The sequence below is a fragment of the Tenrec ecaudatus genome, chromosome 9 (assembly GCF_050624435.1).
Source record: "Tenrec ecaudatus isolate mTenEca1 chromosome 9, mTenEca1.hap1, whole genome shotgun sequence".
NCBI classification, from domain to species: Eukaryota; Metazoa; Chordata; class Mammalia; order Afrosoricida; family Tenrecidae; genus Tenrec; species Tenrec ecaudatus.
In genome coordinates, this window is record NC_134538.1 from 77,324,004 (window position 1) to 77,467,823 (window position 143,820).

Here is a 143,820-nt window from a genome sequence, read left to right on the forward strand (position 1 = left end):
ATGATGACAAAACCCTCTACGGTGTGTAATAGAAAGGCTAAAATAAAGCTCACAGTCAGCGTGTTGAATGAAAGAAACCAGACACCGAAGAGCGCAGACTTCATACTTTCATTTGCATGGAGATCAAGTTCAAGGCAACACTCCTTGGTGGTGTCAGTGGACCACATGTGGGGCAGGGGCACCAGAGAGGCTTCTGGGGGGTGGCCAGGCTTACATTTTCTCCCAAGTGTTGGCATACTGATGTATACACGAGGAAGGGTTTCAAATAATTCTGGGGAAAATTCCCTTTCTCCATGAACTGTTGGCAGCTTCCTCTTGATCAGTGGTTCTCAACCTTCCTAACGCCGCGACCCTTTAACACAGTTCCTCATGCCGTGCTGACCCTGCATGTGGGTGTGCCTGCATGTGGGTGGGCCTGTCTGGAAACGGACAGAGGAGCGGTGTCTCGGTTCCTAAAACCATTGGAAATATGGTCTTACGTGACCCCTGTGAAAAGGTTCTATGACCCCCCAAAGGGTTGCGACCCACAGGTTGAGAACCGCTGCTCTAGATATAAAACCGAACTCACTGCTTAAGATCTGTATATTTTGTGAACTGTATTCCCCATGAAGCATAGAAGTAAAACAGTGCCGAGAATCCACCAGGCTGAGGGGGAGCCATTGATCCGTGTCCAGCTGGGTTTGACTAGTGGTGTTTCCTTTCAGACGCCCCTGCCTGGCCCTGGTGGCCCTGCCAGGGAAGCAGGAGACGCTGTCCTGGGCGGAGGTAGGTGTAGCTTCCGCTGCACCACACACTCAAGGCTCAGGGACCGGAATCGAGGTCCACCAGCGGTCCTCTATGGCCTTGGGTCTGGAGAGCAGGAAGAGTGGACAGGGACAGAGAGCAGCAGAGATGCTCTTAGAGTGTGGGCGAGGCATGGCGATGACCCTCCCCAGACGTGCCTGGCCGCAGTTGCTTTCTGGACCTGTCTTGTCCAGATGTAGCCCACGTCAGCCCACCAGTTTCTGATCTTTGCAGCCAGGGGCCTAACACTGCGAGCTTGTCTTGGAAGGGTTATCTGTAGAGATGTGGCCGGCTTCCGAGGTCCCACCCTTCTTCTTCTTCTTTTTTTGTAGAAGAAAAACTAATTGCTGTTACAAAAAAGAAAAATCTGGATGAAGTAGAAATTGGTTTCAGTAACATTCACTCGGAGAGAGTATGTTCTAGAAACTGGAGGTAACTGGATGTACACTTCCGGCAGCAACTGAATAGAGCAGTCCCAGATGGTATGGCTGAGGCCAACGCCTAATGAGGATGAAAGCCTTGTCTGTGGGGGATTTTGGGTGATATCTGGAGAAATATGATACTGTGCATAAGCCACATTGAATTGTTTTCACAGTAGTGTAAAGTTTCACACAGTAAAAGGGTTTTTTCTACAAGCACTTCAATTTCACAGCAAGAGTGGCATAGAAAACCTAAACACAGGAGAGAGCATTCATGCAAGGTATCTAACTCCTTGATCTAATAATGAACACAATTCAAAGTGATGACACTGTGATTACATCTAGGGCTTTCGGCATCCACGGCGGTGGCGAGGGAGAGCACGGCCCCGGGATCAGTGTCTGGAAAGCAGCCACCACCTTCCTCTATGTGTGTTCTCTTTTTGCATTTTTCTTCATATTCCTTAATCAACTCTGCTGCTGTTGCTCCTTCTTAGCAAAACTGGTAAAAACAAAGTTGTCATCATTGAACATAGCACTCCGGCAATCAAGACGTTTAAAACCTCCAGTCTTCTGGGGCGAAGAAAGCACGGTGCGACAATTAGGACTCTGACTTACAAACAGGGTGGTCACACATTTTCCTGGCTTGACAACTTCCACCCCTTTCCTGATCAGGTCACCTTAGGAGGTCTGACTTAAGTTTGTTTCAAAGCTAACATAAGAAAATTCTGGTTCTGGAGTGATGTGAATAGTCCGATAAGTTCCATCCAGGCCCAATTCTTTTGGACAGCTTGGCACAATCTGACTTCCTCACCACACTTTGCTATGGCAACCATGCCTTCAGTGATCTCTTTACGCGGGGCGGGGCGGGGGGGGGAGGCAAGTATTGAGCAGATGCCCCTTCTGTTTGTTCCCAACTCACAGATGCCAAACTGAGGACAGAACTCTTTGGGGGCAGAGTTACCCCAAGCTCACTGGCATTGAGTCAATTCTCACTCATCGCAACCTGTTAGGGCAGAGCAGAACTCTCGTGGGTTTCGGAGATGGTTACTCTTGAAGGGAGTAGAAAGCCTCATCTTTCTCCCAAGGGAAGGCTGAAGGCTTCAAACCGCTGACGTTGCAGTTAGTGGTCCAACTTGAATCACTATGCCGCCAGGACCCCGATTTGGGGGAGGATTCGAGAGATGCTAATGCCGCCTTCAGCAGCAGACCCGGCTGGAGGATAGGTCAGGACACAGTAGCTTCACATTGTAACTTTTTGTTTATCAGTGGTGTCTATGATGTCGTAGCGATGTTTCTGATTAACCCTTGTATACAAGAATTCGAGAAAGGAAAGCATTTCATTCGATAGCTTTAAATCTACTGATTTGAAGGTTTTGATTTTAAGAGAGTCATAGGTATGCTTATTTTCTGATGGCTTTTCACAGGGTAAAAAAAAAAAGAAGTAACCAAATAAAAATGGTAATCGTAGCAACATAGTATTCTAGCACAGACCAGGTTTATCCTTTTTCATGAAAAGCCTTATGAATCTGGACTGCCTAAGTCTTTCCTTAGTTTTGCTGTGTAGTCGGGTATATAAAGGAACCCCTATATAAAGATACTTCCCATGACTGAAATGACTGTTTCATATCTCAGTTCAACCCCGGGGCCCCCGATCTCTCCCATGCCATGCTGCAAAGACTACTCCACTTCTTGTAAAAGTTTACTTGTAACCCCAAAGGAGCAAAGGTCAAGGTTTGACCTTGTGCAAGGAATTTTTCAGAGGTATTTGTTGAGTGTGTTTATACAACTGGAGCCAAGAAGAAGGATTTGGTTTGCATGATCCAGGAAGCTAGCAAATAGGAACGATCATGTTAAAGATTATAGCTCAACAACCACCTTGTAACCCTTTATTACGCACTTCCTCATACCTGTGAGCATGTGGTCCTTGTCTTCCCCTCACAATAAAAACACCCCTCTCTCCTGGCAATTTTTCAGAGCCCTGCTGGTGTACTGGTTCTAAGTTGGGCTGCTAACTCCAAGGCCAGCAGTTCAGAACCACCAGCCGCACTGTGGGAAGAAAGATAGGACTTTCTACTCTCGGGAAGAGTGATAGTCCCAGAAATCCACAGGAGCAGTTCTGCCATGATCTCTAGAGCTGCTCTAGAGACTTGATGGCCATTTGGAAAGCTAGCTGCTTCCTGGGTGGTAGGGCGCCTCCCGGCCAGGGCATCTCGTCTCTGCCCCTCCATCAAGCTCTTCGCTTTCATCTCTAGCGGAGCGTTAGGACTGGAGTTTTTCTCCGACACAGGTCTACATGACTATGTAATGATGCAAGAGGAGTGTGCATGTCCAATTAAGCTGAGTTGCAGTCTTTCCAATAATACCCTCGACTGACCTTCAGATCGTATGCAGAACAGTGTAGAACGAGTCACTCCCCTCGCGGGGTCAGCAGTCATTAGGAATTCCACTGCTCCTGCAAAAGGTTGAAGTTGGAAAGGGTCAGTTGGAAGGAGACATGGAGGAAGTGGGATCGGTGACGGTGCACGGTGGGGGTTGTACTGGATGAGATGAAACAAAACGCGAATGAGCCACTGAATGGAACACTGATCTCTGTAGACCTGCACCTAATTCACCAGCCATTTTTCAGAGAGGGAGAATGCTAGAGAGCACCGTTCTAGTCTGACACACCTGGTGATACACCTGGTGACACACCTGGTGACACACCTGGGCAGGCTGGAGTGGCATGGACTTATCTGCCAACAGGCTGATGGCTATGAGTCATCGTATTCAAATAAGTCCTGCTGGACCCACACGAAATCATGCTGGGTCGTTCTCATTACACTACGAGGGAAAACCTGTAGGGGCTGCTTATTGAGTATATCCTGCCCTTTCGATCTCACATAGTTGAGTACTCTACGGTGTGCATGTCACCCCAGCACCACTGTTCCCCGGATAGGCATGTCACCCCAGCACCATTGTTCACCATTGACTTGGGATCCATCAGACTCTATCTGACCAGTTTCCTCCCAATCTACCCAGGACCTTCACATGGGATCCCTTTCAGAGTAGTTGATAGCTGGGCACCATCTAGTTCTTTTGATCTCGGGGTCCAGGACATTGGTGTTCACACGGTCTATTGGACTGATTGTATCCATGAGTCTTCAATTCTCTTCACTCTTTCTTCCGAACAGGGCAGACCAGTAGTTGCAGTGTGGATGGCCACTCCCAAGATTTGAAGACAGCAGCCCTGATGCACCAAACTGACATAAGAACGTGGCCTCTGCGGATGACATTACACAGATGACCTGGTGTCCCCTGAGCCCAAGGTGCTGAGCACCAGGTTCAGTGACGTCTTCTCTCCAGAGGTTTCATTTCATCTAAAAAGTGTTGGTCCCCTGCGTGCTGTACCACATTGGTGGATGGGTAATTTTTGTCGTTGTTGTTGTTGCAACTCAGAGGCTCATCTATGCTGAAGGAAGGGAAAAGACCTTGGCTTGTATTGGTTGAACTCTCATATCAATTTCTGGGCTTTCCAAGGCAGCCACTTGGTGGCTCCCTAGTACATTTCCAATGAAAGCACATCTTCTATTTCTTATGCAAAAGCATCTACAATGGCAAAGAGGGACTCAACCCCAGCTCACTCACCTCTGCTCAGTCAGCTTACAGAGACCCTCGAGGACAGAATAGAACTGCCCCATACGGTGGGGCAGTAAATCTTTATGAAATCAGGTTGCCTCATCTTTCTTCCATGGGGTGGCTGGTGGGTTCAAACTGCCAACCTTCCTGTCAGCAGCCAAGCACAGAACCACCTCACCACCAGGCCTCCTTATGGCGAGAAAGAATTGATGGGGGAAATTTTACCTTAGAGGTTCAACAGGTGACTGCAACTTCTCTTATCTGTAGGCTTTGAACTCCAGGGAAAACTAAGAGAGTTAAGCAAGGCTTTGAATCCTGCCTTAAGAAACACGTGAACATGTAAAAATCAACCCATCCAAGTGCCCAAATGACAAAGGTGTGCAATACTGCTTCAGATGTAACTGGAACGCTTCCTGGTTGGAATGAAGGCTTCTTTTTGCTAAAAGGATCATGTTCTAGCTCAGTGGTTCTCAACCTTCCTCATGCTGCGACCCTTCCAGACAGTTCCTCATGTTGGGGTGACTCCCCATCTATAACATTATTTTCAATGCTACTTCATCACTGTCATTTTGCTACTGTTGTGAATCGGGTGACCCCTGGGAAAGGGTCGTTCGACTCCCCAAAGGGGTTTCAAAACCCACAGGTTGAGAACCGCTGTTCTAGCTGGTACAAAAAAAGCTCATCGCTCCTCTCTCCCCGTCCCCTCCCCGCAACCCCACTCAACCTACAGGAAACGTTCAATACTCCCTCCATCTCACTGCCATCAAGTCAACCTGGACTTGCAGTCACCCCTACAGGACAGGGCAGAAGGACCCCTGTGTGTTCCTGAGACTATACATCTTTGTGAGACTAGAAAGCCTCATCTTTCCCCCTGACAGTGGCTGGTGGGTTTAAACTGCTGACCTTGTGGTTCACAGCCCAACCAGTGACCCATGTCACCACCAGGGCGCTCAATACTTGCTAATGAATCTAAACTCACTTTATAGGTGAAATGCTCAAAGAACTGTACACTATGTGAAGCTATTCAAGTAAAATAGAAACTTTATTGTCCCTATTGTTCCTACAGCTAGGAAAAGGGCAAATAAACTACTTTTTTGGCTTTCAAAATAATATTTTTAGCTTTATTGAAAAATTTAGCAGATAGCACAGAGAGTTCCTGCATGTTCCCTCTCTGCCTCGTCACTCACATCTTGCGTTACTTAGTGGGGTATGTTTGTTATCACAGATGGTTGTTATAATGGATGAATAGACATTGATACATTGAAAATGCACACTCACTGCCATCAAGTCCATGCCAACCCATAGCTACCTTCTAGGACAGGACCGAACTGCCCACTGTGAGTTTGCAAGACGGTAGACTCTTCACAGGAGCAGAAAACGCTGTCTTTCTTGTGAGGAGTGGCTGGGGTTTTGAACTGCTGACTCTGTGATTCGCAGTCCAAATGGAACCGTTATGCCACCAGGACTCCATATTGACACATTAGTGTTAACTAAGGTCCACAGTTTGTACTAGAGCTTCCTCTTTGTTTTCGTTAGTTCTATGGGTTTTAACAAATGCATGACATGTATTCAACCTGACAGCATCACATGGAATAGTTCCACTGATCGGAAACAAAATGCCTGGGTTCCACCACTTCCTCCCTCTCCCTTTCCCATCGAAACCCTGAAGAATGCTGACAGCATTGCTCCCTCTATAGCATTGCCTTATTTGTGTGCGAGTTTTTAATGTGGACACAGGTTTTCAGTTCATTTGGGTGGTGACACTGTGGTAGTTACATAATCTATTGTCAATTTGAGACTGTGAAGAGAGAAGAGGTGAAGTTTAGCCCGTCAATCAGGCCACTGCTTGATGGCCTCACTTGGAAGCACTAAGGAAATAAATAGTCCTCTGGAGGTGCGACACACACTTGTTCCCTGTGAGACATTACTGATGATGAGCGGCTGATGCAGCTAGAGCCCTGGAACTGCAGGAGCCATGTGGAGACCCTGCCAGCGTGGAGATGCTTCCAACACCACTGTATTCACAAGACTTTCCACTCATTGGCCTGTGATCTTCTTGCATTTGGTGTCATTGCATGTGTTGTGGGAGTCTGAAGAAGAATTTATAGACTGGTATCAGACATATGAGCTATTATTGGACTTGTGGACTTGATCTGGGCCGGGATGTTTTCTCAATATTCAATTGCTTTTCTCTATAAAGCTCTTTCTTATACACACGTGAGTGTCTCTGTCAACCCAGGCTAACACAGACTCCCTACAGTCTCCCTCATCTGGATGATTTGTCTTTGTCCTGCGTAAGATTTACCGTATATACTCGTGTATAAGCCAACCTGATACCAGCCGAGGCACATAATTTTACCACAAAAACTGCATTAAAAATGTGCTGGAAAACTTGGCTTGTACACAAGTATATAGGGTAATTAAACAGCTTCCTAAAAAAAAGAGCATTTGAATTCATCTGGGTGTATGACTTCTGAATCATATGGTAAGACTATCTGGCTTTTGTTAAGAAATTGCTACTCTGCTTTCCAAAGTTACACACCATTCCAAGAGTCCCACCAGCCATCGATGAGACTTTCTGATGTGCTGCAGCATTGGGTATTGAATTGATGGATCTGCTGTTTTTATCGAAACAGTTTTAGGCTGGGCTCGGCTCACATTTCAGTGGTTATTTTCTTTCCCCCTGCCTGTAGTCAGAGGGATTTTTATCTGATTTTCCCTGGGCCAACAGGGGGTACTTCAGGAGGTAAAAGTCTTGGAAGTGTGGGTCCTAGTCCCTGGCTTTCCCGTTATTCCATGCTTGGCCTCTCGAGCACCCGGTCAATTACTGTTTCATTGCTCCTGCTAGCGACACCAACCTCGCCCGTTTTTGCCTCCTGTAAGCTACATTCCGTGCTTTTGAAAGACTCTCCAGTTTGGGACTGCCCTTTGACCTGTGACCTCCATTCTCAGATGGATCCAGGAAGATTTTGGACTTTGATCCAAGGCTCCTTGTCTTGCTGTGAAGTGTCGTCAGAGTGACGCGTGCAGCAATTCACACGTCGAAACTAAAGTGGGGGATTCCCAACTCATGGTATTTCAAAAGAAAAAGGGTCCAGATTTTCAAAAAGAGATAAATCTTTCCTGCCCTAAAGTTCTACTCTCAGCCCTAGTGATAATGTGATCCATGCCACAAAACCCTACATGTTCGCCATATGAAGTTCATATAAGATGACCTTCAAGGTCAAGTTTATGCTCCCATATGACATCTCATCCTGGTCAGGCATTATCTAAACTAATGTCATGTGTGTAGTCACATGCCAAGCAGGTGCAGATTACACCTCAAAAGGACACTGTCACACTGTGTTAGGCAGGGTTCTCTAGAGAAACCAAACCAGGACACTTATGATTAGATAGATAGATAGATAGATAGATAGATAGATAGATAGATAGATAGATAGATAGATTTATAAAGTACGAAAGAATATAACAGCTAATTAGTCCACAGGGCAGTACAGAGGGCTTAGTTCAACTCACTTCCGTGGAACAGTTAATATACCAGTAGTCCTTCAACTCACAAGGGCTGCCAGGTCCAAGATCAAGGAAGCAGACAGCTGAGTCTTCTCTCAAGCAATACAGGCAGTCTGCCCACAGACAGCAAACTGCAGGGTGAGTCACCAACAGTCAGTAGCTCAGGAGTTTAGCGAAGCAGGCCTGAAGAGGATATCAAACTCAAGCAATGCACGATGATAGGGTCCATAAGTTCAAGCTCAAGCGATGTACATACCAGAAGTGTGGCGAAGCAGGTCTCAGAGGAACCCACAAGCTCTAGTGACATGACCCACAGGTTGGCTGTCCCACAGGTAGTGTAGCTCACAAGTTGGGGCAGAGAACTCTCTAAAGCAGCTTCATGCTGGTCTGATCACAAGAGAGCAAGAGAGAGGGGAGAGACCTTGCTGAGCCATTTATCTCTTTGCCCTCTAATCAAACTGCAACCTGATTAGTTCCACATGTTCCTAATTGCACATATAAACCTACCTATCACACACACACACCTATATAAAATCAGGACACCCAGAGGTCAACCTTAAACCCATATGGAAAAGGTCATCTCATGTATGTTAACCACAAGCATTGCTCTCAAAACTCTAGGGGACATAGTCATGACTCAACGGGTCTCTGTGAATGGATTAACGAGTCTACAACCTGGATATCCAGAAAGTCCCACTGGAGACTTTGAAACGCGAGGCTTAGTAAATGTTCACAATTTAGTAAGAAGCTCACAACTTCTAGAAGTAGATAACAACTTCTAGAAGAAGGTATGGATCAAGAAGATAATGAGGGTAGAGACAATATTTGCACTGAAGTTGTAGATTAAGCTTTATATTAAGGAATTACACTATGTCTATGTCTTCTGTCTCCTCCTTTTCTTTTTCTATACCTTAGTTTAAGTCAAGGTGTTAGATGGTAAAATGATTTTCACAGTCCCCTTTGCCCCTTCTCAGTCATCTCCCTTCCTGAAAACTTTTTGAGCTCCTTAATTCACCTATCTCAATCCATCGAGATAGCTGTCAATCTAATTTAACCAATGGGTTTGCCATCCAAAGTTACACCCAATAATGAGAGATTAGGGCTTTCAAGGACAATTACTGCCCATTCAATTACCAAGAACAACAAAAAAGATCAGATCTCATGAGACAGAATGGGCTGATTTTGTGGTCAACCACCCTAACTACTGGGGCAGAACCCCGTCTTGCTTCCACTCCATCATTCTTTTCCCCATTAAGCTGTTTTGCAGAAGAGAGCCCTGGTGGCGTGATGGGTTATGTGTTGGATTGCTAGCCACAAGGTCAGTGGTTTGTTACCACCAGTCACTCATAAGATGAAGGTTGAGACTTTCTACTTCCATGAAAAGGTACTGTCTCAAAAACCCACATAGAAAGTTCTACCTTGTCCTGCAGGGTCAAGATCAACTTGATGGCAGTGAGTTTGGTTTTTTGTGTGTGTGAAGAATCAGTCGCAAGTACATGTGCAATGGGAAGCAGATTACAGTCATTTTGACTCCAGACCAAAAGTATGTATACAAAGGAGTTGATATTCCTCAGAAGGAGGTCATTTGTGCTGCCCAGACCCATTTCATAATGAGATAGTCCATTGGCCACTTCCATGCCAAACTACAACCTTTCCCTTCTCATGAATAATGTATAGCACTTTTTCAAGCTCATGCATAGGTATAACTTCTCCCTTCCCCATAAGGGTGAAAATCCCCCAGCCTCTTTGTTCAGGGGACAGTGCTTCTGAGAGTGTGCTCTCTTTGCCTCCCTACTTGCTGCAAGTAATGCACTAGACTAGCCCCATGCCATCTGACTCTGAATTACTCTAACCTAGAGGACAAGTGGAAGCCTGTTGCATCAGGAACAATTAGATTCTCTCACATAACTATGTCTTCACTGAACTCTGCACCCTCATCCATGAGCTGCTATTTCATGTGTCAAGAGCTCTTATCTGTCCCAATGTGTGTTCTCCGGTCTAGCCAGATTTGTAAGGTAGGACTGGGTCATGGTAGTGGGTAGGGGGGGGGGGAAGTATTCAGGAACTGGAGGAAGGATGTGTGATTTGTCGGTGCTATACTGCACCTTGGTTGACTCATCCCTTCCTTATACCCTGTTGGGGGGGGGGAGGTTATACAATTACCTACAGATGTGCTTTAGGACTCCACTATAACTCCCCTCATTCACTTCAATATAATTGTTTGTTTTGGGTCTTTGGTACCTAATACCTGATCCCATCAACATCTCATGATCACACAGGCTGGTGTGTTTCTTCCATGTGGGCTTATTTGCTTCCCTGCTAGATGGCTGCTTGTTTAACTTCAAGCCTTTAGGACCCAAGATGCTAAGTCTTTTGATAGCCAAGCACCATCCACTCTCTTCACATTTGCTCATGCACCCATTTTGTCTTCAGCAATCGTGTCAGGAAGGTGAGATCCAAGTGTGCCAGGTTATCAGAACAAAGTGTACTTGTGTTAAGGGAGGTCTAGAGTAGAAGCCCAGAGCCTGCTATCTTAATACTTACCATATACATATATGTACATTGGCCTTTATCCTCTTCATTATAAATTAATATATTTACATATATACATGCCTATAGCTATACCTCTATAAATAGCTTTTGCCTCCTAGTTCTTTCCTATTTCAGTGGTTCTCAGCCTTCCTAATGTGGTGACCCTTTAACGCAGTTCCTCATGGTGTGGTGAACCCCAACCCTAAAATTATTTTCATTGTACTTCATAACTGTAATTTTGCTACTGTTCTGAATCATCATGTAAATATCTGATATGCAGGATGTATTTTCACTGCTACAAATTGAACATAATTAAACCATAGTAATTAATCACAAAAACAATATGTAATTATATATTGTGAAATACTTATTTCTAATTACAAATAAATGAAATTTTGTCTGGGAGCATGGTGTAGCATGGGTAACAGTCTTTATACCGGGTACTCGTAGGTGGGAGTATCTGCATGTGGGCAGACCTGCCTGGAGACGGATAGAGGAGTGATGTCTCAGTTCCTAAAACCATCGGAAATATGTGTTTTCTGATGGTCTTAGGTGACCCCTGTGAAAGGATCATTCGATCCCCAAAGGAGTGGCAACGCAAAGGTTGAAACCGCTGCTCTATTTCCTTTTACATGAATCTTTGGATGCATTTTGTATGTTAGACAATGAGTCCAATTGAATCTGATCTATCATACCTGAACAAAGAAAAGATATGCAATAACTACATACAAAGAAAATGCATTGACAATTACAGACCTCGTGTTTGCAATTGATCACATGGTTGTATTGATAGGTAGAACTACCTTCGTCTACTACCCATTCTGTATTACCTTTGCCCTCAGCAAGCACCTCAGCTGGCTGTGTTTTTTGGCCTGGTGGGGTGACCCAGACCTTCATTCCTGAGGGGTCTGGGTCATTATAAGTCCTGTCAGGATTGGGTTGCTGCAACTTACCATTTACTTTAATAACAGGGCATGGCAGCACTAAGAGTCGGCCTGTGGGATCTCCTGGATTCCAGACATATTCTTCTTTACCTCCATTATGTAGCATCAGTCCAATTTCTCCTTGGTAATCAGGATCAATCACACCACTCAGTACAGTGACACCCTTCCTGACCTGTTGATCCAAAGGCATGAGAAGCCCAAGTGGCCAGGGGGAATTCTCAGCTGCCAGTTCAGGGGAATCCATGCTGTGTTTCCAGTTGGGAGAGTTCCTTCCTTTGGGACCAGGACCTTCAAGCCTGAGGAACACAGGGTTGCTGGGACAGGAAGCAAAAATGCTGCAAGTGGATCACTAGGAGTAATAGTGAGTGGTGCCACTCCAGCTTCCACCCCTTTGTTCCTGGACCCATGAATTCTGGTTATTGGAGACACAGCACCATATATTGGCTGCTGGTTTAGAGCATATACAGCTTCCTGGAGAACATTGCCCCAGCCCCGCAAGTTGTTGCCACCTAGTTGGCGCCGTAATTGTGTCTTTAGGAGCCCATTCCATCGTTCTATCAAGCCAGTAGCTTCAGGATGATGAGGAACATGATACGACCAGTGGATTCCATGGGGATGGGCCCATTGCTGCACTGTATTTGCTCTGAAGTGAGTTCCTTGATCTGAAGCAATGCTATGTGGGATGCCATGCTGGTGGATGAGGCATTCTGTATGTTCATGAGTAGTAGTTTTGGCAGAAGCATTGTGTGCAGGGAAGGCAAATCCATGTCCAGAGTAGGTGTCTATTCCAGTAAGAACAAAATGCTGTCCCCTCCATGATGGAAGTGGTCCTATGTAATCAACCTGCCACCAAGTTGCTGGTTGATCTCCCCCAAGGAATGGTCCCATATCTTGGACTAAATGTTGGTTTCTTATGCTGGCAAATGGGGCACTCAGCAGTGGCAGTGGCCAAATCAGCCTTGGTGAGTGGAAGTCCATGTTGCTGTGCCCATGCATAACCTCCATCCCTGCTGCCATGTCCACTTTGTTCATGTGCCCATTGGGCGATAACAGGGGTGGCAGAGGAAAGAGGAGGACCAGTCTCCACAGCGCGTGTCATCTTATCCACTTGATTATTAAAGTCCTCCTCTTCAGAGGTAATCCTTTGGTGAGCATTCACATGAGATACCTCATTTTGGAAATTGGTCCTTTTTCAGTTTGGTTTATTGTCGAAATCTTCCCACTAGATTGGGGTCTCTGGGCAGAGTGCAATTTCCATTTAATACCTAAAGCTTGAACCACGTCCTGGCTTACTTCAGCCACAGAATGTGGCTTATTGTTACTGCTGATAGAAGCAGTGAGCCCTGGTGGGCTGGTGGGCACACTTTGGCCCATTAACCACCAGGTCAGCAACTGGGAACTGCAGCTGCTTGGAGGGAAGAAGAGCAGCCTTCTACTCCCGTCAGGAGGGACAGTCTTGGGAGCCCGCAGGGACACTTGTACACTGTTCTACAGGGTCTCTAGGAGTCTGACTTGACTTGACGGCAGTGAGCCATGGGGGCAGGGGGATCCAGATCAAGGGGTGTCTTCGTTCAGCAGCCACCTGACAACTTCGTAAGCCTTTTCTATTCCACAGGAAAAGCTTCAACCCAGTTAGCAAAGGTGTCTACAAATTATAAGAGGTATCTGTGGGCCCCACTATGCGGGGCATCGCTGTAGATGGATGGATTGTGATAAGAGCTGTATGAAACCCCAATAAAATACTTTTATTTAAAAAGAAAGCCTGTCTTTCTTCCAAATTCTGACTCTGGGGAGTAGTAATTTGGCCAATTGCCTCCTTCAATCAAACAAGTTCCCTTTGGCCTTGTGATATAGCAACTCCAAGGATCCAGTTCTGGATTTAGAAATCTGGTCTTTGGCTTTGGAGACTCAATAGACTGCCTGCCCCCAAGAAATTTGGGATTTGCATAGTATTTGTATCAGAGTTCTCTTGAGGTTTGCTAGCTATCAATATTCATGCACTGAAGGAGGATACGATTGATTAGCAGTAAGGTTTTTTAAGTCCTGAGACGAGGTTGTCCCCAATAGAGTGAAAGAGTGTGTGCGCTCTTGTGGAAGGTGAAGTTAGCAGTGTTATTCTTATGTCCCAGTGTCCCCATTTGAGATCAAAGATCTTTTTCTTATAAACGTATGCAGAAATGGCTCTCTCTCTTTCTTTTTTTAATTGCAGTCAAACACCGGGTGGTGCATACAGTCTGGGGGAATGGTGGCTAACAAGGCGCATGATTGGGCACCCACCTGGTGAATTGTACTAATTCAGGTGGAAGCGAATTTAGTTTTCATTTGAGACCAGAATGGCAAAAGTTGAGACTGCTAAATCATGGGGATCCCACCACTCTCTGTCCGACCAGTAAAATTGACTCCTTACATTTTAGAGTTCTGTCGCACATTTTCTCTCCCTCAGTCTGGACCTTCTAATGGGATCTGTTTCAGAGAAGTGGATGATCATGGTACCCAGGCGCCACCTAGTTGGTCTCCTCGCGGGGTTCATGGCTGTGGATGCTGACATTTGCAAGACCTATCCCTCCATTGAACTGTTGCCACGTGTCTTTTTATCTCTTGCAACTCTTCTTTCCTCCGGAAGGGAGAGACCAGCGGTTGTAACTTAGATGGCTGCTCATGAGAGTTTAAGAACCTAGTCACTACTGAACCAGATGTGAACTGAGTTATGCAGTTGCCCATAGTCTCCCCTGATCCTTGGACAATGGAAGGATATTTCTACCTTATGCAAAGTGAGTCTGTGTGCTGAGCTTTGCTAAGACATCACATCCCAGCAGAAGAACCACCTATATGGCTCAACCGTGTATTGAAAACGATGCTCCAGATGTTTGCTTCCAAGGGCACAGCTGTCCAAATAGTTTCATGAACTTTTCTCAGCCAGCTTTCTTGTGAACCTTGGTAGCTTGCGTTCTGTCTCCTTAGGGCAGTTAAAACAGAATGTATGACTGTGGTATTTAGCAAAAAGGCCACGCTCTCTCCCCCTACATTAACCTGCAGAGATAATAAGCAGGAGCTCAGAGGGAGAGACAGGAATGATAAAATTGGCCTCCAGCTCCCCTGGAGTCTGAATTGGAGACCTCTTATTGGAGGGCACTATGTGGAGAGGGGGAAGCCTCAACCCTTGGCTTGCATTTCATAAATTCCTCTACGGTGTCTCTTCCTAGCACCAAACACACTGGTGTTTCTTAAGGGTATATCAGGGTGTCCCTGTAAGGGCCCAAACCTCTTCTGCCCTTGGTTTCACCAATTTTTGAAACTGATTAATTTTCAGTTAAGGAGAATCTTTCCCAGGGTGACACAGAAGACACAGAGATGAGGCCGGTGAAAAGTGGCTTTTATGTATTTTTTATTAGCATTCGTGCCACTTTCTGACAAGGAACTTAGACATCACTATAGGATTCCAGAGAAAACATCTATATATATTTGGAGGTAATTAATAGCTGTGGGGGTGTGGGAGAAGGGGGAGGGTAAGGGTATAGTTTTTGTGATGTTAAAGATTATTATTGGGCATGGAATTTTTTAAAATAATTTTATTGGGGGCTTGTATAACTCTTATTACAACCCATACATACATTCATTGGGTCAAGCATATTTGTACATTTGTTGCCCTCATCATTCTCAAAATATTTGCTTTCTACTTGAACCCTTGATATCAGCTCCTCATTCCCCCCCATGAACACTTGATAATTTATAAATGATTATTATTTTGCTATATCGTACACTATCTGATGTCTCTCTTCACCCATTTTTCTGTTGTCTGTCTCCCAAGGAGGGGGTTATATGTAGATTCTTGTAATCAGTCTCCCCTTTCTACCTCGCCTTCTCTCCACCCTCCAGGTATCGCCACTCTCACCACTGGTACAGAAAGGTTCATCTGTCCTGGATTCCCTGTGTTTCCAGTTCCTATCTGTACCAGGGTACATCCTCTGGTCTAGCCAGATTTTTAAGGTAGAATTCGGATCATGATAGTGGGGCGGTGGGGCGGGGAGCATTAAAGAACTAGAGGAAAGTTGTATGTTTCATCATTACTACACTGCTCCCTGACTCACTGGTCTCCTCTCCGAGACTCTTCTGTAAGGGAATGTCCAGTTGCCTACAGATGGGCTTTGGGTCCCCACTCTGCACACCCCCTCATCCACAATGATATGATTTCTCATTCTTTGATGCCTGATACCTGATCCCTTCGACACCTCATGATCACACAGGCTGGTATGCTTCTTTCATGTGGGCTTGGTTGCTTCTGAGATAGATGGCTGCTTGTTTACCTTCAAGCCTTTAAGATCCCGATGCTATATCTTTTGATAGCTGGGCACCATCAGCTTTCTTCGCCATATTTGCTTATGCACCTGCTTTGTCTTCAGTGATCATGTTGGGAAGGTGAGCATCATGGTATGCCAGTTTAATAGAACAAAGTGTTCTTGCATTGAGTGAATACTTCAGTGGAGGCCCAATGTCCATCTGCTACCTTAATACTAAACCTATAGATATATGCATATAGATCTATTTCCCCATCATCATACACAAATATATTTAGATATGTACATGCCTGTATTTAGACCTCTAGAAATGCCCTTTGCCTCCTAGTTCTTTCCTCTATTTCCTTTTACTTTCCTCTTGTCCCACTATCATGCTCAGCCTTCATTTGGGTTTCAGTAATTCCTCTCAGTTGCATTTCTCTTGATCAAGCCCTACCAGGCCTCTTACACCCTCCTCGCCACCAATTGTGGATCACTTGTTGTTCCCTTGTCCCTGGATTTGTTAATACCACTTCCTTTCCCCCTCCTTCCCCTCTCCAAGTTCCCCCGGGAACCATTGGTCTGTTGTTTTCTCCTCCAGATTGTTTATCCAGCCTATCTTATCTAGATAGACCTGCAGAGATAATAACATGCACAAAAACAAGACAGCAAAACAAAGCAACAAAAGAAAAGAAACAAAACAACAACAAACTAATGAATTTGTTGACCTTTAGGAGTGTTTTCTGGTTGAGTCTGATGAGGTGCCATGCTTTGGCCCCAAAGTCTAATTTTGGTATTCCCTCGGGACTTCCTTGCTTTGCTCCCCTTGCTATTCTGTTGCACACCCTTAGTGTTTTGTCTTGGTGCGGTGGGATCAGATCAGGCACAATTCCCACACTGTGTCTCCAGTGTTGCCCCCTGTAGGGCTATGGGTCAGTGAGGGATGTCGTGTCTCAGAGTGGGGCCGGCCATATGGTCCTCTCTGGCTTCTCTGAGCGGGAATATCGTCCTCAAGGCTTGGTGGGCCAAGATGTGCTTCACTCTCTCTTCCTCCCCCTTCATTTGCTTCCGTGTATTCTGATCAGACATGTCCCTCTCCCTGAGCTACAGTTTCAGTGCTGTCTTCTGAAGTAGATTCTTCTGGTGGGGAGGGGCGACTGTCCACGTAGTTGGGATTGGGGTTGGCCCCTCAGACCTCTCCACTGGTTCCCTGCTTCATGCTGGTATGTTGCACTCACAACCCAGAACGTCAGGTTGAAGTCTGGTCCCTCTTTCCCGGCGGAGATATAAATAATACCCTCCCTTTGGATGGGTTAGTGTCCTGTTCCCCTGCTACCCATTTCTGCCCCCCGCCTCCTTTTTAGTTGGTTACCATATGTATCCCTGGATTTGGTCTGGCCCCTGTCATACTACCTGGACCTCACCCCAGGAATGTTTGCATACAACTTTTTTCCTTATGCCCCCTTTGCATCTTTTTTTAAAGCTTACCTCAGCGGACTCATGTTATATTTGGACACAGAATTTGTATATTGTGCTTATTTGGCCAACCATAAATGGTTAAAAAAAATTTTTGTTTTAATTAAATAATTTTATAAGGGGCTTTTACAGCTCTTATCACAATCCATCCAGCCATCCATTGTGTCAAGCACATTTGTACATATGTTGTCATCATCATTTTCGAAGCATTTTATCTCTACTTGAGCCCTTGGTATCAGTTCCTCATTTTTCCCTTCCTTCCTACCCTCCCTCCCTCATCAACCCTTGATAAATTATATAAATTATTATTGTTTTCATATCTTACCTCATCCGCTGTCCTCCTTTGCCCACTTTTCTGTTGTTCATCCCCTAGGGGGTGTTATATGTCAATCATTATAATTGATTCCCCCTTCCTTCCCCTATCTTACCCTCCTGGTACCTCTCTTCTCATGATTGGTCCTGAGGGGTTTATCTGACCTGAATTCCCTGTTGTTGTGGGCTCTTATCTGTACCCGTGTACATGTTCTAGTCTAGTCAGATTTGTAAGGTAGAATTGAGATCATGACAGTGGGGGGAAGGAAGCATTAAAAAACTAGAGGAAAGCTGTATGTTTCATCAGTGCTATACTGCATCCTGACTGGCTTGTCTCTTCCTTGTGACCCTTCTGTAAGGGGATGTCCAATTGACTACAGATGGGCTTTGAGTCTCCACTCCGTGATATACCACCCCCACCCTGTTCATATTGGTACTTTTTTTTCTGGGTCTTTGATGCCTGATATCTGATCCCATTAACACCTCATGATCACACAGGCTGGCATGCTTCTTCCATGTGGGCTTTGTTGCTTCTCAGTTAGATGTCTGCTTGTTTATCTTCAAGCCTTTAAGACCCCAGACACTATATCTTTTGATAGCCGGGCACATTCAGCTTTCTTCACCACATTTCACTTATGCACCTGCTTTGTCTTCAGTGATTTGTTGGGAAGGTTAGCATCACAGAATATACTTAGTTCTCATTTCATGCTAATTCTTTTCTTTCCATCTCTTCGTGTCCCACCAGGCTGGGGTTGGCCAGCACGTGGCATTATGAGGAATGTAAGGGAGCAAACGTCAAGACGAGTGTCTTCCCAGGTCCTCCTTCCTAGTCTGGGAGTGCCACTGGGACGTGTGCACCATGGGTGACGCTGCTGGCATTTGAAACACTGGTGGCATTGATGCTAGCGTGCCAGCAAGACACCAGGCACCACAGCTGGACAAATCGACAGATGAGTCATTTGGGTGATCTTACTTAGAGAGGTTCGAGGTTCTCCCACAGTACGTGCAGAACTAGAGGACTGTGAGCGGAGCACCTGGCAGGCAGGGAAGCAGGGACAAAACAGAGACACTATTTCAAGACATTTGTGACCACAGGAAGAAGCTGCAATGATGTGTGAGATGAGGAGGCTGTAAGGGAAGGCAATCATTGGGATAAGGAGCCCTGGCAGCACAAAAGCTAAGTGTGAGCCAAAAGGTCAGCAGTCTGATCCATGGGGGGAAAGGTATGGGGAGCTGCTCCCATGTTTTAGCCGATGAAACACTATAGGTGGCTCTACACCATCGCATAGGGCTCCCACCACCAGCACCAGCACAATCATTTGGATAAGGAAGACTTGTGCTTGTCCGAAGGCTAAGGGGAAGACGCTGGTGGCGAGGTGAAGATGAACGGCACCTATGAGGCAGTGTCGAGCAGATGAGTGGATGGGGGCAGGGCAGGGCATCAACCAGGGATGGGCACACCGTTTTCTATACTCGTTGCAACATCTTGGATATCTCGTTGAAATCTCTGAGTCTTGATCCCCTCATGGGTAAAGGTGGAATAATTACACCCTTATCTCTTGGAGTAGTTGTATGTATTCAATGAGATTATCCGCACCAAGTGCTTGGCACATGACTGGAACGTATGCCATATTCAGTGAATGAGATCCGTTGCTAATTAGGACAGAGAATAATCGATGACCTGAGTCCAGATGGGGCAGGATGGAATCAAACTCGCCGTTTCCCTGCATTTGATCCTCCTTCCTTCAAAGGATGCGCCTGAACCCCCCTCCTGTTGAATCTGGGTGTTTGTGACTCATCTTTAAGAGACTGGATGGTCGTAACAGTGGACAGCTTTGGGGAGTAGGTTACGAAAGGCTTCTTGCATAATCTCTTGACTCGCTCATTCTGAGGGTGAAGCCAGCCACCATGTCAAGACAATACCTAAGCAACCCGGAAGAGAGGTCTATGTAGTAAGGATGAGGTATGCTGCCAACAGCCCTAGATGAGTGGTCCATCTCGGAAATAGATCTTTTGGCCCAGTGAAGACTGCTGCCCCAGCTGATGGCTATCTCTCCTACAGCCTCGGGAAAGACTCTGAGTCAGCATGAGTAAGCTAAGCCAATACCAAATCCCGGTTCGCCAAAACCAGGACAGACATTCCCAAGCTGCTCCCTGTGACCAGATTTTGCTTCATAGCAACAGGTCACTAGTGCATGGCCTTAAAGAGGAGACTGGCAGGTGACATCAAGCAGAGTGGGGAAACGGAGACTGAGTAGAAGAGTGTCTCCCAGTCTCTCTCTCTTTTTCCTGTAGAATAAAAGCGGGGGTGGGTGGGGGTGGGGGTTAGTCATGTTATCTGCTAATAACGAAGAGGCTTGAGGAAAGATGGGCAGAAGATTGGACCAGCCATGCAGAAGATAGGACAGGGCGTGGCCGAGGAACAGAAAGATAATGGATGGTGCCAAAGCCAGCGCGGAAGTCACAATCGTTAATGGAACGAGATCAGACTCCGCATCATCGCAAGTGGGAAGCTCGGAGGCAGGGCAGCCTGTCAGCGCCAGCGCCAGCCCCGAGACTGCCTGGGTGGGCAAGCTGCTGAGGGGTCAGTTCAGGGCTCAGGATGGCTCCAGTTCATCTTGGAAAAGCACTCCCTGCTGTCGAAGTGACTTGCAATAGCTCCGAGGAGTTGGACACCATCATTTCTGAAAGAGGATAGACTATCCGAGATAGGCTATGAGAGAAAAGTCAACCAGCCTTCGGTATTCTGTAACAAGCATACTGCACAAAGTGTGGGGAAAGCAAAATAATTTACTCGTCCAATTTCTACAATGTTTTCTTCCTTGGTCCAGTACCCCCTCTGGGCCCTCGCGTTCTCTCCCCCCCACCTTCTAGTTAGCGGGGCAGTACTAGGAATTCTCCCACTTTGGTCAGTCATCTATCTTTAACTGAAAACAAAGTGGCGCTCCAGTATATAAAAGGGACCTTGCTCGGGCTGTCCCCTGGTAAAGTTACCCCATGGATTTAGAGCTCTGGTTTCTGTAAACTCCATGGGCTCACCAGGAATCAAGAGCCTGTATCTCTCTCTGGGAGCTTCACTTGTCTCTGAACTGACCTGTTCGCTAATATGGGCACTGAGACTCCACTGGAAAACCCGTGCCCTTTGTGCTTTAAGCTCCAGGGTTCGCTCGCTTGTTCGTTCACTCACTCAGTTGTGAGTTAGTGTTATTGTTAGGGGCTGATGAGCTGCTTTTGGCATCTGGTGAGCAGAGCTGCCCCGGGAGGTTTTCTGGGCTGTAATCCATAGAGGAGCAGTTAAGAGGCCTTTCTCCTGGGGAGCCACGTGGTGAGTTCTACTTCCAGTCTTTCAGTTAGCAGCCATGTGCTTACCTGTTGCACCCCCAACCCTCCTTATTGAATTCTTTAGTAATCCCTCCCACCCATATGTCAGTTTATGGTACTGTGGCGGCTTGCATGCTGCTGTGATACTTGAAACTATGCCACCGCTTTGTCAAAGACCAACAAGGTCACCCATGGCGGACAGGTTTCAGCAGAGCTTGCAGACCGACTAGGAAGAAAACCCTACTGATCTACGTCTGAAATTTAACCAGTGCAAAACCTATGGCTCACAGAATGTGGTCCACAGACGATTAACTTGCTTATTGTAGATGAGTCATCCAGAGAGATAAATCACTGCAGAAAGCCATCACGTTTAGTAAGGTGGAGGCCAGTGAAGGAAAGGGAACTCTTCAATGCAATGAGCTTACACGATGGCCACAGCCAGAGACTCAAGCATATCCAAGGACCATGATGATGGTACAGGATTAGGCAATTCATGGGATCGTCTTTAATCAGTCAATTTGATGGCAAATAACAACCAACAGTAACAACAACAATTCAATAGTGGGACCAGCGTGTACTGAGTGTTGGGCTTAAAAAGATGGTATTGTATTAAGCAGCAAACTGGCCTGGCACGTAGTAAACGCTTGATAAATATTTATTGATAATTCCTGCCCTCTATAGACATCATAATCTATTAGGAGACATGTAAACAATGAATTAAAATTCTTTTAGTGTAACATTACAGGTAGTTCAAGCCTATCATATATTATGATATATATAGAAAGCTGTATCTACCTGGCATACAGGCATGGTTTGATCAAGGAGTTAACATTTGTTTGGTCTTGAAGGGTTAGTAGGAGTTTGTGAAGGAAGAAAAGATAGAGCAAGTCTTGTAGCCAAACAAAACCAGATCTTAATCCTAGTAGAATCCTTTTGCCACTCTAGTCTAATGCAGGTTTTCTGGTCTAAATATTTCCTAACATCTTGATGGGTTTGAATTCTTTTGAGTTAATTTTCGCTTCTGTCCCAACACAGTTAAAGGCGCTACCCATGCAAAATTCTACAAAAAGGTATGTGTTGGAGTGAAATGTCTTAATATGGCTCTTTGCTCCCAGTCTTTGTAAACAAATGACTTGGTGGAACCGCGTAAACAGGGTGTGTGTAACACTAAGAGAGGGGATTGGTAACTTTTTGTAACTAGTCCCCTAACTACAAAGACAAGCCATCTTTGAAGCAGCAGCAGAGAGGAAAAACCCCAAGGATCTTGGATGAGCATGTCAACAATCTCAGTCTCAAGTGACGGAGGCCGTGGAGACGAGATGCATCACAGGCTGCAGCAGGAAAACTCAGAAGAGCAGAACGAATTTTGGGGACTCTTTCTCATCTGACCTTAGACTACGGAAGGGGGGACAGAGCAACAAGAGGGCTCACGTCCTGGCCCATGGAGACAAGGTCAAGGGGCCAATGTGGCCATGAACCCGAGGCCAGGAAAGACTTGGCTGCTGGCTGAGGAGACCACTGACTGTGTCCTTACTGTTTGGAAATCCTGACATGTGATCACTGACCGACTTCCCTAATACACCCTTTAATTGAGAGTACTGTCTGTGAGTTCGGTGTCGCCATTGCAATGGACTATGGAACCCAGTGTAGATGGAGAGACGTGTGGGAGGGACAGCTAGTGTCAAAATGGGTAAGGAAGGGTGAGCATGAAGCATGTCTGACCCTTGCCCTCTGACCCTTGCCTCCTGACAGGCAATACAGAAGCCAGAGGAGGGCATATGTGTCCACCTCCATTGCTGTGTACCTCACGGTGTTGTTGTTTTTTTACAGAGTGGGTGAAATTCATTCAAGGTTAAATGAGATATAGTCTAAGTTTCTGCCTGAAAGAGCCAAGTGGAAGCTAATCTTGCTAAAAATGGCCCCTCCTTATTCTCAACATTCTTCTTTGACATCTAATCGAGAACCTGGAAGCAAAGCTGGTCAGACCAGTATGTGCTACTATTTGCTTACCTAGAACATGTCAGGGGACAGCCAGATAGTGCGCATGCTGATCTAGAATGGCGGAAAGACTTGGAACAGTCACATGCAATCATCTGATGTGTCATATCAATTCACTGGTGATTAAATATGCTAAGAAAATGCATCATTACATGACAGCATGGAAAATCACCTTACATCAGAAAGTAGAACTTGCTAAACCAGTAGGTTGCTTCGAATTGGAAGTTAGAAAGAACGTTTATTTGCAACAAGGAACATGAATCCAAAGTGACACCTACTAACATGTTTTAAGGAGTAAGTCCAGCATTTCGTTTCAGGAAACTACTGGCCCAGCAAGAGCAGCTACTGTTACCAATGCTACTCGCATCGAAGTTGTCTGAGCTGTTCTGTTAGACTGTGAATACTTCAACAATCTCAGAAAAAAAAATCAAGAAAACAAAATGTGATGGACAATAGAACGAGCCGAGGAGCCAACTCTTTCTACAGTGTCACCAAGAATTCTAAACCCTTTATTGTGCATTTAAAAAAAATATATCAATCTTATATTTTTTCCCCACCAGCTTGCAACCTTTATTTCAGTTCTAGAAGCCGGTGAGTATTTTGATGCATCACTTTGCAGTTCCCACCTGTTTATCAGGAATTTAGCCAGCCAAGCCAGCCAATGACTGGCTGACTCAGCCCTGTAATAAAGGATTTCCACCCACCCAGACAGTCAGTGGCCAAACCAGAAAAGTACGCCACTCCCCCACCCCCACCCCCCAAAAAAAGTGAGACTCTTCTGTAACAAACCATTGCTGGCTTTTGTCTTTCTGAATAATTTAGGGTTTTATTTCCCATGACTCTGTAAGAAGTGACTCATCATCCTGAGCACATCATGATGTGCAGAGGGCCACGAGGGAGCAGCATCTCCGTGCTAGAAGAAAGCACACCAAAGGCTTCTCCGATGAAAGAGTTCCGGGAAGCTCTGAACTCAAGTAAGGAAATAGTGCCTTTCAATTCTGTCAACCCCAGTAACCCTGGTGGTGTAGTGGATACTTGTTGGACTGCTAACTGCATGGTCAGCAGTTTGAAACCCCCAGCCCCTCCTCAGCAGCAAGGTGGGGCCTCCCACTCATGGAAACTCACAGAGGCAGTTCTACTGTCCTATGGGGTTACCACGAAGCAACACTGACTCCATGGTGGTGAGTTTGGCTTTTTTTTAAATCACAAAAGTACTTTTTCATGAGCACCCAGTAGGAACCAAGCCCCACAGATGATACTTTGGAAGATTTTGCTGCTGAAAGATAATGCTTATTCTTGAACACCCCAGATTGTCAATGAAGTAGCAGACCTCTTAAGAAGGACACTCCAGTGGGGCTTACAGGGAAAGAGCCGTATTATAGCCATGTCTGCTTTTCCCTTCAAATACTTACAGAAAGCCTATTGTGGACCTGTCTTCTGCTACTGTCCCTTTGAAAAGAGTAAGGCCCTCACACACCCTGAGCAGTGAGAACAGTTAACATGCGAAGCTGATACACAGATGGTTGAAGGTTCAGGTCTGGCCACAGCTGCTTCCAAAGAAAAGCGGGGGCTCTACTTTTGCAAGACCAGTCACTGAACACCCAATGGAGCACAGTCTATTTGTGACACACACTGGGTCTGACTCCACAGTTTTCTTGTTATTTTACTGCAAACTTCTTGAGAACAGTGGATATGGGAGAAGGAGGATGACCTTGTCAGAGGCACGTCAAATCTTTCAAACTCCTCATCGTCACTTCAAAGAAACTTGCTGTCCAAGTTATCTAGCAGCCTCCTACAGCTGCTTCTCACGCCCTCTGAGCAGGTCCCATTAGGGAGCAAGTTTTGCCTCTACAACCCTGTAGCTCCTTCGGGAAAACCAAAAAATCCACACATTGTAGTTAGCCTGACACTAGGCTTTCCGTGCATTTTTCAAAGTTGATTTTAAAATTCATTCGCCTCAGAAAACTTGAAGAATGATTTATTGAAGCAAATTACTTCTCAACACACAAAACAAACCCATTTCTGCCATGAACATCTATTCATTCTTAGCAGCCATTTGAGTTTTGGCTACCCAGCTATATGGTGTCTGTGGTCGTTCCAGCCAGGAATGGTTGAACAAAGACACAAAGTAGAGATGCTGCTGCTGACGCTGTTGTGTACAGGTGCTTGGTGTCGTGTGAAGGCAAACGCTGAACCAAGCGTTGAGTCCAGCACCAGCTCAGTTACAATGCAAAGATTTGGAAGCATCCCAGTTGTTTTATAGACCTTTAAAGTACATACTTCCTTTGAGTGCACACCTGAGAACAGTTAATGATTGATTAAAATATTGCTGAACAGATTGAAAACATGAAGTCTAAGCACATTAATTATGCAGAGAACTCAAGCATAGCTCTCAGCCTTCCATAAATGTTTTCTAATGTTCACAGTTCTAAGCCATTTTTCTTATGAGGATGATAAGAAAACTGTTGACGTTCCTCTGATTATTGTACACAATATTAAGAATTTACTGAGTTTAAGCATCTAGAAAGAAAAAAATGACGTCTATTATGCTCTCAAAAATTATTTGAATTTTCAGCTAAGTCAATCTGTTTCCTAGCTTCGGGCTTTATTACTTATATTACTGCTACTGTTGGTAGTACACACATATAGCATATTTTTGTCTTATAGCTTATTTTCATGTGTATTTAAGGCATCACAAATGACATGAAGATATAGTTAAGGAAATAAATACATTTACAATAAATAAATACTATGATGCAGTTTTTCACACTTTAGCATGGCAGTAGTAAATGTTGGATTGGCCCATGCAGGTTTGATGTGTGTTGCTAGGCGCCACTGAGTTTCAACTCATAGTGACCCTCAAATATAGCGCCCAGTCCTGCACCATCCTTATGATTGTTGTTACATGTAAGCCCATTGTTGCAGCCACTGTGTCAATCCATCTCATTGACAGTCTTCCTCTTTTTTCTGACTCTCTACTTTGCCAGGCATGATGTCCTTCTCCAAGGACTGGTGTGTCCTAATAACATGTCCAAGGTGTCCCAAGACAAAGTCTTCCCATCCATGCTTCTGAAGAACATGCATGCTTCCCATCCATGCTTCGCATGCTTCTGAAGAACATTCTGGCTGTACTCCTTCCAAGATAAATGTGTTGGTCCGTTTGGCAATGCATGGTACTTTCAATATTCTTTGTCAGCACCGTAATTCAAATGCATCAATTCTTTGATCTTCTTTATTTTTATCATCATCAAATTTTCACATGCAGATGAGGCCATTGAAACTACCACGGGTTGAGTCAGGCACATCTTTGCTCTTTTCACCAGCAAAACTCTTAGGAACATGAGGTCTTATGAATCTGATTCACCACTACTTGTCTGTCAGTTTGTGGTTACCTGGTCATCATCTCGTATGCATGTAAAAGTTGGACATTGAATAAGGAAGACTGAAGAAGAATGGATGCATTTGAACTATGGCACTGGTGAGGAATATTGAAAGTACCAAAAGAACAGACAAATCTGTCTTGAAAAAAGTGCAGCCAGGTGCTTGTCAGTGGCGTGGATGGCAAGACTTTGTTCATCTCAGGTACTTTGGACACGTTGCTCAGGAGAGACTGGTGCTTGGAGGCCATCATGCTTGGTAAAGTATCAGGCCAGTGAACATGAAGAGGACCTTCATTTGGTCTGGACCCAGTGAGCCTCAACGGGCTCGCACATAAGAACGATGGCAGTGATGTCATCTGCGAGTCAGCATCGACCCCGTGCCTCTAGCAACAGCAGAAACAGCCACCGGACTTGCCCACGGCAATGCATACTTTGATTTCCTGACTAGCCCTCCCTCCATGAGAACTGACTGTGGAATCCCAGTAAAATAAAGTCCTTGACAACTTCAGTCTGTCCTCCGTTTATCACAACGTTGTTGTCTACTGGCCCAGTTGTGAGGATGTGGGTTTTCTTTATACCGCGGCAGCACACAGCCCCCAGATACTCATTTAGTCATTCAACAAACATTGGCCTACCAGACAATTTTCAGTGTGGGTTGGAACTCCATGGAAAGAACACTACATGGTCGACCATCTTTAAAGGCCCCGGCTGCTAGTCCCCAAAGCGGAAGGCAGAATACTGTCTTTATGAACTAGGTTGTGCCAGTTGACATAGATATCTCACAAGCCCATGGGCCTTTGTCTTTCAGTCTAGCAACTTCAACCCTCAAAGTGTTTGGTGATGTGTAAAACTTTCCAAGACTGTTCCCTGTGCACTCTATTATCTGTATTAATATCCATGCAGCAGCTATAATTATAGATGTAGGTGCCGCATGTATATTTCCATACCCTACATAGGCAGGTGAATGGGTTCTTTGACACCCTCGCACATTTTTAAAAGTATACCTATCTATGTATGTGTTCATTTGTAAATTATTGTTTGTTAACAATGTTGCAGGGCGGAAGAAAGATAGTGCCTCCTTCTTCCAGAAAGAGTTAGTCTTGGAAACTCAAAGGGGCAGATTTACCCTGTCCTACAGGTCAATGTAAGTCAGCATGGACTCAGTGACAATAAGGTGTTGTTTGTTCTGTTTTGATTGTTGTAGGATGGTCTATGTTGTAGTAATTACTGTAGCTACCTGTGTCAGCCTGGGTAGACTAGAGAAACTCATAGACGCTCATGTGTTTAAGAGAGCTTGATATCAAAGAGTAATTGTATATTAAGAATACAGCCCAGTCCAGGTCAAGTCCATAAGTCCAATACTAGCCCCTATGTCTGATACCAATCTATAAATTCCTTTTCAGACTCATGTAACACATGCAATGACGCTGAATGCAGGAAGATAACAGGTGTAAAGTGAGTATAAAGTCTTGTGGATCCAGTGTCCGTAGAAGAATCCCAGCTCTGTGGTGGGTCTCCATGTGGTTCCTCCAGCTCCAGGGTTCTGGCTGCATCCATGTAGCTCCATCAGGCTTGTCGTCAGTAATGCCTCCCAGGCCTCCAGAGAGCTATTTATCTCCTGGGCACTTCCAAATGAAGTCATCAAGTTGCGACTTGATTGACAGGCTAAACCCCACCCCTACACTCTTAAGTCTCAAATGGACAACAGATTGTGTAACTACTACTCTATCCTCTCCTTTTCACACCTCCTAGTGGCTTTCTTTCTTTGCCTTGATCATACTGTACAGACGTCTCCTGATTGTGTATTGCCTTTCCCTTTGCCATGATCAACAGGTCTTCTAGTGGATGATTTTCCTGCCCTCCCTCTCCCTTCCCCAGAAACCACCAAGTCAATTTTTTCAGTTTGTAAATCTTATCTGTTTTTACTAATAGGCTCCTCCAATAGTTGAGCTTTTGTGCTTTATTGTTTCACTTGGCATAATGCCCTCCAAACTCATCCATGTTGTGAGATGTTTTGCAGGTCCATCACTGTTCGTTATCTTTGCATAGTACCCCATGGTGTGCATACCCCAGCTTATCTGTTCATCTGTTGGAGACTCTTTGGTTGTTTCCGTCGTTTTGCTATTGTGACGAATGCTAAATGAACATGGGCATATCTGTGTCTATTTGTTTCATGGCTCTGATTTCATTGTCATATACCTAAGAGTGGGATAGCTGGAGCATATATTTCTTTCTCGATTTTTAAGTACGGTAAGTTTCTGTGGTAGTTATATAACTTCATGTTAACTTGAAGGGGTAGTATTCAGTGTGTCAATCAGGTTACAGCCTGAAGGTAACTCCTTGTGGGCATGGCTTTCTCATGAAGGCGGCCCTGGGAACCTCCCCGCTCTATGCCCTCACCTTCCTGCTCATTGACCCTGGTTACTGCGAGCCCTGTGATGCTTCCAGCACCATTGGGTCCACGAGACTTCATACCCACTAGCCTGATCTCCTGTATTTTGTATCACTGCATGTAACTTTGTGATTCTGAAGAGGGACTTATGGGCTCGTATCAGACTTATGGACTTGAGTTGGACTGGGCTGGGATGTTTTCCTGGTATATAAAGCTTCTTTATATAAAGCTCTTTCTTACACATATGTGTCACTGAGTTTGTTTCTCTAGTCAATCTGGCCTAACGCAATGCCAAACCATTTTCCACAGTGGTCGTACCATTTTACATCTCCACCAACAGAGTATCAAAGTTCCAAGCTCACTACAACCTAACCACCATTGATTTTTTTTTTGTTCTAAATTAGTGCCATTGTTCTCAGGGTGAGATGGTATCTCATTAGAGTTTTGATTTTTATCTTTCTAATGGCTAATTATTGTGAGCATTTCTTCACCTGTTTATTAGCTGCCTGAATGTTTTCCATGATGAAATGTCTGTTCATATCCTTAGACTATATTTTAATTGGATTGCCCTTTTGTTGTTGAGGTGTTGAAGTTTTTATATATATATTTCTTACATTAGACCTTGAGTTTGTAGTTGCTCCTTCTACTCTGTGGTTCTACCCTATTCTAAAAGGTCACTCACTATGAGCCAGCATCCAATTGGCAGCAGTGAGTTTGAATTTTTCTTGGTTGATCTTGTATCCTATTTTACCAAAAATCCTTCTGTTGGTTCCATTAGCTAGCTATCCTGTGGCATCTAGGGATTTTCTGAGTGGAATCCCATCATCTATGAATAGGGACAGTTTTACTTCTTCCTTACCAAATTAAATATCCTTTATTTGCTGTTCTTGTGTTATTTTCTGAAATTATTGGCTTCAGCCATTTCTGTAAGTGGCCCTAGAACCTTTTGGGGGGGGGCAGCATTTAGATATAAAGCCAAAGACTGCTTCTAGGCTGTAAATTCATATTCAAATTTTCCACTCAAGGTTAATACAGGGTTTTTACCAAATTTTGTAATAATCCCTGGTGGCACGTTGGTTAAAGCATTCCACAGCTACATGCGGCCACCTGCTCTGGTAGTTGGAATTCCTATGGTCTCTATGAGTAGGAATCGATATCTTGACACATATTTTGTTTTTATACTTACCACTTTTCTTCACTTTTTTTTTTGCTAACAACGTCAATAAAATGACTTAATGTTCACACATCAACCCTATGAGATAGCTATTTGTGAGCCTAAAAGGAGGGAACAGAGATGAGCGGCGGGGCCCGGAGGTTGTAGTCAATAAGCAGCGACGTAAGGATGCGAACCGGGAGCCTCACATTCTAGGAGGGAAGAAATTCAGAGGAGCTTCGGGAAGCGGAGGGTCTGAGGAGGACGGATAGGGTTGGAAGTGCGAGAGCCGGCATGCACAGATCCGTCCAGACGGGTGTCCTTACACGGGGCGGGCGTGACAGGGGACAAAGGGCGGACGTCGGGGACCGTCGCAGAAGTACTGAGAAACTTCCTCTGACACTCGCCCTGTCTGGACCTGGGCGCCCGTAGCCCCGCCTCCGCCCGCCAATCAGAGGGAACTGTGAACAAAGGGGCGGTACAATGGAGACGCGTGCCCAATGAGGAACCAGCGGAGACTGCTTCCGGAAAGCGCGTTTCAAAATCCAAGTGGTGGGCGGGGCGGCGGTGGTAGTGATTGGTCGATCCAGGTGTGCAATTTTACGTGGGCGGAGCCGGCCGTCAATAAAGCGGCGCTCGCCGTCCGTCCGGCTTGCCCCGCCGGAGCGGTCAGCGTTTCTCCCGCCTGGGGCACGGGGCCGGCCTCCTCTGCCCGCTCCTCCCGCCTCTGCATTGGGCGCCCGGGGCGGTGCCAGCGTCGGGCGGGCCATGGCGAGCTCGGGTTGTGGGAATTGCGGGAAGCACGAGGAAGACACTTTTCTGTACTTCGCCTATGGCAGCAACCTGCTGACGGCCAGGATCCATCTCCAAAACCCCTCGGCCACGTTCTGCTGCGTGGCCCGTCTGCAGGTCAGTGCTTCCCCGCCACCGCCCGGACAACCGCCACCACCTGCCCTGAACTCATGGCCCGGTCGTACCTACGTTCCGACTCTCTCCAGGGTTGAACTGCCTGGAGGGGGGGGGGGGGGGCTGTGTTCTAGGCTTGACGTCCTTGCCCAAGAGGATCTCCAGGTTTGGGTTCAGAGCCTCTGCTTAACCCCCTGCACCACCAGGGCACCGAGTTACACGCAAGTGAGCCCGAATCCAGTGACGTTGCTCTCCCACGGGCCAGGAATCCCGCCTCCTCGTTGATTTTACTTTGTTGTTGAGACCACACAGAAGAGCATTCACCAGTTTCGAAGAGTAAAATTCAGTGGCACTGATTCTACGCTTCTTGTTCTGCCACTGTTAGCGTAAGCTCACCGCCTCTTCCGTTTCCTATCTAATCTTTCACCCCTTCTTCTGGGTCAGCGTACATCCAGGTTCTCCTTCATCTCCTCATCCATCCAGGCAAATTCATCTCTTCTTACTGCCCAACGCTGAAGGCATACGAGCTATGTTCCCGCAGCAACTGGGCCGCTCCGGGTCCTTGTTCACACATTGTGCACAGGTACCTAGCGTTACCTGCAGATCTGACCTCGTTTCCACTGTAGGCAGCCTCCCCGGGCCCGTTCAGCTGGTTGGTACCTCTGGCAAGCCTTCTCTTATCCAGGGACCTTGTTGCTTTCTGCTCTGTACTTAGCGTTTGTTACAGGGCTTGTCCTCCGCCACCAGATTACAACCCCGCACTGGGACTGATCCCTCTCGCTGCTAACCCAATAGAGTGTTTTCATTTCCAGTCTTAACTCTACCTCTTAGGGGCTTCCGTATTGCCGTCCCCTCACCTATTGCTGCTGAAAATCTGTGTCGGTCTCTTGATTTGGGTGGGAAGTCCGGAAAACTGGAAGCATAGAAACCATTGTGCCCAGGCAAGTGCCTGGGTGAGCAGTACTCTCCCATCCTCGGTAGATCAGTGTTCTCCTGCCCATCCATCCATTCATTTATTCAGCCCTTCCTAGAGATGCAAAGATGATTGGTTTACGTTGCTGCTTCGAGGACCTCTACTCTATGGGGCAGACACGCGAACAAACACATGGTGTGCAGACCCTTTCACGGCTTGAAATAGACAGATTGACACTTACTCATCAGTGTCCTTAGTTACAGACAGCAAAAAAACTGGCTGATTTAAGCAGAAAAAAGAACGTGCTGAAAGGCTGTGGGAGTGCTCACAGAAAGACCAGGAAGGCAGGAACACAGAGCTGGCAAAACATGCAGCACCAGCCCGGCCTGCACTGGAGTCCAGCTGTCACTAGCACTATACCCCTCCTGTCCCCGAGACCCAGTGGTAGCCCCTGGCACCACCAAACCTTTTAGCACTGGCTTCTACCTCAGATCCCCAAGTGGGTGCCCTCACTGGCAAAGTTAGTCCATGTTCCCATGTTCAGGGAAAGGTGACTTTTAAGTTCAGGCTCAAATGAGTGGGGAGGGAGGGGCAACACAACAAAGGGAATGGGTCTTCAGAGGTTCAGGGAGACTTGGGTTTTTATCTCTAGACCCATTGCAGAATTGAAGTAAATAAAAAAAAATAGATTTACACCTTGGGAGGACCATTCTGGTTTCTGTGGAGAATGAGCTACAAAGGGGTGGTCGGGCAATGGGGGCAGCCTGCTTAGGAAGCTGTTGAAGCGGTCTGCATCAGAGAGCAGGGCATCGAAAGTAGGTGGTGTGGGAAGGGCGGTGGAGGCTAGATGGGTTGGCAAGATGTTTAGGAGATGACGTCATTAAGGCTTGGTGATTGAGGGAGGGAAGAGGAGATAAGCAGATAAAGGTATCAAGGCTTTGGCTGTAACTCCTTGAATGATGATCATCTTTTCTGGGAGGAGAGAAGAAACAGGTTTGAGAGGGAAAATTCATACGTTCCATGTGAAATACTGAGTTTAAGATGCTGTGAGACAGATCAATTGATCAGAAAAATAGGAACATTTACTGAGTCTATAGAGGGTTGCTGTGTTTGTCTGGGTAACCTAGGGAAACACATCCATAGAAACTCACATGTATAAGAGAGAGTTTTATATAAAGAATAAGTGTACATTAAGAAAGCATCCTGACCCAGTGCTGCCCAAGCCCATTAGTCCAACATTAGCCCATATGTCCAACGCTAATCTACAAAGTCCTCCTCCATCTCACAAAACACACGCAATGATGCTGATTGCAGGAGGAAAGCCGAGTCAGTGAGGGTGTAAGCATCTCAGCACCGGTAGGGATCTCCACACGGCTGCTCCAGCACCCAGGGCTGCGTTGAGGTAGGTCTATGTGGCTTCTCCTAGGGGATGTCTTGCAGGAAGTGAGCCTTGCCAGCTGAAGCAGGGAACTGGCTAAAGCAGCTACACCCTGGTGTGATCATCAGAAAGCAAGAGATCCGAGAACTAGAAAGGTGAGGCACATCGAGCCATTTATCGCTCTGCCCTTCAAGTAACCCCACATGTGTTTATCGCCAGGTTGGCACAATAAACCTACACTATCTCTGTTGTTTTGTGTTGCATAGTGGCTTAATCTACTCTGGCAGCAAATTTGGTGTTTTGTTTTTTAAACAACAACTTTTATTATTATTTTTACTATCTGTTAGGCCTTGTTCTAAGCACTTTTTAAGTTCAGACTAGATGAGAGCTCTAGTCTGGGGTTACAGATAATGAGAATAGTAGATGGTGTTTGAAGCCATTGGTAGGGGTGAGATTTTCTTAGACAAATCGCTGGAGGAATGAACAGGGAGAGGGTCTTGCTGAGCCCTGAGAAGCTCCACATTTGAGACCAGGCAGTGGCGGAGGCTTTGCAAAGGGGACTGAGATCAAGGATCTCAGCACACTGGCATGGAGCAGTGAACTGTTACAGAGCATGACGGGGGCCTGACCCAAGCTGAGCTATGTTGACACCCCTCCCCCCCAGAAGAATGGAACACAGAGGACAGCACTGAAGATATAGCCCAGGGAGAGTGGAGGGTCTGTCCAGACCACACAGGTGCGAACTAAGAAGGAAAGAGAGAGAACCTCATCATGGCCCACCAAGCCCCAGGGACAACATCTCTGCTCGGAGGAGCCAGTGCACAGAAAGGATGGGAGGGCCAGCCCCACCACGAGACACGACATTCCCTCACTGACCCATAGAGTTATGGGAGTGCAGCATTGGAGACACTGTGTGGAAAGTGTGCGCAGTCTGCCCCATGCACAGTGGGGTGAAATTCAAAGGGAGTGCAACAGGACAGCAAGGGGAGCAAAGTAAGCAAGTCCCCAAGGAATACTGAAAATGGACTTCCAACACGGGGGACAGGGCTTGGCACCTCATGAGACCCAACTGGAAAACACTCATAAGGATCAGCAGACAGACCTGGAACTAGCTTATCAATTTATTTGTTGTTTTTGTTTTCCTTTTGGCTTATGTCTATATAAGATAGGCAGGACAAACAATCCTGAGGAGAAAACAACAGGACCGATGGTGCCCGGGGGAAATGGGAGAGGAGGAGTGGGGAGCCAAGAAACTCAGGATTAAGGGAACAACAAGAGGTCTAAAGTTGATGGTGAGGAGGGGGTACAATGCCTGGTGGGCTTTGGTCAAGTGCAATGTATCAGAAGAATTACTGAGAGCTGAATGGAGGATGATCATGATAATGGAACCGGAGGAAGATGAAAGGAAATAGAGGACAGACTAGGAGGCAAAAGCTATGTATAGAGGCATAGCTGTAGGCATGTATATGTATAAATATATTAATTTATAATGAGAGATAGAGGCCAAAGCAAGCAGATGGACTTTGGGCCTCTACTCAAGACCTCCCTAAACATAAGAACACTTTGTTCTAACAACTTGGCACTCTTTGATACTCACCTTCCCTGCATGATCACTGTCACAAAATGGGTGCATAAGCAAATGTGGTGAAGAGAGCGGATGGTGCCCGACTGTCAAAAGATATCGCATATGGGGTCTTAAAGGCTTGAAGTTAAACAAGCAGCCATCAAGCAAATAAGGCCACAGAAGAAGCACACCAGCCTGTATGATCATGAGGTGTTGACGGGATCAGGTACCAGGTATCAAAAGTTCCAAAACAAACAATTATATCTATGTAAAAGAGGGGGATTAGAGTGGAGACCCAAAACCCATCTGTAGACAATTGTACATCCCCCCACAGAAGGGTTACAAGGAAGGGACAATTTGACCATGGTGCAGTATAACACCGACAAAACCCACATCATTCCTCTAGTTCCGAATTCTTCCTCCCACCACTACTATGACCCAGTTCTGGCTTACAAACCCAGCTAGACTGGACTACACACATTGGTACGGATAAGAGCTCCTGACACATGGAATTCAGGACAGATAAACCCCTCTCAAACAGTAGAGATATCAAAACAGTAGTGATATCATGAGCATGGGGGGCTAGGAAAGGGGAGAAAGGGGATACCCATCACAAGGTTGTATATATAGCCCACCCCTCAGGGGGGTGAATAACAAATGTGGGTGAAGAGACAATGGACAGTGTAAGACACAAAATAACAATGATAATATATCATTGATCAAGGGTTCACAAGGGGCAGGGGGCGGGGTGGGGAGAGCTGATACCAAGGGCTCAAGTAGAAAGAAAATGTTTGGGATTGTTGGTGCCAACATATATACAAATGTGCTTAATACCATTTTGAAATACTTGACAAAATTTGGGAGGGAAAAAAATTGAGAGGGATGAAACAAATTTGAAAGGGATGTTAGAGTCAGTGACTGGTCTTGTCCAGTCCAATCTTTTAAGATCTTGCTGCTAAGGAGCTGTGGTTGTGTAGTAATCCATTGTGCTGCCAACCTCGAGTCTGCAGCTGGAACCCACTGGCTGCTCCAAGGCAGGAAGACAGGGCTTTGTGCTCCCATGTAGAGTTGGGGTCTCAGGACCTCACGGGGCAGTTCTCCCCGGCCCTACAGCGTTACTGTGATTCAGCCTCAACTCAATGGCAGTGAGTTTGGGGGTTTTGTTGTTTAAGGAAACTGTGCTTTGGGAAGATGGAACAAAATCTTTATGGATTAAACTAGCCAAATAAGGATTAAAAAAAAAAAACAAATAATTTTATTGGGGGCTCTTACAGCTCTTGTAACAATCCATACATCGCTCATATCAAAGACATTTGAATATATGTTGCCATCAATTCCAAAATATTTTCTTTCTACTAGAGCCCTTGGTATCAGCTCTTTTCCCCCCTCCCACCCTTGTAAACTCTTGATAATTTATAAATTATTTTTCTTTTCATAGTTTGCACCATCTGCTGAATCCATTCACTCATGTTTCTATTGTTCGTCCCCCTCCAGTGGGGGTGGGGGGTGTTAGACTTGGATCATTGTGATCGGTTCCCCTTTCTCCCCCTTCTCCCCACACCTTCCTCCTACCTTTATGGTATCCATACTCCCATTACTGTTCCTGAGGGGCTTATCTGTCCTGGATTCCGTGTGTTGAGAGTGCTTATTAGTACCAGTGTACGTGCTCTGGTATCTGTCCTGGATTCCATGTGCTGAGAGCGCTTATCAGTACCAGTGTACGTGCTCTGGTATCTGTCCTGGATTCCGTGTGTTGAGAGCGCTTATTAGTACCAGTGTACGTGCTCTGGTATCTGTCCTGGATTCCGTGTGTTGAGAGTGCTTATTAGTACCAGTGTACGTGCTCTGGTATCTGTCCTGGATTCCATGTGCTGAGAGCGCTTATCAGTACCAGTGTACGTGCTCTGGTATCTGTCCTGGATTCCGTGTGTTGAGAGCGCTTATTAGTACCAGTGTACGTGCTCTGGTATCTGTCCTGGATTCCATGTGCTGAGAGCTCTTATCAGTACCAGTGTACGTGCTCCGGTCAAGCCAGATTTGTAAGGTTGAACTGGAGTCATGATGGGAGGTGGGGCGGTATTCCAGAACTAGGGCAGTGCTGTGTGTTTCGTCAGTGCTATACTGCACCTTGGCTGGCTGGTCCCTTCATTCTGATTCAAATCTTCCCAGGAGTCTGTCCCCTGGCTCTACACTTCAGTGAAGAAAGACAGGAGCCCCAGAGGTGCAGCAGATTGTGTATTGGGCTCATGACTTCAGCAGTTTGAATCTGGCAGCTGCTCTGAGGGAGAAAGATGAGACTCTGCTCCCAGGAAGGTTTAATCGCTTGGAAACCCGCAAAGGCAGTTCTACCTTGCCCTACAGGGTCACTGTGAGTTGATATTGACTGCTGGCATTGAGTTTGGTGTGCTTGTTTGTTTTTGATGAGGAAAGATGCTAAGCTGGAAACTTGGCTCCCTCAGGCAAGTGGCTTAATCTATCGAAGTCATACTTTCCCTGGATATAAAATGAGCATAAATTTTAAGCTGTTGGAAAGATAAAACGTGATCATCTGAAGCGTACTAGCAATGGTCACACCACATGATGGATCCAATCAGTCACTGAATGGTCTGTGCAAAACCTGCCGAGTTGGTAAATGTTTTATTTATATTTCGCCCACACATGCCTACACACACGCGCGCGCACATACACACATTAAAAAAGACCACCTGTGCATGGTAAGTGGCAGTTCTATGATTATTCTAGGAAATCTAGTAATTAAAGAACATTAGATGGATGCTCATAAGTGTCTGCATCATCCTCGAGCCCCAGTTCCCTTGTGGCAAACAGGGGTAGCTTGTGCTGGTCCAAACCCAACCCAACCCACTGCCACATGGCTGATTCCCCCTCAGAGTGGCCCTATGTAGGTTTTTTGAGGAGAGTAGTCTCATTTTCTCCTAAAAAGCAATTGGTGGATTTAAACCACCGACTTTGTGGTTCGTAGCCTTATGCCTGCCCGACCCCTATATGCTGGTCAGAAAATTCAAGTCCATTGCCACAGAGCTGATTTTGACTCATAGCAACCCTGTAGGACAGAGTAGAACGGCCCCTGTGGATTTCCAAGAGTATTACTCTTTACAGAAATAGAAAGCCTCTTCTTTCATTGGCAGAGCAGATGGTGGTTTTGAACTGCTGACCATCAGCACAATGCGTAACTCACAAAGTGTAATAACCCCCTATATAGCCATCATTGAGCTTCAACAATTATGTCCACTATCATGCCCTCTAAGTAAAAATACATGCTTCATGGGTGCACTGTGAAATAATATGTAAAAAAAAAATGGAAAGAGTTGTGTGAAGGCAATGGTGTTTCCAGCATTTTCTCCTTAAATCTTATTTTGTGTTAACACACTCATATACATTTAGTAGATTTTTCACTTTGTGAAAAAAATATGGAGGGTGGCATCATTGTTTATCTTTGTATTATACTCAGAGTTTATTAAATGTTTTAATTGCATGGAATTTAAGGTGAATCCTTTTACTTTGGAGAAGGAAATTGAGGTTTGAATGGATGTTAATTATATCTCTTTGGTTTCCTTTCTAGGATTTTAAGCTTGACTTTGGCAATCCTCAAGGCAAACAAAGTCCTACTTGGCATGGGGGTATAGCTACCATTTTCCAAAGTCCTGGAGATGAAGTGTGGGGAGTAATATGGAAAATGAACAAAAGCAATTTAATTTCCCTGGATAAGTAGGTGACTTCTAATTATAAGTTAAATAATTTGTAAATTCAGAAAGTAGATGATATATGCCAGGATATGTGTGTGGGTTTTTCCAAAGCAAATACTATAGACATAGTCTTTACCCTCTAGTGTCAATGGAAGAGGCATCTGAATGTGGTTTTTCAAAAAGGAAAGGCCTAGGAGAGCCACACTTTCAGACTGAGATCTGTGGCCCTGTTTGTCCTTTCTGCTGTAAACGAGGGAAGCCCTTGCTTTCATTCTGTTTATTTGTCTTTTGTAAAAATCTCTCTAGCTTTGTATTGTGAAAAATCTGGAAGACTGTTGAAATCGTTTGCATATGGGTATTGATCCCAAACCAGTTTTTGCTTTTGGTAATTAAGTAGGCAGCTAGGTTAGTAAGTGATCATTAAAACAGCAATAACAATGATTTTGAAATGTGATACTTTGCATAACTAGAACTCTCTGAGTAGGGTGGCCGAGAAAGAGGAGAACCCCAGAGGAGCCGATTCTCTGTCCTGCTAGGGCAGTGGTTGTCCATCTTCCTAGTGCCACGACCCTTTCATGCAGTGCCTCATGTGGTGGTGACCCCAACCATAACATTATTTTCATTGCTACTTCATCACTGTCATTTTGCTACTGTTATGAATCGGGTGACCCCTGTGAAAGGGTCGTTCATCCCCAAAGGGGTCGAGACCCGCAGGTTGAGAACCGGCGCTGTGCTAGCTACTTTCTCTCACCACCACCAGCAATGAGCCGCCTTCTCACCTTTTCTCCAGATGGGCTGCCCTGTGCTGTCAGAACTTAAGAGTCCATTTGTTGTAGTGCTAGAAGCCACGTTTAGGAAGTCTAACGATTGAAATGACTGCAGGGAAGCCTGTTTTCGGGCAGGATGAATATAGATGTGTTAGGTGTGTACCAAGTTACCATTAAATCTCAGGATTTCTGATTAAAGTGATAAGTTTACTTTTAAAAAAAAGTTGCTGTTGAGACTATACAGAGCTAAACATCCACACCTCCAACAGTTGTACATACACAAGGTAGTGATGCTGCCTGTCTTCCCCACACGGGGGCCATTCTCATCCTCTTTTTCTTGAGTTGTCCCTTTCCAGTGGACACGAACTCCCGGCCGCTGAGCTTCGTGGACGAGCGTAATGCTGAAGGCAGACTATGTGACTCGTTCACTTAAGCTGCTGGTCCGTTTTGAGATGACTTCAGAGGGCATTTAGATCGAAAGCCTAACGATGTTCTCAGGGAAATAGTTTGATGGGTCAGTTCACCTTTCATGGCTCATGAGAGCCCGAAGTCCGTGACAAATTGGGCTTCTCTCTTGCCTTTTCCCTCTTTTGATCAGGAATCTTCTCTGGAGTCTTTGACCTAAATGTTCAATGGGGGTGGCTGGGCACCAACCAGATTTTCTGTGACGGTGGCAAAGGAGGCAGGCCGTGCGTAAATCATATATTCCATCTCCTCCTCCTTTACCTCACTCGCCTCCTTCCTCTTGTTGGTGGTGCAGGCAAATAGAGACCAATTGTTCTGCCTTGCATGGCCACTTGCAAGTTTTTAAGACCCCTGGCACTATGCAGTGGACCAGGAAGTGGATCAGAAGCACTGCAAATGTTATCAGACCATTTAACTGGGATGTCCCATGACAATGGAGCCAGACTCCACGAGGTATTTAGCTGTGCACAAGCTGCCTCGGCAGCTCCTCTGTCCCGTCATTGTAAAGTTGTCTACCATACAACTTTGCCAGTCCAACTTTTTATAGCACCTGCTGACAGCATTTCACTAGTCATGTGTGCTAATCACAGGACAGGCCCTTAATCAAGGTGTTTGCCCATCATTCTTAACCCCCTTGTCGAAGGGAGGTCATGCACTGTTGGCCCTTGTGTGACTGTTTTGCTCAGCATCATGCAGCAAGTACCAGTGCTCCGCTTCTCCTACTGGCTGAATAACACTTGAATCGTGCTACAGCCAACGACCCCAGCCAAGCCTCATTTTGAGTCTTTGGGCTCTCTGCCGAGGCGGGGGATTGCTGAGTCATGTTAGCGATTTGAGGGCCCACCACTCTGTTTTCCACAGTGGCTGTACCATTTTGTATTCGCATCAGCAAGAGGTAAAAGGTGTAGTTTCCCCACATCCTTGCCAACATGGGCTACTTTCTGTTTTAATCTTTGCCGTCCTAGCAGGCGTGGAATGGTGTCTCGCTGTGGTCTTGATCTGTGTCTCCGATGGCTAATGAGGCTGAGCATCTTCTCATCTGTTTGGCGGCCGTATGCATCTCCTCTTTGGTGAAACGTCTGTTCAGGCCCTTCGCCCATTTTATGATTGGGTCACTCACCTTTTGGTTGTTGCGTTGTTGAAGTTAGATTCTTGTCAAAGACGTGTTTTCCAACAATATTCTCCAACTTTGCTTTTTTGGTAAACCAAGTCTTTTGAGGCACAAACATTTTTCATATCTATCAGGTCACATTTCTCCATCTGTCTGTGATTAGAGAATTCATTGTTGAAAGCCAAGCCTGACAGCCTTGTCGCTGCTTGTTCTAAGAATTTTCTGGTTTTCATTTGCACATTTAAATATAGGGAACAACTAGTACATTGTTTTTAAATTCTCAACCCCAACTAAACTAGAAGATATTAGCCAGTAAAAGAAAGTGAGTAAATTGAGTATGACTTACATGTGACTTCTGATTTCAGGCAAGAAGGGGTTAGCAGTGGAATCTATGTTCCCATGGAAGTTAAAGTTTACACTCAAGACAAGAAGGAAATAACCTGTCGAAGTTACCAGATGGAAAACTATGTCAGTGTTCCTCCATCACCACAGTATAAAACGGTGAGCCTCTTACCAAGATGTCTGTTCACATTTCACTCATGCGGTAAACTCACAACTGTTGTGTTTTTTAAGAGCTGCTTTAGATTCTACAACTCATTTTTATCAGTATAGTTTCCAATGCAAAAAAAAAGTGAGTTATTTCCCAAACAAGCTTATTCAAAACTCTTGTAGGGACTCAAGTGTAACCATCGAACCGTGTTTCTAACATTTTGTTGAATTCAAAAAAGAAAGAGTGCTTTGAACACAGAAGGAGATGACGAGTCATATTTCCATATACATATTGCTTTTTGAATTGTGGTGAAAATGATATGTTTTCCCTTTCAAAGTAGGGAAAAGGCACACCCAGCCATGTTTGTAGTAAGTTTCTGGTCTATACCTCCAGAATGCACTGCCGACCCTGTAAGACAACACAACTGCTCCCTACGCCCCCCCCAACCCCACCAACCCCCCAGCTCTCAGAATCGTTCCCAAGGCTGTGATCTTTGTGGAAGCAGACTGCCACGGTTTCTCACGGGGGGCAGGGAGTGGGTTTCTACTTAGCAGCCAAGCACTGTAACCACTGCCTGTGGCCCCAGGGCACCTTATTCTAAACATACTCTTCTAATCTTTGGTTTCTTTTGTTCTCCACCCAACAAATTTTTATCAACTCCCGAGATTCATTTTCATGGTGAGAAAAATGTATTTCCTAAAGTGGGGGTGGGGGGTAAAAACGAGGAAGGCCCTTAAGGAGATGGGTGGACACAGAGTGGCGGCAGCAGTGGTCCCAGCCACCAGGAACAACTGTGGGGAGGGCGCAGGACTGGGCAACGTTTCTTCTGTTGGGCACAGAGTCGCTATGGGTCGGAGCCAACTCAATGGTACCTGACCATAACTACTGAAATGTCTCCATCTTGATGGAGAGGGAGACAGGGTTTCTGCTCCCATGGTGACTCACAGGGGCAGCTCTATCCTGTCCTGTAGGGTCACTTTGGGTTCCTTTGGGTTTTGATAGAGCAAGGAGAGTTCTAGACCTTCTAGACTGAAGGCACTGGGAAGGCTGTCGCCCACACCTCACTTCTCGTTTCAGGAGTTCAAACTCAGGACGTTCCCTGTTTTCAGGCCCAATCAGGACCTGCCATCTGGGATGGATGGTGGTGCGGCTTCCTGGCTGAATGTGGCATTTTCTAGTGTGGGGCTTGGAGGAATTCACCTGTGTGGTCTTGGAAGGGTCACTGTACATGATCACTGCTCGCTTCCTCCTCGTTTTCCTCCTCGTATCTAATTCCAAGTAAGATTGGATCGCAAGACTGGAACGGAAACTTAAGGATCTTTTGGAAGAATGGTGCTTTTTTCCTTAAAAGTTCAAGTGAGAGCAGCTCCAAAAAGTTCATATAAAATGGAATTTTAAAATAATGGAATTTTTCCACAAGTGTTTTGACATCCCCCACATCTGTCGAAGTAGACTGCTATATAGAGGAAGATGCAAATTTTTCTTTTTATTTTTTGGAGATACGCACAACAAAAGAGCGCCTGGGGATCGTTGGGGCAGTCTCTGTGTGTGTAGTTCACCCGTCACAGCCTCGCCCTCTCCACCGCTTGAAGTTCTCATCGGTGGTTTCAGATGGCTGTTCTTTCAGCCTTATGCAGGCCAGCCTCCCTTTACTGCTGTAGGCGGTGCTGTGCGGCTCATGGTACGTTTTCTTTTCACAAATAGAATGTTCTCGTTGCCCCGTGCTGAGCAAGTCTGGGGGTGCCATTTTTCCAGCTGCGTGTTCTCATTTCATATATGTTACCTCTTGTTAATCCGCACAATATTGCAAACTCTTTCATAATGCTGTTGCTTTATTGTGATATTCTCTTTATTGCAACCATTTAGAATCAAACCCCAAATATCAAGAAGATATATACCTGCACAAGCAGTTCTTCAATAGGATGCAAGGCTTGAGACAGATATTCTTTATTTATTGAGCTAAATTGTCGTTTAGTTTAAAAACGACCTCATAGCATAGTTTCAGCTCTAGCGTTACCAGTTGCTTCCTAGCCGTAGACTCAGGGGTGCTCCAGGCCCCCCGTGTCCGGTAAGTCTGGTTTCTAGTGGGAGCTGGAAGTTCTGTTGCTCACGTGCCTCCTTTTGATCAAGACCTAAACATTCACTAACAGTAGCTTGGCACCATCCATCTCTTCTGTTCTCACAGGAGAGAAAGTTCCTGGAGGCAATTAGACAAGTGGTTTCCTCCTCCACTTCCTGAGTCTCCCTTCAGTTGTTGCTCCAGGGGCTTAGAAACCAATGACTGTATCCATATTGACAAGTTTTCATTTTAAATTTTCTCTCTCTCTCACACACACACACACACACACGCACACACACACACTACATCCATGCACAGTATGAGAACGATTCTAGTTTGTTCTATCATTGTTTTTCTAAGTTTACTTTAAGGATAATATTTCATGATACACATAAAGCTGTGATATGCTAATTTTTGTTGGTTTGTTTGTTGTAACCATTTCTAGGTTATTTGCTTGGGTGCAAAAGAGAATGGTTTGCCTTCGGAGTATCAAGAGAAGTTAAAAGCCATAGAACCGAATGACTTCAAAGGAAAGCTTTCAGAGGAAATTGAAGATATTATCAAGAAAGCGGAAACAGAAGTCAATCATTAGAACAACACAATAGAGTGTATCCAAGGATTTGTGTGCTAATAAAATATCTCCAAAAATATCTATAAGACATTCTGAATGCTTGAGGACAGGGATCTGGAATCGCTGCATGCTTACTAGCCATGTTTTTATCCCTCCTCTGGAGAGACTCCTCACTTGTGTGGTTGCCTGTTGTCATCCTATAAACAGAATCCGGGTTGGAATTAGACCATTAAAGAAGGGCGGGCGGGCGCCCGAGGTACTAAAATGCACGGCAAATGGATGCTAGCCATTTTTCTCTGAACATTGAAAACCGTTTTCCTGAATTGGCTCTAAATGTATCCTTGCCCTGCAGCAAAAGAGAAATGGGTAGCCTGCTTAACAGCAGCGCTGGTGAATGGCTCTTTGCTGTCTGGGCTTCTTAATCCGATTTACTGAGAGCAAGCGAACTGCAGAGGCAGCTGATAAGAACACTTTGAAACTATGAAAGATGGTCTGTTCTCTTTAGAGGAATAAACGTCCTTGTGGTTGAACCCGCTGTCTCCACTAAAGGATCGCATTTCATTATATTGTTAGACTCAAACAGCCACACACAGTGAGTCTGTTGTTCTTGGCTATATAGATTCCCAAACTCTACGTTCATCCTCACTGTGAGAACGATTCTATTTATTTATTTTTATCATCATTTTATTAGTGGTTCATATAACTCCTATCACAATCCAGTCATACATCAACTGTGTAAAGCACATTTGTATATTCATTGCCCTCGTCATTCTCAAAACATTTGCTCTCCACCTAAGCCCCTGGCATCAGCTCCTCATTTTTACCCTCCCTCCCGCTCCACCCTCCCTCATGAACCCTTGATAATTTATAAATTATTATTTTGTCATATCTTTTCCTGTCCAATGTCTCCCCTTACCCACTCTTCTGTTTCTTCTGTTGTCCGTTCCCCAGGGAGAAGGTCACATGTAGACCCTTGTAATCGGTTCCCCCTTTCCAATCTAAACCGCCCCCCACCACCCTCTCAGTATCGCCACTCACACCACTGGTCCTGAAGGGATCATCTGCCCCAGATTCCCTGTGTTTCCAGTTCCTATCTGTAGCAGTGTACATCCTCTGGTCTAGCCAGATTTGTAAGGTAGAATTCAGATCGTGATTGTGGGGGAGGAGGAAGCATTTAGGAACTAGAGGAAAGTATGTTTCATCGTTGCTACGTTGCACCCTGACTGACTTATCTCCTCCCCAAGACCCTTCTGTAAGGAGATGTCCAGTGGCCTACAAATGGGCTTTGGGTCTCCACTCCACACTCCCCTCCCTCATTCACTGTGATATGATTTTTTGTTCTGATAATGCCTGATACCTGATCCCTTCGACACCTTGTGATTGCACAGGCTGATGTGTTCTTCCATGTGAGCTTTGTTGCTTCTGAGTTAGATTTACCTTCAAGCCTTTAAGACCCCAGATGCTATATCTTTTATAGCCGGGCACCATCAGCTTTCTTCACCATATTTACCTATTCACCTGCTTTGTCTTCAGCAGTTGTGTCGGGAAGATGAGCATCATAGAATGCCAATTTAATAGAAGAAAGTATTCTAGCATTGAGGGAGTACTTGAGTGGAGGCCCAATGTCCTTCTGCTACCTGAATACTAAACCTATAAATATATGCACATAGATCTATATCCCCATCCTCATATATAAATATATTTGCATATGTACATGCCTTTATTTAGACCTCTATAAATGCCCAATTCTTTTCTATTTCTATAATTTTTGTTCTAGAGTTATTCTAAAAGATATCTCAAGACTAGTATTTTCATATTTTGATAATATACATAAACTAAGATAGGCTAAAAATTATATGTTAAATTACATACTCAGCACCCCCCTGAATCAAAACATATATATACACATGCACACACACACGTTTATATACCTGAGTCCTGGTGGTGAAGTAGTTACAGTTAGTCTGTGATCTGCAAGGTCAGCAGTTCAAAACCACCTGCCGCTCCTAGGGAGAAAGACGGTCTCTCTACTACTATAAATAGTTAAAGTCTCGGAAACTTACAGCGGCAGTTCAACACTGTCCTATGGGATCACTATGAGTCGGTATTTATTCAATGACAGCGACTCTGAGTTTGGTGTACATAGACATATATATTAATACATGTAAACACATACATATATATTAATACATGTAAACACATACATATATTAATACGTGTAAACACATACATACATGTAATAGAGGACAGACTGGAACATTATCAGTGTTTCCCAAAGTGGGTGATCCCCAGTACTGGGGTGATCCAGAGGGGCTGCAAAAGCTGACCCCTATGCTAGCTTGGATAATCTTGGATTATAATGCAAAAGTTTTCCATTTTCAGGGGGCTGCTGAGTATTTCCTTAAAAGGAAAAAGGGGTCAAATACGTTTGGGACCCTATGGACTAAACAGACGGCTCTGTATCAGTCCCGTCCCTACACCTGCCAGAGACTTTGCTTGTGCCTCAGTTTCCTTGCCAGTACAGTGAGGATAATGAAAATGTGTATGTTTTAGAATTACTGTGAGGATTGAATGAATTAAAAATGTAAATATAATATTCACACACATATGTCTGTATCTTATAGATACATATGGGCGCATGTCTCAGAGCCTAGAACAAAGTATTAGCCATCGTGACTGCTCTCCTTGAAAAGCTCAGTCAGCCAGGATCATCCGTAGAGCAAGATTTGAAAGCAAAAGAGGCAATATTATAAAGAAAAGATGGTTTTTGCAAACATGGCCTCCAAAAACTTGGTTCTTGGCTTATCAAGAAATGATGACTATAAATTGGGTGCTCAATCGTGATCCACTAGTCAATCACAAATGTAGTGTGAGTAGATCGCGTGGCATTAAAAAAATAGACGTAGGCCTATCATCAATCCCGTGTCACTTAATTGATAACAGCACAGCCAATCAGAGGCAATCCTAGGTGTCAAACACGTGCAAAGACCTGCACTAAGTGCAACAAACTGACGAGCTAAGTTATCACCAACTTTTAGACCTTGTTTTTTTTCTCTCTTAAATGTAAGAAAGGGTATTAACATGAGTGGAGGAGCTGGACAGAGTAAGAAGACAAAAATGTATCGCTTTCATACGGAATGGGAGATTTTGACACTACAAGCCGACATTCAGCTGAAGTCCAGAGCCCATGAACAGTTCTGGAACTTACCTGCAGAGGGAAAGTACCCAAACATGAGAGAATGTACTACCTCCTTGACTGCATTATTCGGCTCTTCTTATTTATGGGAGCCAGCCTTGCCCCACATAAAGATCATTAAGTCCCAGTATCATTCCACCATGACTGATGAACATTTGGAAGTGTGCTTGAGGCTGGCTGTCAGCAGCGACTGTCCAGACTACACATCCCTGGTTCATGCCATTCAGTGCAAGTCATCAGAGTGAACTCAGGTCATGACCACAAATGAACATAGTTAATTGTGTTGTGTTGTGCAATATGGACTCATGCGGTTATGCAAGGTACACAAACATACATATAAGGAATTCTCAATGCATTTATGAATAGATGTAATAAATACAATGAATGTTTTTCAGTTTTGTAGTTGATCATTTTGATTTGATCACTTTATAAGTAGCTCACATGCTGATAAAGTGTGGGCACCCCTGCTATAAATGAATTAACTGGCTCAGGAGAGGCCTGAGGAGTCTCACATGAAGCAATTCCCGCTGTCCAAAAATCCCTTAGGTCTCTGTGGGACATAGCGAGCTGCTCCTGGGAAACAGGCTGCTGGGAGCGAAGAAGCCACAGGAGCATAAAGTGACAGCTTGTTTTGTTTTCTAGGAAGGAAAAAAATGGCAATAGTCGTTTTCAGACTATGGCAGCAATTCTGTAGTCAGGCTGGGTCATAGAGAACAGGCTGGACCATGTTTTATGGCTGGCCTACCTCATTGTGCTCAGGCATGCCTTCCTAGTTTCCTCCACGTTCTTAACGCCTAGTTCCCAGGCGGACCAGATTTGCCAGCGACCCGGAGCACAGTTACAGTAACGTCATGAGCAAGGCCCACATTTGTAGTAATAGATAGGAAGATTGAATATTATTCTAATTATACATAATACATACTTAAAATGATAACTTTATTAAGAAATTCATAGTAAGCAAGAGCCATAAAAATCTGGCAAACCCGAGGACTCCTGTAGTTTCGGTGGTTTGCCAAATAATATCCTCTATAAAAGGTTTCCAGCTTGATAGTTATTTTGGTCCTCTTGCCACAATACAGAGTCTAGATATTTTTACATCTTTTTCTTTCACAGCTTCATACAGATTTTGCATAGTGTTATCAAGCATTTCTGAGCTTGCCACCAAGGAACATTTTCAAGGTGTGCCAACGCTCTTAGAAACAGGAAAAAGGGGAGGTGGACTGTGAGCTGACACTGAACAGATGATAGGGGGAGGCAAATGTCCTTGGGTACTAATACCAGTAATCACCCTGGATCGGACCACTGACTCTGAAATTTTACCCCTGCTACTAGATTGGAATGGAACCTGAGGCCCCTGTCTGAAGCCAGGACCCTTGAAAAAAATGGCCGAAAAGGCTCCCTTGGCAGAGGCAAATGTAAATTGCCTAGGAAACACACTCCAGTTAGGTTCTCTGACCGTCTGTATAATAAGGAAAATTGTATATCAAATGAGAGAGGAAAAAATATAGACACCAAGGTTTTCAAATATTTATATATATATATATTTGTATAAAGAGACTGATGTCTGGGAAGATGAATTAGACCTACATTTTCCTATTCTCCATGCTAAGTACAATACCGTTTGTACCTGCTTTTATTTCCTTTTAAGTATAGATTTTATAAAACGTGCAGGTCTTTAAAATTGGAGTGGCATACCATATTCATGGATTGAAAGACTCATCCTAGTAGAGATGTCAGTTTTCCCCAATTGATATGAAGGCTTAACTCCATTCCTTTCAAAATCTCAACAAGGCTATTGTAGCGATAGACATAAATGTTTTTCTAAAGTTTATATGGCAAAGCAAAGAAGCTATGCAAACCAATTTTGGAAAAGAAGGATAAAATGTTAGGAATCAGTCTACCCAGTTTTCAGACTGTGATTCTGGTAAGAAATGAACACATAGGTGAATGGAACAGAACAGAGAACCCAGAAATAGATCCGTACAAATATGCTTATTGATTTGTGTCAAAAGTTAATAAGTAGTTTCATAGAGGAAAACCAGCTTTTTAAAACACAGTGTAAGAGCACAAATGGACAAAAAGACACAGGAACCTTAACATCAGTTTCATAGCGTATGCAAAAATTACCCCCAACATAAGTGTACTACAAATTTAAATGTGCTTCATAAAATGAAAACTTCTAGGAGAAAAAAATCTTTAGAATCTAGGACCTGGCAAAGATACTTGAGACTTCATACCCAAAACACAATCCACCCAAGGGAAATGCGCTCACTTGGGCTGCCTCAGAGGCGTGGAAGGGGGTGAGGCTTGGGGGTGGGGGCAGTGACGGGCTGGAAGGGATGCTAATAATGAGTACAAGAATGAGGAAAACGTAAAACTGATTATGGTGATGATTGTACAACTCGATATGATTGAACTGTTGAATTGAATGGTGTGTGAATTATATGCCAATAAAACTTGTTATTTTTTCTTTCATTCTTTAAAGCTCCCCAACCAAACTCACTGCCATTGAGTTGATACTGACTCGAAACAACCCTATCGGACAGGGTAGAACTGCCCCTGTGAGTGGCTGAGATTGTCACTCTTTATGGGGGTGGAAAGCCCTTGCTCGCTCAGAGCAGCTGGTGGTTCTGGACTGCTGATCTTGCAGTTAGCCGCCCACTGGGTCCCTACTCTGCCACCAGGACTCTTTCTTCAAAGGACCCTGTTAGGAGGCTGACAAGAAGAGGTACACACACAATGAGAGCAAATAGGTGCAAACTGCGTATCAGATGAAGGACTTTGTTGTTAGTGGCTGTGGAGTTGATTCCAACTCATGACCCGGAACTTCTCTGTAGGGTTTTCCTGGCCCTGACCTTTAAAAAGCAGATTATCAGGCCTGTCTTCTGAAGACGTCTCTGTGTGGATTCAAAATACCAGCCTTTTAGTTCGTAGTTAAACATTTAACCATTTTTGCCACCCATGGACCAAGGATGGAGTGTTCTGGTGGCATAGTGAATTCGGCACTGGGCTGCTAACTACAAGGCCAGCAGTTTGAAACCACCAGTCGCTCCATGGGGGAAAGACAAAGCTTTCTACTCACACAGAGTCACAGCTTCGGAAACTCGCAGGGGCAGTTCTACCCTACCCTTGACCTATAGGGTCATTATGAGTCAGAATCGACTTGGTAGCAGTGAGTTTGGCTTTTGGTTATGGAAAAATGAGTAGAAGCTTATAAGAAAACACAAACGTATCAGCTTACCGTTCTGGAGGTCTGAAATGGATCTTAAAATGGCTAAAATCAGAGTGTCAGCAGGGTCTGAGTTCCCTAGAGGTTCTCATTCCTCCTGGGGGCTCTGTCCTTTCACTTTTCCAGCTTGTCAAGGCTGCTTGGGTCCCTGGGCTTGCAGCCCCCTTCCCTCTCCAAAGCCGGCATCTTCGGCTGAATGGTCCCTGAGGCCACCATCTCTCTTGTTCTCTCTACTCTGTCTCCCTCTTCCATTTACGGGCACCCTTGTAATGAATTATATTGACCTACCTGTTAGTCCAGGTCAGAGGAAGGAAAAGCCAATCCTATCTCTCACAACCATTTAGAAATTATTGGAGATGCATCAATATAGTTTTACAAACACATGAAATCGCCGTCCTCTGAATAATAACCTTATTTTTTTCCCCTATTTTACTTCAGAGCCGCAGATGGCCACCTCCTGGGCCAGGTTAATCTGTCCATCTCAAGTTTAGCTCATTAGCTGCCCCTCCCCCTAACACAAACAAACACAAAAAACTCAATGCCATTGCATCAATTCTGACGCATACTGCCCCACAGACAGAGCATAACTGTCCTTTGGGGCTGTAAATCTTCATGAGAAAAAGAAATCTTTCTCTAGTGGAGCAGTTGGTTTGAACCGCTGACCTTGTAGTTAGCAGCCCACTAAGTAGTCCACTACTCCCACCAGCTAGCTTTCTGGTTAGCCTCCTGGCAACCTTAGTTCCCCTTTGCCATGGAGCCATCCTTATTCACAGGCTCTGGATTCCTGGACATTGTGAGGTTGCGGAGCAGCCACCTGTCTGTGGGTAAAACAGCAGATTCGAGAATCAACAAAATCATGAATGAACTCAAAGAACCAATGAAATCGCCCCAAATGCAACCAGGCAAACAATAAAATGGCGAATCAGTAAGAGGTTAAAAGATATGGAAAGCTCAGATCCAGGAAAAGAAACAGAGTCCCTGCTTCCTATCGGAGGCTGATGGAAAGCACAACTGGAGGATAGCATGTCTTGTGTCTTCATTTTGGAGTTCATAGATGTGCCCATTGAGCCAGTTTTACTTTTGTAAAGTTGCACTTTTGAGTTATGACTGTGCTTTCCTTTTCTCAGAAGTCAGCCACTGATGGGAATTTCAGGCTTCCTGAGTATGTGTGGTAATGCGACGTCATGTCCCTCTTTCACGCAAAGCAGTATTCATGGATTGAAAAATTGATTCGCAAGTCACTGCAGCCTAATGTTGTTAGGTGCTGGTGAATCAGCTTGGACTCATAGTGACAACCCAACGCAACACCGCCTGGTCCTGTGCAGTCCTTACAATTGTCACGCCTGAGTCCATTGTCACCGCCAGGGTGTCAATCTGTCTCACTGACTGCCTTCCTCTTTTTGTCTGACCTGCTCTCCACTAAAAAGAACATGTCCTTTCCCAGAGACTAGTCCTTCCTTACTACACGTCTAAACTGCACAAGCCAAAGCCTCCCTCTCCTCGCTTCTAAGGGACTCTCTGGCCATGTCTTCCAAGCAGATTTGCCTGTCTGCTGGTAGTTTGTGGTATGTTTAGTATTCAAGGTCACAATTCATGCGCATCAATTACATTCTCTCTTCTCCTTCTTATTCATTGCCCGCTTTCACACTGATGTCAGGAGATTGAAGACACCATGGCTTGGGGCTGGTGCACCTTAGTCCCCAAAGTGACATCTTTGTCTTTCAACACTCAAAGGAGGTCTTTGGCAGCAGATTTGCCAAATGCAATAAGTCTTGATTTCTTGCCTGCTGCTCTATATAATTTATATATTGGCAAAAACAGATTCAGGAGCGGAAAGTCTCGTTTTTCAAAACTAGAAAGCACCACAGCACATGCGCGATGGGAAACGTTCGATTACCCTGAGAGGCTTCAGGTCTCCTCTGCCTCTGAGAACCCCACAAGCGCAGCCCTGCCCTCTCCTACGGGGTGGCAATGCGAGCTCGGTGGGGGGTTGTCTTCTCCGGAGCCCTGGTGGCATAGTGGGTGAAGACTACTGATAGCAAGGGCAACCAACAGGGTGGGGAGGGGGAAGGGTGGGGTGCGGTGGGGGAAGAAACTTTCTGCTCGGTTTGCAAGTCTCTGGAAACTCAAACGGGGCGGTTCACCTTCAAACGGGGCCCTTCTGCAGGGTCTCCCGTGAGTTGTGCCAGTGGGGGGTGCGGCGGGGGTGTGTGTCATGTGTCACGTCCCCAGGGCGCTGGTGAGGAGTCAAGCCTTGGCTCTGGTTGCAGGCACTTTGGGGGAGACGCTTGCTGAGGCCGTGGTGTAACTGGCAGGACCAGTTCCCACTGGGCTCCCCAAAATGTCACACTTGAGCGAACCCTGGGCCTATTTACCCGCTGTAGCATGCGACCTCCCTCCCTCCCCCCACCCCCGGCCCGGCCCCGGGGGCGGCGGAGCCACCTTCCTGGGCGCCGCCCGCCGGGCCTGGGAACTGGTGGCCGAGGGGCGCGGCCGCCAGTTCCCGTTCCGGGACAGCTAGGAAGCCGCCCGCGCCCTGCCCTCGCCGGGCGCGCTCCCGCTCCCGCGCCCGCGCCCGTTCCAGCCACCCTGCAGACTTGGTGGCCAAGTAAGTCGCAGCGCCAAGGGGTGGGGGTTCCCTCTGGGCAAACTCTGGGGTCTTGGGGCGCGGGGTGGGGGCAGGATCGCGCGGCAGCGCCGGCTGTCCTGGGACAGCTCGGGTGGGATGCGGCAGCGCAACTGGGCAGCGTGAGAATTGCAGCCAGATGGCTCGGAAGGCTGACGTTGTTTGTCCCTCTGGTTTAACGCCGGGTCTCTCAATCCTGGGTGCCCCTTAGACTCACCAAGGATGCTTTTGACATCCCATGTCCACCTGCAGCCCCTACCTGGTCCTACCGGGATGGGTGGGGACCCAGGCCTCTGAATGATTTGAAACCCACCCCGTGACCCCCATTGTGCCGCCGCTTTGGGGACCAGCAATCCGAGGGTGGCCACTGGGAGAAGGTGGAAAGGCCGGGTGGGGGTGGGGGTCTTGATTGAGACGACAGGCCGTTCCTGCCTCCAGCTCTGGACCTGGCAGCTTTACAGGAAGCAAACAATGTTTGGCAGGGCGGCAGGGTGTTCAAAAAGAATTTCAGATATGCTCACAGTTTTTGGCACTGTGCGAAACCCAAGGGAAGGCGCGTTAGGACATCATGCCTGGTTGTTTCTGCATGCTGGGAAATGCCTCCCTTGTGGCTCAGTGAAATTACGGTAAGTTAAGGGGAACCCGTGAAAGCAGGGCTTGGCCCATCCGGCCTCACTATCTAAGGGTGAAGCTAGAGGGTATGCATGCCCCGTTTCTGAGCGTCCCTGCATGTAAGGTGTGCCACGTCCAAAGACAGTGACCTACGGACAATTCTGGAGCCGGTTGATCTCACAGGCCTGTGTAGATGGGGTGATGGGGCAAGGGGCCCCAAACTCCAAACTGACCTCCATCTAGCTGGTTCTGACTCATCGTGACCCTGTGGGACAGCATAGAACGGCCCCTCTGGGTTTCTGAGGCTGTCACAGTGAGTATGACAGCTTAGGGGACCAGACTGCCAATAGCACTGAGAACAGTTGGACTGGGTTTGATGGTGGCAGCAGCACCCAGTGTCTTCAGAATGCTGGCATGCACACATGGTGTCCTCGGCAGAGCTGGGAGAATGTAGTGACTTGGTAAATATTTCCAAAGCCTTATTTGAGCTGGGTAGGCAAGGCAGCCATGTATAACTAAGAGAAATACCTTTTAAACGTCCAAAGAGCTATTCACAGATGGCTTGATTGGGAGAATAGTTTGTTTTTCTAATTCCTTAGAAGTCAAAAGGTCGAATGACTGAAAACATCTGACAGATTCATTGCAATCCATTCCCAAATTGCTGCCTCTGATGCTAAACCGAACCTTCTAGAAAGAATGCAGTGCACGTTTCTAGAAAGAGAAGGCTGGGCCTTGCGTTGAGGATCTGTTCATGTTTACCATCGGGAAAAAAGATTCCTTCATCTTGGACTCCATTTCCAAGGCTAGTGCTTATATTTACATGGAATTGGGCATGCTGGTGGTTTCAAGTGGAGTTGTTAGAGCTGTCAGAAACATCGGCCAGGCAAGGCTCACCTGGGAAAAAGCCAATGAGGAATGCCCGCCTCAATATAACCAACACAAACCGTATGTGATGCCCCAAAGGGCAGAATTCCCCCCAAAGAAAAGCTCAGAAGACACGAAGAGACAAAATGAAGAACAGACAGACACAGAGAGCCCCAGGAAGAATGGGTGACCAATGTCCTGAAACAAAACATGTATACATGGTTGAAGGGGAAGCTCAGATGCTCTGTAACCTTTCACCCAAACTGCAGTTTGTTAGTACCAGCCAGGTTATTCCTGGTCAGAGAAATAAAATTTAAAAGATGGTTTGTAAAAAGCCATGTGCTTGTCAGAACTGGGGTCAAGCTCTTCCTTTGTACCTTATCTTTGTGGCCTTGGCCAAGATCATTCATCTCGCCCAGCCTCTGATTTCCTCCTTTGGAAGAGCGGTATAATCACTCTTTCCTGATAAGGCTGCTTTGAGAATTTTATTATTCTCTATATCGGGTGTTGAGTACAGCACCTGGCTTCCAGTGGACGGTCATTATGAAGCTAGCAATGAAGCTATGGGTGATTCTTTGGCCCGTCTTAGCATCCCCTCGCTGTGCAGTTGTGGAGGAATAACTTACTTAATCCTCTGTAGCCTCTGTTTCCCCCACTTTTTATTATTAATTGGGTGGGATTTGTTTCCGATCATCATGTTCACAGTCAGCAATTTAAACAAATTTTCAAGCCTCCCAATAGCTTGCTATGTCCCCCCCTTCTCCTCCCCCCCTTCTCCTCCCCCCCTTCTCCTCCCCCCTTCTCCCCCCCCCACTTCTCCTCCCCCTTCTACTTGTAGAATATGGCCTTAGCTAACGCCTGTGTATCCTTTGTGCGCATGCACCTATGTTGATCGATCACTCCTCCACTGGGCATTTAGGCTGTTTCCATCTTGCCATAATGAATAGTGCTGCCTGAGCATGGGTGCGCGACATCTGCTTGCAGTCCTGTTCTTATTTCTTTGAGGAAAAGACCACAGGAAGGGATTTGGTGGAGGGAGCGCCATACCACTTTCCACCGTGGCTGACCATTTTACAGCCCACCCAGTGGATGTCTCCACCCCGTCTCCAGCATTGGTTGTTGTCTCTTTCTTTGAACTCTGTTATCTATGCTGGTGTGAGGTGATAGCTCATCATCGTTTTGATCTGTGGCATGTGATTGAGAGCACTGCTTCACGTTGCTGGTTGCCTATATGTCTTCTTTGGTGAATTGTCTGTTCATGTCCTTTGCCCCTTGAAAAAATTAGATTCTTCCTTTTTATTTTCTTGTTTAGGTGTTGCCATTTTCTATACATTTTAGAGATCAGTCTCTCGTCCAATGTATCATTGCAAAATATGATTTCCCCCCAACTCTGTGGGTTCTCGTTTTAGTCTTTGGATGCATTTTAGGAGTTCCCAGTCATCGATTTTGCCTCCTGCTCTGTGTGTGCTTTTTGTTAGGGTTGGTAGTGTGTTTATGCCATGGATCAACAGGAAAAAAGCACTGCCATCGAGTCGATGTCAGATCACAGTGACCCTATGGCACAGGTTGGAGCTGCCCCCATGAGTTTCCGAGACTATAACTATTTACAAGATTAGAAAGGCCCATCTTTCTCCTTCAGAGCGACTGGTAGTCTCAAACTCCTGACCTTGCTATGAGCAGCCTAAGCACTACACCACCAAGGCTCCTCTTCTGCCATGTGTAAGGGTCCCTAAATTTATCCCCATCTTTTATGATGATCTTTACAGTTATACAGCTTACATTTGGGTCCTTAATTAACCTTGAGTTTGCTTTTGTTTATTGGGTGAGGTTTGGGAGCTGGTTCATTCTTCTGCAGGTGGAAATCCAATTTTGCCAGCACCGTTTAAAAAAATCATTTTATGGGGGGCTCATACAGCTCTTATCACATATATCATGTATATACATCCATCCATTGTGTCAAGCACATTTGTACATTTGTTGCCATCATGATTTTCTTTCTACTTGAGCCCTTGGTATCAGTTCCTCATTCCCCTACCCCCCTCCCTCATGAATGCTTGATAAGTTATAAATTATTTTTTCATGTCTTACACTGACTGATGTCTCCCTTCTCCCACTTTTCTGTTGTGATCGGTTCCCCTTATCTCCCCACACCTTCCCCTCCCCCTCCTGTTATTGCTACTGTCAGTATTGGTCCTGAGGGGTTTATCTGCCCTGGATTCCCTGTGTTTCCAGCTCTTATCTGGACCTGCTCTGGTCTAGCTGGATTTGTATGGTAGAATTGGGATTATGATAGTGGGGGAGAGGAAGCATTAAAAAACTAGAGGAAAGTTGTATGTTTCATCAGTGCTATACGGCACCCTGACTGGCTCATCTCTTCCTTAAGACCTTTCTGTAAGGGGATGTCCAATTATCTACAGATGGGTTTTGGGTCTCCACTCTACCCTCCCCCTCATTCACATTGATAAGATTTTTTATTTTGGGTCTTTGATGCCTGATACCTGATCCCATTGGCACCTCATGGTCACACAGGCTGTTGTGCTTCTTCCATGTGGGCTTTGCTGCTTCTCAGCTAGGTGGCCGCTTGTTTCCATAAATCGATGGCGGGGTGCTTGTTTTTAGTATACACTAGTCTAAGGGTTTTAAGTAATTTCACCCTCCCAACAACCCTGCAAGGTAATTATCCTTTCCCCCATTACAGTCGAGATAACTGAGATGGGAGAACCAGCCAATTGGCAGTACATTCTGCAGCCTGGATTTGAAACCGTGTCCATGTCCCTTAGTGGTGCTCAGACTCGGCTGCCCTGCTCGCCATCTCTGATGAGCTGCAGTGCCCCTGCCCCTTGTCGGGCTCCCCAAGAGTTATTTGTGAGGCAAAAGTGAGAGTGTTCCCTCCCAGATGTGTGTCTTCCGAACATTAACCGTCGCTTGGACTAGCTGATCTAATGTTACCAAACCAAACTCACTGCCCACGAACCAATGCTGACTCATAGCGCCCCCCTGTGGGCTTCTGAGACTCACTGTTTAATGGAGTAGAAAGCCAGTCTTCCTCCTGAGGAGCTGCTGTGGTTTTGAACTGCTGACCATGCAGATCGCAGCCCCACGTGTAACCATGACACCACCAGGACCCCTGATCTAATGTTGTTCGCTGCCATCAAGTGCATTTTAACTCACCGCAGACGTCTGTTGTCTCAGCTACCAAGTCTTGTCTCCTGCAGAGCCGCTAGTGGATTTGAACCATTGACCTTTCGGTTCGCAGCTGAGCTTAACCGTTTGTGCCACCATAACAATGCATATTGTATAATGTCGTGAATTTTATGTTTTACTAAGATAAGACTCTACCGAAGTTTGGTGGTCATTGAACAGCTACCTGGACCCTGATATCGATCTCCTTTTGTCTTTGACACTATAACGCTGCTGCGTTGCTTCTGACTCATGGGCACCTCGTGTGTCTCCGATTAGAACTGCGCTCTATCGTTTTCCATGGCTGGTCTTTCTTTGATAGTTCTTAGAAACGCAGCACTTTTTTTTTTTCTTTTCTTGTACCACTCGGTGTAACCAATTAACAAACCATGATTCTCAACTGTCCCTGATGGCCACTCCTAATCTCTATCCCCACAGACTGACCCTTACTGCTGGCCCCTCTTTCTCTGTCCCCGTTCCTGGCTGGCGCTGTGCGCCTCTGGTTCCTTTTAGAAGCATTGTGGTCATCTTGTGATAGAGAAACGTGCTACATCCTCCCTGTGGGGCACACGTTAATTCCATCGATCGTGTTCATTTGGTGAGAGAGAGAATTTTGTACGTTGGTATGGTTGGGCCACTGGGAAAGGAGACAGGGAATGGCTGTACCAGGTGAACAAGAGACTCCATGTCACAGAATTGTCCGTGCAGAAGTTGGTGAGGAGCTGTAGGCTTTGTTTCGTGTATTTCCACCACGAGGAGTGGCGGCACAGCAGTTTCAATGGGCCTAAGAAGTCGGTTGGTGGCTTCAATGCACCAGGTCTCCACAGGTAAAGGCGTAAGGGAGCAGGCATTTCTGTCTGCCACAAGGGGTCGCGGTGAGTCCAAACTCAGATCCATGGCACCTAACAAGCAGCACAATCGTTTTCAACACACACACGCAAAGCAAAACCTCATTCATTGGGGAGTGGGGCATCCAGTGCCGAGGGAACTACCTTTTTTTTAAAAATTAATAAATCTTTTTATTGGGGCTCATACAACTCTTATCACAATCCATACATACATCAATTGAGTAAAGCACCCTTATACATTCGTTGCACTCGTCATTCTCAAAATTCGCCTTCCACTTGGGTTCCTGGAATCAGCTCGGTTTCCTTATTTTCCCCCTCCCCCACCCTCCCCGCTTCCCTCTTCCCCCTGGTCCCTTAATAGTTTATAAATAATTATTTTATCTTATCTTACACTGCCCGCGTGACCCCAATTCTACCTTGCGGACCTGGTTATACCAGAGGATGTACAGCGGTGCAATAGGGATCTGGAAACACAGGGAATCTAGGACGGACAAACCCCTCAACACCAGCGGTACACCAGGAGGGAAGGGGGTGTAGAAAGGGAGAACCGATCCTGGAGATCTATGTGTGACCTCCTCTCTGGAACTACCTTTTTAAGAATCCCTCACTCATCCTCCTCTCTGTCCCAGTGGCCCTTTGCTGCTTCTGTGAGGCCGAGGCCGAGGCCAGAGCCCAAGCAATGAGTGGGGAGGGTGGGGCTGGGAGCAGAAAGGACAATTCTCAATTGAGTGCATTAACATCTCTGATAATGAGGTGGTAATTGCTTTGGGCTTTCTCCTGGGTGCAAAGTGCTTTGCTGGCTCCCTGGCCCAGGTGTTGAAGGCTGTTAAAATGCTATTTGTAGCTCCTGCTTGCTCTGGCCCCAATGCTCCTACACACGGATGCTTCAAATGCTATTGGACAACTTTGCTGGGCCCAGGAGTGGAACCCTTTGAAACACAACAGTGACTAAAACAGACCCAGCCCCTTGCCCAAAGGGAGTCTCTCATGGGAGCATGGGAGTGGGAGTGGGAATAAGCACAATCCTACACTATGTTGAGTGCTTCAAGCCAGTGGGGTGTGCACGAGAGAGTATCAGAGAAGCCCCACTAGAGGGCTGGGAGTCCAGGAGGCTCTACAAGCAAGAGGCCTCTCAACCAGGACCTGGGCACTAGGAGTCAGAGTGGGCTTGATGCAGGGAAGACCCAAAGCAGAAAAGAACGAGGCCGGCAAGTAGAGTGGCCGAGAGATAGGTCATAATGAGGCAGAGAGCCCAGGGAGGAGGCAGACCAAGCAGAACACCTCCCGAACTGCATGGTGCTGGGTGCTCTCAGCCCATTCTGACTCTCAGGGACCCAGCGAGACCTGCCTTCCCACTGGGCTGTATTTCTTTTTTTATTTTGAAGTGTAATTTACACATCATTCAATTCAATGGTTGGATCCTATTGCCACGAATGATTTTGTAATTTCTCCCCCCTCCGTCTTTATTACATCGATGCTCACTCTCCCCTTTCTCTTCCTTCTCCTTCTGTGTCCCGAGGTAATCATCAATCCCATTATTATCCTCGTATTTCCATCAATCCCAGTTTCCCTTTACAGGTAAACCGTAGAAGACTAGAGCTTACACCAAGCAAGGATCCATCAACAATGGCCATTCAAAACCGATAGAGACCTCAGTCTAATAGAAAGTAGAAAATATGAAAAGTTTGAAGTAAATTCATATCGGGTCTGTAGGGAAATCACTTTCCATGATGCTACATTCCATCCTGCCTGAGCACAGTTGCTAAAACCCCCTGTACAGTGCTCACCACCTGAGTTTGAGACTATTTCAGCGAATGTGTACCAGGGCCTCCCAGGAGTTCATCACATGGGTTCTTAGGTACCGTCCAGTCAGTTCTGACCACAGTGACCAATGCACAACGGTCCTGTGCCCCCTTCACAATTGTTCCTATGCCTGAGCCCATTGTGGGGCCACTGTGTGGAGGACCTTCCTGTCTGTCACCGAGGGCCATCCTCATCCCATGCAGTGACCCTGTAAATGATTTCTTTATAGGAGTAGATCACCAGGGGTGTTCCCTGCTGAGCTGGTGGGTAAATTTGAACTGCTAACAGTTAGCAGCCCCGCCACCAAGGCCTCTTCTGGACTGGGTAATCCAAAAGCCCACTGTTGGCAATTCTGACTCGCAATGACCCTGTCGGACAGAGTAGGTCTACCCCGTATAGTTTCCCAGACTGTCAATCTTTATGGAAGCAGGCCACCACATCTTCCTTCTGCAGAGTGTCTGTGAACCACAGACCACTCAGGTAGCCGTCAACTGCACCCCCGAGGATGAGGAATTTTACTCTAAAGCACAGTGGGGAACATGAGCAGCTTTACCCCTTCTTTTCCTTATCATTAATAATGAGATAAATAATTCATAGCTCCTTGTCCTTATAGGCGGTGGGCTGCTAACCACAAGGTCAGCAGTTCAAGCCCATCAGTCACTCCTTGGAAGAAAGATGAGGCTGTCTGTGCCCATAAAGATGTACCATCTTGGAAACCCTATAGATGGTCACTCTGGGTCAGAATGGACTCGAGGACAGTGAGTTTGTTTTGGGGAGTTTGTACTGAATGGGTCTTGGTGCCACCGTGGGATAAATGCTAGGCTGCACATACTGCTGGAACTGCTTGTTAGTTATCTTCAGCAACACTTTAATTACATGTGATATTAATAATACCAGTCTCCCCGTTCTGTTGGATCACCTTTCTTTGGAATGGATGTGAACTGCTAGAAACTCAAGCTGGGTGCTGAAGAAAACATGCGACAACAGTTGTCATTATTGAAACCAGAGAGACCTTGGTTAACCACAGCTAATACCAGAGAGCTGTTTACCTGTGGTCTTTTTAAAAATCATTTTATTGGGGGCTCATACAACTCTTATCACAATCTATACATCCATCCATTGTCAAGCAGTGAACATAAATTCCTTCACCAGGAGCTGGATGGACTCGGGGAAGATTCAATTCCTATTGGTGCCTTGGAAATAGGAACAGAGACCCTGAGCATGGAAGGAAGTTGAGAGCGTGGCCCTCAAGCATCGGAGGCCTTGGGCACAAAGTGCAGGGAATAGCAAGGGGTCAAGGGGACCTGGTGCCCAATTAGTTGACTCACCGGAGTCTGCTCATCTCCCTTGGCTTAGGCCCAAAGTCCCAGGGATCTTTCCTTCATCCTTTGACAACGTGGACTTTGCAGACAAATAGAAAGGCACCAGGTTTGGCAAAACATATATTTAAAACAACAACACACTCTAATTTGGAGCTTTCAGATCTCAGAAAGAGCCCCCACTGTAAAGGACCAGAGCTTGCCCTGGCATACCAGCTTGTTCTGGGTTGTCTGCATGGGCCCAGGAGTCCCCGAGTGGCACTGATGGCCTCGTGTCCAACTATTACAGGTGGGCAGTCACAACCCACTGGAGGGACATTGGAGGACACACCTGGTGACTGGATCCTAAACTGTGGAGTGGTTTGTTCTGTTCTGCAGGCACATGGCCCCCATAAGTCAGGCTCTCCCCGATGACAACCAGTAACAGTAATAGCATGGGCCCCTCCCACTTGTGCCCCGTGTCGTGTCTCCTCACATCCCAGAGGTGCATGAAGTGGACAGAGGGAGAGGGAGTGCCCAGCAGGTATCTCTTGGCCAGTCCTGTGGGTCTTCCCTGTGAGACAGGCCCTCACTGGTATGGGGGTTGGAGGTACAAGCTCCTTGGAGGACAGGTTTCCTGTTCTGCCTTCTTCTCAATGCTGGTGGTGCTGTGGGTTAGACCTTGGACTGCTCACCTTAAGGTCGGCAGTTCACACACACCAGCTGCTCTAAGGAGGAAAGATGAGGCTGTCTGCTCCCATAAAGATGTCTAGTCCCACGATGCTTATCTAGGGTTACTATGAGCCGGCACAGTGGCTTCTTCTCAATCTCTGCACACCCTTTGGGGCCACTCGCCCCACTTCCCAGATCTTCTCCCGTCGAGCTTGTGGGAGGTTTGAGTCCCAGGCACGTGCAGACCAGGCAGACATCCTCCAGTGGGGTTAATAAAAGTCAGTAAGCATTTGGCTGGCGATCAGTAAAGGGTTTATTTGCTCCAGGCCAGGTTCCAACTCAAACCTCTGTGGTTGACTAATATGTTTTGGTTTTGTGGAAAGTCTTTCACTTGAGAAACCCCAGACACGCTGCGTGTCAGCCCTTCATGTTCCCCCGCCTTCCGGATCGGCCACTTCTGCAGCCCTCACTTCAGCAGGACCACTTACACCTGCTTTCCGAGTTCCGGGAATAGAGTGTGTGGCTCCCTTTCACGAAGAGAGCTTTGCAGCGAGGAATACAAAGCAGGACGTTGGGGGTGGGGGTGGGGGTGGGGGTGGGGGTGGGGGGGTGTTGTTTATCAAAGCAGGACATGCCGGTGCACAATCACATATGGGCCCCATAAGACACTCTGGGATATGGCCACATAGCATGCGGTGGTAGGTGCAGACTGAGCTTTGGAAATGGAGGGCTGCGTTCAGGTGAAACACTTTCAGACAGCAGCAAATATAAAGCCGTAACCCCCACGAGTGGTACTGACTCATGGCAAGCCCACATGGTACGGGTGGGCCACTCCAAGGGTGTTCTCTTCTGTTTTTCATAGGTGTGGTAGTTACATATTTCATGCCACCTTGATAAAGACGTGTAGGGTGGGGTCTAGCCGGTCAATCACGTCAGTCTGATGATGCCTCCTTATGGGCGTGGCCTTCTCATGAGGATTCTGGGAGCTTCCTCCCTTTCTGCCACACACACACTCTCCCTCCCGGGTCTTCCTGTTGACAAGCTGGGTGAAGCCACGCTTGGAGAGCTGGAGGAGCCATGCGGTGACTGGTGCCAGCGCTGAGATGCTTCCACCAACACTGGATCCACAAGACTTTGCACCCACCGGCCTGTGATCTTCCTGCATTTTTGCACCATTGCAATGTGACTGAGTGAGTCTGAAGAAGGATTTGAGGGCTAGTATTGGACTTATGGGCTAATATCGGACTTATGGACTTGATCTGGTCTGGACTGGGATGTTTTCTTAATACATAATTACTCTTTGATGTAAAGCTCTTTCTTATATCTCTATGTATGCCTCTGGATTTGCTTCTCTAGTCAATCCTGTCTAACACAAGAGGATTTTCTTGAGTGTAATCTCTATGGAAACTGACTGCCAAGTCTTTCTTCAGTGGGATCGTTCCATGGATTTAAAGTGCCAAACTTTCAGGCTAATTATTGTTAGGTGTCATCAAGTTGGTTCCAACTCATAGCGACAACCGAAACACTGCCGATGAGATGCCGGCTTCATAATTGTTAGATCTGAACCCATTATGGTTCCCACTGTAGCTTTGGAGTCTTGACTCCTCACCTACACTCTCAATCTACAAACTTTTTAAAACCAACGGCCATCTAGTCGATTCTGATTCAGTGCGACCCTATAGAACAGGGCAGAATTGACCCTGTGGGTTTTCGAGACTGTAACTCTTTACAGGAGTCGAAAGCCTCATCTTCAACAGAGCAGTGCTGGTGGTTGTGAACTGCTGACCTTGTGGTTAGAAGCCCATCATTTAACCCACTCTGCCCACCATGAAGAGAGAATGATGCCTTCAGGAATCAAAGGGCTGCATCAGTGGAGAGACGGGCCTGGGGAAGGGCAGAAAGGGGCTGGGGGCCGCCCCTTGGACATTCTGGCAGTGTTCAGTCCCTCTGGGGGAAGGAGCTGACACTGGTCGAGCTGGAGGAAGGCAAAAGCAGCATTTGAACTTGGTGCCACCAGACCTGGGTTCTGCTCCAGTTACTCTAGGCTCTACCTTCAAGCAAGCTCCTCCCCCTGCCCAAGGGCTCCATTTCTCCTTCAAGCCAGCAGTTGGAAACCACCAGCTGCTCTGCCGAAGAAAGATGAGGCTTTCTACTCCCATTTGTGGCTCTGTGTGGCTCGGTTGGATGGCAGTTTAAAAAATGAATGAGTTGGCCACCTTCTCTACCGCTGCAGAAGTCCACGGTTCCAGCCGAGAAGGGAGGAGTCTGCCCTTTGAACAGGGATGCCTGGCTCTGTAGCCTGCAGGGTGGGGCTTTTGACTTCCCAGAACACCCCCTGGGCTGCTGGGAAGATGTCTGCATTCCATCCTGCTCTTCTGGTCCCCCTGATCCCTCTCCAGTGCTCAGCTGGCCTGTGTCCGCATGGCTTTCCTGCTAGGCAGGTGGCGGTGTCTGGGGTTTGAACACCCTCCCACCTCCCCACCCCACCCCCGTGGATCCTTTGTGGGAGAGGGAGAGAGGGGCAGGGACTGGCTCCCTTTTGGATCTTGAAACTTTGGAGGGATTAAGTGCTTCCAGATACTTCAAGTAAATAAGCTTGAATGGAGTTGAAAAGCTTCACACAAGAGCTGCCGCTTCCTCCTAGCTGCTAGATTTCCTCCAGAGAGTTTTCTGGGATTGCAAGGAGGACTGGCTTGTTTTCTGGGCGAAATTTCTTAAGAAATCGAAACGAAATCTGAATGCAACAACAAAAAGCCCACATGGGGTTAGGTGCCAGGTCGATTCTGTAAAGAGAGAATGGTGGTTGGCATCGCGTCAATTTTCCATTGTCCAGAAGTTCATTTCAGTTACTGTTTTTTTTCTGGATTATGCAACAGGGAAGTTAGGACTCAATTTGACCCATTCTGTCTGTTCTCTGTGCAACTCCATAGAACAGGGGTCAGCCAGCTGCAGCTTGCAAACCATATGCGGCTCTTTCGGTACGTACAACAATGATCATAGTTTCATGTAATGGATATTTGTAAAATAGGTTTATGGCTCTCGAGTGATTTTTTAATTGTGGTGACAGGATTGGCTCTTCCATCTCCAAAGTTTGTCGACCTCTGCCACAGGACAAGCACCTAAATGTGTCTTGTATTTGAGTTCTGATAGATTGCTATTGGGACACGGGAGTCCACCCACCTCCTTGTAGGGCAAGTTGAGGATTGGCGTGGCGATACGTCATCATTTTAGCTCTGGATAGCCAAGCGATCGCGTCAACAAACGCACCATCACTATCCTCCTCCCTGGTCCAAGTCGTCTGAGATGGCTATGGATTCTGTTTGCCAATAGGACTATTCCTGAGAGAAGTCGTCTTCCAGAGGAGAATCCAGGTATGGCCCTTAATGCCCACGGGGACAAGTGCTCAAGTCAGGCTGTGGCTTCTGATCAGGGCCGGCAGGGCCTATGCCAACTGGCATTTTGCAATCTGGGTAATAGCAGCTCTAAGGTTGGCAGGTACCTACGTTGAGTAGGTAAGGAACCGTGGCTTTATTTTTTTTTCTTATCTTAAATCTTAATTCAACAGATTCATGACAATGACTGACTGTTTGATGCTTTCAAAGTCCATGCTGTGCATGGAAGGCTGTGGCTGGGGTAGAGCTACGCATGAGCATTGCCGGAGTTGGGGCAGTGATGGCTCAGAGGTAGAATCCTTGCCCTCCATGAAGGAGACCTGGATTCAGTCCCAGGGCGGTGCACCCACCACTGAGCTAATCTGTCTGTGGAGATTTACATGTTTTCCCGAGGCTGAAGACGTTTCAGCAGAGCCTCTTGATAAAGATGGATTAAGAAGAAAGGCCTGCAGGTCCACCGGGTGCTTGGCAATGGTCTAATCTGCAACCCTTTGTGGGGATGGTGCAGAGCTGGGGTAGCCGTGGGTCAAAGCTGTCTCCATGTCAAGCAACAGTAGCCTAGGTACTCTTTAGCAATGTTGTTGTTGTCGGGTGCTGTGTCTTGACTCCAACTCAGAGTGACCCTACGTACAACAGAAGGAAACAGCGACCAGTCCTGCGCCATCTTCACTCTCGTTGGTTGAACCCATTGCTGCAGCCGCTGTGTCAACCTATCTCGCTGATGGTCTTCCTCTTTTTCATTGACCTACGTTATTGAGCATGACGTCCTCTTCCAGGAGCTGGTCTCTTCTGACAACAAGAGAGTCTAAGAATGCTTATGTCTCAGGAGCATTCTCGCTATCCTTCTTCCAAGACAGATTGGTCTGTTCTCCTGGCTCTCCACGGTCCTTTCAATAGTCTTCGCCAGCACCACCATTCAACTGCGTCCATTCCTCTCCGGCCTTCCTCATTCAGTGTCCAATTCTCACCTTCGTCCTCAAGGTGACATCCTTGCTCATCACACTTTAAAGATATCTTGTGTAGCAGATTTTCCCCATGCAATAACTTGTGTAATTGCTTGACTGCTGCTTCCATGAACCTTGATTGTGGATCTGAGCAAGATTAAGTGCTTGACAATGTGATTTTTATCTCCATTTGTCATGATGTTGTCTATTTGTCCAGTTGTGAGATTTTTTTAAATATTGAGTTGTAAACCATACTAAAATCTGCAATCCTTCCTTTTCATCAGCATGTGCTTCAAGGTCTCCTTGTTTTCAGCAAGATTGTCATCTTCTTCCAAAGCCTTCTTCCAATCCCAACGCCTAGTTCTTCATGTCTCAGATGATTTGCTCAGCATACAAATTGAGTAAGTGTGGTGAAAGGACTCAACCCGGATGCACACCCTTCTTGATTTCAAGCCACGCAGTGTCCTCTTGTTCTCTTTGAAGACTGCTTCTTGCTCCACGCACAGCTTCCCCATGAGCACAAGTAAGTGTTCAAATTCCTGGTTTTCTCAACTCAGTCCACTGTTATGACCCACACAGCGAAATGTCTTGGCATAGTCAATACAGCGCGAGTGAACATCTTTCCGGTACTCTCTGCTTCAGCCCAGAGCCATCTGTCATCAGCCAGGATAGTCCTCTGTGCCACATCTTCTTCTGATTCTTGCTTGAATTTCTGGCCACTCCAGAAATGTTACTGCTGCAACCATTTTAAAAATTATCTTCAGTAAAATTTGCCTGCGCTATTAATGGCATTGTCGCCTTTCTTTGGAATGAGCACATATATGGATCTCTTCCAGTCAGCTGACCAGGCAGCTGTCTTCCAAGTTTCTTGGCCTAGATGAGCACGTGCGTCCCATGCTTCAGCCACGTTTGGAGACATTTCCATTGGTTTTCTCTTCATCCCCGGAGCCGTGTTTTCCTGCTAGCACCTTCCACGCAGCTTGCACTTCTCTCTTCAGCATCCTTGGATCTTGTGCCTGTGCTACCTCTTGGCATCGCTGAGGGCGACCAGCTCTTTTTGGTTCAGTGACAGTGGACTCGGTCCATTCTCTTTCGATCCTACCCGTGTGGCTCAGTATTTGGCCCACAGCATCCTTCAGTATTGTAACCTGAGGCTTGGATATTTTCTTCAGTCTGTTCAGCTGGCGATGTGCTGAACATGTTCTCCCATTTTGGCTTTCTAACCCCAGGGCTTCGCAGATGTTAGACTTGGCTTATGGAGCTGACCGATGAAACCTGTTCAGCCTTTCACGTCATCGTTCCCGTTTGCTTTAGCCACTCTAGACCGAAATGCTAAGTTTCAGAGTCTCTCCTCACATCCATTTTGACCCTTCCCTTCTTCATGTGTGATGCTCTTGAGGTCACCCCGCAGCTCATCAGGTCTTTGTCATTGGTGTTCAATGTGTCAAGTCTGTTGTGGTGGTGCTCTTGGACTTCAGGTGGGGTAGACTCAAAGTCAAATATAGACTCTTACAGACTTGTTTCTTCCTCTTCACCTTGAACTTGCATAAGAGCAAGTGGTAGTCTGTTCTGGTGCCCAGCGCTTCCAGTTCCAAGCAACCCTGCCTCCTCTGCTCACGTTTCCCGAGTCAAAGCACACACTTTCCAAGTGCAAAACCAGTTGCCATTGAGGTGACTCCAAGTCATGGCGACCTCACGGTGTCAGAATTGAACAGCGTTCCACAGGGTACTCAACAGTTGGGTTTTTATTTCCTTATTTTTACAGATTTCCAGACTTCTCTTCCCAGGTGTCTCTGGGTAGACTGAGCTATCCGGCTATTTGGGTGAGCAGCTATACATTTGAACCATTTATACCCTTCATTCAAGGCATCAAGAAATGTAATACTGCCAGGTACCTAGGAGGAGAATCCGAAATACTTAATAGCATCCCATCACCATGTTGTTTTCTAAAGAGAGACTAGGAAAGTCTATGAAGACCTTCAAGGAGATGGTCAATGAAGTCACCTCCTATAAGCCCATCTGTTGTTTGTGCTGCCGACCTCTTCCTGTGGCCTCTAAGGTTCAAAGAGCCTCTTTGGGAATTCCAAGTTCATGACGTGACCAAAACTTGGGGCAGAGCTCTCAAACTAGAAGTAGAGACTGATGACACTGGGCTGGGTTCCATATCACTTGATTGGCACCAGTAATGTGGCCTTTGTTTGATCAATGTTTGCATTTGTCTATCCTGTATGCAGGCAGCATCAGTGGCTGAAATATTCGCAGTATGTTCCCACCACAGAACACTCACTGCTTAAGAGACTTTTGGTTTTAACTCGGAGTTAGCTCCTGCTCCATTGCTAAAGAAGGTAGAGGAGGAGGGATGGGCCCAGGCAACCCAGGGAAGAGGCCGGATGAGTGGTATTGCAGTGAGGGGTCGCAGTGGAGGAGAACAAGCAAACTGTGGATTGCTGAGTGGACAATGATTGGTCTGCTCTGTAAGCCTTCACCCAGTTCCCAATTAAAAATCACCAAAACTTGCACTAGGTCTTTTTTTTTTTTACCTTTTTAAAATTAAAAGATTATTTTATTGGGGACTCTTAAAATTCTTACAACAATCCATACTTCAATTGTATCGATAATATTTGAACATATGTTGCCATAATTCATTTCTAGACATTTACTTTCTATTGAGTCCTTGATATCAGCTCCTCTTTTTTCTCTCCCTCCCCCCCTTGTGTCCCCTTGATAGATTATAAATTATTATTCTTTCCATATCTTCCACCGACCACTGTCTCCCTTCTCCCATGGTTTCTGTTGTTTGTCCCCCTGGAGGGGAGCGAGTGCGGTTATGTGTTGTTCATTTTGATCATGTCCCCCTTCCTCCCCTCCTTTCCCTGCCTTTTCCCTGCCCTTCTGGTGTCACTACTCCCATTCCTGTTTCTGGATTGCGTGTGTCATGAGCTCTTATATCTTATCTGTACCTGTGCACGTGCTCTGGTCTAGCCCAAAGTGAAAGGCAGCACTGGGGTAATAGCAGTGGGGGGTGAGGAAGCCTCAAGGAACCAGAGGACTATTGTGTGCTTCATTGGTACTTTACTGCACCTGGCTGACTCATCCCTTCCCTGAGACCCCTCTGTGAGAGGATGGCCCATATCTACAGATGGGCTTTGGGTCTCTGCTCCGAGCCCCCTTGTTCTCAACAATTTGGTTATTTTGGTTTGTTTGTTAGTTATGGGTCTTCTGATGCCTGTTCCTCGGTCCCGCCAACACCTCATGACCCCACCGGCTGGTGTGCTTCTTCCATGTGAGCTTGGCACCAAATCTGTTAGGAATCTTTTTCTTGCTGGTGTTGCAACACCAATTTCCGAAAAGCAACTTATTTTTTTTTAAATAATAAAAAAGAAGAGTGAATAATGATTCATAACCATCGAGTGTCTGCAAGAGTGGAGTCATGGTGCCAGTATGGATTCTGGGAAATGTTTTCCTTGGGGTTTCTTTTCTCATCTCAGATTCTTTTCAGCTGACAGGGTGACCTCTGAACTCCGGCTCCGCTGGAATGGTTTCACTCACAGAATGACGCTGCTGCTGTTCCCTGGCTTGTGTTCCCTGGTTTTTTCCCAGGCTGCAGGCAACAGGAGCACACTGAAGTGACCTCTGTTCTTGGGGTTTATTACAAGGATTCATGAGACCTGCATCCTTCGGCATTCTCCCTCCACTCACCTGCCATTCTTCCTATGGGTGGCTATGGGTTTCTGGGACCTGCATCTTGCTATTGTTGTTGTTGTGTGCTGACCACATCTCTCAGTGTGTCTTCAATCCAGATTCCCCAAGACAGGTGGCAGTGGGGGCCCAGTGGTCATCGCCTTGCCCTCCATGCAGGAGAGCCAGGTCTCAGCCATGTGTCCTGTGTACCATCACCACACCTCTGCCAGTGGAAGCCTATGTGTTGCTGTGAGGCTGGAAGGTTTTAGTGGAGCGTCTAGACCGAGGCAGGCAGGGAGACAAGCCTGGTGGTCTACTTCTGAAAATCAGCCGCTGTCAGCCCTATGGATTACACCGGTCCAGTCTGAAACCAACCAGGTGGGTATTTCCACTGCAGCTAACAGCACCAGCAGGAAGAAAGAGAAGCTCTAATCCATTCTCTTCTAGTTGTCAGCTTCACCACAGAGGGCTTTAGTGGGGCCACCTAGAGTTCAAGGGTCCCCTCAGGGGAACTCCCAGGTCCCTCCCCTTTTCATTCCACAGCCTTGCTCCCCACACTTACAATTCCTTGTCTGTGCCTGTCTCCTCTGCCAGACAATATAACCTTTTCGGAGGGCAAAGAGCTATTCCATCTCCGTGCATTAATAACCCTGCCCCTTAGGGCTGGGCAAGACGATGGAAAATATGAAAGCAGACAGTAATCACCAAGTATTTACCATATGCCAGCTCAAACTGTGACAGACTAGGACCCAGGACCTAATGATTTACTTCTGAAAAAATTGACCAGTGAAAACCTTATGAAGATTGGAACAATATTTGAGACGGTGATGAAAGATGAACCCCAGGTAGGAATACGGCTGGAGAAGAGCTGCCTCCTCAAAGTCCTGTCAGTCTTGATGGAGCAAAGCTTTGGGGACCTTCATCTGCTGACTGGGCATGATTCCAAATGAGAAGAAACAGCTCAAACATCCATTACAATTGGCACCTGGAGTTTAAAACGTATGAACCTAGGAAAACTGGAAGTTGTGAGTATATGGACGGGTGAAGATTGATGTTCTAGACGTTAGTGGACTGACTTGGATGGGCACGCTTTGAAATGAGCCGTTCCATTTTGAATCGGACGATCACATGCTGGGAATGACAAACATGAGAGAAATGGCATCCCATTCGTTACAAAACAGCAGTCCAAGACCTGTCCTGAAATACAGCACGGCCAGCAATAGAATACAACTCATAGTACTTGATCATCCGCATAGGTATATGGATATTATTCTTATTTACATATCAACCACTAATGTTGGAGATAAAGAAATGGGAGATGTTTAATCAACTTTTGCAGCCTGAAATGAAACAAACAAGCTCTCAAAATGCATCAATAATTACTGGTAACTGGATTGAAACTATGACTTTGTAATAGAAGTAATCCTGGATTGCAAAACCTAAGACCTATTCATTGGAAACACCCCTTTGGCCAACATAATTACAACATTTTGGTTGTAACTATACATGTGGACCACTCAGGAATCAAATTAACTACATCTGTGGGGGGGGGGAAATCAATGGAAAAGTTCAATATCAAAAACCCGAAGAAGACCAGAGCCAACCACAGAACAGACCATCAATTGCTCTTAAGCAGGTTTAAGTTGGAGAGGAAGAAAATTAAAACAAGCCCAAGAGAACTAAAGTACAACCCTGTGTGTATCCCACCTGACTTTGGAAACCATCTCAGTACTAGATTTGAAGCACTGAACACTAATTACCCAAGCTAAGATGAAGAAAGCAAACTCATGCACTGCCATTGAGTGATTGATTGTTGACTCATGGAGATCGCATAGGAGGGAGTCGACTGTCTCTGTGAGTTTCCAATACTGTAAGTTCTTACAGGAGTAGATGAAAGCAAGCAGTCATGTAAAAGGACCAAAATAAGTGTCAGGAGAGTTCTGAAGCTTGCTCTTTCATGTAGAGCAGCCAGAGTGCCCAGAGGAAATCGTGAAGTCAAAGATCAGAACATAAGATTGCCGAGGACAACTCGAGAAGACAGTGTTCTAATGAAACGTGCAAAGGAAATCAAAAGGAAGACATGCATGACGTGCTCAAACAGAAAGAACGGAAGAACAAATTCAATCTTCAACCTGCAATATTGAAGGATTCTCTGGGCAACATAGTGACTGATGCAGGAAGCATCAAAAAAGATGGAAAGAATACACAGAGTCACTGTACCAAAAATGAATTGGCTGACATTCGCCCATTTCAGGGGGTAGCATCTGATCAGGAATCAGTGGGATCGAAGGAAGAAGTCCAAGGTGCCCTGAAAGCATTGGTGAAGAAACAAACCACTGCTATTGAGTCGATTCCAACTCATGGCGACTCTCTACAGGGTTTCTGAGTCTGTACATCTTCACAGGAGCAGAGAGCCTCACCTTTGTCCGATGACTGGCTGCTGAGTTTGAATCGCTGGCCTTGCAGTTAGCAGTCCAGTGCTCCCCCAACAGCGCCACCAAGGCTGCAGAGAAGACAAAACACCAAGTGAGATGTTCGATCCCAGGTGTCCAATTTGTTCATACCCACCCCACCCCCTACTGAGAATGTGGCTTTCCACTCCAGATACACCAAGTCAGAATCTACTGCAGTTTAACAAGATGCTCAGGTGATTCTTATAGATCCTGTGATCTTGTTTGCATGTGGATTCAGAGTAGGATATCCGGGATGGAAAACAAAGTCCCAGCCGGTGGTTGAATCAGAAAGAAATAGTTCTGAGCTTTGGTTTCAAAAAAACCAATGCAAGTGGCCACATTCATTCATCTACGCCCTAGATTCCAAAATGCGGCCGATCCCTGGAATCACCCGGAGATCTCGTGAAACTACACACCCGGGGCTCTATGAGCAACCTAACGAACCAGTCTCTAGGCCGAAGAGCCAAGGCATCTGTATTTTCATTTGTTCAAACAGAACAAGGTGATCCTGTGCAGTTTCAAAGCTGGGAAAGTGTGCACCAGGATCCTATCCTTCCACCAGGTTTATGCCATCTGTCTGTGGAGCAGATCCGCTGGGAAACGAGTCTACGAAGAAGAACTAATCATCAGGAGGGGAGGAAGCTTCATTAACTACCTGTGCTATGCAGATGACAAAATCTCCCATGCCGAAAGCGATGAGAACTTGAAACGCTCACTGATGAATATCAAGGATGATAGCCTTCAGTTAGGATTACATCTCAATGTAAGATAAAAAGTCCTCCCAATTGGATCAACAAGCAACATCACAGTACATGGAGGGAGGTCGGAAGTTGGCAAGGATTACATTTTACTTGGACCCACAATCAACACCCGTGAAAGTAACAATCCAGAAATCAAAGGACACAGTGCATCGGGCAGCGCTGCTGCAAGACACCTCGTTAAAGTGTTATTAAGCAAAGATGTCACTTGGAGGACGAAGGTGCACCTGACCCAAGCCATGGTACTTTCAGTTGCCCCACATGCCTATCGAAGCTGGCCCTTGACCAAGGAAGACCGAAACACCCCTGCTGCCTTTGGAGCCTGGGGTTGGGAAAGAACAATGAATACACCGTGGACTGCCAGGAGAAGCGCTAAATGTGTAGACAGAGTACAGCCAGAATGCTCTTAGAATCGAGGCTGATGGGACTTCAGTTCTTGTGCTTCGGATAGGGTGGGAGGAGGGATCAGTCCTTGGAGGAAGACCTCTTGCTTGGTAAAGTTGAAGGTCAGCGAAAAAAGGAAGACCTTCAAGGAGGTGGGTGGACACCGTGGCTGCCTGCCACCAGCGCTGTAGCGCAGCAGCGAGGTGGGCGTGGCACATCACGGGGAGCCTTGCAGGGGGTCGCGCATGAGGTGTGCGGAACCAGCATGGACTCAGTGCACCGAACCACCAGAACAGTCCTGGTCTCAGCGCTTCGCACACACTAGTCCACTTAATCTTTTATTATTATTATTAATTTGGAGTTAATCTCTATACCTCATCGCTCCATCGTTCAATCACATCAGGCAGCATTGTACAATTGATACCACAATTAGTTTCCAGACATTCTCTTCCTTCCTGGACTCTGTGACATCAGCTCCCTTTTACCGCCCCTGCCTGCACCCCCCCCCGCCCCCCGCCCCCGCTACACATACACTTTATCCACATTCTACTTGCGGTCCCTATAAGCTCAACAATCCTGGATTTCACATACTGAAAAACATATAACACAACTTCAAAAGGGCGACATAGCACCTCCCCAATGACATAACACCTCTGAGATAATCCCCAATATGAAAAAAACAAAAACAAAAAATCCGTACAGAAAAATGTTGAAAACCAGTTTGAGTCCAACATGCATCAGAGGGGGCAATCAACTGATAAGGTTTTAACTGTTCAAGTCAGGTTTATCCGTTTGATCTTCTGTACCCAGCTCTCCCATGCACTCTGTGGAGTGACCACTCTACAATGGCATTGTTCGTGTGTGTGGCATGGATACATATAACAGAGCATTTGCCAAGTGGACGTCTCCTCTAGATACAATTCAGTGACACTGCTCACGCTAATCATGTCATCACAGGCGTCACTTGCCAGCTTTTCCATCACCGTTAACACATGCTCAGTGTCCCCAAATGCAGTGATTGATTCCCCTTTCTTCCTCTTTTCCCCTAATGAAAGTTGATCGTTAGACATTAGTATGTTCTAGATACTTTATATAAGTGAGACCATATAGTATCTATCCTTTTGTGATTGACTTCAATCAGCATCCTGTGTCCCAGGTCCCTGCATGGTGTAGCAGGCATCAGAACTTCGTGTCTCTTGATGGCTGAGAATGATCCCACTGTATGTAGGCACCACATTTTGTCTATCCAATCACCTGTGTGGGGGGGGGGGGTGGGGCATTGCATTTCAGTTGTTTCTGCCTTCTGGCTGCTGTGAACAGTTCTGCAGTGCACATGGGTGCACACGCATCTGTTTAAGTCCCTCAGAAGGGAAGTTCAGGGTAATAGATCCACAGCTCCATGAGAGAAAAGACTTGGTGATCGGTGCCTATAAAGATGGCAGCCAAGGCAATCCTATGGGGGATTGTACTGTGTCCTATAGGGTCCCAATGGACTGCTCTTCTGGCTCACCAGTCTGCTTTCCAGTTAGGTCTGTGGGTCAGTCTGGGTAGACTAGAGAAACAAATCCATGGACACACATATGTGTATAAGAAAGAGATTTATATACAAGAGCAATTGAACATTGAGAAAACATCCCAACCCAGTCCAGTACAAGGCCATAAGTCTGATATTAGCCCACATGTTTGAATACCAATCTATAAAGTCCTCTTCAGACTCACGAAACACATGCAATGAAGCCAAATGCAGATGATTACAAGCCAGCGGGTAGAAAGTCTTCTGGCAGGGGTCTCTCTGTGGCTTCTCCGGCTTCCGAGGCCTGGTTGTGTCCATGTGACTTGTCTTCTGCAAAGTCTCCCAGGGAGTAGCAGAGAGAGAGAGAGTAGTCTCCAAGGAAATGAACTGAGAGAGGTGTCTTCTGCCTCCAAGGAGGAAGTACCAAATTTCCCAGAATTCTCCGGAGAAGGCCATTGGCTATCTCCAGATTGATAGCCTAGACTCCACCCCTACACTCTGAATCCTTAAACTGACACCAGATGAGATGACTCCCACAGTCTGTAATGCATTACAATGCTCATGCAGCACTCACAGCAATGCTCATGATGATGGAGTTGATCCTAGAAGGTGACAGGTCCTCTTTCTGGTGAGGAATGCTCAGGACACAGTCGTTCATCAAGACAGGTGGAAAGATTCTTTCAGAGCTGCTCATAAATGCTCAGAGAGGAAGCCACTTCACCGTGAACCTCAACCCAAAGGCACGCAGCTCCAGGACCACAGGCAGCGAAACCCACAGGCTCCTCCCTCCACCTGTCAGCCTCCTGCCCCCAAAGCACTCCGCTTTATTTGCTCTGTGGGCTGGGAAGTCCACTGCTCTGTTTCATCCTCTGGCTCCTGGTTCTGCTCCTGCTGCTGCTCCTCTGGTGGTAAAGCTGCCTTCCTGGATCAAGGAGGTTCATTGTGCAGTGATCACTTCACTCCTGGATCTTGCTGGGCATTCGATCCCTTTCCAGATGGCTCATTTTAGACCTGGTTCTCAGCGTGGGAATCACAGTATCTTACCCTCCTTCTTTTATCCATACCCAATAGGAAAAGGTCGTTTTGGTGGAAGTTACAGAGATTAACGCTAGAAGATCCACTTTAAATAATCCTGTGACTTACAATCAGAATCGACTTGGTGGCATATAATCATGACATGGTACTTGCAGGTTTACCTTTCTGAGACCCTGACTGACTTCCACAACAGCTGCACTATTTTGTGTTCCCATCAGAGTCTCCACATTCTCACTAACACTGGGTGCTCACTAACAACAGCCCTTGGAGGCGAGAGCTATCACTCTGAGGGAACCATGGCGCAGCGCGGTTAGGTGATGAGGGACAGGGTGCAGATTTGAACTCAGCTAGGCTGGTTCTCAAGCACCCTGGTGGCTTTGTCAAGTAAGCATTGGATTGTCATCCACAAGGTCAGCGGCTCAAGCCTACCAGTCTCCCCAAGGGAGAAAGATGAGGCCATCTGCTCTCATAAGGACTTACTGCCTCAGAAACTCTATGGGGTTGCTATGAGCTGGAACTGGTGAGTTCTTTCCAGTATTACTCCCGACCCCCCAGTCACTCCTCAGGGTCACATGGAAGGTGGGATATGCTGCAACTTTTGGTCTCCTCATGAGCTGCCTGGCAAGTTGTCCAGGTCTGTCTAGGCCAGCAAGGCAGCCTCTGGGACCAGGGAGGGCTCTTCATCAGAAGAAAAACTGCTACTGTCTGTTACTGTCCTTGACCCTCTGGCACGTGGACTTCCTCTGGGCTTTAAAATAGCAAAACAGGCTGTTCTTCTTGTTAAACAAACAAAAAAGTCAGGCAATTCAAAGCATTCTGTTTACCAGAAGCCAGTCAGTCAGAAACCAGCTTCTCCAGTTTGAGAGAGGACTTGAGGTGTTAGAAACACTGGGTCATGGCAGGGGGAAGAGGCAAGGTGCAAAAGCCAACCATATTGCGTGAAAGCAAAGCAAGCAAGCACAAACTCGGTGTACACACACACACACACACACACACACACGCCAATAAAACCCGAGAGGAAGCACTGCTCCAAAAGGTAGCATTGTCACTGACAGGTGAGTTCATTTTTTAAATTAAGAAAAAAAATTTTTCTTTTGCATTTTCTTTAGTTTTCTGCAGTGAACATATATTAGAGATTTACTAGAATAGAAAGAAACATCTGGAAGATATCTGTTTACAGTGGCTCTTGTACCTAGTTTTATCGGCATATAGTTCATATATCATACAATTTAATCATTCACTGTGTTAAGAAGAGTGTGCCATCACCACCGCCATCGAGTTCAGTACATTTTCTTCTTTCTCGTACTCGTGGTTGTGAGCTCCCCATTGACCCCACCCTCTCCTGTCATGCCCTCTGAACTCACTGCCAGCAAGTCACAATCTTGACTCATAGCGACCACATAGGACGGAGTAGAAAGGCCCCCTGTGAGTTTCTGAAGCTGTAACTGTTTATGGGAGTAGAAAACCCGTCTCTCCCACAGAGCTGCTGGTGGTTTAGAACTGCTGACTTTGCAGATCTCAGCCCAGTGTGTAATCACTACCCCACCAGCTACTGTCTGTAGTTTTACTTACCCTGGATTTCATATCCAAAAAACACCTCAACACACAAAACAAAACGAAAGCAAAACTAGAAACAACAACAATAACCAATAATGACGAAACAGAGTAAAACCCAATCTAAAAGAGCAGAAAATATTAAAAACAGAAACAACTTTAAAATTGGTCAAAAGGGAGATCAAGTGTTAGATGTTGCATTATCCTAACTACATTCACCAACCATAATTGACTTTTGATGATATAAATGGAAACCAATGGGTGCATAAGCAAATGTGGCGAAGAAAGCTGATGGTGCCCGGCTATCAAAAGATGTAGCATCTGGGGTCTTAAAGGCTTGAAGGTAAACAAGCGGCCATCTAGCTCAGAAGCAACCAAGCCCACATGGAAGAAGCACACCAGCCTGCGTGCTCATGAGGTGCCGAAGGAATCAGGTATCAGGCATCAAGGAACAAAAAATCATATCATTGTGAATGAGGGGAGTGCAGATTGGGGACCCAAAGCCCATCTGTAGGCAACTGAACATCCCCTTACAGAAGGGTCAAGGGGAGGAGACGAGCCAGTCAGGGTGCAGTGTAGCAATAAAACACACAACTTTCCTCTAGTTCTTAAATGCTTCCTCCCCTCCCCCACCTCCACCACCCGCCCCCCAATTATCATGATCCCAATTCTATCCTACAAATCCAGCTAGACCAGAGGATGTATACTGGTACAGATAGGAACTGGAAACACAGGGAATTCAGGACACATGATCCCTTCAGGACCAGTGGTGAGAGTGGAGATATCAGGAGGGTGCAGGGAAGGTGGGGTAGAAAGGGGGAACCGATTACAGGGATCTACATATAACCCCCCCCCTGGGGGACAGACAACAGAAAAGTGAGTGAATGGGAGATGCTACACAGTGTAACACATGACAAAATAATAATTTATAAATTATCAAGGGTTCATAAGGGAGGGGGGAGTGGGGAGGGAGGGGAAACATGAGATACTGATACCAAGGGCTCAATTAGAAAGCAAATGTTTTGAGAATGATGATGGCAATGAATGTACAAGTGTGCTTCGCACAATATATGTATGTATGGATTGTGATAAGAGTTGTACAAGCCCCCAATAAAATTATTTTAAAAAATCAATGGAAACCTGCTCACTGTCCAGTAGCAAGTCTAGGTGATCCCAAGACTATGGCCAGAGGGAATTAGCTAGAGGCTTAATCCATGGGCAAACTCTGCAAACGGATTTTGGGCTTCCACTGTCATTTGCCTTCTGCAAACAGGATATCCAGATTAAAGTTCTGATAGCATTCCTTCTTTTGGATTTAGAGATTATTATTATTTTAGGATCAAATTCTCTTTGCTCATGCTCTGGCACTTAACCTAAGTCCCCCACACCATGTCATTTTCAATACGTCTGACTTTCTTCTTTGTCTCCCTAGTTGCACACACCATGGTCGATAGTAGACTCTGTACAATATGTGCCTGGGCCTTAAACTGCTGTTTGTTTGTTTGTTTAAAATGAATTTGTATATCACTATAGCATCTGTGTCCTCTTCAGTTTTTATTCTCCTTTCTTTAGAGACTCACAGCGATGTTTGTATCTTGTAGTAGTAGTAAAGACACTGTGACATTTCCTTCCCTGTATTTTTAACTTTAATTTATTTATTCTAATAAATCATTTTATTGGGGGCTCTTACAACTCTTATCACAAGCCATACAGCAAGTGTATCAAGCACATTTGTGCATATGTTGCCAGCATCATTTTCTTTCTTTCTTTTTCATCATTTTATTGGGGGTTCTTACAACTCTTATCACAATCCATTGTGTCAGGCACATTTGTACATATGTTGCCATCATCATTCTCAAAACATTTTCTTTCTACTTGAGTCCTTGGTATCAGCTCCTCTTTTTCCCCTCCCTCCCCCACGCTCCCGCCCTCATGAACCCCTGATAAATTAGTATTAGTTTCCTATCTCACACTGCCTGCTGTCTCCCTTCGCCCACATTTTCATTGGATCACACAAGATGGCGGACTTCTTCCACATGACTTAAGGGATGCCTTTCTTGGATCAGTTACAAGGAGAGCACAGTTCTTGCAGGATAGATACCCTATGAGTTAGTTAGTTTATTGTGCCAACCTGGCCGATAAACACATGTAAGATCAATTGAAGGGCTGAGGGATAAATGGCTCAGTGAGCCTTGCCTTTGTAGTTCTCTGGTCTCTTGCTTTGTGATGGTCACACCAGGGTGCAGCTGCCTTAGCAGCTTGCAAGACTGACTTCCTACAAGACATCCCTGAGGAGAAGTCACATGGACCTACCACAATGCAGCCCTGGGTGCTGGAGCAGCTCTGTGCAGACCCCTGCCAGCACTGAGATGCTTACACATTCACTGACTTGACTTTCCTCCTGCAGTTGGCATCATTGTGTCTGTTTTGTGAGATGGAGGAGGACTTTGTGGATTGGTGTTGGATATATGGGTTAATGTTGGGCTTGTGGGCTTGAGCAGCACTGGGTTGGGATGTTTCCTTGGTGCGCACTTGCCCTTCATATAGAACTCTCTCTTATACATGAGTTCCTATGGATGTATTTCTCTAAAGTACCCAGACGAGTACACCCCAGGATAGTAGGGAAGAGAGAGAAAAAGTGGGGCTGGGAATAAATGCTTTTTGCAGCAAGTGAAACTATATGTGTGCCTGTGGTTTTTCTCCAGGGCCTCCTGTGAGTCTTAGAGACAGGGGGTTGGAGGTGGTAGTTGGGGTGGGGCAGGGAGGGGTGAGATGGCTCCATCTGTGCTGGGTTCCAACTGCTCCCAGGACCAAGTTAACCATTTCCCTGCGGTGTCCCAGTGATCTCATGGCCCGGTCGACCGCATAGCCCTCTCTTGCTTCCTTACTGGGTTCTACAGGCACCTCGTTCTAGATGCCTTTGCCCATGCCCCCCATGCTCAGCCTCTTCCTGTTCTTTCTGCTTATTCTGGCAAGGCTGTTTTCTGTCGTCGGGGCAGAGATGTGGTTAGCTGCCTCCTCATAGGCTCCAGCTCATGATGTACCCTGCTATTGTGATCTATTGACTTCGCTTGGATGTTTTTCAGTGGATCCCCAGTCCTTTCCTCCTAGTCTTAATGTGGAAGCTCCACAGGAGCCTGTTCAGCACCATAGCCCTATGGAAGCCTCCATGGACAGGGGGATGGTGACTGCACACAAAGTGCATGGGCCAGGCATTGGACCCAGGTCTCCTACCTGGAAGGTGATAACTCTACATAAAGCCTATTCATTCACCCTGATTACTTGTACGTCCATAATAAGTGAAAGTGAACTCCTAGGGAGGGCTGCTAGCTCGCATTGGACTCTTCTCCGGGGGCCCATTGGAAGGAGGGATGATGTCATTGGCACTGTTACTCTTTCTTCATCCACACCTGCCTCTCTTGCAGCTTCTCTTGTGATTCACAGGCTCCTGGATGCTGGCCAGGGTCAGGGATTGTGGTCATAGCCAGGCTTCACCGGAGCCCACATGCCCCATGGGCTGGGGCTTGCCCTTCTTAGCTTACATTCTCATCCACTGATCTCTCACAGCAGGAGTCCCAGTGGCAAAGTGGGTCACATGCTGGGCTGCTAACCACAAGGTCAGCAGTTTAAAGCCACCTGCTGTTTAGTGGGCAAAAGATGAAGCTCCCCACTCCCATAAAGATGGACAGCCTTGGAGACCCAAAGATGCAGTTCTCTTCTATAGCATTGCTGTGAGTTGGAATCAACTTAATGGGGATAAGTTATTCTTGAGACCACAGCATAGAACTGACAAATGGCTATTAACAGATGCAAACTCAGAAAGTAATAAAAAAAATCGGCAGGGTATTCCTAATAACGAAACCTGAGCACCACAGTTTTGATTTGGGGACAGCTTAAAAGATATTTTTTTTCTTTTAAAAAATGAGATAGGTTTGACTGAAGACAAAATAGAATTACAAAAAAAAATCTAAGTAATAAAAATCACCTGAAATACTCTCATTCAGAAATAACCACAGATAGTGTTTTGGTGGACCTCCTTCTGATCTGTTTCCTTGGTGTCTATCTACATGTGTGTGTACATGGATATATATACCCACCAGTCTCTCTATAGATCTATAGTACATATCTCTGTGTGTAAGGAATTGCTTGAAGAAATTTGAATTCATCCACATGACGACATTTTCTAGATTCCTTAAAAGGCTCTTCATAAAGAATTTGTGACCAAGAGTAGACATCTGTAAGGTGAGGCTCTGAATGAATTCAATCCCTAAAACATGGAGACTGGGCCACTTCTCACCTCCCATTGCAGTGTCCTTGCTGCCAGCGACCCCCACGGGACTTTCTCTCACTGGCTGTAGCCACCGGAGCTCGGGCAGGGCTCACAAACAAAAAGGGCACTGTTGTCCAGATGCCAGGCACAAGCTTGAGGAGTCCCCAGGAATCAGTCTTCTAACTCGCTGGCCCCCCACTTGGGGCTGAATTCTCTCTAGACCTTCAAGACGCGAGCTGAGAGCTCCAGAATCCACAAGACCTCCTTTGGGTTCGACAAGTCTCTGGAACAGCTCGCTGGACTCATGGAAGGTTATACCACACAATAAGGAGCCCTGGTGGCACTAAGAGATAGCACGGGCGGTTAACAGAAGGGTTGGCAGTTGAGATTCACCAGCCAATCCACCTGTTCCTGGAAAGATTTATACTCTTTGATAGGTTATCTGTGAACTGACCCAATGGATATGCCCTGTCAAAAGGGCCACAAGGAAGAGATGAGCCAATCTGGGTGCAGTATAGCACTGACGAAACACACAATCTTCCTCTATTTCTTTAATGCTTCCTCCCCTCCCACTATCATGACCCCAATTCTATCTTACAAAATCTGCCTAGACCAGAACATGTATGCTGGTACAGGCAATAACTTGCAGCACAGGAAATCCAGAACAGATAAACCTCCTTAGGATCAATAGGGGAGCAGTGATCCTAGGAGGGTAAGGGAAGGGGGAGGGGAGAAAGGGGAAACCAATCACAATCATTGATGTATGGCCTCCATCCCAGCAGACAGACAGCAGAAAAGTGGGTGAAAGGAGACAGCGGTCAGTGTAAGACATGAAAAAAAATTATAAATTATCAAGGGGACATGGGGGGAGGGAGTAAAAAATTTAAAATGAGGAGCTGATACCAAAGGCTCAAGTAGAAAGAAAATGTTTGGAAAAGATGACAACCCCCCCCCTATACCAGCTATGTGGACACTGCCCATCCCACCAGAAGAATCTACTTGAGAGGACGGCACTGAAGCTGCAGCTAGGGGAGAGGGGCACGTCTGATCAGAGCAAATAGGACCAAATGAAGGGGGAGGAAGAGAGAGTGGAGAACATCCTGACCCACCAGGTCTGGAGGACGATATCCCCACTCTGAGCAGCCAATGGACTGAGTGGACAATATGGCTGATCCCACTATGAGAGATGCTATCCCTTGATGGCCGAGGACCCTAAGGGGGACAACACTGCAGACTCAGGTTCGGGACTGGCCCAGACTGACCTTGGGACACCGAGGCAAACCACTAAAGGCAGAGCAACCGTGGGAGCAGAGCAGGGAGCCCCTGAGGGAGTACTAAGGACAGACTCTGGGATACCCCATCACCTGACTGAAGGACACACCTAGAGATAAAAAATCAGACCTTGATCTATTTACAGATTTTTCTTTAAAAATTTTTTTTCTTTTAATTAATTTATTTTTCTATGGGTATTTGGTTTCCTTTTTTGTTGTCATCGCTGTGTTCTCACTCATCACCTATCTTGCTATGGCTTGATTTTTGGTGCATATTATCTCTACAGATCTATTTAGATAAGAGAGACTGGGTGAATAGTCTGGAGGAGAAAACAACGGGACCAATGGTTCCGGGTGGACACGGGAGAGGGGGAGGAGGGGGCAAGGAGGTGGTGCTGACCAACCCAGGGACAAGGGAGCAACAAGTGATCCAAAATCAGTGGCAAGGAAGGTATGAGAGGCCTGGTAGGGATTCAGCAAGGGCAATGTAACCAAGAGAAATTACTGAAACCCAAATGAAGGCTGAGCATGATAGTGGGACAAGAGGAAAGTCAAATGAAACAGAGGAAAGAACTAGGGGACAAAGGGTATTTATAGAGGTCTAAAAGAGTGTGAGGAAACAGATCTATGTGCATATATTTATAGGTTTAGTATTAAGGCAGCAGATAGGCATTGGGCCTCCACTCAAACACTTACTCAATACAAGAACACGTTGTTCTATTAAATTGGCATTCCAGTATGTATACCTTCCCGACACGAATGCTGAAGAAAAACATGTACATAAGCAAATGTGGTGAAGAAAGCTGATGGCGCCCGGCTATCAAAAGGTATAGTGCATGGGGTCTTAAAGGCTTGCACAGCCCATCATCAGTCTTACATTCAATAGTTCATACACATCTTGCAATACCCATCTATTCAACCCACTCGATGTACCATGACTCACCCCACACTCTCTCACTGTGTCCCCTCTCTGTCCCGCCTTTTTTCCTGATCCTCTGTATTGTGTCCTTGGTCAATGGTATCCTTTACATCTTAAATGGTAGATTATTGTAAGACAGGGGTGAGTTGAGTTCCAGATCTGAAGGGAGACTAAGGCTATTGTCTAGGGAGTTCCACCAGTCTCTATCTGACCAGTGAGCCTGGTCTCTTTTGATTTGGGGAGGGTTCTTCCACATTTCCCTCCTGCTCGATGCCTGCAGACTGATGTTTGCAGTCTCAATCGTCCATTAGACTAAATGTCCCCATGTCTTTCAGTTGTCATCCTCCTCCTCCAGATGAGGAGAAACCAATAGCTGCACCTTCGACTGTGTCCGAGCTTTGTATTGGCTAGTTCTGCACCATAAACAAAACTGTGCCTCTTGGGTTGTTTTCTTGAATTATGAGAGTTCTTTACATATTTGGGTACAAGTCAAATATGGGAGTGAGTCAAGAAGTTTTGCTACCCCAAAATCACAGAACCCTTTATTAAAGAGATCAAAATGTGAAGCTATTGCTTTTCAACAGATCCTCCTTGTAGCCCTGTACATCTGAAGGTGATCGTTCCATCTCTCTAACTCCACCCAGAACAAGCTTGCATCCTTCCGCTTACACGCCATCAAAATGGCGTTTTGACATCCTGGCGGGACTCAAATTGTGCTCCTTTTACATGCTCTTTGAGTCTAGGGAAAGAAAAGAGGTCTGACAGGTCAAGATCAGGGCTGGAGGGTGGATGGTTCAGGGTTCCTAATGGAATTTTTCTCGTAGGACGGCCTCGTGACCCTTCAAGAACGTGCAAGGGAACTGTTGTGTGGAGAAACTATTCCTTGGTCAAGCTTCCCTGGCCTTTTCCTCACAGTATACTTTGTTTTCTGAAAACTTTTAAAATAATAAGCCCCCATGACTGTCCTGTGTCCTTTAAGAAAATCTATCACGATCACCCTTTGGGGTCCTAAGAGACAGTCTCTGTAACTTTCTGAGCCGACTTCTTTGCCTTGAATGTAAGGGAACCCGTGAAGTCACTGTTTTGTGTGGACCTTTTTTGGGGGCATGGCATCCACCAAGATGAAGACAGGCGTCTTACTGAGAGAACTTCTCTGTAGCCACCCACCGGTTGTAGGAACATGTTTAAACATGTTTTGTTTGGGATAAGCCCAGGGTGTGTAATCTGGAACCCCTAGGAACAATATATTTCTACTAACCTTGTGACTATTTCTCACAGCCTTTACCTTGATCGTGTCTTTTGAAGAACAATGTTTTGAATTTCATCAAATCTAAATTATCAACCCGATTTTGCTCTTTTATGATTAATGCCTTTTGCAGACTAAGAAACCTGCAGCTACATAGATTTCTCTCCTGTTTTCTTCTAAATGTTTTGGTGTTTTGGATTTTTCTCTAGGACCCATTTGAATGCATATTTGTAATTTGTGTTGTATGGTCTGATGGAGCTGTAAGAATGATTGGGGGATGGGGAGCCCACAAAACATTTATCTGTTGTTCCAATGCAATTGGTTAAGACTACTACATCTGCTTGCATCTATTTCTGGACTTTGATCTTCATGAGGGGCGTCAACATGTTCGTGAAAAAAATAGAAAGATAATGGGTTTTTCTATGAACTCCCTGAAGCGCCTTGTCTGTTTATGCCCAAACTACACAGTCTTCGGCGATTGTTGCACCGCGATAGACTTTGAAATCAGGAAGTGCTAACTTTCGAACTGTGCCCCTTATCAAAAGTATTTGGCTGTTCCAAGATCTTTACAATTCATCTAAATGTCAGAAGTAGCTTGCAAGTTTCTACTAAACAGCTTGCTGTTGGGATTACATTCAATCTTCTGATAAATTTGAGTATAGATACGTTAATCATATTGAGTTTCAACGTAGGAACTTAGTCTCTAAATCTCCCTGTATGTCCGTCGCCTGTGACTTGTCTGAGCATTGTTTTGTGGTTTTCGGTGGAATGGTCATGTATATCTTTCATTATATCTATTCTAAAATGTAGTACATATATTTTCTTGCTATTGTAACCGGTAGTCCTTTTACAACTTCATTTTTCAGATATTTGTCTCTGGTATGTAGAAATGTAGTTTGTCTTTACATATTGACTTTATATCCTCTCACCTTGACAACTTCACCGAGGTCTAGCAGGGTTTGTATTTTCACCCAAGATTCATCCAGATTTTTTCCACACAGACAACCATGGCTTCTGGCTTCTGTAACATACGACTTGTGTATCTTGTCTTTTCCATCGTTATACCTGTCCCTCTTGTCTCCATGAAGTGTTCTTAGTTCTGTCATAGATGTTTGCTGGTCCAGATAGAATTCTAGGTTGGTAATTATTTAATCATTCTCAGGATTTCAGAGATGTTTCCCCCCCACTTTCCATCTCCTCTTTCAGTGACTGAGCTATGGGGCCACTGTTCACATGGGGCTACTGACCACTTGAAATTTGGCTAGTCCAGATTGATATGAGCTGGAATGCAAACACTTAACCAGATTTCAAAGGGTATGGGGGATTCATTTTTATAAAAAAGACACCCCCCAAAAAAAGAGAAAAAGAGTATGGGAGAGAAGTCAAATATTTCTTCAATGGTTTTTATATTAGTGGCATATTAAAATAGTATTTTGAACACACTGGGTTAATTAAAATGCATTATTCAAATTCATTTCACCTGGTTGTTTTAACTATTGTTAATGGGGCTACTAGATAAGTTAAAATTATGCACCTAGCTTGCATTTTATTTCTGGTGCATAGCTCTGCTCTATTGTAAAAAAAACCCACCACCACCCAGGAGTGCTGGTGGCATTGTTGGGTCAGCGCTGGACTACTAACGGCTCCCTATTGGGGGTCCAAAAACCTGGATGATCTTGGCCTGGGAGAAAGACGAGGCTGTCTGTCTGTCTGTCTGCTCTGACAAAGCCTTTACAGCCTTGGTAGCCCTCCCTTGGTAGGGTCACAACAAAGCAGCATCAACTCGAGGGCAGTTTTTAACTTTGACTAATGTGGCGGTTAATTAAAGTTAACCCGTGGCTGAGCTTTGTCTCTACGGAATGGCTATGCTGTGTAGCATTCTCTTATCCTCTCTCTACTTCCTCTAATGCCAGTCCTCCCCCATTTTCTTCAGAGTAACTTCTTGAGTCTTCCCTCTGAGTTTCCCTTAGCCTTAAATTTAGTTCAAACCAAACTCAATGCCATCGAGTTGATTGTAACTCATAGCAACTCATAGACACAGAGTAGGACAGTCCCTTCCGGGTTTCTGAGACTGTAACTCTTTACTAGAGTGGAAAGCCTCATCTTTCTCAGAGTGGCTGGTGGTTTCGAACTGCTGACCTTGCAGTCCGATTCATAGCCCTCTATACCACCAGGGATCCCTTCCAGATGATTACATTATAAGATGAATCCAGGTCATAGGTTCCCATGGGAAGTTGACCCTGTCAATGTCTTCTCTGGGAGCTAACCCTCTATGAGTGCTGATCCAAGGGCTGAGAAGGACAGAAGCGTGCGTGTGTGTGTGAGTGTGTGTGTGAGTGTGTGTGTGTGTGAGTGTGTGTGAGTGTGTGGTGTGTGTGTGTGTGTGAGTGTGTGTGTGTGTGTGTGAGTGTGTGTGTGTGTGAGTGTGTGTGAGTGTGTGGTGTGTGTGTGTGTGAGTGTGTGTGTGTGTGTGTGTGAGTGTGTGTGTGTGTGTGTGTGTGCGTGCGTGTGTGTGTGTGTGTGTGTGTGTGGTGTAGCAGGGGTGCCCCTCTAAAGTCTGAGCTCCCTTAGGAGCTCACTCCTTGTCAACAGGACTAACCCCACCTGCCTTTGACTCACAACATCCCCACACGTGACTTCCGTACTGCATTTTCCTTTCGAGGCCATCTGTGTTTCGGATGTAGGCCTTGGGTTTTGTTTGTTTGTTTGTTTTTTAATAAATCATTTTATTGGGGGCTCTTACAGCTCTTTAACTATCCATACAGTTTGTGTCAAGCACATTTGTACATACGTTGCCATCATCATTCTCAAAACATTTTTTTGAGCCCTTGGTATCTGCTCCTCTTTTCCCCTCCCTCCCCCGCCCTCCCACCTTCGTGAAGCCTTGATAAATTATAAATTATTATTTTCATATCTTTTTTTACATTTTATTAGGGGCTCATACAACTCTTATCACAATCCATACATATACATACATCAATTGTATAAAGCATATCCCTACATTCTTTTCCCTGATCATTTTCAAAGCATTTGCTCTCCACTTAAGCCCTTTGCATCAGGTCCTCTTTTTTCCACCTCTCTCCCCGCTCCCCCCTCCCTCATGAGCCCTTAATAATAATTTATAGATTGTTATTTTGTCATATCTTTCCCTATCCGGAGTCTCCCTTCCCCCCCTTCTCTGCCGTCCATCCCCCAGGGAGGAGGTCACATGTAGATCCTTGTAATCAGTTCCCCCTTTCCAACCCACTCACCCTCCACTCTCCCAGCATTGCCCCTCACACCCCTGGTCCTGAAGGTATCATCCACCCTGGATTCCCTGTACCTCCAGCTCCCATATGTACCAGTGTACAACCTCTGCCCTATCCAGCCCTGCAAGGTAGAATTCGGATCATGGTAGTTGGGGGGAGGAAGCATCCGGGATCTGGGGGAAAGCTGTGTTCTTCATCGGTACTACATCGCACCCTGACTGACTATTTTCATATCTTACACCATGTGCTGTCTCCCTTCACCTACATCTCTGTTCTTTGTCCCCCTGCGGTGGGGGCGGGGACGGGTGGTATTTATATGTTGATCATTGTGATCCGTTCCTCTTTCTCTCCCCCACCCCCACCCACCCGCCTTCCCCCACCCTCATGGTATCACTACTCCCATTATTGTTTCTGAAGGGTTTATCAGTCATGGAGTCCTTGTGTCGAGAACCCTGATCTGTACCAGTGTACATGCTCCAGTCTGGCCACATTTGTAAGGTAGAACTGGGGTCATGATAGTTGGGGGAGGAAGCATTAAAGAACTAGAGGAATGTTGTGTTTCATCAGTGCTAGACTGCACCCTGGCTGACTTGTCCCTTCCTCGTGACCCTTCCGTGAGGGAATATCCAATTGTCTAGAGATTGGGTCTCCACTTCGGACCCCCCGTTCACATTAGGCCTTGGTTTTGACCACTCCCACGGACTCCCTTTTTTCTTTGGTTGTTCTCATCAACTTCAATCCTCAATTTTCCAAACCACTGGGAGAGGTTCACCCACTCATAGGCAGGCCCTATTCCCAGAAGTCTAGTCCTGGCCCAACCGGGGTCTTCTATTTGGAAGAGCAGAGGGTCTTTACTAGCAAGACCCTCGATACAAGGTAAAGGGCCTTCTCAGGACCAGGGCGTGGCTGGGTTTCCGTGGCATTTCTGGTAACCTGGTGCCCATGAAGACACTTTCTCTCTAGGGTGCCACGGTCTGCCTCTCTGAAACCAGCCTTGCTTCACTGAGTTCTCACCAAATCGGGCTAACTCTGCAAACCTAACAAACCTAATTCCGACTAACCCTCCACGCGGGGCTCTGCAAATGACAGGAGAGCAGCTTCTTACCAGCTTGTTGCGATGTGATGTATTGCTTTGTTCAGGTGGCCAGCACCCAGGGGAAATTCCCTGACTTCCCGAAGCGGATGAGTTTGAAGTGGTTCTCACGGGAAAGACTGGGCAAGCGCCCCACTGTTTGGGAATCCCAGGCCTGGAAGAGAAAGAAGACATGAGTGAAAGCGAGACTTCAGAGCAGCCACCGAAAGATAAGAAGAGGGATGAAGGAAGGAGGGTAACGCAACCCAAAGAACTGGACCCTTCCCCTGGTGGGGTCAGGGTGTTCTTGGCTGGCGCAGTGACAGGACACGCCACCCGGAGCCTGGCAGCAAGGAAGCGATTCTCTCTCAGACCGTGGTTCTCTCCCAGAGCAGGTCTCAGGGTTGTGCTATATCTCTCACATGACTCTGGCAGAAATTGGCCTCATTTCAGGAAACAGCGCTGCCCAACTGGGATAAACTAAGACTGTTTTCACTTCCACTGTGATAGATTAAAATGGTGATATTGTTATCTCTTTGAAAATTAACCTAGTGCATTTTTAATAACGATTTAAAGCAAAACTAACTCTCTCTCTCTCTCTCTCTCTCTCTCTCTCAAAGGCACTGCTGTGGCGGTCATTCTGACTCCCCGTGGCCTGAACGACTGACAGTTAGAGAAGGCTGAGGAGTCCCAGAGTCCTGAATCTAAAATTATCCTGTGGCCAACTCCATCCACGGCTCCGGCTATGTGGCGTTCGGTGAAATAGAAATCTCAAAGAAACGGATGCTGCAGCTCCCAGAAAGAATGCGGAGATGGAAAATGTAAGGGAAGATGTTCTTTTAAAGTGCCTGATGTCCTTTGAAACGCAATTCCAGAATCTTACAAAGAAACTCCCACACCACACTCACTGCCGCCTCTGCGTGACCCTGCCGGGCAGGGCAGCACAGCACAGCCCCTGTGGGCGTCTGAGACTTTAACTCCTTATGGGAGCTGAAAGCCTCTTTCTCAGAGCAGCTGGGGGTTTTGAACTGCTGACCTTGTTAGCAACCCAAGTCATATCCCACTATGCTACCAGGACACCTCTAAAAAGATACTATTGATTTAAAATTGGTTGAACCAACTAGTCTGCCTTAAAGAAACCACTTTTCTAAGAAAACAAACAAACAAACAAAACAAACATTAAAACCTAAACTAAGCCAACCTGGCAAATGTGGGGTTGATTCTGACTCTGAGCCGCCCTGTGTGGGGTTTCTCGGGGCGGCCTCAGCGTTCTCCTATGGTGCTGCTTGTGGTTTTAAATCACCAACCTTGCAGTTAGAAGCCCAGTGCCTAACCCCCAGCCACCCAAGGAGACTTCATGTGTATCTCTTTCTCCATTGGCCAGTCGTTGCTCAAATCCTCCCTCCTCTCACTCCCAGCCTTCTCTCTGATTGAGGGGATGCAAAACACCTTCCTTTCCAGTTTACTTTTTTGTAAAACATCAGACTTTTCAATCTCCATCCCACTTTAGGACCTATGTATGTACAATTTTGCCTTAAAATTAAGAAAAAAATCATTAAGCATTTTTGCTAAACTCAGTTGTTGACAGCCTCTGGTCACCTCACATAGTGATGTAACCCAGAAGCAGTATCATTTAAATGACTAGCTTCTCTTTAATATATGTCACATTCCTCCCTCTCCCCCCTTTTAAAGGGGTAAGTACAGGGAGCTTTCAAATGTTTATGGGGAAATTCCATTACTTTCTATTCCATCTCCCCCCAAATTTCTGGCATGGTGGTTATGCGTTGGTTGGGCTGTTAACATCAAGGTCAGCAGTTTGAAACCAACCAGCTGCTCCTTGGGAGAAAGATGAGGCTTTTGACTTCGAGCTGCACAGCTCAGTGACATTAATTACACTCACCACGAATATGAGTTAATATTCTTAATCAAGGCTCTAAGTGATGAAAGGTCAGGACCCTGGGTGAGGGGGAAGGGAGGGGAACCTTCCCATGGCCTTGGCTTTGATGGCGCTTGTCTTTGTCTCCCTAGGGATTGCACTGAGAGGCAAGGGCCCTGGGTCCGGATCGCCCTCTGCCAGGAGGACAGATGCAGCTCAAGATGAAGGAGGGGAAAGTAACCACTTACTACTCTTATGATGGAAACTCTGGTGCCCAGTGAAATGGGAACAATCCGATCAGGATCTTCCACCTACATTAAATTGCTCATTACCTACCGGGAGCTTCTGGTCACCCATGTCCGCAACACTCGCTGCCTGCTGGACAACCTGCTGAAGAATGAGTACTTCTCAGAGGAAGATGCAGAGATTGTGTGTGCCTGCCCCACCCAGCCTGACAAGGTCCTTGGGGCAGTTCCACTGGGTGGGGATCTAGATGGCTGGAAAGGGGTTCACCGAGTTGGCCTGGTAGAGTCTGGGAGAAGCTTCAGTACCTTGGGCAGGATCTCACTTTGAGGGGTGGGGGATGTCTCAATAGAACATGAACTGTCTGGGCTATTGGCTTCATACAGTACAAGTATAAGCTCCTCTCACCCCTCGATTGCCCGGTGCTTTGGCTCACAAACGTTTCTTTCACAAATTCCCTCCAAGTTAGGTGAGGAAACGGAAAGCATAAGACATGGGGCAGTGACATGTATTTGGGCGCACACTGGGCGACCGCCCGTTGCTGCGTCAGACTCAGAGGATGGCCATTGCCCCGACTCAGGAAGAATTTCCCGTATTCCGGTATTCCGCCCAAGGGACGTCTCTGCAGCCCTTAGTGTTTGGTGTGTCTTCTTCTGAAACATGAAAGTGAGCAGATCAGAAAAAGCCTCCTGTGGTTAGGGGAATGTTTGTAATGTGATCTCGCTGAGGCTCAGGGGGGACAGGAAGGTTCTCTGGGGGAAGCCCAGCAGCACACTCTGATGGTTGGGTCTCTTTTCTTGGTGGTTTTTCTGTACTTCAGAACATAACCAAAATCCCAGTTGGAACAGAACACGTATACAGCACCTCGTGGAGTGGCCCAGCACCCCACCTCATGATCCATGAGGGGTGGCTTTCCAAACCCCCTTTACCTAAGGAAGCCAGCTACTGTCCTGGTTAGCCCCGGTGCCAGAGTAGAAGTGTGCTCCACGGAGCGTTCCAGGCTGCGATCTTTTGTGAGGAGGCCTTTCTTCCCACTCCCCTCTGGGTACACCTGAACCACCAACCTTTTGGTCAGCATCGGAGCAGGCTGTTTGCCGCGGGCAGGCGCTGGATGGCAGTCGTGCTGGGAGAAGAGGGAACAAGAGACGCAGAAAGGGTACTCCGTGGGTTTAGCTGTGGCGCCCACCTCTCTATACTGCAGGCTCACGGGGGCGTCCTGTGTGGCTTTCTTTCCGTGTCGTGGATCCAGGTCTCCATTCTGTGGGCTCTCATACCAGCTGGGCTATCTGGGCTCCCTCTGTGCCCAGCGGGGGCCTTTCCTGGAGGAGGAAGCCCCTGGTGCCAGCTCCTATCCTCCTGCTTGTGCCACCACCAGGTCCGCAAGCTCCTGGACCTGGTGCAGAGCAAGGGCGAAGAGGTAAGCGAGTTCCTCCTGCACGTGCTCCAGCGCCTTGAGGATGCCTACGTGGACCTCCAGCCCTGGCTGTCGGAGATCGGCTTCTCCCCCTCCCAGCTCATTCAGAGCAGAACCGTGCTCAACACAGACCCAGGTATGGTCGCCCCGGGAACTGCGCGCACCTGAGCAAGCCAGGCTCTGGAAATGGGCCACACGGGAGGACAAGCCCCTTGGAACACAGAGGTGGACCCGCCGGGTCCAGTGCGGGGAGCTACCTTCCTGTTTGGAAGGGACAGCTGCTCTGTGGCTCCCAAGTGCAGCCCAGGTAGCTGCACTCGAGCTGACCACAGGGAAGTTGCCTGGTCCCCGTGGCTGCGTGGCTGCGGCTTCCATTCTGACCTCTTGGTGAAGCCCCACGGTTCGCGGGGCTTTGATGGTCGCACACATTCAAGGTCAAACTAGTTTTCTTTGGGAAGTCTTCTTAGGCTGCACATTCTGGGGACCAGCACCATGAGCCCCCGCTGACTTTAGGCACTGAATGGGTTAGGAATGGACGGTGCCAGGGATACGGTGGGAAGCGGACTTCGGCCTGCTTCTCCTGCCCTCGGGGAGCTCCGAGTCCGATGGAGGGGATCGCGTCCTGAGTTCATCCCTCAAAGGGCTTCCCTGCAGATCACGACGACAGACGGCAGCCCTGCAGGGCCCCGGGCCTGCTGCTCCGAAGAGGCTTCCGACAGTTCCAGGGGAAAAGCAGCATCTGGTCCCTCCATTTTGACACGCGCTTTTTGAAGCTTCTGCTTGTTACGTCACGTCACGCCACGCCACGCCACGCCACGTCACGTCACGTCACGTCACACACCATAGAATTGATCCCAAATCTGGTCTGCGGGTCAGGAGTTCTTCTGTCTCCCCATGTTGAGGCAGCTGTGGGTACCTCTCCAGGACTCAGGTCCCCAATTCTGCATTTTTTTTCTTTCCTAGTTGTATACTATTTAAGCTACTATTTCATACTAGTCTCTAAGGGGGCATTGAAAGTTCACAGAAATGTCCTGTTAGCTTTCAATTCCATTTCCCCCATGCACCTTTTGAAGCGCCTGAGTATCATTTTAAAAATTAACTTAAAAAACTCATCGAAAAACCATCCACCCGTTCAACAATTCTTATATGTCCAATCAGGAGTTTTCTTGGTGACATCTTCAAGCTAGACAACCATTGTCAGTCACTACCACCCCCCCTTTTTTAGATGATTCCTCTCCCATTAACATAAATGATTACCTAAAGCTTTACTGTCTGACCTTTGAAGTTGGTATTGCCAATGCCATCCATCCACACTGATCTCTAAAAGACCATCATGCAGATCAGAATGCCAACTTCTTGTGGAATCCAGACTTTCCTGGAGCCACCGAAGAAGGATGAACCCCTAAAGCAATGGCCCTGGGTCCAGCTTTCAACAGAAAGTATCCCCAGAAGTCTTCCTCAGACCATGGTTTGTTTCCAGTAGTAAAGACTGTCTGCCAAACTCTAATGTTGAAGACTCCTGGCTGATTGTGGCAGCGGAAGTAAAGGGCAAGATGCAGAAAGTCAGGGCCGGGCAGGGGATCAGAGTGTCTGTCAGGGCCGTGCTTGCTTCTCTGGCCCTGCAGAATCTTGCCAGCCCAGGCCGGCTTCCTCCGCTTTTCACTAAAATTCACTTGATAAGAAGATAGAGGGAAAAGACGACACAGTCTTTGGTTGCATCGAATTCTTGGGCAGAAAAGGGAAATTGACAGAGACAGAGAACTCGGACCCAAAATGCACTGCCATCAAGTTGACCTCGACAGAGAGCGACCCTTCACTGAGTTTCTGGGATTGCAAAACGTTATAGGCTCACACAGCCTCATCTTTGTCCCACGACGGAGCAGCTGGTGGGTTTGAACCACTGACCTAGCGATTAACAGCCCAAGGACTAACCCAAGGGCCAGCAAACTTTTGAGACGGAAGAGTCGATCCCGTCCCTCCCAACAATTCAAAACTCATTCAAAGGCATCCATATATTTTTACAAACAAATGAAATCACCATGATCTGAGCACTACCCCTTACATTTCTCAGTTTTCCTTCAGAGCCACATGGGTTCCCGAAAGCCTGCCAAATGGCTCAGGAGGCACAGCTTGCTGACACTGAAAACCCTCAGGGCCACCCGGGCTCTTCAGTTTCTTCCTGAGCACAGTCATCATTTTAAAGGGGCAGACTGTGCTCTTTGAACGGGACTGTTGGGTTGCTAACCACAAGGTCAGCAGTTCAAAACCATCAGCTGCTCTGAGGGAGAAAAGAGAGGCTTTCTACTCTGGAAAGAATTACCGTTAAAAATTTTTTTTTAAAGAATTACCGTCTCAGAAACCCACAGGGGCCGCGCTACCCTGCCGTATAGAGTTGCTATGAATCTGCTTGGACGTGATGGCCGTGAGTGTTGTGGGTTTGTGAGGAGGTGGGGACAGCGAGAGAGAGCCACCCAGCGTGGCCCTCGGCTTGGAGGAGCTTCCATCCCTGGCTGCAGGGCGATGGCGGCTTGTGCAGAGGAATAAGGAAGGCCTGTGTTGTGAGTTGCAACTGATTTCATGACCATGGGTTTGCTTGTGTGTTTAGGTTTTAGTCTCAGGTCTGTTGCCCACTGACTGGGTAAAGTGAGGAGACAGTCAGAGGGATTGAACCCCTGGACCTTCTGGTTCTGGCTCTGGGCCTCTGGAGGGCATGCATTTAGAAGCCATGCGGCTTCAAGGCCCAGGGTGTGGTTTTAGCTGGTGCCTGTGCTCACATCTCCTCATGCATTTCCTCCTCCTCTCTTTCCCTCCCCTCTATCTGCCCTGACCCCCCGCCCCGGCCTCTCAGTGAGCAGGTACACCCAGAAGCTGCGGCATCACCTGGGCTGTGACTCCAAGTTCATCCTGTGCTATGGCCAGAAGGAGGAGTTACTCTTGGACGACGTGTACATGGACACAATGGTGGAGCTGGTGGGCTTTGCCAACGAGAGCCTGGGCCTCCTGGGCAGCCTGGATGGCCTCCTGGACCACTCCACGGGCATCCTCAACAAGCAGGCGGAGACCGTGTTCGTGTCCGGCAACGCCGGCGTGGGCAAGTCCATGCTGCTGCAGCGGCTGCAGGGCCTCTGGGCCTCGGGTCAGCTGGACGCCGGAGTCAAGTTCTTCTTCCACTTCCGCTGCCGCCTGTTCAGCTGCTTCCAGGCCAGCGACGCCCTGTGCCTCCAGGACCTGCTCTTCAAGCACTACTGCTACCCCGAGCAGGACCCTGAGGAGGTGTTCGCCTTTCTGCTGCGCTTCCCGCACACGGCCCTCTTCACCTTCGACGGCCTGGACGAGCTCAGCTCCGACTTCGACCTGAGCAGTGCGCCCGACACCACCTCGCCCCTGGAGCCCGCCCACCCGCTGGTCCTGCTGGCCAGCCTGCTCAGCGGGAAGCTGCTCAAGGGGGCCACCAAGCTGCTGACGGCGCGCACGGGCCTGGAGATCCCGCGCCAGTTCCTCCGCAAGAAGGTCTTCCTGCGGGGCTTCTCCCCGAGCCACCTGCAGGCCTACGCGCGGCGCATGTTCCCGGACCGCGCGCTGCAGACCCGCCTGCTGGAGCAGCTCGAGGCCAACCCCAACCTGTGCAGCCTGTGCGCCGTGCCCCTCTTCTGCTGGATCATCTTCCGCTGCTTCCAGCACTTCTACTCGGCCTTCGAGGGCGCCCTGCAGCTGCCCGACTGCACGCTCACGCTGACTGACATCTTCCTGCTGGCCACCGAGGTCCACCTGAACAGGACGCAGCCCAGCAGCCTGGTGCAGAGGAACACGCGGAGCCAGGTGGAGGCCTTCCGCGCCGGCCGCGGGACCCTGCACTCCCTGGGCCGCCTGGCTCACGGGGGCATGGAGAGGAGTCTGTTCGTCTTCAGCCCGGAGCAGGTGCAGGCCTCCGCGCTGCAGGCGGGGGACCTGCAGCTGGGCTTCCTGAAGGCCGTGCTGGAACTGGGCCCCAGCGGGGAGCAGCTGTCCTACGAGTTTTTCCACATCACCCTCCAGGCCTTCTTTACTGCCTTCTTCCTGGTGGTGGACGACAGAGTGGACACGCAGCACCTGCTCAGGTTCTTCCAGGAGTGGGCGCCTCCTGGGGAGACCGCGGTGGCGTCCTGCTTCCCCCCACTCCCCCCTTTCCAGTGTCTGGGGGGCCGACGCCTGGCGAGGGAAGACCCTTTCAAGAACAAGGATCACTTTCACTTCACCAACCTCTTCCTGTGCGGACTGTTGGCCAAAGCCCGGCAGCACCTCCTGCAGCACCTGGTGCCCGCGGCAGCCTTGAAGAGAAAGCGCCGGGCCCTGTGGGCACACCTGTTCACCAGCCTGAAGTCCTACCTGAAGAACCTGCCCCGAATGAAGGTGGATGGCTACAACCAGGTGCAGGCCATGCCCACCTTCCTCTGGATGCTGCGCTGCATCTACGAGACGCAGAGCGAGAAGGTGGGGCAGCTGGCGGCCAGGGGCATCTGCGCCAACTACCTCAAGCTGACCTACTGTAATGCCTGCTCGGCCGACTGCAGTGCCCTGGCCTTCGTCCTGCACCACGTCCACCAGCGGCTGGGCCTCGACCTGGACAACAACAACCTCAATGACTACGGCGTGCGGGAGCTGCAGCCCTGCTTCCGCCGGCTCACCATCCTCAGGTGAGGCTGCCAGGCCCAGCGAGCAGCGGACCCGGGGAGGCCGGGCGCGGCTGGGGAGGCCTCGGGACACGCGAACCAGCAGTACAGACCGGGAACTCCTTATCCTGGGGCGCATGACACCTGGTCTCGGAATGTGGGGACCTTTTCTCTCTCTCAAGGTGGCAGAGCTAGGTCGGCACCTGCTAGCTGGCTGCTCTCGAACGAGCCGCTTACCCTCTCTGAGCCTTCACGTCCCCGTCCGTCCAGCAAAAGGAGATGGTTATGACCATAGAGTAGGGAATGTCCATAGAGTAGGGAATGTCGTCCATAGAGTAGGGAATGTCGTCCATAGAGTAGGGAATGTCCATAGAGTAGGGAATGTCGTCCATAGAGTAGGGTATGTCCATAGAGTAGGGAATGTCGTCCATAGAGTAGGGAATGTCGTCCATAGAGTAGGGAATGTCCATAGAGTAGGGAATGAAGTGCGTTACAATAGTCACCCCAGCCTTCCTCACAGCTCTGTCACACAAGGACTGGTATCAGTCCTGTAAACACTGTCAGTACACCCGTGGCACAAGGCCTCTTCAAGATGTTCAAAAGCTAGGATGTGACCTTAGCTGGGACTAAGGTCTACCTGACCCAATCACCTGATATGCACGTGAAAGTCAGATATAGCAAAGAAAGAAAGTCAGGCATGGAATAAGGAAGACTGAAGAAGAAGGGGTGCATTCGGATTGTGGCGTTGGCGAAGAATATGGAAGGAGCCCAGACTGCCAAAAGCACCAGCCCATCTGTCTTGGAAGAAGGGTGATCAGCCTGTTCCCAAAGGGAAGCCACAGCCCCAACCCGCTAGCTGTGTTTAAATTCTCTATTACCTGGCTCGCGCATTCCTCCAGAGCAGGGGGGTGGGGAGTGGTTTCTCGGTGCCTGTTGCGCTGATGCCCAACATGGACAGCATGTAAATTGTGTGTGGTTGGTGGGATGTTGCCTGGAGTCTGTTCTCTGCCATCGAAGAATGACTCTCCCTCCCGAATGCAGTTTAGCGGTAGGCACATCCAGCTTGGAAAGTAGGAATTCTAGATCCCACGCCATCCACAGTTCAGCAAACGTTTTGGGTTCCTTGGCAGCATCACAAAGCATTGGGCTGCTAACCACAAGGTCGACAGTTCAGATCCACCAGCCAAGCCCCTATCTGCGTAGTACAGGACAGAGCCCTGCCTGGCGTGCGCCATCCTCACAATTGTGCTGGTTGGAGCCCATTGGTGCAGCCACCGTGCCAGTCCATCTCTGTGAGGGCCTTCTTTTCCACTGCCCTGCTTTGCCCAGTGTCTGTCTGGGTGGGCTAGGGAAACGCATGCATAGGCACTCAGATGCATATATACCAGAGTAATTTATAGTGAGAAAACATCCCAGCACAGTCCAGACCAAGTTCATAAGTCTGATATTAGTCAATATGTTCGATACCAGTCTGTAAATTCCTCTTCAGACTCAGTCAACACACGCAATGATGCCCAATGCAGGAAGATCACAGGGCAGTGGGGGAAAGTCTTGTGGGTGCAGTGGAGGCATCTCAGCGCTGCTGTGGGTCTCCATGTGGCTCCTCCAGCTCCAGGACTCTAATGTAGCATACTGTCTTGTCACCAGGAATGTCTCTCAGGGAGAGTGTGTCTGTCCCGCCTGAAGCGAGCCATTTATCTCTTTAGCGCCTCCAAATGAGGTCATCAGTCTGTGACTTGATTGACAGGCTAAACTCCACCCCTTCACTCTTCATAGTCTCAGTGTTAACAAGAGATTATGCAGCTACCACACGCAGCATGATGTTCTTTCCCAAGAGCTGGCCTCTCCTGACGTGTCCAAAATATGAGAAATGATGTCGCACCATCTTGGCCTCTAAGGATCGTTCTGGCTGGACTTCTTCCCAGACAGATTTCTTTGTTCTCCTGGCAGTCCAGGGTGCTTTCAATATTCTTTAGGAACTCCATAATTTAAATACATCGATTCATCTTCGGTCTTCCTTATTCATTGTCCAACTCCCACGTGCATATGAAGCGATTCAAAATACCACGACTTGAGCCAGTGCACCTGCAATCCTTCGGAGGGGCTCAGAGCTTGATTCCGAGGGGTATGAGAGCTTAGATTCCAGGGCGGTTGGATTGTGGGAGGCTGTCGTGTACTGTGGGAGCCCTAGTTCCATTTTTGGTCTTGGCATAAATTCAGACTCTATTTGAGTTCTGAATGTTAACCAGCAATGTGACAACTTTGTCCTCATGTGAGTGTGTTTGAAAGTAGATGACAACTCCAGGGGTGACAAAGCCAGCCGGGAGGGGCAGCCTTGCCTTCAGGGAACTTGGTTGGGCGTATCCTCAGTGATTTCCCAGGGATAGCTGCCATGTCATCCAAAGGTCAGGGCACAGGGGACTTTGATTCAGGTCCACCAGCCATATCCAAACTATCACCTTAGCTGGATCCCATTTTATTCTGCAATTGTTTGCACATCCCAATCGGGGCCCTTTCCTGCTTCTGGGGTCCCACCAGGGACAGTGATGAATTGATCTGCTGCCAATCATGATTCTGTGATGATTGCTTTTGCTTTCTATCTCTAAGGAGCCTGGTGGTGCTGTTGGGTAAGCGTTGGACTACTAACTGCAAGGTTAGTGGTTCAAATCCACCAGCTTCTTCTCAAGAGAGTGCTGAGGTTATCTGCTCCCATAAAGATAGATATACAGCCTCAGAAAGCCTACCATTGAGTTGCCATGTGTTGGAATCGACTTAATGGCAGTGGATTGGTTCTTGGCAATAATTAGCCCCATGGTGGTGAATTCCTTTGGGCAGCATTTGGCTTCCTTCTGGTGGCTCTCCTCACCTGCCTGATTTGTCTTTGTCTTGCCTCTGTCCTGTTGAAGGCTTAATAAAAGGGTGGAGAGTGAAGATGCTTGAATTTGAGGTCTTTTTTTGGTTATAAAGAACATATAGCCTGCAAACCCAATAGTATTTGCTGCCGCATCTGTGAGGCAGGCACTCTGGTAGAATTGTGGGCTACGCCTTCTGCTCCGTGGGAGAAAGATGAGGCTGGCTGCTCCCCAAAGAGTTCCTGTATTGGAAACCCAGGGGGGCAGTGCTGCTTCATCATTAGGGTTGCTATGAGTCAGAATTGACGTGATGGCAGGAAGTTTGGTGGGTTATTTTGTTGTGGGGGGAGGGTGCCCGTGAGGAGGAGTCCTGGTGGCACAGTGGGTTAAGTGTTAGACTGCTAATCACAAGGTGAGAGAGTTACGGTTTATTGTGCCAACCTGGCCAATAAACACATGTGGAATTAATTGAAGGGTGGAGAGATGAATGGCTCAGAGAGCCTCGCCTTTCTAGTTCTCGGGTCTCTTGCTCTCTGATGGTCAGACCAGGGTGCAGCTGCCTTAGTCAGTTCCTGCTTCAGCTGACAAGGCTCACTTCCTGCGAGACATCCCTGAGGAGAAGCCACATGGACCTACCGTAATGCAGCCCTGGGTGCTGGAGCAGTCACGTGGAGACCCCTGCCAGCACTGAGATGCTGACACACTCACTGACTCGGCTTTCCTCCTGCAGCCAGTCATTACGTGTGCTTTATGAGATTGAGGACTTTGTAGATTGGTGTCGGACATATGGGCTAATGTTGAACCCATGGACTTGGGCAGCACTTCTGCAGTTGGCGTCATTGCATGTGTTTTGTGAGCTGGAGAAGGACTTTGTAGATTGGTGTTGGAAATATGGCCTAATGTTGGACTAATGGGCTTGGGCAGCACTGAGTCAGGATGCTTTCTTAATGTACACTTACCCTTTATAAAACTCCCTCTTATACATATGAGTTTCTGTGGATTTGTTTCCCTAGTTTACACAGACTAACATTCATGGTCATTGGTTCAAATCCCCCAGTCACTCTTCAGTGAGGCATGACTGTTTATTCCTGTAAAGACAGCGGCAGTTCTACTCTGTCTTACAGGGTTCCCATGGATTGGAATTTGCTCCATGGAAATGGGGTTTGGTGGCCCTCACCTTGTCCCTCACTCCCATTCTAACTCCATCCCCCAGTCCCTTTTCCATGCCAGGAGAGCAGGTTGGGGAGGTCATTATAGTGTGTCATGGGATTCTTACCTGGTAGTGAAAAGTCATGTTTTGCAACTTAAACAACCACCACCCAAACCACTGTCATCAAGTCAGTCCTGACTCATAGTGACCCTCTGTAGCGGGCATCCTCAAACTACGGCCCGCGGCCACATGCGGCCCGCCAAGGACATTTATCCGGCCCGCCGGTTGTTTTTGCCCCATTTGGTTCTTTTACTTCAAAATAAGATATGTGCAGTGCGCATAGGAATTTGTTCATAGTTTTTTTTTAACTATAGTCTGGCCCTTCAATGGGTCTATCTAAAAAGTTTGAGGACCCCTGCTTTATAGGGCTGTGGAGACTAAATCTTTACTGCAGCTGACAACCTCATCTTTCTTCCAAGGGCTGGCTGGTAGGTTAGAACCACTAACCTTGTGGTTAGCAGCCCCACACCTAACCCACCATGCCACCAGGGCTTATTTGCAACTGAAACCCTCTGCCATCGAGCCCATTCTGCCTCACAGACCACAAAGAACAGAGTAGGTTTGCCCCTGTGGGTTTCCTGGGCGGGGGCTCTTTATGGGACGGGACCTTGTGGTTGGTAGCCTAACTCATACCCAGGCGTGGCATCAGGTACATTAAAATAGCTTGTTTGCATGGAGGCCACCTTGTCCAGGAGCTGTTTGTCATCCTGCCCCTCCTCCTAAGTCTGGAGGCGCTGAGATGGCATTGGACTTTCCCCAGGTGAGCAGTCTCCAACAGGTGGCAGGTCAGGTTCAACCCGGGCAATTGTGCACAGGGGTGCCGTTGGCACTTGGGGTGGTTCAGATCTTGCCGGAAAGACTGGCTGTTGCCCGTGGTTTGAGCTCATGCAGTGTCTCAACCGCAGAAAGGCCCGCAGAGTGCTCCCACAGAGCACCCAGGCAAGGAGCCCCGGGGAGCAGTTCACCTCTGAGCCCAGGGAGGGTCAGGAGTGGGGCCAACCACCTGGATGTCAGCGACCAGCACCAGTGCTTGTGGGGTGTTTTGTGCCCTGTGGGGCCTCTACCAGCACTGGCCCCACTCCCAAGTGATGGGGTGTTTTCTCCCTTCATTGTAACCATGAGAAGGACAGACGGCACTTCCACACTTTCCCCAACACCATGGCCCCTCCAGGGCCGTGAGAACCACGGAGAAGGTCTGGCTGGCCTATGGGCCCCTCACAACGTTCTCCTAAGCACCCACGGGCATTCTTGAAATGAATGGGGCTGGGCTAGAGGCTTACCAGCCGGTGGGGACTGGGTCGGGGTGCTGCCCCTGCCCCTCCCTTGGCAGGTGTGGCTGGCTGGGAAGATACCCGTGGGAGGAAGACTTCAGAAGGAACAGCTGCTCCACAGAGTCTTGACTTTTCTTTCCTGCCATATTTCAGACTCAGTGTGAACCAGGTCACTGACAGTGGCGTGAAGGTGCTCTATGAGGAGCTGACCAAATACAAAATCCTGACGTACTTGGGGTAAGTGCTTCTGGGGGACACGGGTCCATTGCATAGTTCCCCGCATGACGAAGCGGCAGATTTCTAAACGTGGGGTCCCAGGATGGCTGAAGAAGATGGCCGGGGCCACTGGGAGGATTTTCAGACAGGGGTTAAGGGATCGATCCTTCTGTTCTTGGCTTGACCTGTGTCTGTGATTTGAGCAAGTGCACAACCTGACCACGTTTTACCCTCCTCTTCTGTAAAAGTGGCATCAGAAGAAACTCACTGCCATGGAGTTGGGTTCAACTTATAGCCACCTGATAGAGCAGAGAACCAGTGGACCAGCCCTGGTGGTATAGTGAACGCATTGGGCTGTGATTCATGTGGTCGGCAGTTCAAAACCACCAGAAGCTCTGAGGAAGAAGGACTGGCTTTCTTCTCCCGTACACAGTGACAGTCAATGGCAGTGAGCTTAGCTTGGGGTAGGGCAGAGCAAAATGACTGCACAGGGTTTCCAAGGCCATACAGTCTCATCTTTCTCCCATGGAACACAGGTGGATGTGGACTTTGGGGTTAGCAACCCAGTGCTTAATCCCCCGTGCCATCAGGATTCCTTGGCTTCCTGGTCTAGGGAGGCACTTTTTGTACAGAGGACAGTGGCAAAATTCTCTTCATGAGGGAGGGAGACCAGGAATCGTCTTTCCTGGCCGCTGCACCCGTGTGCAGACGTGGTCTGTCAGCCGAGCCTTGCGCGTTGCCATGATGAGGGACAGATCTCGCTGAGGCTCCTGGATGAAGATGGGGTAGGATGAAAGGCCTGGCGCCCGACTGTGGGCCACATAGTTGGATCTATAACCGATCCTGGGGATGTCACGAGACGGCAGCATTTTGTTCCGTGGGTGTGGGGCTGCCACAGGTCAGGGGCTGACCGACTGCTGCTGGCCATGGTTCCACCAGCTTACTAGGGAGGAAATTCAAGACTAGGTGGGGGTACAGTTTTCAAAAGGGCCCTGGTCATGCAGTGGGTCACTCGGAGGCTCAGCAGGGGGAACCCATCAGCCGCCCCACCCCCCGGGGGGTGCCTATCTGCTTCTGTAGTGGTTTTCAGTCCAGAAGCCCTCACGAGCGTTGCTGTGAGTTAGCATCAGCTTGGTTTTGGTCACGTTTTATAAATATCAAAAGATTGTGTTAGGTTTTACTTATAGGGGTTCCTAGACCCTCTCTGAGAACCGCTGGGGGCAGACATGAGTCGGAATGCAGTGTGTGTACCACACACCAGGGGACCCACACGCATGTACGACACATTACGTGATATGCCTGGTGGGGCCTTGGGCAATACCCCATTTTCAAATACAGTGTTATTTCCTCAGCTAAATGTGTGAGTATTCAAACCAAGTGGGATAAAGGAAGACCACAAGTCAGTGCCACGTCCGGTGTTGCCGAGCCCTGAATTGCTCACTGCAAGGTCGATCAGTGGTTCAAACCCACCGGATGCTCCGCCAGGGGAAGGTTGAGCCTGTCTGCTTCCAGACAGATGTACAGCCTCAGAAACTCTGTAGAGGCTTGCTGTGAGTTGGAGGGGCAGGGTCGGTGGATTCTGGAGTCTGAGCTAAGGAACTGAGGCCAGTCCATCCAGCTGCATGCGGCTGTTGGCTCTATACACCGGAGCCGGTGGTTCAGCTTTCAATGGAGCAGATGGCCCTTCCCAGCTCTGCTGGTCTGGGTGGCCAGGACTGCTCCAAGCCTCCGTCCAGTCACTGCCTCCAACCCCTTCTTACCTTGCCATCGCATTGACTGCCCTCGCGTGATGCGATAACTACAAGGGAGACACGGAGAAGGCCCGGCTTTAGAAACCTTTTCCTTGGAAGATGATTTTACCCCTGAAGACCCAGGCCCCACCATTTAGTGAGCACTCAGTCCCAGGGCTTTGCATTCTCTCTTATAGTCATTAAAAAAAAATTCTCATCTCTAGTCCTCTGTGAGAGAGCTCGGGTCTAGTGATTACCCCTGTATTACAGAGGGAGAGACAGGGGCACAGGACAGTCATCGAGCTGAAGAAAGTGGTAGAGCTGGCAGTTGAGGCCCGGTGGCGCTGGGTGATAAGCCCTGGGCCACTAACCACAAGGTTGGGTGCTTGAACCCACCAGTAGTTGCTTCTTGGGGAAAGCCAGCTGCTTCCACAAAGATGTCCTTAGTCCCTGGAGCCTCCCAAGCCCTTTCACTCTGTCCTGTATGGTTGCTGTGAGTCGAACCAAGGCGAGGGCAGTGGGTTTGGTTTGGGGGTTTGGTCAGGTCATTGTGCGGCGGTATCCACTGGGCAGCAATGGGCTTGGCTACTGACTAATTTGCACAACTCGGGGTCACTATGTGATGTTGGGAGTTCTGCCATCTCCCGTCTCTGCTCTCTCCCAAAGCTTATACAACAACCAGATCACCGACGTGGGTGTCAAGTACATCGCCCAGATCCTGAACGAATGCAAAACCCTCACACACCTGAAGTAAGTGGGGCCAGGGTGGGTGTCCTCTGCTGGACTTCTCTTGGCCACCCCTTCCCTCGGTCATTCTAAGAATAAATGTCACCATAACCAGCTTCTTCCCGCCCCCCCCCCCCCGAGCCCCTCTTTCCTTCTGTGAGTGGAAGATAAGAGAACTGATGACCTGTCGTTGGTCGAAAGGGACCGCCTGGCCTGGGTGGGGAAGGCAGACTTGACATTCCGAGCTCACAGACCTGGACAAGGAGAAGTGAGGTGATCTGCCCCTTGATCTAACAGCAGCCAGAGCTGCATCCTCCTTCGCCATAGAACTGTCCTGCAAAGGGTGCCGGAGAGCTGGTCTTGGCCCTGCCTAAACGCTCTTCAGCAACCGAGAGGAGCGACTCGCCTACGTGTGGAAAGGAGGGGTCTGCCTGGCAGAGAACCACAGGGGGCTCCTGAGGCCCCCCCCACCCCCCACGCTTCTCCACAATGTGCCAAACCTCTGGGAAGGAATCTTCCTGAGCTGGCTTCCTCTGAGTTCCGAGCTCTGGCTCCTTTCCCCGAGGAAGCCAGGAGGGGCTCTTGTGCTGGTGAAGTGGGCAGCCCTTCACTGGGGTCCCCCCCTATAAGACGGTCCCTGACAACTCTCTCTATTTCTCCCTGTAGGCTAGGACTAAATAAAATAACAAGCGAAGGAGGCAGGTGTCTCGCCCTGGCTGTGAAGAACAGCAGCTCAATCATGGAGATTGGGTGAGTCGCTGAGAGGGAGGGAGGTATGTGTGTGTATATGTGGTGTGTGTGTGTGTGTGTGTGTGTGTGTGTGTGTGTGTGTGTGTGAGAGAGAGAGAGAGAGAGAGAGAGAGAGAGAGAGAGAGAGAGAGAGAGAGAGAGAGAGAGAGAGAACGAACCTACTCCAGTAGGTAGGTTTGCTCGGCCTTTCTGTGCAGAAATCCAGTCCCAGGACCCCAGGGGCACCCTGTGGCCAGGTGTCTATGGGGAGTTGGCATCTCCGGGGTCTTCAAGGGCCCCTTGCTTCCTTGTGGGAAACAAACCAAAAGAGCTAGGATCAGTTACAAGTAAGGCACATGGACATCTCTTTGAGGCACACAAACTCTGTGCTGTCGCAGAGCACAGAAGGAGGGCTTCCGGCCCGCCAGGACCTAGTGGGGAGCTCCTACCAGATGCTCTCTATAGTCTCAGAAGATGATGTCTATCTATGGAGGCATCCTTTCCAAGGACACCCTGGGGTGCTGTGACCTAAAAGTTGCATAGCTCACCCCAAGGCCAGTAGTACAGACCCTCCACCAGGGAGGACGACAAGGCTGCCGGTCCCTGTAAAGATGTACAGTCTTGGGCACCCCCACACAGGGTGGCTCAGAGCCTGAATCAATGCGGGAGCAGTGGCTTCCGGGTTGGGGTCTTGGGATGGAGACTTTTGAAAACTTTTCCTATTGTTATACACGATTTGTCTGATATATAAAAAAGATCATTTTATTTAGAAACTGGGGGATATGAAACACGAAATAAAAGGTTGTCACAAGTAATTATTGTTAATGTTTGAAGTCAACTGAATAACCTCCCCTCCACTCCCCTTTAGTCCTCTCATCACCCGTCTCTTGCCTTACTTTTTAAAATACAGTAGAGGTGAAACTAGATACAGAAATGTATTCTACCTGCTTCTCGTGCCACCGGTAGTTTTCTGTATCATTAAAAAATTGAAAAAGAAAGAAAGAGAGAGAGTGAGAACAAAAGAAAGAAAGAAAGAAAGAAAGAAAGAAAGAAAGAAAGAAAGAAAGAAAGAACTTGGTATCCCTTGGCTCTATCGTACCCACGCTTTTCCAGCAAAATGTTCTGAAAGCTATTATTCTTGGCAGTACTTGCTGGGGTTTTAGCAGGTTGTAGGTGAAGGTGTGCAGGAAGGTAGCTTGCTTGATATCTGAGTGTCCTGGTGGTGCTATAACCCAGAAAAGAAAGTTCTAAGACACCTATTCTCTCTGATTTCAAGGCAGCTAGAAGTCCGGATCAGGGCACCAGCTCTGGGGGATGACGCTCATCTCTTCCAGCTTCTGTGGTCCCAGCATCCCTTGGTCCCTTGGCGAACTCCGCCTGGCGTCTGCCTTCTCTCCTGTGTGCTCGCTTGTCTCTGTGCTTCTGCTGCTCCTCCTCCGTCAGAGAGCCTCCTTGCAGGACACAGCCTAGTCTGATGATGCCTGACGAACTCTGCAAAGAAAACCCTGTTCCCGGGGGGATTCACCCGCAAGTTAAGTCAGGATCCCCACACCTCTTTTGAGGGGTACCATTCCACCCGTAACTCTTGGTGAGAGGATGTCACGAAGGTGACCACAGTCCTGCTGTGAGTCACCGGGCCAGCTGGCTCTGCTCCCTGTCTGGTTATCACAGCACTTTCGAACTCACTCAATGCAGATAGCTCACTGCTGGAAGGACCCCTCTCACCCTCCCTACGTACCTACCGATGAGGAAGCTGAGACTGAAGAGGCGATGCGACTCCCCTCAGGTCAGGTCACGCCGTAGAAGGTGGCAGAGCCTGACCCGCCCAGGTTATCTGCTTGGTCACGCTAAACACCCCACCCAGACTACACCAGTCCGCAGAGCATAGTTTGGTCATGCCCCTCGTGAGGAAGAAACACTGCTGACATGGTTTCTGAATGTGCCTACTTCCTTGCTGGTGCCTCAAGGCTAGCTGTGACCACCCCCGACACACACACTGCCTGAAGTGCGTCCCCTGCGCGGCACCGCCCTTCCAAGCAGCGGCCCCCTTGACCTCAGTAGGCAGCCCCCTTGACCTCAGTAGGCAGCCCCCTTGACCCTCAGTAGGCAGCCCCCTTGACCCTGTGTCTTCCTGGGGACAGCCTGAGAGTAGCCTCACCAACAGCCGCTCCCCATCCCCCCAAAAGCTTGCTCATCGGCTTCCCACAGCCTTCTACTGCTCTTTATTCTCATCATCACCCCCAAATCAGTCCACAGCAGCCCCCGGAGGCTGGGGTAAAAAATTAATGTTTAAGGCACAGAGACGGGACAAAAAAACACCTGCCCATTGAGTATGCCATCGGGCCGGGCCATTGGCAGAAAATTAAGGGGAGGCAGTGGTCGTGCCGTATTGTATGGGGTCTGACTCTCACTGTCTTGCCGGCCCCCAGGATGTGGGGCAATACAATTGGCGACGAAGGAGCCAAGGCCTTCGCAGAGGCTCTGAGGAACCACCCCAGCTTGACCAACCTGAGGTAACCGCTGCTCCCAAACCCCACTGGCTGCAGGGTGCTTTCGCCAGCGACCGTGACCACCACAGGGCCACGTTGACGGCTCTTGGTGGGTGAGCCCGTGGAGGTGCGGGGAAGAAGGCCGGCACTAAGACCCACCTGCTTCTCCTCAGCCCTCAGTCAGATCCCTGGCAGAACAGAATCCCAGAACCTGGGTGCCTCCCACTTACCCAAGTCCCCAAAGGGGAGTCCCAGATGGGGAGGGTGCCTAGAGCGGGACCGCTTCTTTATAAGGAGAGAAAGAACATCTCCAGGTCTCATTGGGGTTGGAGGGCGCCCTCAGGCTCCAGCATGTCCTTGTGGAGAACTCTGAGGAACCAAGCCAGGTGCACAGCGTGTGGCCAGCAATCGCCCGTGTCCCTGAAGCAGCCTTCTGCTTATCTTTGTGCTCTGAGTGTGGGCTCAGGAGCAGCGAAGCCTGCCGGCTTCTTGTCACAAGCCATCCAGCGGCATCTTTGGTGGCTGAGGCCCAAGCCGAGTGTAGAGGTGCCTCTGATAATCTACATCAAGTGTTTCCTTCCTAGCCTCGCGTTCAACGGCATCTCCACCGAAGGAGGGAAGAGCCTGGCACGAGCCCTGCGGCGGAACACGTCTCTGAGGATCTTCTGGTAACGGCCAGACTCCATTTGAAGGGTTGGGTCTCAGGCATCACTCCAGGGGCTGCGTCCCACCCAAACTCTGACCTGAACAGCTGCCTCTTGATTGGACAGGCTCTCGTCCTTTCCTCAAAGTGGGGTTGGTCATTTCATTTCCTCCGAAAACAGCCCACAGCCACTGAATTGGCTCTGCATCGTGGCGAGGCTGCGGTTTGGAGCAGAACGACCCCATGGGGTTGCCAAGGCAGCGGTCTGCATGGGGGCATGCTGCCACATCAGTTTCCTGGGAAGCAGCTGGTGGGTTTGAACCGCCAACCTCTGGGCTAGCAGCCAAGCCCTTTTTGTCTCTCCTAGAGAAGAGCATACTTGTGTCCAGAAGCAGGTACTGGGCCCCAGGGGCATGGGTGGGAGAGCATATTGCTGCCCTTCGGGGCCACGGTGAAAACAGAACATCGGCTGTCGGAGTGGTCCGGGTGTCCTCAGGACATGCTTCCCTGCCCCTGGCCCACAGCCATCCTCTCTCTAGCTGCCTCCTCTCTTCTGGCCCCCTCTTTGCCCAGCACTCCCCAATGGGATTTGGCCTCCTGGCACAGGCAGCCCAGGGCCCTCCCTGCAGCACACCAGGGCTGAAATATTGCCTCCCACTTCCTGACAGGGCACTCCATCCCACCACCATCCCCTTTTTTATTTTTACCACTTTTAAAAAATTATATTTAAAAAATTACCTTATTGTGTCATCAGCTCCTAAGGTGTAAGGTATTTGTCCACAGGGACTTCAAAAGGGTTGTAGAAAAACAGTGAAAAGTAGAATTTTCTCCCCCACAGGCTTTTTGAAGCCTCCTCCTTCAATAGTGTATAGCTTCAATAGACCCTCTGCTCTCAGCTCAGCAGGGATTTGCTACATTTGTCACCCAAAGCAAGGAAGGAAGTCAGCATTTCGTAATGAGAGTTCTGCTCAGAAACCTGCAGCTTTCCTTCTTTCCCCTCAAAAGCATCCCCCAAAACACCCAACATTGAAGTTGGAAGAGCAGTAAGTGTAAAGCTGTCCCATGACCCATTTTCCTGCAGGTCTTTTTCCTACGTAGATTCAGATCCTCAGGGATGCAGGCCGACTCTCAGGCCAGCCACTCACTCACTCTCTCACTCTCTCACTCACGCACTCACTCTCAGGCATCTAGTTGATGCTGAATCAGCAACTCTATAGGGCAGGGTCCAAGGCTAAACGATACTGCCTACTTATCCTTGCTCATACTCCCATAAATCCTCTATCACAATCACCATAACCTGTTCCACGAGCAATTTAAAAGTCGTGGAAAATGCTTGGGGCCTTTTCTTGCACTAAACCCACTGCCACTAAGTCAATTCCGACCTAAGGTTTCGGAAGCTGTAAATGTTCATGAGGGCCCTCAGCTGCTGCTCTCTTCTGAAGAGAGGCTGGTGATTTGAATTGCCCACCTTGTGGCTCTAATCTGCGCCTCATTCCCAATGCCACTGGGTCAAGTAAGGCTATAGAACTGCGTGCACCTGGCTGGACTTACCTGAAAATTTTTAAAGGCAAAGTTAGGAATGGATGTCATTTGTAACCTGCGCTGCCCACCTGCGTGACAGCTCACAGGAACAGATGAGCAGAGTCGGGCCCAGAGAAATGGAGCTGCTGGCTTGAGGCCTCCCTCCTAATACATAAGGAGACCCAAGCCCGTCTAGCTCAGAGGGAGACCTCACAGGGCAGATGGCTTTAAGGGATACTTACTGTCCCAAGTGTAAAGATGATCTGAGGACATCAGATTCGGGGCACCTCCAGTCTTCATGGGCTCAGTAAGAATTTACACTTCCATATGTTCCCCCCCCCCGTTTTAGCAGGCTAGTCTCTTAAGACTTGACCAAGAAGAGCACTCAGCACGCTGGGACAGGGGCTTGGCAGGCTTTTGCTAGATGCGCCATCTCCACGTAGCTGGCTTCGGTGACACAGTCAGTGGCGGTCAAGGGACTTTGGAGGGGTGGGGGAGGCCTGAGAAGCATGCATTAGGCCTCCATTTTCTGTGAAATCTGAGGGCTCAACAAAGATTGTGGGTGTGGGGGGTGGGGAGGTTGTGAAATTCCCTGAAGAGGTTTTCTATTCCCATAAACGGTTGCAGTCCCGGGACCCCAGGGTACTCTCCCCTGTCCTGCAGGGTCACTAAGGGTCTGCCTCGTCTGGATGGCAGTGAGCTTGTAAGGTTTTTAAAATCACCTCGGGGGCTGAGATGTTGGCCTTGACCCTGGCTAGTGTTTGCTACTTCTGGACAGGTGAGCAACGACCCTCGCAGACAGACCCAGGCTGGGGCCCTGCTGACCTAGTCTAGAGGAAACACCCCTTTCTTTTCTAGGCTGACCAAAAATGAACTCAACGACGAAGTGGCCGAGAACTTTGCAGAAATGCTGAGAGTGAACCAGACGCTGACACATTTATGGTAACTCCAGAGAACCGAAGAATGTCAGACTCCTTGTCCGTCTTTGTTGAGATAAAAATTCATATCCCATGAAAGCCAGCCTTCACACTGTGCCATTTGGTGATTTTTGCTTAGTGTTATCCACAAGGTGGTACCACCATGATCACGAATTCAGGAAGCTTGCCACCACTCCAACCAGAAGCCCCCGTGCCCACTGCAGTCACACACACATGCCGCACACACATCCCCACCACCGCGACTAGCCACTGTGGATCTGCTTTCTGTCTCTGGATTTGCCTTTTCTGGGCATTTCATATAGATGGAATCATATCATAATATGATTTTTTCTGTGTTTGGCCCTTGGACTTGGTCTATTTTCAAAGTCCCTATGCACTGTAGGATGTGTTAGACCTTCATTCCCTTTCTTTTATTGTGGTAAAATGTGCAGAGTGAAACTGTTTCATTTTAACCATTGTCTTAAACGTGTGGCATCCTGCGGGGTAACTGTCATCATAGTGTGTAATTATCACCACTGTCTACCACGGGGCTTCAAGAAGTTCACGGAAAAATGGCATCATCTTTCAATGCCATTCTTGCCTCGAACATGTTTGAAGCCCTCTCATTTTTCCATAAGTTTATCAGCCCAACCAGAAATTCAGGAGCCCCAGAACAACAATTGCCCATTCTCCCCTCTCTGCACCTCTGGGCACCTGCCAGTGAACGGTGTCTCTGTGCACTGGCCTAGTCTAGATATTTCGTGTAACCTTGAAAAGCTTCAACCTAGTTGTGGCACGCACCACTACTTCCATTGCTTTTATATGTGAATAACTTTCCTTTGCCCATTTGAATTGTTTTGCATTTTGTCTGTCCATTTGTTAGTTTGTGGATGACATTTGGTTGGTTCCCACTTTGGGGCTATATGGTGAGTGGGCTTGCTCTGAGCATCCGTGTACCCATTTGCGTGTGGCCAGGTGTTCAGTTCTATCGCATTCAGAGCTATGACTGGCTGGGTCGCAGTAAAAGTCTATGTTGAACTTTTTGAGGAGTCAAACTGCTCTGCACAGCAGCTGCACCCACCATGCACCCACAATACATGTCCGCTAGCGATGCATGAGGCTTCTGCTTGTGGCAGATTCTCCTGACATTTTTTTTTAATGAACTGCCAAAAGATGGTAGCCATTCTCATGTGTTGAAGTGGCACCTTGGTGTCGTATTTGATTTGCTTTTCCTAAGGATGAGTGACTCACGAGGTGAAGGCATGTGGGTTATTCATCGGCCTGCTTAAGTGTGAGGGCAGCAGTTTAAAACACAAGGGCAGCAGTTTGAATGGGAGAACGAGAAGCTGTCTACTCCCATAGAGATTTGCCGTTGTAGAAAATCAAACAGGCAGTTTTACTCTGCCCTATGGGTTGCTGTGAGTCAGCCTCGACTCAATGGCAGTGAGTTTGGTTAATGACTCCGAAAAGGCACTTTGGTTGCTCTGTGGAGTATTGAACTACTAACTGCAAGGTCAGTAGTTCAAACCCACCAACTGCTCCTCAGGAGAACTATGAGGTTGTCTTCATGCGCAGAAGCCCTCTACGGGGTCATTATGAGTTGGAATCAACCTGATGGCAGTGGGTTAATGATGAAAGATGCTGTTTTTCCATGTGCATGTCGGCCTTTGTGTTTCTTCTTAGAGAAATGCCTATTTCTCCTTTCCCTTCTTTTTTTGGTTTTGATTTTTACACCCATTATTTTTTATTATTGAGTTGGATTATTTTTTTATGATTGAGTTGGATACTACACCCTTATCACATAGGATTTGAAAATTTTTTCTCCGATTTTGTGGCTTACCTTTTCGCTTGTTTAAGTTGGATGAGGGTCAATGCAGTTTTATTTCTTCTTTGTTGCTTGCGCTTTTGATGCTACAGCTAAGAAAGCATCCCCTAACCCAAGGTCACGAAGATTTAAAATTCTGCTTTCTTCTTAGAATTTTATCACTTTAACTCTTATATTTACATCCTGGTTCATTTTTAGTTACATTTCTAAAAATATGTTTGGGGGTGTGTTGCTATCTGGTTACCTCAGTATCATTTGTTGAAAAGACTATTCTTTGCCACTGAATTGTCTTGGCACCCTTTTAAAAATCAATTGCTCAAAAGCATATGAATCTATTTCTAGACCATTCTATTCTGTTGTCTGTCCTTATGCCAGGACCACATTGTCTTGATTACTATCGCTTTGTTGTAAGTTTTTAAATCAGGAAGTGGGAGTACTCCACCTAGTTCTTTTTCCAGATTGCTTTGACTACTCTTGACCCCTTGCATTTCACTACGAAGTTTTAGGATTACCTTGTCAATTTCTCAAAAAAGCAAAAAACAAAGCCAGACAGACTCTGCTACCTTTATATCTCGTTTGTTTTCACTTTCTTTTATGCCCCCCTCTGGGAACCAGAGTCAGAACAGGTATAGAAAAAGGCATGCTGCCTGATTCATGCCTGCAGCGTGCACGCTGACTCGCGTTAATGTCTGCCCACCAGGCATGGAGTGCCCGAGCACTGGCAGGCTTTATAGGCACACAAGGTACTAGCTTCCTAGCTGGCTCCTTGCCCGCTCTTGACAAAAGGCAGCTTACCCTGCTCCCCACAAGACGCATGTAGGTGGTTTGTTGGGCCACCAACTGGATGGTGTTGACCAGAAATCTGGGGCATTTGAACGTAAAACTCTGTCTACTTCTGGATTCGGATTTTGTTTTTTTCGGAAAGAAATGCCCAAGCTGCACTTGAGGTCATACTTACTAGAAGGTTGCCCCTGAACTCAGGGGTGCCAGCCTATGAGAGGGGTGGTTGGGAGTGTGGGGTCCGAGTGCAGTGGAGCCACTGGTGGGGGTCCTGCATTGCAAGGGTGCCAAGAGCTAAATACCGCATCATACCTCCTCTCCCATTGGAATGTCACATACCTATAGGGATTGTACTTGGATAATTTTTTACATGGCAGGCAAGACCCTGAGGTGCAGGTAGCTAAATTTCCTTCTTCAGAGCCTCACAACTGAAAAGTGGGAGTTGGGGGCATGGAACTTGTTAACCACTGTACTATCCTGCCCCTGTTCATGTGTATGTAGATCCTTTGGTGCTGGTTGCAGCCGACACAACAGCATAGTAAGAGGACCTTCATGGGTCAGTGCCCTGGCTCTCTCAGGGCCAGATGTGGCAGGAGCCTTTGTCTGCGAACAGCTAGGTGTCGGCCTGTGAGGCACAGTAGACACAGTGCTGCCTTGGTCTGCACGGATTTCCTGGTTGAGTGAGAAGTCCTGAGGCTCTGACCAGCATTGTGGGGGTTTCCTGACCTTGCAGGCCATCTCTGCCACTTTTGTTTCATTCTGGTCATTGCCACCCAACATAGCTCGCTGCCACCGGGCCGATCCCGAATCGTCATGACCCTGTAGATCAGGATAGAGCTGCCCCCAGTGGGTTCCCAGGACTGTCATCTCTTTACAAGAATGGAAGACCTCCTCTTTCTTCCAGAGAGCAGCTGGTGGTTTTGAACTTCTGGCCGTGTGGTTAGCGGACCAATGGATAACCTATCATGCCACCAGGGCTCCTGCCCCCCGACATCATGGATCAAATGAAATGGATGCTTTTTCACTGGGCGCCAGGAGTGGCTGCACTTGAGAACTGTTTCTCCCCTCTTCCTTCCTCCATCCTGGATGTTGGGCAGGGCCCGGGACTGCCTCAGAAACCTCCAGGTGCTCGCACCCCCCCAGGGAAGGGGAGAAAGGGCAGCTGGTGGCTACTTCACTTAAAAAGCAGCTGTGCTTTCCCCTAGCCACCTGGGCCAGTGCCAGGTGGACCTTGAAACATTGGTGATTAGTTGCTCCCATAATACAACTGCCCTGTTTCTATTTGTGTACAATACTACCTTTCTGTGGATGGATAAACAGATGCATTCTCTCCCCAGAAATCTGTACAAAGCTACATTGGTTTTATTTGAGTGGATCTACCTAGACAAGTCGTGTGGACCCAGTCTTCCCCTGTCCCTTACCCCTGACAGCTGGCTAATGAGCAGGTAGTCCTCATGACCAACGAGTCTCCCCTGCCTGCCTCTGTACATAAGCCCGACGGTGCTCCAGTCGGAAGGGGTACTTAGCCAGTGAAGAGTTTCTTAGTAGACAGTGTGCATTTCTGTGCATTGAAGCACAAGGAAGACTCACCCAGGGAGCATCGTCTACCCCGAGGCTGCATCTCACACTGGCACGTTCTTTCAGGCTGATCCAGAACCAGATCACAGCCAAGGGCGCCACGCAGCTGGCCGAGGCGCTGCGGAAGAACACGGGCATAGTGGAGATCTGGTAAGGGCCACCATCCCCACCCCTTGATGCCGGGACGGCGACGACAATGCCAGTCCAGTCTGCAGCCCCTTCTCCTGCAGCGCTCTTGGGTCCCTGTAACCTTGCCCGCCTGCGCTGTTACTTCCGTTTTACGGAGGTTGACCACAGTGGGATGGGCGGAGGTTCCCCCTCGGGAGGAGAACCGAGAGTGCAGCGCCGCCGCCTGGCTCCCCGGCTCTCCCCTGCCTGGTGCTGGGGCTGGGCTGCAGCTGACTTAGCATCTTTCTCCGCTTCCTGTTTCTGCTTTAAGAACTTGCTGAAGCTACTGGGGGAAACCACCCCATGCGCTCTCACACCATGACAAGTCCCCTTCGCCTTCGCCTCCCCTAAGACACCCCCCACTCACCTACCCCCCTTCATGATGTAATTGCCTGGGTCAGGTGTCCTGGATACAGCCCTTGATGTGCTGGCGCCGCTGAGAACAGAGGCTTGATTGGCACCAGCTCTGTGGGCCGGAACCGGGACTCATATGTAGGAATTTGCCATTGGCTCGAGGACTGCCCTTCCCAGGGAGGCGCAGGCCCACGTGGAGATTGCAGCCCGGTGGAGGTATATATATTGAGGTACACAGGCCCCCTCACGGTGAACCCCAGCGCTGAGTTCGTCATCAGCTACCGGGGAGCACTTCTGGGCACTGGGAGAAAGATGAGACTTTCTACTCCTGTAAGGACCTGCAGTCTCGGAGACCAACAGGGGCAGTTTCTACTCAGGCTCCTAGCCTGGCTGCTTGCTGGCAGTGAGTGGGTGCATCTGTTTCGCTGCTGCATAGACAAAGGAGCCCAAAGCAGGGAGCGAAAGCAATGCAGGCCACTTTACCCCTTTCCATCCTCACTCAGATGCCCCCTTGCCTGACCCGGCCGAGGCTCCACTTCCTGCTCACTATTCAGCGTGACTAGAACAGGGGGGAGGGAGAGCAGGCCGGCTTCAGAACGGTTTGAAAATGACACTTGGCCTTGATTGTCCTCCGAAGCTGGTGCTCATGGGTTTCAGCTGCTAAAGCTTTTGAAACTGCTTCCAGGAACCTAAAGTCAGCCAGGTGAGCTTCGACAGGTCTTGCCAACAGAAAGCCCACCCACAAACAGAACACTGTGCTGTGGAGGGTACCTGCTCACCTTTTATCTTAGGCGTGCATCTCGGTACCTGGGCTTGGTGTGTTTGCTGATTCAAAATGCAAAGCGTGATTCTCATTTTGGGGCTACAGTAAAACAAACAGCCCCCTTGTGAACAACATTGCCCTAGAGAACGGAGGCCGGCTCGCCAGGACTGCTGGGGGCCACTGGGCATACTCGCCTGAGAGCCTTGCCCTGAAAAGCAGCCTGGAGCAAAGGGGACACTCGTTGGCCTGTCTCTCCAGCCACCTACCCTCACACCCAGTCAGTCCTGCTCGGTTTCCTGTTCCTGCTGTGGCTCAGCCACCACAGGCTGAGAGGAAGAGGCAGGCGGCAGGCAGGCTCCAGTACAAATGTGCAAGTTGACACGTGGCCCTTAGTTTTCTCAGAAGCGCCCTGGAGAGAAGTGAGGGTCGGAAGCTGCTTTTGTTTGGTCAAGTTTTAAAATATGCCTGCGCTCACTCTCCTCGAGCCCTCTTCTTCCAACCCAAGGAACCCACCCAACAGGCAGGGGTTTTTACTGCCAGAGGAGCGGAAGTGGCATGTGTGCAGGGGTGATGGGGAGAGCCTGCAAGGGCAGAGGGCAGTGCAGGTGGCTGGAGTGCTGTCCTTGAGACTGTCTGCCGTCCAGTGGGTGGCGGGTCCCCAGAGCTGCCCAGAGTGAATTGCTGGCAGTGTGGGCCCTGGGCCTGGGCTCTGTTCAGCGGTGGGAGCTGGAGTCAGGTAGCATCTCTGTTTGGCGACATCGGTGACTGAGATGTACTGCCCCCCCCCCTTGGGCTCATTATCCTTGACATTCATTTATACCTCACCCAGTCCCAGTGACATGCCTTTGGAGTCTGAGCCCCTTGGGAAGTGCTGTCTGCACATCACCAGTGAGACGTGTTCCATGACATCCTGAGTGTAGCACTGACCGAGCTCCTCCATACGAGCTTTTCCCCAAGGCTGTCTCCTGCAGATGGTGAGCTCCTGGGGGGGTCCAGGACGGTGTCCTGGCCACTAGGGTATCCCAATGATCAGTGCCAGGCCCGCAATCGTCCATCAAACTATAATAGCGTGTGTGAATGTGCCCGGTTCTGTGACCTCATGGGCTTACCATCTAGTGAGGGAAGCTACAGAGTAAAGAGAGGGGAGAAATGCAAACAATTACTTAGGATAATGGTGTTATCCAGGGGAAAACTAGGAGAGGCACCAACAGCATGAGCTTTTAGGAACAGCCTAAGCCCTGGTGGCATAGTGGTTACCTTTGGGGCTGCTAACCACAAGGTCAGCAGTTTGAAACCAGCAGCTGCTCCGAGGAGAAAAATGAGACTTTCTACTGCCAGAAAGAGTTACAGTCTTGGAAACCCACAGGGGCAGTTCTACCCTGTCCTATAGGCGCATGATAGCAGTGAGTTTGGTTTGGGGTCTTCGTAAGGAAGTGGTATTTAAACCACGAATGATAAGGCAGCGGGAAGAGCATCCCAGATAGAGGGAGCAGCATCTACAAAGGCCTTGAGGCAGGGAGAGCGTGCTGTTCTCACAGAACTGTAAGCAGGCTGTTGTGCTGGGGAATTCAGGTTTCAGACTTGGAGAGATGGGCACATGGTACTGGGGGCTGGGGGTAGGTAGAGAGAGACCATGAAAGATCCGTGCGCTCTATCTGTGTGGCCCTGTTCAAAGGCTGCTGTGGGTCATCACAATCATTCGATCTTGATCCTGCCAGCAGTGGGAAGTCCCTGAAGGGTGTTAAGCAGAAGAGGGGTGCTCAGAGTGCGCTATAAAGATGAGAAGGGATTTGAGGGGGGTGAGGATGGTTGGCAGGATCCTGAGGAAAGAGACTAGGTGTTCAGTCCGGGGTGGTGGTGGTAGTGAAGAAATGGAGCACTCCCAGAGAGCAATTCGAGGAGATTAAAAAAAAAACCCCGAAGAACTCACTGCCTTTGAGTTGATGCCGACTCATAGTGACCCTGCAGGGCAGGATAGAACTGCCCCTGTGAGCTTCCAAGATTGTAACCCTGTACAGGAGTAGAAAGCCCTGTCTTTCTTCTATGGAGTGACTGGTGGTTTCGAACTGCTGACCTTGAAGTTAGCAGCCCAACGTGGAACCACTATGCCACCAGGGGCTCCCCTAGGGATGTTTAGGGGGCCTAACAAAAGAGCTGTGTTGACTTACATGTGAGGAACGAGTGCTCAGGTCGACCCCGGGCTCTAGCTTCCACAGCTGGATAAGCAGCGCCCTTCCCTGGGCAGGGGGTCCTGGAGAAAGAGCATCACAGGTCAGCAGCTTGGGGAGACGTGGGCACTTTGGGAGGGCTCTAGGACAGAGGCCAGGGAGGTGACCGACTGGACCGCTGAACCATAGGTCACGTGACAAGAGTGGGCTAGAGAGGCATGCTGGGAAGAAACGTGCAAGCCCCCAACACTTCACTCGTGTTTGTTTTTTTTTCTGTTTTGTTTCTCTCCACGTCAACAGCCTAAATGGCAACTTGCTCAAGCCAGAAGAGGCCAAGATATTTGAAGCTGAAAAGCGCCTCATCTGTTTCTGAGCTTTGGGCGCCCTGGACCACCTCGCTCGCGGAGACGCCAAGACTTCTACTCGAGACTTCTGCTCTGCAGCCCTCTCATTGGGAGCTTCTTAAGGGGGTCTGCTGAAGTGGTCCAGTTGGGGTGGGCATGTGTGTGTGTGTGTGTGTATACAGCATCTTCTCCTGCAGACCCCTGGTTTGGGGCAAGCAGCGATTGGAACTTTGTCGGAAACCTGTGAGGATCTTGTAAATGCAGCGTGAAGGCTCATCAGCGATTGTCACCTGTGGCTGGAGGAAGGAGACTTGGAGGAGCACAGAGGCGGCCACCCTCCGGTCCATTCATACAAAGAACCAAGGGCTGGGAGCGAGTGACCAGTTACCAATGTCGTCATTGGAGATATGAGGGCTTGCCGCAAAGTGGGCGCCAGGCTTCTGGGAAGAGGAGGTGCTGGGGGCAAACCAAAGGTGTGTTAGCCCAAGACGGTCCCTTCCTCCTCCATGCTCCCTGGTGTGCTCCTATGATGCCCCATTCAGCTGCCATTCCCTGGGGACGTGGGTGCCACGCAGAGGCCTCACAGCCCAGGCTGCTGTTTGAGTCCTGGGGGCTCATGTCAGTCGACAGCGGTCGCAGACTGCCTCCTAGCTGATCCAAGAGACAGGACTCGTGCTGACTCTGACCTCCCCTGGAAGGTCAAGTACCCTGGACCAGGGGGCCCTGCCTCTGGGAGAAGGAAACACCGATCTTGTCCTCCAGAAGGAGCAGGCAGGGTGGCCTTGGTGGCCCTGGCATCTGGAGGGAAGCCCCTCTCCCTCTTGCCCTGGCTTCGATGAGAGGGGAAGTGGGCGGGGGCCAAGCAGACCAAGAACAAACTGAACATGTCCGTCAGACATTGGCCGCCACGGAACGTGTGCAGTGGGTGCTCCATGTGGAGAGGGAGGGGTGGGGCCTTCCCTCCCAGACAACCACTTCTTTTGCTCATTTATTTGTTAATAAAATACTAAAAACACTCATTCTTACTGCCAAAGTCAGAGGTTTTTAAGAGGGCCTCTACCTGGCGGTTACGCCGTAATCCCTGAGCTCTGTGTCCCTCTGAGTCCCTCCACAGGCACCCGCCATGCCAGGTGGGACCCGGGGGGTGTGCTGAGGCAAGGCCTGGCAAGGGAAAGGCCTGGGCACCGTCAGGCTGACCCTCCACAGGCCTGTTCACCTACCTCAGGGCAGAAAAGGCCAAAGCAGCATCCAGGGCTGTTGCCTGCCCTCTGACAACACACAGGTGGCTTCTCTGAGGAACTCCTGCGGGCCTGAGGAGGTTGAGGTCAGGATATGCTGAATGCACCACATGTCAAGGCCCCTGCCACTAGGCCCTGGCCGGCCAGGCTCGACACCCACCACCTCCCTGGGCTGCTAGTTCCTGGGGATGAGACTCCCAGTGGGCCTGTGGCCCACTGCGGCTGGGAGGCTTGAGCCTCCAGGGGCAGTTCATGAGGGAGAGAGGTGCCCCTCTGCATTCTTAGTGTGCAAGCCTGCCTCGCACAGCAGCCTGTCAGGAATGCGCGCCGGCCGCTGTGGGGAAATGTTACACCAGGCAGTCACGTGGTGGCATTTCTGTCCATCTGTCAAAAGCATGCCTTGGTGGCTCCTGATGCCCTCTACCTCCTGCCACGCCAAAGACTGCTGCCTGAGGTCCCTTGATTTGGAGGGTTATGAAAGGTAAGGAAGAAAGATGGGGTTTCCTTCTCCCCCAAACCGTTACAGTCCCAGGAACCCAGGGGAGCAATTCTACCCTGTTGTGCTAGACAGGGTTGACTACAGAAATAAATCCTGACACTCATGTGTGTAAGAGAGAGCTTTATATCAAAGAGCAATTGTATATTAAGGAAACATCCCGCCTCCCCTTCAAAAAAGAAAGAAAACATCCCAGCCCAGTCCAGATCAAGTCTATAAATTCAATATTATCTCCTAAGTCCAATATTAGCCATAAATTCCTCTTCAGACTCACACAGCACATGCAATGATGCCGAATGCAGGAAGATCACAGGCTGGTGGGTGGGAAGTCTTGTGGATCCAGTGCTGGTAGAAGCATCTCAGGACTGGCGTGATGTACCTCCAACTCTTAGCGTATCTCTCAACAGGAAAATGAAGCAGAGAGAGTATGGCTTGCCTCCAGGGAGAAAGAGGAAGTTCCCAGAATCCTCATGAGAAGGCCACGGCCACAAGCAGGCATCATCAGCCTGTGACCTATGGACAGGCTAGACTCCCTCCACCCCTAGCTTATTTACCAAGTTGACATGAAATTGTGTAACATTCACACCTGTCCTTTAAGGGTTGCTATGAGTCGGCATCGAGAGAGAGGAAGACGAAAGGGGGTGGGGTGGGGGGTGGGACTGAGCCTATAGGATGATTTCAGCCCATCAGCGCTGGGTACATTTCTAATCCTAACACCCTTTGAGATGGGTAAAATCATGTTATTTCATAGATGTTGAAAATGCCCCTCAGAGAGTTTGAGTCACATAGGTCCAGAGCTGACAAGTAGCGGGGCCCTGATTTGAATCTACAGCACTTCCAGAGTGTCCCCTGCCCCCAAGTCCTCTCCTTGTTTGTTCTTTTGCTGCCTTGAGGCACCGGGCTGGGTGTTGTGACAGCTTCATAGGTCCCTTCCGATCCCTCGGTCCGCTTCAGGGCAGCAGAGTTACCCAAACCCTCTCTATCCTGCCTAACCCAAACGAAACTTTCTGAAGGAAACAGGAACTCAGGAACCCCAATGTTGGGCGCTACCAAGGTACCAGAAGTCTGGAAAGCCTGGCGTTTTTATAATGTCTGGACTTCATGGGCATAGCTGGAGTTCCAGGCTAATCTCTCCTTGCCCCTTGGCACCCCTCTCCTGTACTTCCTAGGGCAACTTCCTTCCTGGTTCCCACCAGCCTCACACCCAGTGCCCCACCCTGGTGGCATCGTGGGCTGTGGGAACCATGCCACGATATCCCCTGCGCCAGCAACTCTGCCAAATTCTCGAACTATTTTTCCCTTAAATGGTTCCACTCTTAAGATTTACTAGCTAGATAGATTTTTAAAACTCACTGCCAGTGAGTCAATTCCAAATGGAAGCCACCCTACAGCACAGGGTGGAACTGCCCCTGTGGGTTTCCCAGAGTGACTCTTTACAGAAGTGAAAAAACCTCGTTCTCCTGAGGCGTGACTGGTGGTTTCAAACAGCTGACCTTGCAGTTAGCAGCTGTGGTAGTTACATAATCTGGTGTAAATTTGGGATTTGAGTAGATTAAGAGTGAAAGAGGAATCTAGTCTGTCAATCATTGTATAGCCAATGAGGCCTCTGTGTGGGCATGGCTTTCCCCCTAAGGATTCTGGGAATTCTGGTATTTCCTCCTTGGAGGTGGGAGACACTTTCTCTCTGCTTACTCCCTTGGAGACGCTTCAGTGACAAGACACGGTACTACACTGATAGACCCCGTGCCCTAGGAATTGGAGGAGCCACATGGAGACCCCTGTCAACAATTCTCCTGGCTCCACAAGACTTCCCACCCACTCGTCTGTGATCTTCCTGCATTAAGCGTCATTGCATGTATTTCGTGAGTCTGAAGAGGACCTTAGAGATTGGTATCAGATAGTTGGGCTAATATCCGATGTATAGACTTGATCTGGACTGGGGCTGGGATGTTTTCTCAATATTCAATTGCTCTTGTTTATAAACCTCTTTCTTATACACATATGATTGTCCATGGATTTCAAGGAATGTCAACCATGGCTTTGACCCTCATAGATGTTTCTCTAAGCCTAAGACGGAGAAGAGAACCATCCAGGACTTGCATTGTGAGAATGATTGCTTTGAAAATAACTAGCACCTCCTAAGCAAATGTGGTGAAGAGAGTGGATGGTGACCATCTATCAAAAGATGTAGTGTCTGGGGTCTTAAAGGGTTGAAGTCAACAAGTGGCCGTCTAGCAGGGTAGCAAATAAGCCCACATGGAAGAAGCACAGCAGCCTGTGTGATCATGAGGTGTCGACGGAATCGGGTACCAGGTATCAAAAGATCCAAAACAAACTATTGTGTATATTGGTGTAAAAGAAGAGGGTTGGAATGGAGACCCAAAGCCCATCTGTAGACGATTGGACAACCCCCTACAGAGGTGTTACAAGGAAGGGACCATTCAACCAGGGTTCAGTATAGCACCGATGAAACACACATCATTCCTCTAGTTCCTGAATGCTTCCTCCCCGACAGTACCATGACCCAGCTCTATCTTGCAAATCTGGCTAGACTGGAGAACACACATTAGGACAGATCAAAGCTCTCATCACATGGAATTCAGGACAGATAACTCCCTCAGGAACAGTAGTGGGAGTAGCGGTACCATGAGGGTAGAGGGGTGGTGGAGAGGGGGCGAAAGGGGAACCCATCACAAGGTTGGAGAGGGGGACGAATAACAGAAATGTGGATGAAGGGAGACAACAGATTGTGTAAAACACGAAATAATAATAATATATAATTGATCAAGGATTCACAAGCGTGGGAGGATGCAGGAGAGAGGAGAAAAAAAGAGGATCTGATGCCAAGGGCTCAAATAGACAGTGTTTTGGAAAATGTTGATGGCAGCATATGTACAGGTGTGTTTAATGCTATCGAATGCTGGGTTGTTATAAGATTTGTAAGAGCCCCCCAATAAAATGATTAATTAAAAATTATAAAAGAAAGAAAATGATGAGCACCTTAGGCTCTGTGGGCCAGTAAAGAACACCACACAAGATTTCACCCGATTTGAACCCACACTCGATATTCATGAAACCAATTGGACGATAGCCATGCGTCCGATTAGGCACATGCGCTGCAAAACGCCTCTGTGAAGTTTTAAAACATAAACCGTGTCCGGCCCTGCCACGGTCTTTTAAAGCCCCTCCTATGCGATAGGAGAGGTGGACAACGGATCGGAGAACCAAGGCATCTGCACAAGGAGTCGGAACTATGAGGTGAACTTCCAGGAGAATAACCGCATCCGCCTTCTCGAAATACACCCTGCACGTTCCAGCGATGGAGCATGGAGCGACTTCGGCTCCCTTACTGAGGACACGTCTTCATGAAAACCCCCACTGGTTGAGAAGGATATGATTGCTTAGTGAAGTCGAAGTCAGCGGAACGAGGGAGACCAGATGGCTAGAATGAGAGACTAGGCACTCGATGAGCTAGGTTGCTACAGGAGCTGGGGCAGATGGTGCAGGGCCGGCCCCATTTCAGCGTGGGATGCATCAGGCCGCAACCCTCAACGAGCGAGCGGCAGGCACTACGCTTCCAGGCCAGTGGCCCACTGAATCCCACAATGACACGGGGCGTCACTGCTCTTGCGGTCCCACTTTTCAAGGAGGGAAATGGGGTTCTGATGGTCTTTGGACCTGGCCTAAGTCCCACTGCTAGGAGATAGGGGCCATTGACTCCATAGAGCCAATGCCACTTTGTCACTCGCGGGTGGGGGGGATGAAAGAGCCTTAGCAGCAGATGGCAGTCTGAGAATAACACAGGAGGGGCACTTAGTAACAAAATCGAATGGAAAGGCGATGGAATTTTCCCGCAAACGTCTTGACGCTCCCTTGCGGGTGTGAAGTCGGCAGCATCTCTCAGGAACAGGAATGGACTCCACTCCAGCCCTGGCCCCGGCGCTCACGCACCTCCGTGCACCATGTGCCGGGCAGCGCCAGCTAACCACTACACAGTGAGGTCAGAGGCGCCCTGGTGGCAGAGCGGTTCCCTATGGGGCTGCTCAGGGCAGAGTCCCAGTTGAAAACCACCAGCAGCTGCACCTCGGGGAAAGACCAGGCTTTCCACTCCCTGAGAGAGTTAGTCTGGGGAACCCCCAGGGGCAGTTCTGCCCTGTCCTGTGGAGTCGCTGGGAGTCAGAATCCACTGATCGCAGTGAGTTGGTTTCGTTTTTGTGCACAATAATCACTTATGAGTGCAAAGGTGTATCTTCAAAATCTATCGACTTAATTTTTTTTTAACATATGAGATCTGGTGTCTCAATGGTGAAGTGCTCAGCTGCTAACCCCAACCAGCAGCCCTGCGGGAGAAAGGCAGAGATTACAGTTGAGGCAATCCCTGGTGGCAGTTCTCTGACACATGGGGTCACTGAGAGTCGGAGTCAATTGGATGGCACCCAACAACATCACGTGTTCTTGCCTGAACAGATCCAGCCTCTCCGAACCCCAGGGAACAACTTCCTTCCAACCACGCTATCCATCAAGAATCATTTCCAGGATGAATATAAGGAAGAAAAGGGGAGTGGGGGCATGGGGCACTAACCCACCCAAGGGGAGGGTATTGTTTATATCTCCACAGGGAAAGTGGGACCAGACTTCAACCCAGTGCCGCAAGGTGTGAATGCAATATCCCAGCGTGGAGTAGGGAACCAGTGGAGAGGTCTGGGAGGCTGGCCCCAGCACCAAAATTTAAGTGGATTCCTGCCCCTCCCCCGAGAAGAATTTGTTTCAAAGGACGACATTGATTCTGCAGCTCCAGGAGAGGGACATATCTGATCAGAGCACACGGAAGCAGATGAAGGGGCAGGAGAAGAGAGTGGAACACATCCTGGCCCACCAGGCCGTGAGGATGATGTTCCTGAGTAGAGCAGCCAGTCCAAAGAGAGAACAACATGGCTGGCCCCACTATGAGACATGATGCCACTCAGTGACTAAGGGCGATACAGGGGACAGCACTGGAGACACAGTGTGGGAATTGCACCTGACCTGATCCCACCACACCGAGGCAAATCACTGGGGGAGTGCAGCGGAACAGCAAGGGAATGGAGTGGCAAGGTCCCCAGGGAATGCTGAAAGTGGACTTTGGGGCCAGGGCGTGGTACCCCAACAGACTGGACTGGAAAACACTCCTAAGGTCCAACAAACAATCCCTGAACTAACTACAAGCTTTTCTTTTGTGAAGTATTTTGTTTTGTTCTTTGTCATTGGTTTGTTTTTGTTGTTTTGTTGTCTGGTTGTATACTGTTGCTTTGTTTTCCTCTGTCTTGTTTTCATTCATGTTAGTGTCTCCACAGGTCTCTCTGAATAGGACAGGCTGGATGAACTATCTGGAGGAAAAACAATGGGACCGACAGTTCTGGGGGGAATTGGGATGGGGGCAGGTAGGGGGGTAAGGAAGTGGTGTTAACAAACACAGGGACAAGGGAACAACATGGGACCCAAAATGGTAGTGAGGGGGGAGTGGCAGGCCTGGTGGGGAATGATCAAGGGTAAGGTTGCGTAGAGAAGAGGTATAGCTGTAGTCCAGGTGGGGACAGAGCATGGTAGTAGGGCAGGAGGAAAGTCAAGGGAGATGGAGGAAAGAGCTAGGAGTCAAGGGGCATTTATGGAGGCCTAGACAAAGACATGTACATGCAAATATATATATGAGGATGGGGGAATAGATCTATGTGTCTATATTTATAGGTTAAGTATTAAGGTGGCGGAAGAACCTTGGGCCTCTACTCAAGCACTACCTCAATGCATGAATACTTTCTTTTATTAAATTGGCACTTTACGATGCTCACCCTCCTGACACAACTGCTGAAGCCAAAGCGGGTGACCAAGTAAATGTGGTGAAGAAAGCTGATGGTGCCCGGCTATCAAAAGAGACAGTGTCTGGGGTCTTAAAGGCTTGAAGATAAACAAGCGGCCATCTAGCTCCGTAGCAACAAAGCCCACATGGAAGAACACACCAGCCTGTGTGATCGCGTGGTCCCGAAGGGATCAGTTATCAGGCATCAAAGAACAAAAAATCATATCATTGGCTACACACCTCCATGATACGATCACCGAAGACAAATGGGTGCATAATCAAATGTGGCTAAGAAAGCTGGTGGTGCCGGTTATCGAAAGAGATAGTGTCTGGGGTCTTAAAGGCTTGAAGGTGAACAAGCGGCCATCTAGTTCAGAAGCAATAAAGCCCACATGGAAGAAGCACACCAGCCGGTGCGATCACGAGGTGCCAAAGGGACCAGGTATAAGGTATCATGCAAAAAAACCCCCCAAAAGTACATATATATATCATAGTGAATGAAGGGGGAAGTGCAGAGTGGAGACCCAAGTCCCATTTGTTGGCCACTGGAGATCCCCTCATAGAGGGGTTTAGGAGAGGAGATGGGTCAGTCAGGGTCAACATATAAATACCGCCCGTTCCCGCCCCCACCGCAGGGGGACAAACAACAGAGATGCAGGTGAAGGGAGACAGCACGTGGTGTAAGATATGAAAATAGTCAGTCAGGGTGCGATGTAGTACCGATGAAGAACACAGCTTTCCCCCAGATCTTGGGTGCTTCCTCCCCCAACTACCATGATTCGAATTCTACCTTGCAGAACTGGATAGGGCAGAGGTTGTACACTAGTGCATATGGGAGCTGGAGATACAGGGAATCCAGGGTGGATGATACCTTCAGGACCAGGGGTGTGAGGGGCGATACTGGGAGAGTAGAGGGTGAGTGGGTTGGAAAGGGGGAACCGATTACAAGGATCCACATGTAACCTCCTCCCTGGGAGACGGACAGCAGAGAAGCGGGGGGCGGGGGAGGGGGGTGGAGAGACTCCGGATAGGGAAAGATATGACAAAATAACAATCTATAAATTATCAAGGGCTCATGAGGGAGGGGGAGCGGGGAGGGAGGGGAAAAAAAAGAGGACCTGATGCAAAGGGCTTAAGTGGAGAGCAAATGCTTTGAAAATGATTAGGGCAAAGAATGTAGGGATGTGCTTTATACAATTGATGTATGTATATGTATGGATTGTGATAAGAGTTTTATGAGCCCCTAATGAAATGTTAAAAAAAAAAAAGAATCATTTCCAGAGCCAGGCAGCAAACAGGATTGTATAGCCTGTCTCATGAACATCTGGACGTGTATCAGAATGGGTGCTGGGGGGTGTTAGTTGGGTAGACTAGAGAAACAAAATTCAGACACTCATATTTCATTTGAGAGTTTTATATAAAGGGTAAGTGTATATTAAGAAAGCATCCTGCTCCAGTGCTGTCCAAGCCCATAAGTGCACCATTAACCCATATGTCCGACACCAATCTACAAAGTCCTCCTCCATCTCTCAAGACACACGCGATGATGCTGACTGCAGGAGGAAAGCTGAATCAGAGAGTGTGTAAGCATCTCAGCACTGGCAGGGGTCTCCACGTGGCTGCTCCAGCACCAGGGCACCATCGGGGTAGGTCCATGTGGCTTCTCCTCGGGGATGTCTCGCAGGAAGTGAGCCTTGCCAGTTTAGGCAGCCACACCTTGGTTCAACCATCGGAGAACAAGAGACAAGAAAGGTGAGGCTCGCTGAGCCATTTATCTCTCCATTTATCCCTCAATCAATCCCACATGTTCATTGGCCAGGTTGGCACAATAATCCTTAATTATCATGGGAGCTGTTTGCAAAATCCTTCAGGAACGGGCCCCTTGGGGAAGCAGGAAACAGAACACAGGCCCCTAGCCACAGGCTTGGTCTCCCTTGGCTCTGCTGGTGTTTGCAGCCTCAGGCCTGACCTCCTGGACACCAAGCCTGGTCAACCTGCTCCAGCGATCTCTTTCCTGTCCCTGGAGTCTTGGGGGAAGCCTGATCTCTCCACGTATGCTGATGTGCTAATAGTCACAGGCCTTGGAGTCACACTCACAAGCCTTGGGGACTTGGTCAGGAGGCCAGCCTTACCCTGGAGGATGGCTAGCAACCCCAGAGCCTGACTACAGAGCCAACGGCTTTGCCACTGTCCTCACACCTGACTTCCCCAAACCAAGGGGCTTGCCCAAGAGCAGGTCCATTCTCAAGAGCAAGGATTAAGGTTCTAAGGGAGCCCTGGTGGCGTAATGGTTACACATTGGGCTGCTAGCCTCAAGGTCAGCAGTTTAAAACTACCAAGCCCTTCCGAGGGAAAAAGATGAGGCTTTCTATACCCATTAAAGAGTTACAGTCTGGGAAACCCACAGGCGCGGTTCTACCCTCTCCTATAGGGTTACTCTTAGTTGGCACCCACTCAAAAGCAGTGATAGAGAGAAGGGTGGCAGAAGGAAGGGCCTATTTGAATGGCTCTCCTCACAAGAGGGCAACGCATGTCCAGTAATTAGCCTACGACATAAGTGGCCCCGTGGCTCAAAGGTGCAAGGGGCCCTGTATCTGACACTGTGCTCTCCTTCCATAAGACCCAAGCCCAAGAGTGCTGTATTCAGAGCGATCGTATCTTAAGCCAGCTCATCTGTCAGTTGAAGGACATGGGGACCAGATGGTGGCCTTCAGTGCATTCTGAGGGGGGCAGCGTCAGAGCAGGCTCTCTGGGGACTGAGGATCTGGGTTCAGTCCCAGATTGGTGACAGATGATGTTGGTGCCAGTTTCCTGTCAGTAAAACGAGACTGATGAGACGTTGGCTTCCTCGCCGGGCTGTGTGTGAATGAGCTCCGTGGAAGTAGATGAACTGAGGGACTTGAGGGACTGACTCTCCAGGCCCAATCAGATCTACTCCCTCGAGCACGGCCTTAGTGAGTGTCAGGGGCCAGGCTGCAGAAAGCAAGCAAGATCATGCTGTGCCGGCCACTCTCCTCTCAAAAGCCTGAGCCTCTCCAAACCATCTCTCTTTTCTCTCTCTCTCTCTCTCTCTCTCTCTCTCTCTCTCTCTCTCTCTCTCTCTCTCTCTCTCTCTCTCTCTTTCTCACACACACACACACACACACACACACACTTTCAAGATAAAACACACTTTCAAGATAGCTGGATACCTGTGGGATAAGAATGAACTAGGCCTGCTAGCTGAAGTGGGGGATGTGTGTCGGGGTGACCGCACCCTCTCCAGAAGTGCGGACTGCTGCGGTTGTTAGGTGCTGTCAAGTCGGTTCTGACTCTTGGTGACTGTACGTGCAACAGAACGGAGCAGTGGCGGACTGCGCCCCCTCGCAGCTGTTCTTGCGTTGTAATCCATCGTTACCACCCTCTCCTGGCAGGCCTTCCTCTTTCCACTGGCCCTCCTCTGCGGCAAGTGTGATCTCCTTCTCCAGGGTCTGGGCTCTGCTGACAACGTGCCCACAGGACCTGAGAGGAAGCCTCGCAGTCGTTGCCTCTAAGGAGCATGCTGGCTATTCTTATTCCAGGACAGAGCTGGGGGCTCTTTGGCAGTCCCGGGAATTTTCAAGATTACTTGCCAGCACCGTAAGCCAAATACTTTCGTTCTTCTTCAGGTGTGGATTAGGAAAGCCCAGAGCTTTTTGTTGTTTTGCATTTTGATTGGACGCCACAGCAGCTGAAGAGTGTTATCTGGCTTTCCACACTAAAGTCACATGGCTGAAAGTGATTTCTCTCTTTGAGGTCAGAGTCTGTCGCTCTGCGTCTGCCGGCCTTTGCACTCACTCAGTAGCATTGACCAACGCATGATGGGTATCTTGAGAGAGAGGAGGAGAGGAGAGGAGAGGAGAGGAGAGGAGAGGAGAGGAGAGGAGAGGAGAGGCGGCAGAGGCAGTCAGAGAAGGGAGCACAGGGAGATGGAATAAAATAGGAGGGATGGATGCTTGCAGGGTCCCCAGGTGGATGACGTCTCTAATGAGTCCCCTCCGACCGCAGAGCTGCGATGGGAATGGCCTGCTCCCACAGTGCATTGGACAATGGGCTCATGCCTATGTAGTCAGGTTAAAATGTAACATTCCATGATTAGTTCTTCATTTTGCTCCCATTTTAAATCTGTTCTGGTTTTTATTATTTTCCATGATCTTTCAACCAAGGTTTTCCTATGCTTCATTTTTTATTGTCTTTTTTTTTGGAGGGGGGGGGTATGTTTTTCTCTATATAAGATCCAGGATAGGTAAATCTATAGAGACAGCGAATGAATGAATGTTTTTTGGAGTTACAGCAAGAGGTGGGGTGGGTAGGATGGGAAGCCAATAAGCGTGAATATAAGAAAGAAGAAAATGTTCTAAAATTGAACCTCTTTATGTTTATTGAGCTGTATGGTCTATAACTGATATGTCAAATACATTCACTCAACTATAGAACAAGGGGAGGGGGCTGGCAGGGTGGGATGTTGCTTTTAGGAAGATACCTGGCATCCATTTCAAACTCAGTACTGCAGAGTGCCCGGGGACGGCCCCAGGGAATCTGCAGCCCCCAGACTGGCATTGCTGGGCAGGCTGAAGCTTCGTGGAACCAAGGGTGAGTCATCTATCGAGAAGCTCAAGGGGACTCCTAGGCTGCCCACTGCTGTTTTTAGAGTTTCACTTGAATTAGTCACTCACTGATAGGCAGGACTTTTGCCCCCCCCCCCCACGTTGAGAATGGGTAAGTTACGATCCACATACCTGTATGATCCACATGGTTGAATGCCTTCGCACAGTGGATAAAACAGATGTGAACAGCTTTGTGGTGTCCTCTGCTTGTGGCCCAGACCCATGTGACAGTGACGATGCCCCTGCGCCATGTCATCATTTTTTGAAGCTCCTTGAATTCCTGGCAGCTCCCTGCTGATGTACTTGCAGACCCACTTTTGAATGATCTGCATCAGATTGTTACTCGCATGCGATATTAATGATACTGTTCTATAATTTCATCCATCTGTAGAGTCACCTTTCTTTGGAATGGGCACAAATATGTATCTCTTCCAGTCAGCTGTCTTCTAAATTTCTTGACATAGACCAGTGAGTGCTTCCAGTGCTGCATCAGTGTGCTGAACCATTCCAGGTGGCGTTTCAGCAATGCCCAGGGTCTTGCTTTTCATTCACGACCTCCACGCAGCTGGGACTTCTTCCTCCACGACCCTCAGTTCTCGGTCACATGCTAATCCTGAAGGGATGAGATGTCAAGCAGTTCTTTTTGGCACAAGGCCCGTGTGTATCCCTTCCATCTTATTTCGATGCTTCTTGCATGGTTCAATATGTCGCCTTAAGAATCGCTCAGTATGCAGATTCCAGGCTTGACTTTCGTTCGTTCTTCCTTCACTTCTTTCCGTTGGAAAAGTGTTGAGCCCATTCTTCCCTTCTGTTTCCCTACCTTGCGCATCTCATTCGAATACTTTACTTGGTCTTCTCAAGCTGCCTTTTGAAATGGTCTGCTTAGTTCCTTTACTTCATCATTCCCTCGATTTGTTTTAGGCACTCTGCATCGAAGAGCAAGTTTCAGTCACTTCTGAAATCCACTTTGGTCTTTTCTTTAGCGACTGTTCGCTTTCTGCATGTCTTGTGTTCTTAATGTCACCTGCGACTCATCTGGTCTCTGGCTTCAGTGTTCAAGGCAGCAGTTCTGCTCTTGAGATGGGCTCTAAGTAGGATTTATTCAAGATTGCCTTTTGGCTCTCCTAGACTCTTTTTTTTCTTTCAAGCTTCAACTTGCACTTACATATGAGTCATTGAAGATCTGTTCCATAGTTGAACTCAGTCTTGTTTTTGCTGATGATATTGTGCTTCTCTGACAGATGTAGGTCAATTTGACACCTATATCTTCTATCTGGGTGAGGCCCACACGTATAGTCACCAATGATGTCGTTGAAAAAAGGCATGAGCAGTGAGCAAATCGAGATGCTGCACTACATGAAGAACATGGCATCGGGATGGAAAGACGCTCAGGGACAGCCTGTGACATACAGAAGACACAGTCTTGTCTGCTGAAAGCATCACTTACAAATGAACAGAAAGGAAGGCCGCATCTTCACAATGGTACCAATAAGCACCATCATCATAAACGGAGACGAGGATGGTATTATGAAACAGCACGATGATAAAAGGATGCTCTCTTACATCCACCAAAGCAGCAGTCTATTGCATTGGGCAAACAGGCTGCACAAGATGCCTTTAAAGCGCTTAAGGGCAAAGATGTCAGAATGAGGACGGACGTCGGCCTGGCTCAAGTCGTGGTATCTTCAATGGCCTCAGAGGCATTGAATGTTGGACAGTGCATGAGACTGGAGAAGACTCGCTGTGTCTGATGTATGGTGACAGGAAAGAGTACTGCCATCGCCATGGACGGCCGAAGAGCAAACGAGTCCGGCACAATGCGCCTGAGAAGTGAGGCTGACAACCCTCATCTCACCAACTTCCGACGCGTTACCGAGAGAGACCCCTGGCTGGAGGACGTCATGTTTGGGAGAGGGTCGGTGGTAATGAGAAAGAACTGAAACGAGTTGGATCAGCACCGTGGCTGCAACAGTTTGGAGGATGACACAGGACGGCGGGCAGTGCTTTGTTGTGCTGTGCAGAAGGTTGCTGAGTCAGAAGCCAATCGAGGGCCCCTGGCTGACGGGTAGCAGGAGCTTTTCACCACTACTTCTCAAGGCAGTATCCTGGAGGTAATGCTTTTCCTCTGAGTGATGGAAAGATGCTCTTAACTGGGATACAAAGTGGCACAATAAAGGCAGAGTTAGAGTTACTGAGACTTCAATCCGTAAAGATACATTTGTTTATAAACTACTCTTAGGGTGAACAGAAGTTAAGCTCTTTAAAAAAGTTGCCTTGGTTAGAGCAGATATCATTGGTGTATACAACACAAATGGGAGAGTCAGTAATCTAGGTGACTAATTCCACTCCCTTAAATTTGTGATGCAGTGGTAAATATTCCATTCTCATACATAAGTCTGAAAACAAACAGTAAAATCAATGAGTTTCTTAGAACAACCCTAATTTGATTCAAGCATTAGGAAACTGCCTCAGAGCTGGACTCTACTATCAACTAAGAAGTACGCACACGAATGATTTACTTTAATTGATGCTTTTGTATGGCAGTATGCACGACAGATTACTGCAGTAATGACTAGCTATAAATCCTGGCTCCCTCTCCCCCTGTGATGCGAATTGAATAATGTTTCACTCGCAAGTAGAAGCTCGAAAAGTGCTTGCCCGTTTGTTGGTTTTGTCTCGCTTGTTGCTGGGAACCCTTCCACACCGCCAGACAAACAATCACAGGCAAGCCTGCTGGGGACGCCCAGCTCTGTCAGCAGCTGGCACCAATCATCAGATAAAAGATAAAGTAAGGCCAGGCCAAATAGCGTCTGGCTCAAACACCTGCTCACTGTCGCTGGGAGAGTTATGTAGAGGCAAGACCCGAAATTTCTGACCCACAGAATTATGAGTTTAAAAAAGATCAAGACTTTAAGTCATGAAGTTTGGGGATGTTCATAGCATTACGAGGCAGCACTGGAGACACAGTGTGGGAATTGTGCCCAGTGTGAACCCCCCACATCAGGGCATCACATGAAGGGAGTGAAACAGAGCAGCAAGGGAAGCAAAGCAATAAAGTCCCTGAGGACTTCTGAAAACAGACTTTGAACTCAGGGGCAGGGCCTGGCACTGCATCAGATCCAATCAGAAAACATTCATAAGGGTCAGCAGACAGACCTGGAACTATTCATAGACTTTATATATGTTTTTCTTTTCTTTTCATGTCTATCTATAAGCAGGGTAAACAATCCCAAGGAATAAACAATGGGACTGACGATTCCAGAAGGACAGGGGAGAGGAGGAGGTGGGAGGAAAGGAAGTGGGAACCAACAAACCCAGGGACAAGGGGACAATCTAAAATCGATGGCCAGGAGGGCAGAGAGTGCCTGGTGGGGTTAAATCAAGTGCAATGCAGCTGAGAGGAAGTACAGAGAGCCGAATGAAGGTTGAACATGATAGTGGGACAGGAGGAAAGTAAAAGGAAATAGAGGCAAGAACTAGGAGGCAAAAGATATGTATAGAATTATAAACATATACATAAGTAAATATAGTAATATATAACGATAGGGATATAGGTCTCTGTACATATATTTATAGGTTTAGTAATAAGGTAGCAGACAGACATTGGGCCTCTACTCAAGTCCTCCCTCAATGCAAGAATACTTTGTTCTAACAACCTGATATTCTGTGATGCTCACCTTCTCGACAGGATCGATGAAGACAAAATGGGTGCATAAGCAATGATGGCGAAGAAAGCTGATGGTGACTGGCTATTACAAGATATAGCATCTGGGGTCTTGAAGGGTTGAAGTTAAATAAGTGGCCATCTAGCAGGGAAGTAACAAAGCCCTGCTAGATAGAAGGACACCAACCCAGGTGATCACAGAGGTGTCAATGGGATCAGGTATCAGCAGACCCAAAACAAACATTTTAATGCAAAAAAGGGACCCAAAGCCCATCTGTAGACAATTGGGCATCCATTTCCAGAGGGGTCATAAGGAAGGGAGGAGCCAGCCAGGGTACAGTGTAGCACCAACAAAACACACAACATTCCACTTGTTCTTTAGTGCTTCCGCCCCCCGCCCCCTGCCCCCTGCTGACTATCATGACCCCAGTTCTATCTTACAAATCTGGCTAGACTAGAGAATGTACACTGGTACAGGTAAGAGCTCTCAACACATCGACACACAGAATCCAGGAGAGATAAACCCCTCAGGAACAATAATGAGAATAGTGATATCATCAGGGAAGGGGAAGGAGGGGACGAAAGGGGGAATCAATCACGATGGTGGATGAACAACAGAAATGTGGGTGAAGGGAGATAGCAGACAGTTTAAAATATGAAAATAAAAATTTATAAATTATCAAAGGTTCACAAGGGTGGGAGTGGGGGAAAAGAGGAGCTAATACCAAGGGCTCAAATAGAAAGAAAATGTCTTTGGAATGTTGATGGCAACATATGTACAAATGTGCTTGATACAATTGATGTAGGAATTGTTATAAGAGCTGTAAGAGCCCCCAATAAAATGATTTATTAAAATAAAAATTAAAAATTTGGAGGTATTTTTTAACCCCAATTGAAAAGGTATAATTAAGGAAAGCAAACTATTGTAATGACTAAATCTTTAAATATATAATGGCTTAAGCATTTTCAGGTAACTGTTGGACTACTAACCTCTAGATCAGCAATTCAAACCCACCAGACACTCTGGGAGAAATATTAGGTTATTTATCTACTCCCATAAGATTATAGTTGTGGCCCAAATAATTTATAAATTATCAAGGGTTCATGCGGGAGGGAAGAGCAGGGAGGGAGGGGAAAAATGAGCTGATACCAAGGGCTCAAGTAGAAAGCAAATGTTTTGAGAATGATGATGGCAACAAATGCACAAATGTGCTTGACACATGGATGCATAGATTTATAATAAGAGTTATATGAGCCCCCAATAAAATGATTAAAAACATTTTTAAAGAAGTAATATGGAGGTATCAAGCATCAAGGAATAAAAAAATCATATCATTGAAAATGTGGGTGAGTGCAGAGTGGAGACTCAAAGTCCAATGGTAGTCAACCGGACACCCCTTACTGAAGGGTTGTGGGGAGGAGATGAGCCAGGCAAGGTGCAGGGTAGCAATGATGAAACATATAAATTTCCTCTAGTTCTTAAATACTTCCTCCCCGCCCACTATCATGATCCCAAGTCTACCTAACAAATCTGGCTAGACCAGAGGATGTACATAGGCACAGATAGCAACTGGAAACACAGGGAATCTAGGATACATGACTTCTTCAGGACCAGTGGTGAGAGTGGCGATGCCTGGAGGGTGCAGGGAATGCGGGGTGGAAAGGGGGAACAGATTACAAGAATCTACGGCATAGCCTCCTCCCTGGGGGAGGGACAGCAGAGAAGAAGGCGGGGGGGTGGGTGGGGGGGGTGGGAGACGTCAGACAGTGTAATATATGAAAAAATAATAGTAATTTATGAATGATGAAGGTTTCATGAGGTAGGGGGGAGTGGGGAGGGAGGGGGAAAATAAGCAGCAGATATTAAGGGCCCAAGTAGAAGCAAATGTTTTGAGAATGATGATGGCAATAAATGTACATATAGATGTATTGATTGTGATAAGAATTGTATGAGCCCCCAATAAAATGATTTTTAAAAAAGAAGCAATATGATAATATCTTAAATAAGTTTTATTGGTTTTTCTTCAGGTATTATTTAATATTTTTTCACTAATATTTTAAAGCTTTCTTATAATATAGTTTTGTGCACCTATTTTACTGTTGTGATTTAAGTATTAAATGTATGAAGTAATAAACTACCTTTATATATATATATATATATGATTATAAAGAGACTTTTCCAGCTTTGTCTCCCCAAAAGATATGCCAAACATTAAGGGCTTTTTGCCAGCATGTGGTGGGAGGTCAGATGCTTAGAGACATCCTCCCAGAAGGCAGTCAGCTGCCAGACAGGTAGGGCTGCTCCCTGCTGTTAAAGACAATGAGCTACTTCTCCCTAAAGGCTTGCAACCATTAACTTGGTTCCTATAGGTGGGGTTTACACCCTACTGATAATGGTTTCTATGGACATCCAGAGAACAGATCAAATCCTCTCACTGACATTCAAAGTTAGCCTGCCAGCCTGAATCTAGGATCCACCCTTCTTGTCACATGTATACCCCCAATCCCTCCTCTTCCTATTGCGTGTATATCCTTAGATTGTCCCCTCTCATTGCTGCATTATCTGTAGTACAACCCCTTGCTGTGACGTATGTCTTTACCTCAAATTAGTGGGCTTGCACTTCCCCCAAAGATATATAGGCCTGGGTTAGCTATAAGGAGCTCTCTCTCGGGCCCCCCCTCTTGGCCTCTCATCAGTTCTCCCTCTCCTCTCCTGTCCACACTCCCCTGTTCCCATTCTCCTTGTCCTCCTTCCCTTCACCCTCTCTCCACGTGGACCACCAAGTGGGGCTGAGGTGAACATGCTACTATGAAATATATTTGACTCCATTATTTCAATCTCTTTTATCTCTCATGCTCACTACGACTTTAATATTTATATATAATAACCGTACAATTGTGCCTATCGAACCCATGATTAGTGGTGGGGGCTGGCACCCCTTCCAACCACACATATAGTTGTGATAGGTAGGTTTATTGTGCCAACTTGGCCAATAGGAACATGTGGGATTAATCAGCTTGCAGTTTTATTGGAGGGCAAAGAAATAAATGGCTCTTACAAGGCCCGCCCCCCTCGCTATTGCTCTCTGGTGACCAGAGCATGCTGGAGTGTGCACAATGCTGCTGTAGCTAGTTCTCTGCCTCAACCTGTGAGCTATGCTACCTGTGGGCCAGGCCAATCCATGGATCAAGTCACTAGAGCTTGAGGCTCCTTGGAGACCTGCCTTGCCACGCTGTTGGTGCATACATAGCTTGAGCTTGAGGCTGGTGAATTCCATCACCTTGCACTGCTTGTGATGTACCATTCGTGCCTGCTTCACTAAGCTCCCAAGTTACTGACCCACCTGCTACCTGTGGGCAGATTCTGCTAGCCTTGCCCCAGGGAGGACTCTGCTGTCTGCTTCCTTGACCTTGGACCCAGCAGTCCAGAGCTGAAGGACTTACAATATCTTAACTGTTCCACGGAGGTGAGTTGAACTGAGCCCTCTGTACTTCTGGGTGGACTAGCTAGCTGTTACACTCCTTCTTGCTGCATCTATAACCATAAGTGGCCTGGTTTGGGTTCGCTAGAGAATCTGCCTAACACAATGATGGTCTTACCTTGATTCTGATCCTTAGAGCAGTGGTTACACCCAATATTTGGCCTTCTGTGATGGACTAACTGCACTCTGCATCATGTTCTCCAGGCCATCCACGTCATGAGGCGCTACATGGTTAGTGATGGATCCCACTGTGTGTCTGTGCCACAGGGAACAGACTTCAGAGATTCCCACGGCAGGGGGCAGGCAAGGTGGAAGATGAAGCAACGGACTAGAAGGTAGACAGGTGTTGACTTGGGTGAGAGGGAGGATAGGGATCTCTGCGGGAGAAGAGCAATCAGGGTAGGAGGTGATGAGATAGAATGGGGGTGGGGGTAGTGGGGGGGTGTGGTTAGAACTATTGACTGCAGGGTGGATGGTCTCAAATTTAAATCCTCCACCTAATTCACCATAAAAAATTCATTTGTTAAGACTACTACAGTCCTGGAAAGCTTGTATAGGGTCGCTGAGTTGAAATCAACTCCATGACAGTGGGTTTTTGTTTTTGGTTGAACAAGAGAGAACTTTACTCCTTGCTCATATAAACAGTCCAAGAGTTTAGATTAGGGGCAAGAGGCTGTTTCAGTCACCGAAGGACCCTGGCAGTCTGGTGCCATCTTCAATGTGTATTTTCCAATGTCACCTTGGGCTGCAGTAGAAAGAGTATTGTGGCTCTTATCTCTGGATGACGTCAGCTCCTGCCTCAAGGTGATCCCTGCCCAACATGAGCAGACAGTCACGATCCCGTGGATTTCATTTGCTAGTTTTCAGAAGCGAATCGCCAAGTCTTCCTTCCTAGGCTGTCTTTAGTTTTGAAGTCCTGCTGTAGTCCGTCCCTATTATGGCAACAGACAAACTTCCGGTGACGGAGGAGTGGAAACTGTACTTGGGGGGCATTGGCTAGAATCCAACCGTGGGTCTCATGCTTGGAAGGGAAGAACTCGGCCAAGGGACCCCCACCTCTGCAAAGAGCACAGGCCCAGTGGGCGGCCAAGGAGACGTTTTGGTGGGAACCTAATTCCATGACCTCCCGTAGCTGACACGAGGGCAGGGGAATGGTGACTAGGACGATGAAGAAACAATCTGGATAAATTGAAAGCGAATCCAAATGTGTGTTTGCTTCAGAGAAAATAAGGGTGATGCCTGTCCCAGGTCTAGCAAAATCCGGGTGAAATTTTGATCCCATACTTACTGTGCAACCTGGGCATGCGAATTAGCCTATGTAACCTAAACAAGCTCCCGAGAGGCCAGTGATGATCTTGATTACATCCCACTTAAATGATTAAATTGAAATCTCAAGGAGAGAGGTAACACTGAAAGCTAATGACTGAAGACCAGGCACGCAGTAGAATGAAATCAAATACACCCACATGACGATACGAAAAGGCCATCAAGAAGTCAGAAAAGGAGGGATGATGAAAATGGAGGTCAGAAGAGACTCTGAAATGTGCTCTTGAAGGTGTAACAGCTCAGTCGAAAGGAGGAACTGATGAAGCAAAAGAGCAGAACAGGAGACCGCAAAGGGCAGCGTAAGAAGACAAAGGAAAAGCATTCGAGTGAAACGCGCAAAGAAGCGGAGTCAGAAAAGCAAAGGGCAGAGCACACAGCGGAAATGTATCAAGCTGAAAGAACGGAAGAAAACGGTCCATGCCCAAGTTCAAAACGGAAGAATTCAAGGGCAAATCTTGAGTGACGCAGCAAGCATCAAAAGAAGATGGAGGGAGCAGTCGCTGTGCCTAAAAGAGCCGGTCGATGATCAGCCTTCTCAAGAGGCAGATGCTCGAGAACGGGTTTTAACGAAGGAAGACGTCTAGGCTGTACTGAAGGCCTTGGCAAAAACATCAAGTTCCAGAACTGATGAAACACCAATTGGTTACCTGGCCAACAGGCTAGAAGAGATTTGTGTCCATTTCCAAGAAATATGATCTTGCAAAATGCAGAAACTGTCAAACATACCATCAATATTACACGCACATAAAATTTTGCTGAAGACAATGTTTAAATGGTTGCAGCAGTACGTTGACTTTTGGAACAATTTTTCTGTAGAGCTAAAACTACTGTTTTAAAGGTCTATTAAAAATTAACCTGCTTGATGGACATTGAACCTCCACTCAAGTACTTACTTAATGCAAGAACACGTTGTTCTATTGAATTGGCATTCCGATGCACACCTTCCTGACACAATCGCTGAAGACAAATGTGTGCATAAGCAAATGTGCTGAAGAAAGCTGATGGTGGCTGGCTATCAAAATATATTGTGTCTCGGGTCCTTAGGGCTTGCAGATAAACAAGCCGCCATCTAACTCAGAAGCATCAAAGCCCACATGGAGGAAGCACACTAGCCTGTGTGACCACGAGGTGTCGAAGGGATCAGGTATCAGGCATCAAAGAACAAAAAAATCATATCATTGTAAATTAGGGTGAGTGCAGAGCGGAGACCCAAAGCCCACCTATAGGCAACAGGACACCTCCTTACTGAAGGGTTGCAGGGAGATGAGCCAGTCAGGGTGCAGGGTAGCACCGATGAAACATATAATGTTTTTCTAGTTCTTAAATGCTTCCTCCCCCCACTATCATGATCCCAATTCTACCTTACAAATCTGGCTAAACCAGAGCATGTACATTAATACAGATAGCAACTGGAAACACAGGGAATCCAGGACAGATGACCCCTTCAGGACCAGTGGTGAGAGGCAATATCTGGAGGGTGGACAACAGAAAAGTGGGTGAAGGGTGACCATGGACAGTGTAATAATGACAAAATAATAATTTATGAATTATGAAGGGTTCATGGGAGAGGGAGGAGGGGGGAGGGAAGGGCAATATGAGGAGCTGATATTAAGGGCTCAAGTAGAAAGCAAATATTTTGAGAATGATGATGGCAACAAATGTACAAATGTGCTTCACACAATAGATGTCTGTATGGATTGTGATAAGAATTGTACGAGCCCCCAATAAAATGATTAAAAAAAGAGAATCTGCTTGAGTGCCACTTGTAGATTCTTTAGGCTCAGGCTGCACACACCTCTTCCTCATGACTGTATCATCCTACTGGCAGAGAAACCTCTGTCCCCATCTGTGTCGGACGGGGTTCTCTAGAGACAAACCAGATTGCTAGTAATTATATATAAATATAAAGATAGATATATAATACAAGAAATGAACCGTTAAATTATATACAGATAGATAATACAAGAAATTAACAGTGAAATTATAAAGCAGTGAGACACTAGCAGTCCTTTAAGGCTTGAGAGCCACCAGTTGCCAGTCCCCTTCTGTAGAGAGAGCTGGGCTACATCTACCCAGGCAGCAAACAGCAAGGCAGGTCCCCAACTGTCATCAACTGTTGGTCCCCAGCTCCAGAGATGAACATTCTAATCGTGTGGGATTAAAGGGACCTCAACTTACAGCGACACAGTCCACAGGCTAGGCATCCCACAGGTAGTGTACCCCTTTAAACTGAGGCACAGAACAACCAAGGTGAGGCTCACCGAGCCATTTATCCCTCCGCCCTTCAGTTAATCCTACTTGTGTTTATCGGCCAGGCTGGCACAATAAACTATCGCACCATCAGCTAGATTGATTGAGATACATGTTATCTGTCCTCTGTTCCTTGTGCAGAAGTAGCTTTATGGTAAATGAACACCCAGTATGTGTGTGTGTGTGTATATATATATATATATATAGATATAGATATAGATATAGATATAGATATAGATATATAGTAAAACATCACAAATCCCAACCGTTACCTCACAGGATATGTAATGATCAACTCAAACTGGACCACAGCTCGAAAGATAGAAGCTATAGAG

General features: G+C 47.8%; 2 protein-coding genes across 3 annotated transcripts; both read left to right on the forward strand.

Moving 5' to 3' along the window:
• The first annotated feature begins 30,723 nt into the window (after positions 1-30,723).
• On the forward strand, positions 30,724-44,114 carry GGCT (gamma-glutamylcyclotransferase). Of its 2 annotated transcripts, XM_075557563.1 has the most exons (4): positions 30,736-31,018; positions 38,451-38,596; positions 41,283-41,418; positions 43,912-44,114. In XM_075557563.1, exons 1-4 carry the CDS (start codon positions 30,878-30,880, stop codon positions 44,056-44,058), a joined length of 570 nt encoding a protein of 189 aa, XP_075413678.1. In that variant the 5' UTR covers positions 30,736-30,877; the 3' UTR covers positions 44,059-44,114. The 2 variants fall into 2 exon arrangements, with proteins under 2 accessions (XP_075413679.1, XP_075413678.1); XM_075557564.1 differs by lacking the exon at positions 41,283-41,418 and having other exon boundaries at positions 30,724-31,018.
• Positions 44,115-52,936: 8,822 nt separating this feature from the next.
• On the forward strand, positions 52,937-121,590 carry NOD1 (nucleotide binding oligomerization domain containing 1). Its single transcript, XM_075558220.1, has 13 exons — positions 52,937-53,070; positions 90,726-90,926; positions 92,134-92,440; positions 93,600-93,774; positions 96,487-98,311; positions 103,774-103,857; positions 106,233-106,316; positions 106,959-107,042; positions 109,451-109,534; positions 110,095-110,178; positions 112,533-112,616; positions 116,841-116,924; positions 120,528-121,590. The coding sequence occupies exons 3-13, from the start codon at positions 92,237-92,239 to the stop codon at positions 120,598-120,600; spliced, it is 2,865 nt and encodes a 954-aa protein (XP_075414335.1). The 5' UTR covers positions 52,937-53,070; positions 90,726-90,926; positions 92,134-92,236; the 3' UTR covers positions 120,601-121,590.
• The last annotated feature ends 22,230 nt before the right edge of the window (positions 121,591-143,820 follow it).

Excerpts from the sequence above, each read along its gene's own strand:
- GGCT (XM_075557563.1), top strand. The coding sequence starts at position 30,878 with ATGGCGAGCTCGGGTTGTGGGAATTGCGGGAAGCACGAGGAAGACACT. Across the intron at positions 31,019-38,450 it reads GCTGCGTGGCCCGTCTGCAG|GATTTTAAGCTTGACTTTGG; the intron begins GTCAGTGCTTCC and ends TTTCCTTTCTAG. Across the intron at positions 41,419-43,911 it reads CATCACCACAGTATAAAACG|GTTATTTGCTTGGGTGCAAA; the intron begins GTGAGCCTCTTA and ends AACCATTTCTAG.
- NOD1 (XM_075558220.1), top strand. The coding sequence starts at position 92,237 with ATGATGGAAACTCTGGTGCCCAGTGAAATGGGAACAATCCGATCAGGA. Across the intron at positions 92,441-93,599 it reads GCCCCACCCAGCCTGACAAG|GTCCGCAAGCTCCTGGACCT; the intron begins GTCCTTGGGGCA and ends TGCCACCACCAG. Across the intron at positions 103,858-106,232 it reads AAAATCCTGACGTACTTGGG|CTTATACAACAACCAGATCA; the intron begins GTAAGTGCTTCT and ends TCTCTCCCAAAG.